Raw genomic sequence first — 144,179 nt, 5'->3', positions numbered from 1 at the left:
TATTCTCTAAACCAAACCACAACCATCAAAACTAGGGAAATAGCTTTGCCAAATTATGACCATTGTCAGCTTGAGCTCCTGTACCAAAATACACCAGGCAGCTTAAACAACAGAAGTTTATTTTCTCACAGTTCTGGAAGCAGGAAAGTCCAAGATGGAAGTGTCAGCCTATTTGGTTCCTGGTGAACATTCTCTTCCTGTATTATAGATGTCTGCCTTCTCTCTGTGTCCTCACATGGCTTTTCCTAGGTGTGGGGAGAGAGAGAGAGAGAGAGAGAGAGAGAGAGAGAGATCCCTTTTTCTTCTTTTAGGGTCACAATTCCTATCAGATTAGGACCCTGCCTTTTGACCTCATGTAACCTTAACTATCTGCTAAAAGCTCTATCTCCAAATACAGTCACATTGGGGGTTAGGGCTTCAACATATAAATTTGGTGTCAGGGTTCGGGGGATACACATAGCAACTATTAAATCTTAAACCCTCCCCATTCAAGTTTCACCAAATGTCCTAATGATATCCTTTGTAGCAAAAGAATGCAGCTCAGAATCACATTTTGCGTTTACTTGTTATTTCTGTCTAATCCCTCTATCTGTAACAGTTCCTCAGTCTGACTTTCATGACCTTGACGTTTTTGAAAATTATAGGCCATTTTTTTTTTGTAGAATGCCCCCAATTCGGGTCTCCCTGAGGTTTCCTAATGGCTAGATTCAAGTTATACAACTTTTACAGCAGTATCACAAAAGTGAACTTACATACACTCATTTCATCCCATCAGGTAGAACTTGTTTTTGAGCTTGCTCTATTGCCAATGATCGTTTGATCACTGATGAGGGTGGTACCTCTTTCTCCATTTTAAAGTTTCTTGTTCTTACTTTTGTCATTAATATTGTTTTGTAGGAAAACAATGTGATATGCCCCATTCCTCCTCAATCTTTTAATTTTTATTTATTTATGTCAATAGAGACTCATGAATTCTTATTTTATTCAACTGTTTACATTATAGTTATTACTTGTTGTAATGGTAAAATTGTCCCAGATTTGGCAGGTGGAAGACTACTCAGGCTGGTTCCTATGTCCTTCTGATGTGGTGCTTATCTTGTACTTGTCTGGTTCCAGCTCTTCAACCAGTCTTTTCTCAAAATCCTGGTTCCTTTTAGTGGTACAGAGATTCCCCAGCTTATGATGGTTTGACTTATGATTTTTCAATTTTATTTTATTTATTAAATTTTTTTTTTACATTTATTTATTTTTGATAGGCAGAGAGAGACAGATCACAAGTGGGGGAGGGGCATAGAGAGAAGGAGACACAGAATCCGAAGCAGGCTCCGGGCTCTGAGCTGACAGCACAGAGCCCGACGCGGGGCTCAAACTCACAAACCGCGAGATCATGACCTGAGCCGAAGTCGGTCGCTCAACTGACTGAGCCACCCAGGCGCCCCTGATTTTTCAATTTTAAATGGTGTGAAAGCAATACACAGTCAGTAGAAACCATACTTTGACTTTGGAATTATGATCTTTCTGCAGCTAGTGATACACAGTCTGATCACCTCTCCTTATGCTGGGTAGCTACAGCGCAGCTCCCAGTCAGGTGTGCGATCCTGAGGGTGGAAAACCAGTTATAACCACTCACCAATTCTGTCCCCATGCAACTATTCTGTTTTTCACTTTCGATACAGAATTCCACAAGTTACAATGAGATATTGAACATTCTATTATAAAATAGGTTTTGTGTTAGATGATTGTGCCCAACTATAAGCCTACTGTTATTTTGAGGACATTTTTGTTTGTTTGTTTTGGACAGAGAAAAAGCGTAAGGGAGAAAGGGGCAGAGAGAAGAGAGAGAGAGAGAAGTGGGGCTCACCTGGGCCTTGTGTTTTTTTTTTTTTTTTTTTTAATTTTTTTAACGTTTTATTTATTTTTGAGATAGAGAGAGACAGAGCATGAACGGGGGAGGGGCAGAGAGAGAGGGAGACACAGAATCGGAAGCAGGCTCCAGGCTCTGAGCCATCAGCCCAGAGCCCGACGCGGGGCTCGAACTCACGGACCGCGAGATCGTGACCTGAGCTGAAGTCGGACGCTTAACCGACTGAGCCACCCAGGCGCCCCTGGGCCTTGTGTTTTTACCTGAAGTGGGGCTGGAGCTCACCAGAAGCGGGGCTCATGCCCACCTGAAATGGGGCTTATGCTCACCTTGATGTGGGACTTGGACTCACCAATTGTGAGATCACAACCTGAGTCAAAGTCAGATGCTTAACAACTGAGACACCCAGGTGCTCTTGAGCACATTTAAGGCAGGTTAGGCTAAGCTGTGATGTTCAGTAGGTTAGGTGTATTAAGTGCCTTTTTTACCTACAATATTTTCAATTTACAGTGGGTTTATTGGAATGTGATCCCAGTGTAATTGAGGAAGATTTGTAGATTCTAAGATCTGAGAACTAAGTGTGCTCTTTGCTATTGGGATGTTGCCTCTCCAATGTTCTCTCAGTGGTTGGAGATAGAGAATATCTATGTAAGCGTATGTATGAATGTGTGCATTTGCACTATAAATGTTTCAATATGTATCTGTATCTATATGCAATGAGTTCTGCTTTAACATTTGTTTCATAGTGTGATTTTGTTCCAGTACAACTGAAATATTAAGGAACAATTTGAGCATAGCATAAATTTTGTGTTTGTTTAGACATGATTTCCTTTGCAGGAAGTACAAAATGAACACAGAAACTGCACCCAGTTGAACCAAGCCTTGTCCATGAAACACATGCATGTACACACACACACACACACACACACACACACACACACACACACCCCTAACATCTACCATCTGCTTCAACTTACTTCAGGTGCTACAGGCCATACTGGTTGCATCTGGTGTTACAATTTTCCGTCTGATATCAAATGATTCTCCTTTCACTGCTTCACAATAACTCAGAAGCTGTAATCCTTTTCACACCCACTTCCACAAGCAAATTTCTGGTCCTTTTTAAGGACCACATATTCAGTATAGTGTTTCTGTATTTCTTAGCCATTTAACATGTGCAACTGTGCTATCATTTTTACTATGTTCCAGTCTCTTTTTTTTTGAGAGAGAGAGAGTGAGAAAGAGAGAGAGAGAGAGAGAGAGAGAGCACAAGCATGGGAGGGGAAGAGAGAAAGGGTGAGAAAGAATCCCAAGCAGGCTCCCACTGTCAGCCAGAGCCCAACATGGGGCTCTATCCCATGATCAGAAAGATCATGACCTGAGCCGAGATCAACAGTTGGACACTTAACCGACTGAGCCAACCAGGTGCCCCTCCAATCTATTTTTTTTTTAAATATATCACTGATGAAGTATTTGCTCCAACCTTATTGTCCCATAAACTCTGTCTTTTCGTTGTCTGATTTTGTATGACATGAAAATTTTTAGGTATGTGCATGTCATACTATAGCAGAATTGACTCTATTCAAGACTGTAAATTCATACAAACATCTCCCATTCCAATCCAACACTCCAGTTTATTCTAACTTTCTTGTCTTCTATTTTTGGAGCCCCTTTCTCTATCAGTGACAAACCTTGTGCCTCTTATCCTTAATATGGGTATTTAATTAATCAGGCCCCAGTACGTAACCAATCTCCCCTCACTACCATTGCCTCACTACCTGTGCAGATGGCCTTACCACCCACACTTCATCATCAGGGTTCTCTTTGCATAGATGCCAACTCACCCTTCGTTAGGTTATGAGAACCCACCCTGGACCACTTGTCCATGTGGTCACTCTCTTCACTTTTCTTGGCTCTTATTCTTCCCCATGAGCAGCCCTCTTACATGGACACCTTTCTTATGTTGTACAGGCTCTCCAGCAATATGTGTTGGTCTGAACTGTTGAGTCACTCTCACCACCAGGTCTGGACATCTACCTTGTTCAGTCCCACCTGTAGCTATAGAACTGAATTGTCCATTAAAAGAAGAAATGGAAAGGGGAAGAGGAAGAAAAAGAGTTGAGATTTTTGTCAAAAGAATAAAAGATAGTGACCTATCACCCTGCAATAATGTCTTCTGGACTTGCATTACGGAATTAGCGCTATTCCATTTTATTAAAGACTTTTAATCTTACAGAAGGATCCAGGTATTATATCTGTATCAAGCCAGGACAAATTACTTTCATTCTTCTCCCAAAGTTCTAAAATGGAGCAAAATGGAGGAGGAAGTGATTGCAAAATATCACTGTATAAGCTGCTGCTTCAATACGTGATGGATGTTTAGTTTGCTATGCATTAAGGACATTTTATTTTATCCTTGATTCCAAATGTGAAGTGGCTTTTTAGTTCAGAGTGAGTTTTACATGCCCATGATGATGACATGGAACACAGTCTTACCGAGAAAATGTCGTAGAAAATGTTCCAGTTGTAGGGCCAAATGTTGTCTGTAGAGAAAATGCCCAGACCACACAGCAGTGAGCTGTACTATGGTGCTATTGCTTCCAACCTCCACCAAGAAAACGTGTAACCAGCACTCAGTTAATAACAGGGAAGTAAAAACATATATAAATGAATTGATGGAAACCTCTCCACTTATTCTTTGAATAAATTCATGGAGAAAATTAAAAATCTCAGGACAAGGTATCTTAAAGCAAAACACAATTATGTGTAAGATGAGACACTTAGTATATGTGCTGCCGAAGCGAGCACAGGATGAGACACTTAGGAGTGAGTCACAGAAGTATCTCTAGGATCTGATCTAAGAAGAATCTAGTCCAGCTCAAAACTATTCTGTTAGAAGCACTTTTTAATAATTATAATCAATTCTTTACTAAGCAACAAATGAGAATTTACATCAGATCTCACAATACACCCTTTTGAGTTTATTGGCCATAAGTATGTAAATTATAAATGTTTTACATTATGATTTGTAGATTCAGTCATTCTCAGCAAGTCTTTTAGATATCTTCAAAATGTCCTGAGTAGATCCTTTTCAGATATCATTATATCACACATAATGTTCAGCTAAAAATGCATGTCTCTGGAGTGGGCAAAATCAGGTGCAATGGCCTTCTCATTGTTCTTAATCAATATACAGTAGAAGTTCTCTTTACTGACATTTATTGTACTCAACTCATGGAATTAAGCAAGCTGTCTAGTCTATTACGGTAATCAGATTATTCAAATAATTATATGTTACCAGCTTACTTTATAATTGTTTGAATGATCCAATTTTAGCAATTTACCAATATGAAGCCTTTCTAAAACAACCCAGTTCAATATTCACTCATGTTTAAGTGTACTTAAAGTGAGTGGTAATTTCTATGTTGAATTTATTAAAAGGTACAAAGTTTGAGAGTCCTCAAGAATACCCTCAGATTCAATAATTTGTTAAAAAGACTCACAGAATCTCAGAAAAAGCACTTATGCTCACAGTTGCTGTTTATTACAGCAAAAGGATACAGATTGCAGTCAGGCTAGAAAAGAATCATACAGAACAGGTCCAGAAAAATTCCAGACATAAGCTTCCAGTTTACCTCTCCCAGTGGAGACAACTGAACAGAATGGCAATATGAAGTCCTGCCAACCAGGAAGATCTCCAAGCCTTTGTCTCCAGAGTTTTTATTTGGGCTTAGTCACATAGACATGATTGGCCACCCATATGGCTGACCTTATTCTCTACCCTTCCAGAGACTGAGCTGTTACCACATGGCCCAAGGCCACACTGTTAGCATAGACTGCTTAGGTGGCCCAAAGTCCCTAGGTAAACAAATCAAGCAGGACATTCCAAGAGCTTAGAGGTTACCTCCCACAAGCTGAGAGCAAAGGCCAGACCTTCAGCAATTATATGTTATCAATTTACTTAATACTTCTTTGAATGATGCAATTTTAGTAATTTGTTTATAGGGAAGCTTTCTGAAATTCGTTGCTCATATTATGCACTTATTCACATAAATGTAATCAGTGAAAGTGTTAATTTCTATGTTGGATATATTAGGAAGACTATAAAAACAAGTTGTTAAAACAACAAAACAAATTGCTTTTGCATTAGGCATAACTAAGACCATAGAGAGTGGCAAGCAAACAACACAAAAATCTAGAAAGACTCTTATTTAGATTCCTTGTCAAGTTCCTTTATGTTATTTAAAGAGCCTAAAGCTGAACATCTTAGACTGTGAATTTTTGGTTAGTTTATGCCAGGAAATAGATAGGAAGTTTTAATATGCAGACCCCCCAAAAAGCTCTTGGCCTTACCACAAAAGGTTGGGAAATAAATGTATATGTGTGGATCTTTATTGACTAATTGCTTTTTCTGGTTTCAAAGTTTTTCGATAACATGCCAAACATTAGATAACAGGGATTTGATAGTGTGGAATTTAATCTGAGCCCTGTGCTCCTGTAAAAAGCAAACGTTAAAGGATCCTTACCCTTTTATGTTCCAGAAAACAAGAGCTTACTGAAAACAAAACAAAACAAAACAAAGCAAAAACTACCATCCCCATAAGACTAGATAAGACTCACAAAGTCCCTTGTTTACCTATGACAAAACCAGACAGGGATCCTCCAAATCCTCTCTCTTTTTTTTTTTTTTTTTTTTTGGTCTCATTAAATTATAACCTGAACTACTTACCCACTGATCAATCAGAACAAAATGCTTGTTAGCCAAACTTGGTTAAACTTCTCTTTTACCTGCAGGGTCCTGAACATTGGTCTGCCTCCAGCTTGAGCCAGCATGCCAACCCTCCTGAGAACAGGCTGGCCTCAGAATATTCTGTGAGCTACTATCCCACCATGCCCTCCTCTCATTCCACATGAAAATATTTTCTTTCTCTCCTTCCTTTATTTCTTTCAAACTTCCTTTCTTATTTTTCTTCCTTTTCCTCTTTTATTCATTAAGAGGAATCTCTTCTGAGTCACTTCCCAGTTGTCAGCAAAATGCTGCCTCTCCCGGACCCCATCTCACCCTTTCACACTCTGGGAGTCTCTGGGAGACTCTTCTTGAGGAAGCACCCTTAGGCCTAGCCCAACTCTGAGGCACTGAAACAATGTTTTTGGTATGCTTATGCCTTATCCATTCCCAAATCATTTAAAGTGGTAAATAATACTATTTAGATTGACAGATTTGATTAAAAACCTTAAGCTCTACTCAGACAGCCTATTTCTGAAAGTTTTTGTATTTGGGTTCACATTTAAACTGAAAGATTTATTTATTGACTGTAATTACAGACAGTTTTGTGAAAATTTATCTGTTTTTAGGCTTCGCCAGCATTTGTTTCCACCAAAAACCTTTAAGCTGTTTATTGTACATCTTGAGATGTTTTCCCTAGACAGGGGAGGATATGATACTGTACTTTAATTTATTTTTTTATTTTTTTTTACATTTATTTATTTTCGAGAGACAGAGAGAGACAGAGCACAAGTGGGGGAGGGACAGAGAGAGAGGGAGACACAGAATCCGAAGCAGGCTCCAGGCTCTGAGCTGTCAGTAAATGTTTATTTATTTGAAAAAGAGAGCACTAGATGGGGAAGAGGCAGAGAGAGAGGGAGACACAGAATCCGAAGCAGGCTCCAGGCTCTGAGCTGTCAGCACAGAGCCCAATGTGGAGCTCGAACTCACTAACTGTGAGATCATGACCTGAGCCGAAGTCAGATGCTCAACCGACTGAGCCACCCAGGTGCCCCTGATACTGTACTTTATACTAATCCTTAGATGTAAGGATTTTATCAGAACTAAACAAATACATTCAAGGGCCCTAATTCATTAATCAGGTGGCCATCTTCATGAATAACTGGTTACATTTTTCTATATTTACAGATTGTTGGATAGCCCAAACTCCAATTTTATTTGATCTCCAAGAAATAATCTTGGAGAAATTTGATATTCTGGTGTCCAAAAAATGGTCCACAGAAGTGACTTCCTAAGTGAAATAGTAAGAGAATCATGCTTACAGTTTTGAATGTAGTGAGAGAGGTGGGTGTGTGGATTAATAATAATAGTACATTTTATAAAGAATCAACCATTTACATAATAACTTTTCATCTATGACTCACCAGAATGGAACAAATTTTGGGGGGTGAAATTGCTCTTATCTTTTAAGTAGGAATTCTGGTAATCTAATGCCCTATGAATATAGAAAGCATGCCCAATCATTAACAAAGGTAGATAACTGGTCAGTAAATCAGATTGTTTTCATAGATTTATTTTAATTTTGATAAATCCTCTAGATGAATCCGAGAGTTTAAGTAGCTTGCCACAAAAGACAAAATTAAAAGCAGGATCTGAAATCAAATTTACATCTGCTTGGTGCCAAAGGCCACGCTTGTTTTTTCTCATTATGCCGTATGTTATGCATCAAGAGCTGTATAATAGGCTTCCGACCCTCCTTAGGCCCAGAAATTAAATACCATAGTATAATATTGGGGTACATGGTAAACTCTCAGTAATAATAATAATAAACAATCATATTTCAAGTTATCAAAAGTATCTTCCTTGAGGGATGACCCTCCATTCCCCATCAATTTAAAAGCATGATAATAACCTATACACTCTTTCTCCTAAAATAAGAGCTTTGGAATCGGGAAAACTTGAATTCTCTCACTTACCAACTATGTGACCTTGGGCTAATCATTTAACTTCTTAAAGCTTCAGTTTCCTCATTTGTAATATTGGAATAATATTAACATCACTGGGATCTATTATTATATACTGAATTGCCTATTATTGTATCAAAATTTGAAAAAATCAGCTACAAGTTATTTTAATTCCAGACACACCCACTTTGATCTGATTGGACTGTCTCTCTTGGTCTCTCCCTCTACTCTCTGTTTTAGAAAAAGAGCCTACTTGACAGTAACACTGTTAAGTGTGGATGCCATTGAAAACATGGCTCTGAAACTAATGGTCACTTTCCATGCCCTTTGTTTTGTGCCTGTAGCTGCCCCTTTTAGACTATTCAAAAGTTCAAGACTTGGTTCAAGAAAGTTTTCATTACTGCCTGCCCAGACAGGACTATTTGGAATTGTGTTCCAGGCATCCAAAGCCACACCAAGCAGAGGAGTCAAGTAACTGTGTACAAAACACTTAGTATCATGGCATTAAGCCATCTGGCATAAAGAGTATTGTGAAGCAGCAGCCGTAAGTCCTGATTGCAGCTCTGTTAGGAAAAAGCTGCATGACCCTGGCTCAATCTGAACCCTCTGGGTCTCAATTTACTTATTTACAAAATGACAGAATTTGGTACATATAGTCACTCAGTTCCCCAAATTCTAAGTTACTAGGAATGACTCTCCAAAAATAAAGTGTTCAGAAGATTTTTCAATCATTTATTTGCTTATTTATTTATTTATTTATTTTTATTTAAGTTTATTTATTTTGAGAAAGAGAACCCGCATGTGAGCAGGGGAGGGGCAAAGAGAGGAGAGAGAGAGAGAGAGAGAGAGAATCCCAAGTAGGCTCCATGTTGTCAGCACTGAGCCCAACACAGGACTCCATCCCAGAAACCATGAGATTATGATCTTAGCCAAAACCAAGAGTCAGATATTTAACTGACTGAGTCACCAGTTGCCCCTATTCATAAATTTAAATTTTTTTAGTGCCAGGCACTGTTCTAAACATTGTGCCAGGCACTGTTCTAAACATTGTTGATTCCACCGTAGGGGAGGGGGATGAAAATAGAGTCCTCACTTTCAAGAAATTTAAATTCCTTGAAGACAATGAATGATAAACTAAAAAGTAAATATAGAATACGATGGCAACTTGTAGGACACTTGAAGAAATATTGTTATCAAGAAGGCAATATATAAAAAATTGTTCAGTTTAAACTATTAAACTAGTTCCTTACTCACAGTCATTCCAACACAAAAAGGAAAGAGAAATATTTCTTTCTTGAGCAAATCCACTAGAATGAGCTATATCCCAGATGCATGGTTAAAAGTCAATAGCACATGAGGCACCTGGGTGGCTCAGACAGTTGAGCATCCAACTCTTGATTTTGGCTCAGATCATGATGCTCAGATCATTTGGCTCAGGTCATGAGATTGAGCCCTGCATTGGGCTGTGTGCTAAGTGTGGAGCCTGCTTAAGATTCTCTCTCCCCCTCTCTCTAGCTCCCTCTGCCTCTCTCACATGCTCACATGCTCTCTCTCTTTAAAATTAAAAAAAAAAAAAATGAAAGTGAGAAAAAATGAGGAATGCCAGCCAGGCAATGAATTTTAAGTGTATGTTAGGAGCTGTATATCTGTTCATTTTTAGCTCAGCACAATTGAACAATCTATGTATTTCTCTTGGTTTAAAAAGATTAAACTAAGGCCCGAAGAGGTGAGTCACTTACTCAGATCTGTACACAGCATTCAAGTTAAAAACCAATTCTCTTTTCATGGCACTGAGACTCCAGTGAAACTTTTTCAGGAGAGTGAAAGAATAAGAACTTAGCATTATATAAGTACCTTGAAATTCTTGGCATGACACTTATTTGAACAACCACACAGAGATAATGGGGTAACTTAGCAAACAATACAATTCTTTTTCTTGTGAAAGTGTAGATTTCACATTGAGGATTAAACATGTATTTCCCTGAAATTTCAAGAATAATCATTGTTTTACATGAAGAGAAAATCCCTCTCCCAGGCTTTATTGGATAAAACGGATCGACCCGAGAAGTGAAAAGAGAGAAGGGGGAAGGGGCTCAAGTAAAGCAAGCACACTATGTAGAACTGAATTCATTTTAATTATAAAATAGATGGTTGACTATAAGACAGGGAAAATATTATAAGCAATGCCTTCATGTTTTTGATTTGCATCGGAAGTTGCTGATTCTGCCTGGTTGTAATCACAAAGATTTCTATGATTTTGATAATTACTTCTACTTAAAGATAATGAGTCGGTTTGACTCTTCAGTCATACTTCCAATTCTGAGTGTGTTTCTTATTTTTATTTTAAATATGAAAATCTTCATGACTAAAGCTTCCAAGCAACATTTTCCTTCAGGACCCGGACCTTTGCCAATTATTGGAAATCTCCATATTCTCAATCTGAAGAGGCCATATCAAACGATGCTGGAGGTGAAAAATAAATGTTCATTTCATGCCTATTTATAATTTTCTACATCATTCTTACCCTGATAGGTTTATTAGCATGCACATATTTATAACTGGCTCATATATGTATAATGGAGTAATTAGACAGGATTCAAAGTTAGTCAAGCTACTTTAAATTTAATTTTTAGTTTGTTTTAAATTTGGATATATAAAAATATCCAATATCCAAATATCCAATAGAATAATATTTCTATTATTTCTAATAGTATTTTATCCTGAAATATTTATGATCTGTGTCCTTTATTACAACCACTTTGATCTACATTTTTCATACTCTATATACATATTCCATATCCTACATATTTCATTATAAAGGAACTGAATCATGATCATAGTCTTACTCTACAAAATTTTAATTTTTATTCAAAACAGAGTGTACAAAAGACACAATCAAGAGTATGGTCTCAACAGTTGAGACCCAGAACTATCTGTCATTAGCTGTGTGGATTTATATAAGAATTTAGTCTCTATTTCTTTGTCTGTAAAATTACAGAGCTAGACCAAGTATTGGATCATATTTCTCTAATTTCCACTTCAAAGATTTTACAGTTCTTGATTGTGGAATAAGATAGATAGGTAGATAGATAGATAGATAGATAGATGATAATAGATAGTAGAAAGGGAGGATGAAGGGATGGAGGGAGGGAGAAAAGAGAGAAGGTAGGAAGAAAGGAAGGAAGGAAGGAGATATAATATTCATAGTTTTCATTAGTCCATAAATTCCAATTTTTAAGTTCTAAAGGGCAGATGATTGAAATTGAGTTTTGCTATATTATGTAAATTCTAAGTTTGAAAACCAAACTGGGAGATATAATGAAGAGAAAATCATTGCTTTGCCTCCATGTGTATCATCATCATCATCATCATCATCATCATATCATCTTTTATTTGTATTGTACTTTGTATTTTACAAAGGACTGCAAGGATATCACTTATTCCTTATAACCACCCTCAGAGGAAAGTAGGGATGATATTTTTATCTCAGTTTTACAGATATGTGACTCAGAGCAACTGACATATTATTAACTAAAACAATAGGACTTGCTTTTCTGATCTTTTGGTATTATTTTATGGCCCTTTCTCTGATACTCAAAGGTCACATGACAGGTTAATTCCCCAGAAGAATGAAATCTTCTTTCTTTTATTTTTTTCATGTTTATTTACTTTTGATAGAGGGACAGAGAGAAAGGGAGACACAGAATCCGAAGCAGGCTCCAGGCTCTGAACTGCCAGCACAGAGCCCAACGCAGGGCTCGACCCACAAACCATGAGATCATGACCTGAGCTGAAGTTGGATGCTTAACCAACTGAGCCACCCAGGCATCCCAAGATCTTCTTTCAATAAATCCTTCATCTAATTCCATATACCCAACTCCATTTGTTTCTTAACATTCCTATTTTTGCTTATGTATTAACCAACCTCGTCCCTTTACTATTTATACCTTCATTTTTTCGCACTTTGACCTCTGCACTATTGTTCTGTGTTAATTTCATCTATGAAATGTCTTTTCCACATTTCTCCCTAGCCTATGTCTACATTTTTTTCTTAAAATTTACCTTTCTAATTTTTGTTCTTTGCTTGAAACATACCATATCCACTTTATCCACTTTATATATAGTGGTTCACACCTGAGGAACTCTGTCCTCCCAGCCTCAAATTCCTATTTTAATTTTTATTTTCCTATAATAATAATTTTAACTATATCATCTTCCTAAATTATTGAACCCTTCTGAAATTCCTGTTACAATCCTAATGTTATTTTTTAAATTCAGGTTTTTTTTTTGTAGACATCATCTGTCACCAAACAACATTATTACAATATTATAGACTATATCCCCTATGCTGTACTTTTCATCTCTGAGATTTATTTATGACTAGAAGTTTGTATCTCTTAATCCCCTTTATCTATTTCACCCATCCCCCAGCTACTTCCCTTCTGGTAATACAAGTTTGTTCTCTATATTTAAGAGTCTGTTTCTTGGTTTGCCTCTCTCTCTCTCTCTCTCTCTCTCTCTCTCTTTCTCTCCTTTACTCATTTGTTTTGTTTCTTAAATTCCACATATAAGTGAAATCATGTGGTATTTGTTTTTCTCTAATTTATTTCACTTAACATAATAACATCTAGGTCCTTCCATGTTATTGCAAATGGCAAGATCTCATTCTTTTTTATGGCTGAGTAATATTCCATTGTATAGATATACCACCTCTTCCTTATCCTTTTGTCTATTGATGGACACTCGGGTTGCTCCCATTTCTTGGCCATTGTAAATAATGCTGCAATAAACATAGGGGTGCATATACCTTTAAATTAGTGTTTCATTTTCTCTGGGTAAATACCCAAGTCATAATATATTTCTATTTTTAATTTTTTGAGGAACTGACTTACTGTTTTCCATAGTGACTGCAGCAATTTACATTCCCACCAACAGTGCACAAAAGTTGCAATTCTAATGTTATTTTCCAAAGTCAAGTTTCCTTAAAAAGCTAGGATTAGAAGCCCTCATCTCATTCTTTGCTTAAACCTCTGTTGGGTTAAGACCACAAGTTCTGTAGCCAACAATCCTGAATGTATATCCTCGAGCACGGGGCCTTCTTGAGATTCTCTGTCTTCCACTCTCTGCCACTCCCTGCTCTCAAAAATAGATAATCATTTTCTTAAAAAGAATGTAAACAATAACACTAGTGTTATAAATATACTGAACCATATTTTCACCTAGATAAAGTTGTTGTATTTGTGCCTTGGCTAAATGCCTTGATGAAATCCAAATATTGTACTTTTATGTCATTCCACTAATTTAATAACCCTTTAGGAGTGCTTGAGTGGCTCAGTCAATTAAGTGTCCAACTTTGGCTCAGGTTGTAATATCACCATTCATGGGTTCCAGCCCTGCATCGGGCTCTGTGCTGAAAGCTCAGAGACTGGAGCCTGCTTCAGATTATGTGTTTCCCTCTCTCTCTTCCCGTCCCCCACTCACTTTCTGTCTCTCTTTCTCTCAAAAATAAATAAACATTAAAATTTTTTTTAAATAACCCTTTAAATCATTAGATTAACTTTTTAATGGTACTTTAATAACTCTAAAAATGGGAATGGTTTCATCTTTACTTTAATTATTTTTAGTAGACTAATATTGGCATCTAGCAAATACTACTAAGCTATTTTAATGTTTCAACAACTTTTTGAAAAGGCATTTCTCACACTATTGTTCTCCAAAATCTTGTTCTTTGAGACATTAGTAGATGTTCTATGCAAAAAAGCAGTGTCAGTGAAGTGAATTTGAGAAATGCTCATATTACAGGCCTCTCTTTTGGTTCATGGTGTGCCTATTAGGATATTAAAGCCTCTGAGAAAAACACCAAAAACCTGTTTAATTTTATTTAATTCAGTTTTCACACTTACTAGTCCTTGGAACATTTTTTTCTTGGAATTCCCACTAACATCTCTTAAAATCAGCATTGAGTAACAACAGTTCATTCAAGATCCCTGATCTTCAGCTTCCAGGATCTACCTTCTTTTATTCCTTCTAGAAATTTGGGACACTTTTTGTCTCTGGCTTGTGTCAATATTTTAATCAAATTCTGGAAATTTTTAAAGGTCCATTCAAGTGTCACTTCTTCTTAGAAGGCATGGTCACCAATAATTTTGTTCCTCTATAAAATCTTTTCTTGACAGTTTGTCACAATCAGCCCAGAACTGGTTTAATACTGTGTATGTGTTTTCCTACTCTGATTAATGAATTCCCTTGTAGGCAAAACAGTAATGAATGCTTCTGTTGTTAATGGCATTGTGCCAGTGTTGCTTGGAAAATGGTTTGATTAACAAGGCACTCAATTCCTGAGACTTAACCTTGATTGATGAAAATGTGAAGCTCTTTGGAGGTCCTAGGATTGCAGTAATCGTATCTTCCCTCTTCAACTTCACGTCTTCTTAGGTACACTAGATTGTTCAAGAGACCATGAAACAGTATTTGTTAGAGAATTGCCATTTCAAAAATGTACACTTTATAGAACATTCTGAGTACAGAGATGTCACAAGCCTGCTTGGTTAACACATTTGATAATTCTCCAATCACACATTACTGTGTCAAATACCTTACTTATAATGCACAGATTGTGAATCACACCATAAATAGTTCAGTATATGACTTCAATACATTTTTACAATTTTGGCCATTCATGTTTTACCTATACCACTACTTATACACGGACTATGGGATAAGCCATGAATGAATAAGGAACACTCAGTAGAATTCACTTACAAGAGTGAATTTAAACAAAGGGGAACTGTCAAATACTAAACAAAGTTCTAACTAAAACTTTAATATTTACTCTGAGCCATGTAAGTTCACAATAATGCTACAATCCAATTTGTTATACTTGTGAGCGATGAAGTTGCTGTCTTCTAGAATGTAAGGAAAAGAGTCTTGTCAAATAGTTCCCATTTCCAATAGCACAACTGACAACTGTTAATATTATTTCACTTTGTAATAATTTAGGTTCTGTTACTATAAGTACGTATTTACTCTAAGTACTGATTCAGGGGAACACTGGATCAGGCAACTATATGTATTTTAGGGATGCCTTTTATCTTCGGTATTTATTAGGTCATTTGGGTGGTTAGGGGCCCTATAGAGAATTTGATGAAATATATGATAGAGCTTCTCTCAAGCACATGAATATACTGACAAACCCACCAAATTTAGCAAACAGTGAAGTCCTCCCTGAAGTTTTTAAGGATTACGGAATATTAGAATTACATGGTACTGCTCTATGGGACAGTAAGCCTATTATAAATTACAAAAATAATTATTCTGATCCTGCAAAGAAACAGTGGTAAAGTGAGTGTGCTATGCAGAACTAAAATAGCTTGACCTGGAATCACCTAGGAGTTTGCAAGAAAACCTTTGGATTTATAGCTCTGTCCATAAAGCCCATGTTGTTTTCATGTCTCATCTAACCTCTAAGTAGATGTACTACCACCAGCATAATATACAAAATACTCTGGGTACACAGAACTTACTATAAACCATACCAATATTCATCATAAGTTACTTAATTCCAATGAGGAATTTGCGTTGTCCAATTCAGTCTGCCAGTTAGTTGAGATAAACTTGAAGTCTAAATGAGATGCTATTTCTATAATGCTTTCAGAAATGATGGGGCCTTCCCATTATTGCAAGTATTATATATGTATATTTATCTTTGTTGTTTTTTGTTCTTTCAGCTTTTCAGTGTGTTTCCAGTTTTGGGGTTCCTCCTGAAAAGTCATAAGACAGTACTCAGGAACCAAGATGAATTATTTGCTTTTATAATGATTATAAAAGTGTTATTTCCTAGATTGTCAGCATAAATTTGACAAAAATGACCCAAGAAGTTTCACTGATGCCTTTCTGGTCAGACAGCAGGAGATCATGGTGTTTTGCTCAGGGGTTACCTAGGCCTATTGTGTATTATTTGGTTTAATTAATAGCATCTGGAGGAAAAATATTTCTTTCAAAGAAGAAGGATAGCTGGATTCAATTAAGTTAATCATGGTAGATTTGTACACTCCAAGACATGCTATTTAGTACATTCTGCATTCTCAAATATTTTCCACTGCTTTTCACATCACTCTCTGAAAAAAAAAAAAAAGGACATATACAAGATCCAAAATGTTAGCTTTTAGAATTAGTATAGTATTCCTTTTATTGCAATTGAAATATTGCAATATTTCACACAATATTGAAAATGTTTCAGTTGATTAACACAAGAAAGAGTATTTAATGCAGTTTTTTAAAAAAAGAAAGAGTTGAGCATATTCTAATCACTCGGGTAAAAACTAATTTCCAAGTGGCAAACAGCCTCTCCCATTGTTAGAACTATTTATCATTATTAAATTGGGGACATCGGGGACAGGCTTTATTCAAACACTCTGCACAGCACCCTCATAATGAAAAAATTCTACTGTATCGAGGAAAGAATGCAATGCATTGCTTTTTTAAGTTCATGTTAGGTTATTCACTATGATTGTCCAGTATAAAATTATTTCATCACTAATGATTCCTCTTCTCCTTTCAGGAGAAAAGACACATCTATTGCCCATTTCAGTGATGAAAATTTGGCGGCACTTGTTAGTAATCCGTTTGTGGCTAGTACAGAGACCACGGCCTCCACACTGCACTGGGAGCTTCTGCTCATGATGCGATATACTGAGGTCCAGAGTAAGTCTCCTAAGATTCAGAGCATTGCCTGAAGGAAGGACTCAGAAATCTCTTGGACTGGAAAAGGCAGAATTCTATGGCCACACTGGATACCTTTAATTTATGTCCTTGAGGACAGTGTATACCTTTAGTTTCTTTTTGACATAAGAAATTAGATTTCACTTCCTAAGCTTCCTGAGATGGTCTGCAGGTGTCACTCCAGGCCGGTCCCCAGAGGAACCTTGGGAATAGAGCCCTCGAGTGGAAGCAGTGCAGAGAAAAGATGAGTCAGGCAGAACTCGGAGAGCACCTGGGTTTGATTTTCACAAGGAAAGAAATGTGAGAAGATGGTTCCAATATCCCCTCCCACGCCAGACTCAAATCACTCTGCGTTTTATCCAGAAAAGGTCTGTGATGAGATCACCAAGCTTGTGGGGTCAGCCCGGCCTCGAACTGCACATCGAACTCAAGTGCCATACACAGAGGTGATCGTTCAGAAGTGCAGAGATTTGCTAATACCCTGCCCACAAGCTTACCTCATGCAACCACCACAAATGTTCTATTTAAAAATTACTACAGTCCCAAGGTAAGGGTTTAAGAAGGGGAAATGAGGGGAGAGGGAAAGGATGTCAGCTGCTCAAAATCACAGAAGCACTGAAATGAACTGTTAAAGACAATCTTGGCCTACCTTTCTTCCTTCCCACCCTCCTTTCCCTTTTTCCTCTCTCTCTCCCTCCCTCCCTCCCGTCCAACAAAAGGTAACTGAGTGTGTCAGTGTGTAAGTACACAAAATAGGTGGTAATTACTCTGTGCAACTTTATAAGGTATAGTTATTTTTATGTGGTAACTGAAGAAATTGGGGATCAGAAGGCTTAAGCGAGGTGGGTGGGTAAAAGGGCCAGATCCCAGGAAAGGCGTGCCTCCACTTAGAGCACTGTTTTCACCTCACAGGGCCCCTCCAGCCTCACTTCCCCCCTCACACAGAAACACCCCCCAGACCCTATGCTTGTCAATCTTACTACTTCCAGATGCATTCTTGTGCTTTCCACTGGCAACCTGAAGAAGTACGCACAGATCTTTGCTAAAAGTACACTGAAGGCAGGGATTGGCATAAGGTCATGGTATGCCCATGGCACTAATTCTTTTCCTTAAAACTAAATCTGCTTGCTGCTTCTGGGCCCATCCCTGCATGAATCCACAGGGGCCACAATGGCTGACATGAGAAAACAAATATAACCAATGTCAAAAAGAAGAAAAAGAGACGACCAAGGAAGCTATAATAATGGCAGGATTTCAGGGTGTCTAACACTCCTACCCATACTACTGGCTGTTAGTCCCTTGGTTTCACTGAGCCCCAGTGGAAATAATTTAGCATACTTGTTACGAGGAGGAAAAAAAATCCACAATGCCCAGGTATATGTAATTATAAATAAAAAACAAACAAACAAACAAAGCAAGGAATGTTTTAAAACAAAACACTTTATTTTTAAAAAGTTTTTTAATGTTTATTTATTTTTGAGAGAGAGGGAGAGCATGATCAGGAGAGGTGGAGCGGGAGAGAGGGAGGGAGGGGGAGAGAGAGAGAGAGAGAGAGAGAGAGAGAGAATCCAAAGAGGGCTCTGAGCTGACAGCAGAGAGCCCAATGTGGGGCTGGAACTCACAAACTGTGAGATTATGACCTGAGCCGAAGTAGGATGCTTAACCGACTGAGCCACCCAGGCGTCCCCAAATAAAACACTTTAAAGCAGTTGTTTGCTTTTTGTGACTCAAAAACTATACAGATTCATGTGATAAAACAGCTAACCACAATGATAGTATTCCAAAACTTTCTTAAAGAGGAGGCTATGATTAAGGTGAAGCAGTAAACATTGTCCTTAATTTAGGGACAGGCTTTTCCTCTTATTCTCGTTTTATTTTTATTTTTCAGAATACTCTTTCCTGTATCACAATTAAACTTCCTTTCTTTGATGGCCCTATGTTGTTTCATAGCCTGTGGCAAGATGTGGAAGGGGGGTAGCTGACTTTTAAGAGTTTGTTTTGAGGGGCCTGTTAAGTTTGTTCACTATCACAGTCCCTGGGGGTAATAGAGCAAAACTTCACTGAGCCTCAAACCTGCCAGGAACTGCACCCAGTTTTAAGGCTCACAGTCACCACATGAGGACTGTTTAACTCCCTTCCTATAAATTTAGAAACTGGGACATATCAAAAGTTAAATAACATGCCGTTATCACATAGCAAACACAGGACTACGTAAGAATTTATTTCCAGTTCTGAGTGCAAGACTCGTGTCTTGTAGTAGGTACAGAACAAAAACTTGGTTGAGTAAATGAATGTTCCACGCTCCATCTTAAACTCCGCCCACTGCCCCTCCACTTTCCCTCCTCTCCTATCCTTCTAGAACACACTGTTTCTGAAAAATTGCCAGCCGAGACCTTCACGCATCTTTAAAGAGCCACCATTTTAGGAAGGTATTTAATCTCTGTCATTAATAACCCTTCTCTTTCTTTTTTTTAACGTTTATTTATTTTTGAGACAGAGAGAGACAGAGCAGGAACAGGGGAGGGGCAGAGAGAGAGGGAGACACAGAATCTGAAACAGGCTCCAGGCTCTGAGCTGTCAGCACAGAGCCCGACGCAGGGCTCAAACTCACGGACCGCGAGATCATGACCTGAGCCGAAGTCGGACGCTTAACCAACCGAGCCACCCAGGCGCCCCAACCCTTCTCTTTCTAGGGCACTGAGGTCATCACTTTGCTGACCTCGGTACTTTGTGATCAAACACAGTGGGAAAAACCCAACACATTAAAAAAATTTTTTTTAACGTTTATTTATTTTTGAGACAGAGAGACAAAGCATGAATGGGGGAGGGTCAGAGAGAGGGAGACACAGAATCTGAAACAGGCTCCAGGCTCTGAGCTGTCAGCACAGAGCCCGACGCGGGGCTCGAACTCACGGACCGCGAGATCATGACCTGGGCCGAAGTTGGACGCTTAACCGACTGAGCCACCCAGGCGCCCCCCAACACATTTAATCCTGAACATTTCATCAGTTCTACTGGAAAGTTTATCAAGAAAGAAGCTTTCATGCACTTCTCAGTGGGTAAGGTCTCCTACTTTGAAACAGGTGGTTTAAAAAAATCTGGAGAGATTCTGCCTTGTCTGAGGATTGTGCTTAGGTTTTGTATTTTTTTTTCCATGTGGCACTAAACATAAGAAAAATGGGAAAGTGGAAAAAGACTTTCCTCCCCAGGCTTTAAATTGGCTGTTAAGACATTAGGCATTGGAATGGTATTTTCTTAAGGAATCCTTGAAGATTCCATGCGGCTGAGGCTAGTGTAGAGCCTTGGGAATCTCATGAGAAAGTGTAGCAAGGGTGACAATGTGCAACTCACTTCACTCCAACCAGAAAAGCTTTGCTTCAATATGTGTAAATACCTATGTTTCTCTTAGGATTTCTTGACTAGGAGAGGGAGGGAGGGGGCTTAGGAAAGGGAAGAGAGAAGAGCTTTCCACAAGAGTATATGTTGGAATCCAAGGAACTAAATGACTTTATAATTGTCTGGATCCCTAAGAACCTGAAATGAATTCTTCATTCCTGGAAAAGAATCTTAGAAAAACTATAAACCATAAGCAGTTTGTCACCGTGTGCCTTTCTACTTAAACAACAGCTTAGCATTCACTCCAGATACCCATTCAGTGATAGGTAAACAGCAGTCACCCAAAAGATAGACTTTCCTTAACTACTGATGACTCAGGGATACAGAGAGAGACAGAGTACAATGCATGCTCCAATTTTTTACACACACACACACACACACACACACACACACACACACACACACACAGGATGATATACAAGAAAATGTAGTAATGACTCCTGATTTAAATAAAAACATAATATCACATTTGGAAACAGAGTGAACAGAAATGAAAAATAATCTACGTGTAATTCACAGTGTTGTGAGCTCAATTTTTCTTAACGCTTCCCTGCATTATATTTTGGGGGGAAACAAAAGCCGTGGAAACAAACGATAATCTCTGGAGGGTTCTTCAGCTACATACTTCTAATTCTGAACCCTCATTTTGTAAGTGGAGAGATGGAGCAGTTAGTTTCTCACACATAAAGGTTTCTTTCCTAGTCTCCTTTATCAGACCTTGGATTTACTGATGTTTATGTTTATAGAGAAGAAACTGATGTTCAAGTTTAAACAGAAGTTTTACTCCCCTTAAAACCCCCTTTTCTCCATAAACAACAATTACTTTTACGCTGACCAACACTGTCTCCAGGTCCTCTGTGGTTTCTCACACACCTGGACCTGGAAGCTTCTTTGGACTATGAGACAAGCAGTAGTAGTTCAGAATTTGGCAGAGAGGCCCATCTTCAAACAATTTTGCCTCAGGAATTCTAAACATCTCCAGATATACTGTGTGTGTGTGTGTGTGTGTGTGTGTGTGTGTGTGTGTGTGTGTGTTTTCCTGCTTTAGGACATCTAGGAGTATTGATACTCTTTTTTTATCCTAGGCAAACAAATGGAAGTATCCGTAGAGTATAATAATCACAAAACTATCACCATAAGAAAACATATCATAAAACCAGTTTTGAGTGCTAAGTCCTCATGTTCCTTTAAGTTGTGGTGAAGTCACTCTTCCCCAGTTCTTTTCTTATCACTTCTTCCTTACTTTATTGAGATAGAGATGTTGCTCTCTGGAGGCCTCATTTGATCTTTGATCACCATCACTCTTAACTAATTTTGCATACAGCATTTCTTTTTAAGATAAACAAGATCATTTGCTATGTTTTCACCGATTTATCCTTAAAAACAAACGAAAATGATACATACTTTGTCTTGTTGGGCAGCTAGACTCTTAACCTTGAAACTGAATAAGCCTAAATATAGGGTAGATAATTCACACCCTAAGTTGCATTACATACCCATTTAGATGACACCACTCAATCATACTTTTCATTCTGGGCAGGTGGGAAAATCTGATCCCAAAAGGCAGATTAGGTGTTCCTTCCATGGGCTCCCTCAACACCCTATTATAGCTTGTGACACTGTTAGATTTACCTGTTTCCTTGTTAGGCTCACTTACTGGGCAGGAAGCCCCTTGGGAACAATAGTCTCACAGCCAAGTTTAATTAAATACCTGTATCTTGTTGACATTGCACATGCATTGGTGGATTGAACTGTTAGCTTTCATTCAATAAACATTTTTAGACAGAAGTAGTGGCCTTTCACCCCTAAAAATCTTGCCTTGCTACTAGGCACAGTGAAAAAATACCCCCCACCACCCCATTTGTGGAGTTAATCTGGTTCCTGGAAGTCCTATATAAACCAAAGTACTACTTTACCCTGTGTTGTAAATTATCTACATTTAAATATTTCTCTGAACTTCGAAGACTTTTGTGACTCAGTATACTTGTGAGTTATTTTACAAATTAAATAAATAAACAACAACAAAAGAAATCTAGCTGGCACGTGCGTGGCTCAGTAGGTTAAGCGTCCGACCAGCTCAGGTCATGATCTCACGGTTCATGAGTTCGAGCCCCACGCCGGGCTCTGTGCTGACAGCTCAGAGCCTGGAGCCTGCTTCAGATTCTGTGTCTCCCTCTCTCTCTGTCCCTTCCCCTGCTTATACTCTGTCTCTCTGTCTCTCTCAAAAATAAATAAATATTTTTTTAAAAAAGAGAAATCTAGCTGGACTGTCTACAACATTTTACTGGCAGGAATGCAAAGTATCAGGCTTAGGATTTATAGACTCTGGAGGCAGGGACGAAAAGACTTGGTTGGGCCTTCTGAAGGACTAGAAGCAAAAACTTGTAATAATGCTACATCTCAGTCAAATATGTCATCTTTGTTTTATAATATAACCACAAACTCATTAAATTTGAGCCAGAAAAAAAAGGTGCCATCCTCAACACAATATATCTTAAGAAATGTATATAAACATTAAGCCTCCTGTTTTTTTTTCTTTAATAAAAAACTTACCGAGAAGACTTCCTTCCTCAATTTTAACTGACCCCACTTTTCAGATACCTTGACATTTTCTCAAATAAGTCATGTTCCAAAAGCAACCAAGTCTCTGTTCTTAAAATGCTTCAGCATGACCTACTGTCTACTTATCCTTTGGCCTCAGGCCTTATATTCCCTAACTCATGCTCTATGTTCTGGTCAGAGTCAAAGTTTTTTCAGCCCTGAAATATATCACGACCCCTTCCACATCTCACCCCATCTTTTTCTGGCTGACTTCTTCTCACCCTTTGCATAGGAGCTGTCTATGCAGCTTTGTGAGAGATACAAAGCTCTCACACAAAGGAGGAGTCCTCCCTGGCCCTTCAAATCACATTGGGTACCTTTATTATCTGTTCTCATGACACACTTGGCTTTACCTGCTGTAGCATTTTTCACATTGAAATGTTAATGTTTATTTAGCTGCCCATCTCCCTCTTGGGAGCTCATAAGGTAGGTAGCATGTGTAGTTAATTTTGTATTTCCGGGGCTTAGGAAGAGTCCATGAGGCTCAGAAGAGGTACATTCTAAAGTAGGAGAAATCACACATGGACAGCTTTTGTCTTTGTCCAAATTGTGGCTCAGATTTTTGTGCTCGTATATCTTATAATCCTCCACCATGTCCATCTCTACAGGTCTCCAGATGTGCGTTGGTGAGTCACTGGCCAAGATGGAGCTTTTCCTGTTCTTCACCAGCCTCATGCAGAAGTTCGCCGTCCATCCATCCCCTGAGGTCTCCCATCTAGACCTGGACCTAACCCCTGACATTGGCTTTACCACTCAACTCATGCCTCACAAGATATATGTTCTGCTCTGAGCCTAGGCTCTGCAATACAAGATGCAGCCCTAGTTCTTGATGTGCCAGCTTCCCTTTTCTGCATTTTGCCAGCCATGATATTCTGCCAAGCACTTCAGCTTTATTTAAATCATCAGCCACATTATCACAGAGGGTTCTGAGTTCCTGTGCTAATCAATGTAGTGGAAACCACCTTACTGCCATTCTCTAAGACAGAACATTGGCACCTAGAAACTTCACTTCCTGCTCTAAGGTCTTTCAAGTCAAATCTGTCCTTTTCTTCCAGGGGATAGGACACATCTAAGTATCACCAATCAATCGTTTTAATTGGTTTGCTCAGGAAAACAATATAATGCTTTGTTCTAGAATGCCCAAGAACACCTTCAAAATTGCAAGGAAGAAAATTAAACTTAAAAAAATTTTTTTTAATATTTATTTATTTTTGAGAGAGAGAGAGCATGAGCAGTGGACGGGCAGAGAGAGAGGGAGACACAGAATCCAAAGCAGGCTCCAGGCTCTGAGCTGTCAGGCACAGAGCCTGACGCAGGGCTTGAATTCACGAGCTGTGAGATCATGGCCTGAGCCGAAGTCAGACATTTAACCAACTGAGCCACCCAGGGGCCCTAAGAAAATTCAACTTTTGAGTGAGGAGCACACTAAGCATAAGACATTGGCTTCATTCTGTGAATAACCAAAAAGGGAGGATTAATAGCAGATAATTGCTTACGAGTACTGCCAGTTTGCTGAGCTCAGAAAGCGAATTCCTCTGCTCTGACATAACTGGAACTTGCAGACCCCAGTCCCCTGTGTTCAGTGCTCTGAAGTCCCAGTGAAGGCACATGCAAGCAACACGGCTGCAGAATAACAAAATCATCGGCAGTTCCCAAGACACAAAAACCATCTTCAGTTTTTATGGAGTCAAATGTATGTCCCCATCATCAACATAAATGGTTCTCCCCTGCTCTTACCTGATCCCTGTCAGAGCAAAACTGGCACTGGATAAAGTTATGCCATGAAGCAAGACTTTAAGGCTACTGCAATAGAGAAAAGATGCCAGAACTTAGTCTGAACTCAACTCTGCTGAAACAAGGCGGGGAAGAGTTTTGAAGTGTCCTGGTGAGCGAGTAGAAGAGCACAGGTGATGTTTAGTGTGGAGGCTGATCAATGGCATGTGTCCCCTACTCTGAGTTACTTCTTAACTTGCACATTTTTTCTCTAGGATTAGGCCATGAGTGTTTGCTAACTAACAGCATCCGTTGAAGCCAGACTTCTACCCTCCCATGGGGACTGGAGACAGGGGTGCTGTCTTCCTTGATAATTACATTTCAAAGAGATGGGTTCCAGGTCCTTGCAAAAGACATCCTTGGGTTGTAAATCTGGCAGGAGGCTCTTTTTTTTTTTTTTTTTTAATAATTACAACTCAAAGAGGGCAGAGAAAGAATTGATGTGAAAGTTTTCTAAAGTAAATGCCCTAAGAAAATGGAAGGCAGGAACTAAAGTCAGGAAAAAGCTGGTCTAAAGCTTAGTCAAACTGAGAGGAATGTTACGTCCTTCTTGGTCATCCCCCAAGCAGCACTGTACACAGAGTCCTTTTAGAAAGAGTCAGATGGGGAATATTCAGGTTCCCCGACTTTGTTGAACTAAATAAAGCCGCCAATGCCAAAAGAAATAGGACCTGTTAATTTTAACTTATTGTTTGAACACATTCAAGAAGTAGCAGCATTTTCTGAGTTACACTTAGTACCTAACTGGTGTACAATAATATATGTTAAATCTCCATCCAAAGTCAAAATTAATTTGTGGACTGCTTTCACTCATAGAGGGGAAAGACACAATTTTGATTAGAGATCAGGAAATATGAGCTTCAATTCCAAACCTTTAGTCCCCCATGTTTGTGACTTTATGACCACATGTTGGCAGTGGCATACTTAGTGAATCTGGCACCAAAAAGAAGTTAATTTTTAAAACCAGCATAAGTTGGGAGAACTGGACAGCAACATGCAGAAGAATGAAACTAGACCACTTTCTTACACCATTCACAAAAATAAACTAAAAACTGGATGAAGGACTTGAATGCGAGACAGGAAACCATCAAAACCCTAGAGGAGAAAGCAGGAGAAAACCTCTCTGACCTCAGCCGCAGCAATTTCTTACTTGACACTTCTCCAAAGGCAAGGGAATTAAAAGCAAAAACGAACTATTAGGACCTCATCAAGATAAAAAGCTCTGCACTGCAAAGGAAACAATCAACAAAACTAAAAGGCAACCAATGGAATGGGAAAAGATATTTGCAAATGACATATCAGACAAAGGGCTAGTATCCAAAATCTATAAAGAACTCACCAAACTCCACACCTGAAAAACAAATAATCCAGTGAAGAAATGGGCAGAAGACATGAATAGACATTTCTCTAAAGAAGACATCCAGATGGCCAACAGGCACATGAAAAGATGCTCACCGTCACTCCTCATCAGGGAAATACAAATCAAAATCACCCTGAGATATCACCTCATGCCAGTCAGAGTGGCTAAAATGAACAAATCACGAGACTATAGATGCTGGAGAGGATGTGGAGAAACGGGAACCCTCTTGCACTGTTGGTGGGAATGCAAAATGGTTCTGCCGCTCTGGAAAACAGTGTGGAAGTTCCTCAAAAAATTAAAAATAGATCTACCCTATGACCCAGCAATAGCACTGCAGGGAATTTACCCAAGGGATACAGGAGTACTGATGCATAGGGGCACTTGTACCCCAATGTTTATAGCAGCACTCTCAACAATAGACAAATTATGGAAAGAGCCGAAATGTCCATCAACTGATGAATGGATAAAGAAATTGTGGTTTATATACACAATGGAGTACTACATGGCAATGAGAAAGAATGAAATCTGGCCTTTTGTAGCAACGAGGATGGAACTGGAGAGTGTTATGCTAAGTGAAATAAGTCATACAGAGAAAGATACCATATGTTTTCACTCATATGTGGATCCTGAGAAACTTAACAGAAAACCATGGGGGAGGGGAAGGGGAAAAAAAAAGTTACAGAGAAGGAAGGAGGCAAACCATAAGAGACTCTTAAAAACTGAGAATAAACTGGGGTGCCTGGGTGGCTCAGTCGGTTGCGTGACCGACTTCGGCTCAGGTCATGATCTCACAGTTTGTGGGTTCAAGCTCTGCATTGGGCTTTGTGCTGACAGCTAGGAGCCTGGAGCCTGCTTCAGATTCTGTGTCTCCCTCTCTCTCTGCCCCTTCTCCACTCATGCTCTGTCTTTCTCTGTCTCAGAAATAAACATTAAAAAATTAAAAAAAAAAAAACCTGAGAATAAACTGAGGGTTGATGAGGGGTGGGAGGGAGGGGAAAGTGGGTGATGGGCATTGAGGAGGGCACCTTGTTGGGATGAGCACTTGGTATTGTATGGAAACCAATTTGACAATAAATTCCATCTTAAAAAAATAAATAAAGTTAAAAAAAAACCAGCATGAGAAAAGAATGTTCAGCAATAGTCATAAAGTAAAACAAAGAACTTTGATCCTTTGGTTAGTCTAATGATTTGTGTAAATAATTGTCAAGTAACCTTTAATAAAACTGAAGTATCTGCAAAAGAAACAACTACTAAATTACACCACTCATGCAATGTTTTATTTTCTTGACTCATTCTTTAGTTTTAAAATAATGAATAAAAAATAAATTTAATGTTAAATACATTATCAGAGTCCAGTAAAAGTTTATGTATGAACTAAATTTGCAGTTATCAAACAAAAACTATTACATTTTACTGTTTTCTTATTTTAAATTTTACACATAATATCACATGAAGCGTCAGAACTGAAGTAACTCAAGTTCATTTTCTTAATCACTATAATTGCTCTGTTAATGTTTATATTGAATCTTGAAATGCAGGAATATATAAGGGTTGGAGACAAAACGTGCACTCCCAGTGAGCTGAAAGTATTCAGAACCCTTAGGAATTTACTCTCAAAATGAACACATGTAGTTGATTCCACATGCATGTGTGAGAGAGAGATATTAGGGGGACAACATTGAAGAGTTCTTTAAATGATCTTCCTCACAAAAAAAAAAGAAAACTTTTAATGTGTTCATTTCAAGCTTACACTTGTATTATTCAAATTCAAGCAGTAATCAGGAATTTTTTAGAAGTTAGATCAACAATAGAATTTTTTTAGAGAGGGGTATTCTATCACTAAACACTTGGTGATGATAAAAAGCAGATAGACTTTTAGTTCAGGTTTATCCCTGTTTTAACAGCTCTAAAGATGACACACAGCTTTTGTTTTGCTCCTCAGGCCAAGTCTTTGGCATGTCATTAATTACAGGTCACAGAATCTCCTTTCTTCCACTCAAACATGTTTTTAAGTTCACTTATTTATTTTGAGCGAGAGAGAGGAGCAGGGGAGGGCAGAGAGAGAATCCCACCAGGCTCCACACTGTCAGCAGAGCCCAATGTGGGGCTCGAACTCACAAACTGTGATATCATGACCTGAGCTGATATCAAGATTTGTACGTTTAACCAACTGAGCCATCCAGGTGCCCCCTTCCATTCCAACATTTTGATTATAGAATTATTTCACTTGTACATTTGCACATTTTCCCACTCAGTTATGTTGGGATGGAAAGACTGCATAACCTAGTGTAATACTGTATGCTAATTATACTACAATTAAAAAAAAAAAAAAAAAGAAAGAAAGAAAAGAAGGACTGCAGAGCCTGAACCATATAACCTCAGGGATTTGCATTAATACTGAGGCTGGCTTGGAAAGTCCACAGGTAATCTCATGGCTTCTCTGAGACACGGAGACCAGCTGTCAGAGAACCAATCTTTACAGAAATTGACTGTGTACCGAAGCCCTTGCTGAGAGCTGTCTTGGTTTCGTAAAAAGTATCTGGTGTCCATTATACTCCCCCACCCTTCTCCCAAGTAAGCTGAATTTGGGAATTCAATTATATCCACTTTTCCAAAAACCTAGTAAACTTTCGAAACAACTTCAAAGTCGTAAGATTTTTTTTTTTTTTTTTTTTTTTGAAGTTGGACGTGTGCCTAAGGATAATAGAGTGGGTATAGAATCAGCTTTAAGACTCAGGGTTTTGGGCCTGGGGCAGGTTGTCTAACAAACCAGGCTTAAGATCAGGCTTATGCACCCAGCAATCTCAGTGACCACTGGGAAATCCACATGCCCAGGTAGACTTTACACAGCCCTTACCTCAGTAAGGAGGCACTAATCCATTATACAGCATTTTGGGTCCCAACAGTCAGGGCTGAACTATGCCAAAGCATATTTCACCCCCATAAAGAAACTACTTGCAATGCTGTACTCTGGATGTTTCTAAGAAATAAATATAATGTGATTATCTCCAAAAAAGAATTCTGTGACTGGACCTTCCAGAATTCTGTGACTAGGTCTTCTGGTGTCTAATTCTGTCTTCAAGATTGTCCTAAAATTAATGAAAGACTGAATATAAAAGTGGACAATGGCCAGGCCATGTATGATAATATGTGAAAAAAGACAGAAAAGCATCTTAGTAAAAGCCACTGGTTTGGTTTTGATATGATTTCTTGTGTTGTATGTGTTCTGTTGTGTTATAAAAGACTGAAGCCTGGGTTAGGATAAAAAGTGAACTAAACAGTAATAATAACACAGATAATAGTAATATTATTCTAATAGCTAATATTAAGCATTTTTGTTGTTCCAAGTATTTTTAACTTACTCCTGGGGGAAAAAAAACCAAACCTTATGATGTTGATATTATTTATCTGGTTGTAGAACTATGACCACAATTTGTAAAGCAAATAGCTTGGGAACCACAGCCTCAGCAGCAATCAGCCCAGAAAGATCAGAACTTGGTCAGTGACTGCCAGCTTCCCTTTTTTTTTTTTTGGTACCCTTCTAGCGCAGGATACACCAGAGAAAGCCCCAAGCCAAACATACAAGAAGTCTCTCTAAAAATAATTTTTTTAATGTTTACTTATTTTGAAAGAGAGAGAATAAGCAGGGGAGGAGTAGAGAGAGAAGAGAAAAAATTCCAAGGGGGCTCCAGGCTCAGAGTGGGGGCCAGACTCAGAGCTCCTTCTCACAACTGTGAATCACAACCTGAGCAGATATCGAGAGTCAGTGGCCAACTGAGCCATCCAGGCGTCCCAAAGAAGTTTTTTTAGATAGCCCATCTCCAGCTTCTCTATGTTAATAGTTTCCAATCAGAGCATATATGAAGCCTTTTTTTCACTACTGTCAAAGAAAAATTATACCAGACAGAATGGAACAGGCAAGGAAGAATTTATTTAACACTGATAAATAACTTTAAGAATTTATTGCAATAGGAGAGAGAAGATGAACTGAATTAAACTCAACTCCTTTGAAATAAAAGGTGACAGAGTTTTTAAGCACTGGGGTAGGTTAGTGGAAAAGTACTGGGGGGCACTGAGAGGAGGGTGGTCAATTCAATTAGGCCCTCTTGTTTGCTAATTGATACTTATTAAGGTAGGCTCTTACCTTCTCCCAGACACTGGAAGTTAGGAGCCCTATCTTTTTTTTTTTATTACATTTCCAAGAGATGGCTCCCAGATCCTTGAGAAAGATGTTCTCCAGATGTAAAAACAGACACGAAGTTGAGAGATTTACATGCCAAAGAGGCAAAGAAAGAATTGACAATTTCAAGTTTTGTAAAGAAAATGCTCCAAGGAGGGGCACCTGGGTGGCTCAGTCGGTTAAGCGGCCGACTTCAGCTCAGGTCACGATCTTGCGGTCCGTGAGTTCGAACCCCGCGTAGGGCTCTGGGCTGACAGCTCAGAGCCTGGAGCCTGCTTCCGATTCTGTGTCTCCCTCTCTCTCTACCCCTCCCCCGTTCGTGCTCTGTCTCTCTCTGTCTCAAAAATAAATAAACGTTAAAAAAAAATTAAAAAAAAAAAAAGAAAATCCTCCAAGGAAAGGGAGGTCAAAAGCTTACACTCAGAAAGCAAGCTGTCTGGTTTAGTCAAGCTGGGGGTAACATTAAGGTCATCGTGGTTACTGTAAAGCATTCCCACTGCCCTGCCTGCCTTTGCTTCCCTGCCCAGTGCCAAGTGAGGCGGGCTAATTCCTTTCCTACACCGAACTCTAAATAAAGAACGTCTGCCCGTCCAGTTTTGCAAAGGCTGCAGTCTCCCCAAAAGTATTCATTCTATCATAACACTTTGAAATCTGAGTTTGAATTTAAAGTTAATTCCAAGCCTCAAAGCAAGCAAGTCTAACGTTTCGTTGGTCACTATTGGCAGAACAGTGCCTAAGAACGGATTATAACTTCTTACTCTTTCCAAAGTAAACAGTACTGTGTCACCTCTTATCTTCATCTGGAGAAGTTACAAAGATTTGCCCTCCTTAATTAAAGAGCAAAGTACCCACTAGAGTTCTAAACAAATCAGGGTGTTCAAGAGTCAAGGCCTTTGTTTTCTTATCTGAATCACTGATTCGTGGATTCAAATTCAGGCTCCACCTTCCTCCCCAACCCCTTGCAATTCATTAACAGGAGACCTGACTCAGCCTGTAGAAGTGTTGAAATTGTGTTTTCCTTAATGACTTCCTGCCCTTCCTCCCTTAAGGGGTTTTTTAAGTACTGTCTCACATTCTTAGGTAATAAAAGAACCACATTTCTGAACTCTAATAATCAATGTTTCATTATGAAAACCTCTAGACTAATGACTCTTTAAAAAAAAACCACAGATTTTTAGAGATCTCCTTGCCAATTCACGAATCAATATATACCTCACTCTTTTGTAATCTCTAAATGCCTCTGTAATTCTACAAAGTGTTATTTCCATGGCATTGTTAACAATTGTTAATGGGGAATAGAGAGAAAATGAAAACGTTTTGGTTTTTGTGACAAAGTAGGACACAGAACTACATACAGCATATATATCAGTACTTCTCAAACTTTAATGTGAGCCACCCAGTGGTCTTGTGGGAATACAAATTGTGATTAAATATTTAGAATTGTGATTAAACATTTAGACTGGGGCCCGAGATTCTCCAAGTCTAAAAAAAAATATTCTTAGAGATGCCCATGCTTCTGGTTCACCCTGAATAGCATCACTATATCTTAGTTTATGTAGTTGACGATACTCAGATTTTATAATTGCTTATGCCAAGAAAAGTATAGTTCTGTAGGTATGGATATACACATAAAAAATAAAGTAAATAAAACAAGACTGGAAATGTATCAGATATGAACAGATTTGGGGTCATGGGTGAATTTTTGTTTCCTTTTACTCCAGTTTTCTTTTTCCTTGCAAACTATTTCCTCAAACTTTTCTGCAGTGAATATAACTTCTTTTAACAGGAAGATTTGTCTTTCTTTCTCCTTTTTATAAGCAAAAAGGCACATAAAGTATTGGTGATAAAGAACAAGAACAGCAAGTCAAATGTAATGCATGTCAAAGTTGGCGAAGGATGTAGACAAAGGTTTTAAGAGAGGACAACACTTGCCTAATGGGGACAAAGGTTTTAAGACAGGCCAACACTTGCCTGATGGAACTTATGTGATATTTGCCTTATGGTCACTTGAGTGGCCACGGGGCTTCTGGAAGTCCTTGCTATGATTCATCCACCTGAGACAATTATAGATGATCATATTTTCCAGCAAGGTGGTGGTAAGACCAAACAGCCAACACCCAGCCATTCGCAGAGATTTCTTAGTATTGAGAATGCTCAAATTTCACTTTGGATTCACTCCCAGGACACTGTGAATGGGAAAAGACTCAGGCTCCTCACTCAAGAGGGTTCTGTTTGGATATTGAAAACCTGTGCAGCTAATTCAACAGTGCTTCAACTTACTACTTCGTATCAGGGAGACCTCGGTTTAATTAGAAAATCTGTAAGCGCATTGTAGGCAGTCAACAAGAAGGCTGGCAAGTGCTTTAAAAATAACCTTTATTTTAGGGGCACTTGGGTGGCTCAGTTGGTTAAGTGGCTGACTTCGGCTCAGGTCATGATCTCACAGTTCATAAGTTCAAGTTCCACATTGGGATCTGTGATGACAGCTCAGAGCCTGGAGCCTGCTTCCGGTCTGTCTCCCTCACTCACTGCCCCTCCTCTGCTCACACTCTGCCTCTGTTTCTCAAAAAAATAAAAATAATTTTTACTTGAGATAAAATTAACGTAAGTATACTTGGACTAAAAGAGTTAAGCTGACTTGAATAAATACATTTTTGTCAGAAAGGAGGTAAGATTAAAACGGGTATCTATTCTGCTTCTCTGGGACAATAGGGCATCAGATTTAAAACTCTAAGGGGAAACTAACCTGACACCTAAAGAAAGCATTCAAAACTCCTACAAAGGGGAACTAAGCAGACTTGAAACCTCTTCAAAGACTGTCAAGCATGATGCACCTTAGGCCTTTGAATCAAGATGTGGAGGTCATTTCTAAGAAATTTAAGGATGTACCTGAAATAAGTTTAAGCAAAAACCAGAGATAAGTTTTTTCTTTCAGGAATGCATAAGTCAATAAAAATCAGTGGTTTGGATCACAGGATTCCTGGTGTTGTATGCCTTCAGCTGTTTTTCTTATTAAATAAAAGAATGGTTAGGATGAAAGTGAACTAAACAATCACAACACTAATAATAACAGCTAACTCAGCATTTTTACTGTGCCAAGCATTATTCTAAGGTTTCTTCATTTAACTTAATCCCAGGAAAAAAACTTTATTATGAGGTTGATGCTATTTATTATTCCTACTTAACAAATAAGGACACAGAGGCACATAGAGATTAAGCACTTGTCCAAAGTCACAGTAAGAAATGGGACAGTTTTGAACCCAAAAGCTGAACTTCAGAGTTTGCCTCCATACAGAAGGCAACAAAATGACATTTTGGTCAATGTTGAGGAGGCTTTCCTTGCTGACTGTAAATTCAATGTTCAGTCACCTGGGTCACATAATGACTCACAACCAAATTCATTAAATTAATTTTCAGTCCTGAAAACTGTCTACCAAAGAAATTTAACCTCACATAGGGGCCAGACAAGTTTGTTGGAGTAAAGGATAATTCACTTTATGGGGCTTATATTACCCTTTCTATCTACCAAGCAGCTTTGAACCGAGATGAGGTCAGGTGCTGAATTCTTCTCTCCAGTGTGGGTCTCATGGTCCTAAGAACTGCCAGTGGTGATCCTCCAGCCAAAAGACCTTGTAGGACTCTGGGGCATCAAGGTGATTCTAGCACCTTCCATAAACATGAGTCAGAAAACCCAGGATGCTCTGTCATGTTTTGACTCCCTACAAGTAAGTTCCTCTGAAGGCCATTCTCAAACCTTTAGAAGGGAGATTGTATTCTTACCTACTTAATAAGTGTATGCAATTACTAGCTGTGTGACCTACCCAAGCCACGTGGTCTCTATACCTAGGTTAGGTCATCTGTAAAACAGGGATGTATCTTACCTATCTTGTCTGCCAGGAGGCAAGAGGATCAGATGATATCTGAGGACATTTCAAGCTCTAAATTGAAAATAAAGGGCAAAGAGGGAGGAATGAGGTAGGGGGCCCTGTTCAACAGTTTACTCCTCAAAAGCCAGGAGTCCCATTTGTTTTGTTCATTCTTGAAGTAACCAAAGACTCCTTCAACACAGCTGAAGTCCAGCAGTACATCTTTGCTTCTCACTGATCTCCAAACCAGGCCACACTACTAAAGAGTTCATGACAACAGTATTTAATAAAAAAAGAGGAACAAATAAAATGAGTTATTTCAATAGCACCAGAAAAAATTTCTTTCTTTTCCAACACATCAAGAGAGACGTATTTTCAATCCAGTCTTGCATACAAATGTTATTAATAAGGAGCTAAGGACATGAGTAAGACACACAAATCATGTAAAGCAAACTATACATTATCTACCTTGAGATCCGATTTATCTACCGTATTTAAAACTTTAAAATAAATAACAACCAGATAAAAAGTATTTTTACTAGACTAAATACTTTGGAGTATAAAGCCCATTTAAATGGCATCTCACCTTCAAAGCTGGGCCTTCTGTTCTCCCTCTTCTTTTCCTAGTTTTGTTTTTTTTCCCAACACTTAATGAAATAAAAAAGAAAAATGTGCACATCAGAAGAAAGTAAAAAGAAAATATTTTGTTTACTTGGTACTTTAATTTTCCCATTTCTTTTTACTTTACTTTTCAGCTTTAAAAGAAGCCGCTCTCCTCTTCTACTCCCACCCCCTTTAGGGGGCAGACCTCAAACTGCACTTCTGGTTTTAGTTCTTAGAGAGATCACGGAGGCAGCAAAGAGATCAATTGAGATGTATTGCAAAATGAGACTTAACAAAAGCATTTTCTTATTTCAAAAGGCTCACATTTTACCAATCTGAAAATACCTTTCCTGCCCCTCTTCTAAATGACTTAGGTCCCCAGGCCGTCACAGTATTTAAGACACAAAGGAGGTATTATGTTGCTCACTGTTCTTCATTCTGTGTGGAGTAACATCCGCCTCCCAGAAGCGCTGCCTCAGTCTTTCAAAAAGTCCTTCCGTTGGATAACTACAGGCTGGCGTTCCCAGGAGAGAATTTTTCTTTTCTTAAGGATTATTGCTCAACCACCTGCTCGCAACATTCCTTAGGCTCTCCTTTCCTGTTTCATATCCTCGGGCAATCAAGTCCTCGGGGACCGCGAAGTGACCTCTCCGCAGCGTGGACGCGGGGTGCCTCCCCCCAAGGGGAGAGAGCCCGGGGTTCTCGGGGGGCCTGGCGCCCCACAGCCGGCTTCATTCCCTGTTGGTGCGAAACGTGATCGCGGTCATGGAGTGCTCCTCCGTGCGCCTGGTCATGCGGCCCTGCGTCCAGGCGGTCCACAGGACTTCCTCTGTTACCTGATAGTCCACGATCCGCACGAGCACGGACTTGGGCGGGGCTGCGGGGTCCTGCGGCGGGGCTCCGAACGGAGAGTCTACACGGCTGCCAGAAATTCCCTTTTTTCCCGGAAAGAGGGAAGGGCAGTTGGGTTCCCGGTAGTCTCCGGCCGCCTGGAAGAAGTCCTCCTCACCGGCCGCTTCTTCCCGCGCAGGGTCCCCTGGAGTCCCCAACCATCTCTCTGGGTGCAGAAGAAAGAGCACTTTCTCTCTGACCCAGGGCTCACAGTCCAGGTTCTCCGCCACCGGGCGGTTCTCGGGAGCGCCGCCCCGGCTTCCGCTCGCCCCCGCAGTCGCCGCGGGATTCCGGGAGCCAGGAGCCAGGGGAGCCCCGCGCCCCACGTCTCGCGGAAAGGACCCGGCGCGCCCCAGGCTGCGGGGAGCGCCCGCGAGATTCTCAGGCCCGCTCTCAGGCCCGCGGGGACCCGGGGCCCCGGGGCCGGGGCCCCCCAGCCCGGTGGGAGGCTCATTCATCCGTCGGCCCTTTCAGCGGTTCCGGCAGCAAACTCCCACTGAGCTGGGGAAAGCGCGGGCCGCGCGGGCGCTGGGTGTGGTCCCGGGGCCGCCCGCCTCGCCCCGCCCCGCCCACGGCCAGCTGGGTGCAGACCCCGCCTCCTGCAGCTCGGCGCCTCCCGGCGCGTCCACCTGGGGCCGCCTAGCTTGATCTCCCCGCAGGCGCTTCTCTTTCTTCTTCTTACTCTCGGCCCTAGCCCTGCTGCTTTTTTCGTACTTCTCTACCCCTCTTACATCCCAGTTGTATTCTGGTTCCCACCTTCTGCTTTTCTACAGGGCAGAGGCGCAAAAGACACCCTCGCACAGCGCCCCCCTTGAAGTACCCGCGACGAGGCGCCCTCTTCTTCCCAACGACACGCCTCCAGGTGAAGGAATAGGGAAGGTTGTTTTGGTTTTGCTTTAATTATCTGAGTTAATCAAATGCTGTGAAAACGGTTTCGTGTCCACTCCAAATCCATCCCCATCATGCTGCCAACATTATTGAATGTGGATCTAGGGATCAGGCTAGAAAAGTTGAAGCCTTTGAGAACGCGGCTTCTGGTGGGGTTGTTCTTCTTTTGGGATGCCAGGATCTGCAGGACAGTGGTCGCTTCTATCTTCATTTTGGCTATAATCGATGCTTATCCTGCGAAGGGGGTTAGTGCTTTGCATGGAACAAAAACAAAACAAAAACATCACTAAATGAACGTCTTCAGGATTTAAAATTTGGTGTTTGCGTCATTTTTGTATTTTTTTATTTTTGTAGAACAAAGATCAAGGTGTCTTTTTTTTTAAGTTTATTTATTTGTTTTGAGAGAGAGAGTATAAATGGGGAGGGGTAGAGAGAGCGAGAAAGGGAATCTCTGCACTGTCAGTGCAGAGCAGGATGCAGGCTCGAACTCACAAACCGTGAGATCATGACCTGAGCTGAAATCAAGAGCCTGAGGTTTAGCCAACCAAGCCACCCAGGCACTCCTCATTATTTTTTAAATCTATACCTTTACTCCTCCACTCCCTTTCTCTTTCACCCCAGCGGTTAAAAAAAAAGTATATATCTGAAGTTCTGAAGGAAAAAAAAAAGTATGTATTTCTGGGTAGACTTTTGGAATCTTCTCATTGGCCACCTGCTGACACCCTCATCCTTGACTAGGGTTAATGGGGGAAACTAGCTCATGGAGAAAGGGGAGGTCAGTTTGTGATTGCCAGTCCATCCTTAGTAACAGGTGCTTGTTTTACTAGAAAGTGCTCACTGTTTTCCTGTCTACTTAAGTAAAAATGACTGGGATGGTGGAAATTTCTACCCATATCTGAAGAACCAAGTGGTGTGCTTAAAGAGATATTTTGGAAAGAGAGGACCTTCTGCTGTTTATGAAGTCATTCATATGTATATGAGTGTTGGAGGAGTGAGAAAACCTGGGTCAGATCTGGCTGAAAAGATGCCTGACCTTGGGCTGGTTACTGCTAAATGACAAAGTTGTTAAATGTTTTAGACAAGAATTGTTCTAAGCACTCTATATATTTAAATTCATTTATTCTTCATGATAGACTAAGCAAGTAGTACTATTACTCTAGTCTCCTTGAGAACTTTGAAGAACAAGGTTAAATTTTTGTCCAAGGTCAAGCACCAATAAACAGTGGAACCAGGATTCTAGCATGTTTTAATGCTTCTTCCTATTTCCAGTTACTCCTGTTTTAAGCCTACAACTTCATGTTCTTTTCTGTTCATTTACTTAACCACTAATTACTGAGTGTGTGGGAAATGTCAGCCAATATTCTAGGTGATGGGGACATCTGGGGGAACAAGCCAAATTGCTTGTCCTCTTGAAGCGTTCATTCTTCAAACCCTATGTCCAAAAGTAGGATATAATACCTTAACTTTAATGTACATGAAAATCTCCTGATGATTAATGTCTTACCCTACTCTCAGCAATTCTGTTCTTATAGAGTTGGATAGCACTCAGAATATGGATTTTGAGCAAGCCCCCCAGTAAATCTGATGCTCGTAGTCCATGGACAGCATTAGGAGAAACATTACCAAAAATTCATATAGATAAGCTCTAGGCCTTTTTTGCTGCTTTCAAGTGGCAATAACACTGAATTTCCCTTCCCTGCAGGAAATTGAGAGAATTTCAATGAAAGTGTCTATATTCTTTTTTCTTTTTCTTTGTAGTTTATTTTTATTTGTTTTGAAAGAGAGAGAGAGCAAGAACTTGGGGTTGGAGGGCAGAGAGAGAGAGAGGGAGAGGGAGAGTATCCCAAGCAGGCTCTGCACTGCCAGTTCAGATTCCTCCCCACCCCGTTGATGTAGGATGTAGGTAGGGCTCCATCTTATGGCCCTGAGATCATAACCTGAGCCAAAATCAAGAGTCAGAAGTTCAATAGATTGAACCAACCAGGTGTCCTGGTGTCGGTATTCTGAGGGAAGTGTAATGGAAACCACAAGTTTTATGACTTTTTATTTTATTTTATTTTATTTTATTTTTTGCCTTTGGAGATTGGGTGAGGGATTAGAATGGGAATGTAAAAGGGGGAAAACTTAATTGCTGAGAACTGAGGCAGATTCACCCAACATGTGGCACCTGAATTTCTAGATGTCAAGAAATATGTATTAATGCATAAAGAATATTCACAGGAAATGCAGAATAAATTAAACTTCAAAGAGATAAAGTCTAAAAAGAATATAAAACAGAGAAATAGGCAGTGTGCCTCCAGAGTAGTGGTGTCTGCTCTGTTTTAATATCTCATAGTGCCTAAAAGACTGAGAAGGGGTGCTAAAGTGAACCCATTTACTTCCTCTCTGAAGTGCCTACAACACTTGCAAATATACAGCCATGGAGGGGTAGTAAAACAATTTATATCCTGGGGTCTGAAAAGTGGTGGCATACTCTATACCGTGGTAAGGTCAAAAGAAGCCTGTCATTACTAATCCAATCTCCCAGGCACCAGTCCCTCTCATTTTGCCTGTTAGATTCAGAAGTTATTTTCAATACTAATGATATAGTATCACTCTCAGTTATTGTACTACTTCTGCTGTTAGAAGGTTTACCCTCCACTTGCAGGCTTAACCCCTAATGTTTCTATCTCAAGAAATGGGGTCTTTAGGAAGTAATTAAGGTTAAGTGAAGTCATAAGGGTGGGGTCTGAAAGGACTTAAAAGAAGAAGAGAGATCTGCCCACCTCCCCACCTTCCCTGTGAGGACACAGCAAGACAGTGGCCATCAGCAAGTCAGGAAGAGAGCTCTGGCCAGAACCTGACGGTGCTGGCACTCCAATCTTGGACTTTCAGCCTCCAGGACTATGAGAAAATACATTTCTATAGTTAAGCCACTCAGTCTATGGTATTTTGTTAAGGTAATATAAATTGACTAGTATATCTACTTCAAATGATTTAAGGAAAATAGGCTTTATCGTAAGGATACCGTTGTGTTTTTTTATATGAAATTTATTGTCAAACTGGTTTCCATACAACACCCAGTGCTCATCCCAACAGGTGCCCTCCTCAATACCCATCACCCACCCTCTCCTCCCTCCCACCCCCATCAACCCTCAGTTTGTTCTCAGTTTTTAAGAGTCTCTTATGTTTTGGCTCCCTCCCTCTCTAACCTTTTTTTTTTTTTTTTCCTTCCCCTCCCCCATGGTTTTCTGTTAAGTTTCTCAGGATCCATATAAGAGTGAAAACATATGGTATCTGTCTTTCTCTGTATGACTTATTTCACTGAGCATAACACTCTCCAGTTCCATCCAGGTTGCTGCAAAGGGCCATATTTCATTCTTTCTCATTGCCACGTAGTACTCCATTGTGTATATAAACCACAATTTCTTTATCCATTCATCAGTTGATGGACATTTAGGCTCGTTCCATAATTTGGTTATTGTTGGAAGTGCGGCTATAAACATTGGGGTACATGTGTCCCTATGTATCAGCACTCCTGTATCCTTTGGGTAAATTCCTAGCAGTGCTATTGCTGGGTCATCGGGTAGTTCTATTTTTAATTTTTTGAGGAACCTCTACACTGTTTTCCAGAGTGGCTGCACCAGTTTGCATTCCCACCAACAGTGCAAGAGGGTTCCCGTTTTTCCACATCCTTGCCAGCAAGGGATACTGTTGTTAAGAAGAGCTCACAGGGGGCGCCTGGGTGGCTCAGTCAGTTAAGCGGCCGACTTCAGCTCAGGTCACGATCTCGCGGTCTGTGAGTTCGAGCCCCGCGTCGGGCTCTGGGCTGATGGCTCAGAGCCTGGAGCCTGCTTCCGATTCTGTGTGTCCCTCTCTCTCTGCCCTTCCACCATTCATGCTCTGTCTCTCTCTGTCTCAAAAATAAATAAAAACGTTAAAAAAAAAAAAAAAAAAAAGAGCTCACAGATTTGTTGGGAAAGCGGGAATACCAGACTTTAAAATGGGTAGGGATCCAAGCTGTTGTGGAGGGATAGGAAGTTGGTACTGTAGGAACAGGTTCCATTATTGGGTTGAATGAACAACTCTGTCACTTGGCCTTGTGGCATTCACTCAGGAGTCAAAATCTCACTCAGAAGTAGCCAACTAGCTGAGTTTATGCAAAGTACTTACCCCTTGACAATACAGGACAGTAAAAGGAAGGATATAATCAGAGAAGCCTTTGGGCATTGCCTCACCTTCTACATTGGGAAAGCAAACAGCTGGTCTTACCACCTACCCAGACTGCACAGTTGGGAGAGGTAACACTCCAATAGAGACGTCAGTGTGTTCTTAAGAAGAGGTAAAAGAGTGCCTGGGTGGCTCAGTCGGTTAAGTGTCTGACTTTGGCTCAGGTCACGATCTCATAGGTCTGTGAGTTTGAGCCCTGCGTCAGGCTCTGTGCTGATGGTGTGGAGTCTGCTTCAGATTCTCTCCCTCTCTCTCTCTCTCTCTCTCTCTCTCTGTCCCACACTCCCTCCCTTTCTCTCTCTCAAATATAAATAAGTAAACATTTTTTAAAAAGAAGGGGTAAAAAAATTGCACTAATGTGTACCATACTATTATGAACAGAATTTGGATATGAGAGTGACAAATAGGGCACTCTGGATAAGGGAACATTATGAGCAATGGTGCCATGGTATATACGGGGGCATATGTAGAGAATAGTTTTATTCTTTGCAGTTTTCTTCTCACAAGTCTAAAATACTCTCTGTGACTTTATTCTCATGGCTTCAACTGCAACCTGGCTGCTAATGATTCTCAAACTTATATCTTTTTTATAGACCATGACCCACTTCCAAACTTGTGGTAGAGTGAATTATTGTCTCAAATTATTTACTTCCTCTTCCTGAAAGAGGATTGTTATTTCCTGGCTTGTTTACCATATGACTTGCAGTGCTTCCTCTATGGGGGTATACTTCCCTACCCCACTGATGTTGGCTTTGGCCATGTGACTTTTTTCAGCTTATAGGATGTAAACTCCTGTGACATCAGATGCGTCTGAGCAAAAACTTGAAGAGTCACTGTAAGGTTGGCTCTAGGCATGCCCCAGATGAGGGCTGCTGTCTCCACCATGGTCAGAGAACAAAGACAACAAATAGGACAGAGCTGCAGCTAATACATATTCTCAGTAAGAAACAAACTTTTGTTGTTAAAAAAAAAAACTGCAAATGTGGGGTTTCTTACCACAGTGTAATCTGGTGAAATATATTTCTCTTCAGTTTTCTATTGGACTCATCTTCTGAATGTTCCATGATTCCAAAGTACCTAAAATTAGACTCCTCATGTATTCTCTTAAATCTGCCCACTTTTTCTGTGTTCCTTGTTTCAAAGATGAATAAGACTGGCAATTCTGTTATCTTCCTTTTTGTTCAGAAGCTAACCCTGCCCCACATAACTAATATTGAACCAAGTTTTGCAGAATCCACGGTTTTTTCCTTTCTGACTCTTCCTCTCCAATTCCCCAAGCTACAAAAATAAAGTCAGACTCTTATGCATGGCATAAAAGAGCTTCATAATCCTACCTATCACTGTACACAGTTGAGTGAATTAAAAAAGACGGAACAAACATGCTGCTTAAATGAACACAAAGCACAGGTTTGAGAACAGTGTGAGGTTGGTTATTCTAATTCAGTAAAATCCAGCCTGGATCTTGAAAACTATCAGCCTTTTAAAAGAGACTTCTATCATATTTCGTTTGAAAACTGAGATTCTCATGACCCAGAGAACTTAGACTATGCAGAGATCACCACTGGACTGAGTCAGCAGACTTTGGTGGGTCATGTTATCTTGGTCGAGTCTCCCAGTGTCTCCAATCCTATGTTCTCATCTGAAGATATGAATAATGTCTGTCTCACTTGTTTCCCACGGCTGTTGTGGAGATCAAATGAAAGGATTCCTCTGATAACATTTTGAAAATTATGAAGCCTGAAAAATATATTTTTAAAAATTTAATTCCAGCATAGTTAACATACAATGTTGTATTAGCTTCAGGTGTACAATATAGTGATTCAACAATGCTACACATTACTCAGTGCACATCAAGATAAGTGTACTCTTTAATCGTCATCACCTATTTCCACTGTCCACCCCCCCCCCACTCCCTCTGGTAACCATCAGTTTGTTCTCTATAGTTAAGAGTCTGTTTTTTGGTTTATCTTTTTTTTTTCTTTGTTTGTTGTGTTTCTTAAATTCTGCATATGAGTGAAATCATATGGTATTTGTCTTTCCCTGACTTATTTCACTATGCATTATACTCTCTAGATCCATCCATGTTGTTGCAAATGAGAAGATTTCATTCTTTTTATGGCTGAGTAATATTCCACCATCTATACATACAACATCTTCTTCATCCATTCATCTATGGATGGACACTTGAGCTGCTTCCGTAGCGTAGCATGGCTATTATAAATAATGTGACAATAAACACAGAGGTGCATGTATATTTTTAAATTAGTGTTTTCATATTCTTTGGGTAAATACCCAGTAGTGGAATTACTGAATCATATGTTAATTCTATTTTTAATTTTTTGAGGAATCTCTATACTGTCTTTCACAGTGGCTGCACCAGTTTGCATTCCTACCAACAGTGCATGAGGGTTCCTTTTTCTCCATATCCTTGCCAACACCTGTTATCTCTTGTGTTGTTGATTTTAGCCATTCTGACAGGTATGAGGTGATATCTCATTGTGATTTTGATTTGAATTTCCCTGATGATGATTGATATTGAGCATCTTTTCATATGCCTTTTGGCCATCTGCATGTCTTCTTTGAAGAAATGTCTGTTCATATCTCCTTCCCATTTTGCAGTTGGGTTATTTGTTTTTTTCTGGTAATGAGTTCTATAATTTCTTTATATATTTTGGATACTAAACCTTTATCAGGACATGTCATTTGCAAATACCTCCCCCCATTCAGCAGGTTGTCCTTTAGTTTTGTTGATTGTTTCCTATGCTGTGCAGAAGCCTTTTTATTTTGATATAGTCCCAATAGTTTATTTTTACTTTTGATTCCCTTGCCTCAGGAGACATATGTAGAAAAATGTTGCTATGACCAATGTCAGAGAAATTATTGCCTGTGCTCTCTTCTAGGATTTTATCGTTTCAGATCTCATGTTTAGGCCTGCAAAATATTCTTTTTTTTTTAATTTTTTTTTTAACGTTTATTTATTTTTGAGACAGAGAGAGACAGAGCATGAACAAGGGAGGGGCAGAGAGAGAGGGAGACACAGAATCTGAAACAGGCTCCAGGCTCTGAGCTGTCAGCACAGAGCCCAACACGGGGCTCGAACTCATGGAGCGTGAGATCATGACCTGAGCCAAAGTCGGACGCTTAACCGACCAAGCCACCCAGGCACCCCTAGGCCTGCAAAATATTCTTAAATTAGTTTTTTAAAGTTCAGTTTTGTTCTTTAGTACTGGGTACCTAAAGCAAAGTTTTTAATGAGGTCCTCAGAGAAAGATGCAAAAGTCAAGGGCTAGAGGTAGGAAATGAGAACCAGGCTCATCATCCTGGGATACAGGAGCAAATGTTGGTAGTGATGAATTAGTGGGGGAAAGAGGAAGAGTGGGAAGGTGGCAATTCTGTGGATATCAAGCAGATTAGCCCAGTGGTCTGAGGCAAATTTTTAAAAGAAATCTTTGTCTTAAATTTTGAGTGACCAATATTTGTGTTCCTGGGAGAAGAAAAAAGAGCCTTAAGTTTACCTAATTTGTAGCTTGTGTATATATATATATATATATTTGTATATATATATGTGTATATATATATTTATATATATATATATTTTTTTAAATTTTATATTGTATATATATACTTAAATGAAATATTTATATTTATATATATATATTTATGTGTATATATATATTTATATATATATATATATTTTTTAAATTTTATATTGTATATATATACTTAAATGAAATATTTATGCATGTTCCTTTTTCACTCCATAGAGAGCTGGTGACCCCTAAATGCTATTGGCCAGGTACTTTGAGATTTGGAGTTAAAAGACAAAGCATGCTAGGTTTGCCAGTTATCTGCAGGGGCTGACTCATGTAGCTCTGAGTAGTAGCTACTTAGAAGAGATGTAAATATTGCAACTCACTGTCAGCTGCCTGCATCATCCACAGTTTTAAAGTATATTCATCATCATTCTGTCCTGTCAGAGATCAAGATATAAGACTGAGCCCTCTCATTGAGTATGAGTAAACAACTTATTAAACAGGAAATTGAATCATTAGTGGTTGAGTCAGCATCTAATGATGATAATAAAGAACTCATGTTCTTTACTTTATATCCATCTTGAGCATAAACAAATTTGACCTGTTCAGCAGCAACACGTGGTGTTACTCCAGAAATAATTTAATCTTTGACTCAACAGGGGTGAATTAATGTTTATGAATTATTTCAAATAAAATAATCACTTTGATTAGTAAAGGTTATGATCTTAACACCTAATCTTGATTAGGTTATAATAAAAACTTTTAAGGGGGCAAGGCAATTTTCTTCCCATTATGTGTAAGTCATGTATGTGCTATCTGGTTAGGGATATAACAGCTGTGGAAATCCTCAATATCGTGCATCCAGAAAGCCTGCATTCCCCATTTATATAACTGTTATAATGGTGCTACATTATATCAGGAAAGCAATAAGTGGGTAGAAAACACTGAGTCTCTTGCTTAAGCAAGTTTGCAAACAAGTTGACCTGGAATGTTCATGAACTCAAAGAAACTGTTAGTAATAATCTCTCTTTTTCTTAAACATACTTCATAATTCACATCTCAAGGGCAAGGATTGGCTTGGGCAAAGGTTGAGTTGGTCATTGGTAATCCCAACACCTCCCTCCACTCCCTGCTTTTCCTCAGCTCTTATATTAAGGACAATCTTACGTTTTTATTTTCAATGCCATGAATTCATTAAGAAAGGTATGGAATTTCATCTTCCTTCAGTTTAATACCCCTGATAGCATACTTTCCTCTGACCTTGCTTTGTGGCTCTTTTACCTTTTCTGTGCCCTTTCTCCTCCTTTGTTTGTTTGTTGTCTTTTATGCAAGTAAATTCCTTCCTTTCTAATGTGATAAAGTGCAGAATCAAAGAGTTTGAATGCTGGAGTTAACACCCTGGATTTAGTTCCTACCGCTGCTGTGTGTAGCAGAGGGACTTTAGGCAGCATACTTACCCTTTCTTTGCCTTCCTTTATCTACCTGAAAAGTGGGGTAAGATTAGCACCAATCCCATAGAGTTGTTGGGATTGAGTTAGCATGCAAAGTCCCTAGAATAGTGACTACCACATAGTAAATGCCATGTCCTCTAGAATGAATGCAGGTTGGATTTTCCTTTATTTTGTTCACTGCAATGTAACTATCACTGCTATCTCCCCAATACCTAGAACAGTGCCTGACACCATTGTTGAATGAACCAGTTTTTTCTGTCACATTACTTCCACATATTTTGCCTCTCAGGATCCCATCATCTACTGCTGACCTAAATTGTCACCTATCCCTGGGTTTAAGGATTTTGAGTAGAGTAAAACATGGCAAATTTGAAATTATAATTAGTAGTCATGGAATTACCAATGAGAAGACTGTCAATGTAATACTCTGTATGAAAATATTATATTTAAATTTGTGGTGACTTGTGTTTCCCATTTGTGCAGTTTGAGCTGCCTATAAATCTGCCACTTATTACCCGTAGTTTTGATTCTATAACAAAAATAGTTGAAAGAATAGTATAATAAACGGCTGCCATACCCTTCACCTGGATTCACTGACAACATTTTATCATATTTGATCTCTTTCTTTCTGAGCTAGATTTTTTTTTTTTTTAAATCCCAGGTTGCTACATTGTTTAAAAGACAAAAGTACGCAAATGGGATATATTCAAAAAAGTCTTATCCTCATCCCTGTCTCCATTGTTTTTAGGTCATTTAAGAAAAGTTAGTTTCTGATTATTTTTCCTGTGTTTCTGTTTGCAAAATAAGTAGAGATCTATGTTGACATATACTACTTTTCTCATTCTCCTGCATGTATAGTGTAAATTTTAAATAGTTTCTCCTAGTTTGTCATTTCTATTTTGACTATCAAACTTAATTTATTTTTCTTTTATTACCTCTGATTTTGGAGTTTCTGAGTTTTGGAAGGTTTTTCTCATGTCCAGGTCATAAAGAAACTAAACCATGTTTTCTTTTCTTTTTTTAAAGTTTATTTATTTACTTTAATGTTTGTTTATTTATTTTGAGAGAGAGGAAGAGACAGAGAGAGAGAGAGAGAGAGAGAGAGTAGGAGTGTCTGCCTGCGAGCAGGGGAGGGGCAGAGAGAGAGAGGGAGAGAGAGAATCCCAAGCAGTCTCTATACTGTCAGCATGGAACCCAACTCGGGGTTCGATCCCACAAACCGCAAGATGATGACCTGAGCTGAAATCCAGAGTTGGACACTGAACTGACTGAGCCATCCAAGAGCCCCACCATTGAAAATGGCTTAGGATATGGCCACATTTACAGTTTTGAAAGAGCACTCTACTCTGGAAAGAGCACTTTCCTTTTTAAAAGTTTATTTATTTATTTCAGATCAGTTTGGAGTTTATTTTGGTATAAGGTGTGAGGTATGAATCCAGTTTTATTTTACTTTTATGCAAATTGCTATCCAGTTGTCTCCTTAAATAAATTGCCATTTATTTAAAATTTCATCTTTACTTCAGTGATTTGAAATGTAATTTTTGACGTTATTTTAAACTTTCCTAGGTACTTGTTATTTCTGGAACTTTTTTTTTTCTATCTCATTGTTCTGCATAATCACTTACCATTACTATACTATAAATTATATCATCTTCATGGTATGTTTTATAATGGTGGGGTTAATCTCTCATTTTACCTTATATTTTCAGAATTTGTATTGCTATTCTTATGTATTTATTTTCCACATAAGCCCTATCATAAACTTTTCTAGCCCCAAGAAACTGCTGAAAGCAAATAGAGCAAAATGCAGCAAAAATTCTAATGAGACAACTGGCAACAATTCAAGTGTTGGCTCTTTGTGCAATAATCTGGAACTAAAACCTGACATCTAGTGTTCACTGAAATAACTTCATGGTACTAACCAAACATCTGATATTCTTATACTATAAGCAATGCTTTTTAAAACCTAGAACATATTTTGCCTTGGAAAAATGTAGATGTTAGTGAAAGAGAAAGCTTAACGTAAACTAGAAAGAGGAATACTGAGACACTATTCTCTCTTTATAATTTTTTAATATCACAAGGGCAGGAATAAGAGAAGTGGAAAAGGGGCACCTGGGTGGCTTAGTTGGTTTCGTGTCCGACTCTTGATCTTGGCTCAAGTCCTATCTCACGGTTCCTGGGATGCAGCCCCTGTATCGGGCTCTATGCTGGCAGCACGGAGCCTGCTTGGGATTGTCTCTCTGTCCCCCTCTCTCTGCCCCTCCTGTTTGTGCTTTCTCTCTCTTTCTCTCAAAATAAATTAAAAAAAAATTTTTTTAAAGAGGAAGTGAAAAAAATGCACTTAAGAAAAAAAAAATTCTCTTGAGAAGTGAACAAAATAGAAACAAGTCTGATAACATACATGATTCCAGCACTGCTGAAGTAAGAGGGGGTGAAGAAAAGAGGAGAGACTGAGTGGTTACTTTCCCTCTTTACTTTCATTTTTCGGTGTAGTAAGAACCACAATGAGAAAAGCAAGAGGGAAGTGATTGTTTTTTTTTTTTTTTAAGTTTATTTTGAGAGAGAGAGAGCAGGGAGGGGCAGAGAGAGAGAGAGAGAGAGAGAGAGAGAGTGGGAGAGGGAGAGAGAATCCCAAGCAGTCTCCACGCTGTCAGTGCAGAACCCCATGTGGGATGCGAACTCACGAATGGTGAGATCATGACCTGAGCCTAAACAAAGAATCAGATGCTTAACCAACTGAGTCACCCAGGCACTGCCAGTGATTGGGTTTTATAGCTGGAGCAAAGGTTTCTAAGAGAGATTGAGAAACATGGGCTATTACAAACTTGGGAAAATGGAACTATGCTGTTAATTCTAGCCGCACTAAGGGAACAGTGTCCCCACTGAAATAATTTTAATGCAAACATGCCAGCCTGAAAGGAAGAAATCATTTCTACAGTTGGTGCTACACTCTTCCATCGTACGTTCAGTTTTATTTTTCTCCCTGTCCCTAGTGTGTACTGAGGGTAGAGAACAGATACAAAACTTCAGGTTTTGTCACAGACAACTTAAGGACATTTAATTCATAGTTACTTCATATTCTTTCTCAAAATTCAAATCACCCAACAAAAACTAGTGATTAAAAATGCAAAACGAAAAGAATCAAAACTTGTAATATTAAATGAGATTCTGTTTTAGAGGATGTATAAGTGTCACCCCAAATTGCACTTCCTTATGTTGTTCCGAAATTTTGAGATTAAATTCTCAATCGTCCTTCTGTATTTTCCCCTAGTTGTTCTTAGGCAGGGTGAATATTCATTCTTGCAAAACTACACAGACCCTTGCAAAACAGGACAAGTACCTGTCTTAGGAGAGCTGAGCATGTTACCCATATTGACTCCTTTCACCATGTGTAGCCATGGGCACACCATGAAGTACTTGCTACCATTCACCAGACTCCTCTTTTCCCGGTAAAAGCCTTTATGCTGCTTTCAGAACTATTTGCCTACAATTTCCTCTCTTCACAGTTGAATTTTAAATAGATGATACAGACTTTTCTGTGATTGCTTTGCATTGCTTTGCATTTGGTGTTATCATGTACATCTTTTCCATATCAAGCAGTTTTCTGGTGTTCTGTAGAGTTTCACTGAATGGCTGCCCTGTATTTAATCAGTGAGTTACTTAAAATATTTAGTTTACTTTTGAATCTTAATGAACAATGTGTAATGAAATCCTTTTATTAAATCTTTGTAGACTTGCTATTATACCGGTAAGATACATTATTATTATTTTTTTAATGTGGACTCATTTTTAATGTGGACTCATGAGAAAGAGAGAGAGGGAGAGGGAGAGAGAGAGAGAGGGAGCAGGGGAGGGAAAGAGAGAGAGAGGGACAGAAAATCCGAAGCCAGCTCTGTGCTGACAGTAGAAAGCCAGATACGGGGCTCAAACTCATGAACCGTGAGATCATGACCTGAGCCGAAGTTGGACTTTTAACCAACTGAGGCCATCCCGGTCCCCCAGTAAGATATTTTTAGAAGTGGAATTCTTGGGTGAAGGGAATATGTGTCCCCCTGCCCCCCGAATTGGTCTGTTTTCTGTTAATAGGTGTTTCAGATGGCAGTGTAACATACATACAGAAGAGTGCATAAATTATAATTCTATAGCTCAGTGAGCTTCCCAGAGTGAACATACTTTCATGACCTACCTGGGTCAAGAATCAGCACATTACCAGAAATAGAAGCCACTTCCATCCTCTTCTTGCTGCCATCCTGAAGGGTAACTGCTTCCTAAATTCTAAGGCTATAGATTTATTTTGCCTGGTTTTGAACTTTATACAAACAGAATCATACCGCATGTCTTCTTGTTTCTGGCTTCTTTTTCGTACATGTATTTAAAATATTTGATAGGGCAATGTAAACTTTTCATTCCTTACATATTCTTGTCCTCTCAGCATAATTTGACACCATTGACCATCCCTGTTTTGATATTTTTCTCCTTTCTGTTTGGTGACAGTCACCTCCTGGCTTTCCTCCTGCCTTTGCTACTCTCTTTCCCATTCCAGAACCTTCCCCTTCACTCAACCTTAAATTGTTGATGTCCTCAAGGCCCCTTCCTAGGCATGCTCAGCCAAATACATGGCTTCAGTTACCATCTATGATCCTACTACTCGTAAATTTAAACCTCTGTTACAGACAATTTCCCTGAGATACAACTTGAACCTATCACTTAATAGGTTTCAAAACTCAACATCCCCAGACTGAACAAACAATCCCTTCTGCTCCCAGTTGCTTCACATCTGGTGCTGTTTCAGCACTTCTTCCCTCAGTGAAAAACACCACCAGCCACGGGTTTCACAACATAGACACCTACCATAGACACCGTAGACACCAAGGAGGCATTCTTGACATGTCTGTCTCAGTATATCCTGTGGCCATGAAATCCTGACACCTTTTCCTCCTAAATACCTGTGGTAATGGTTCGCTTCTCACCAACATCATTACCTACATCAAAGCCAAACTAAACTTGGATCACCTCTTGCCTAGACTATTGCAATACCCTCCCGATTGATTTACAAACAGATGAATAGTCTCCTTAAAACTCTTCAACACTTTGTATGTCATACTGAAGTTTCTTAAGTCAGCATTAAGGACCCAGTCCCTTCCTACTTCTTGAGTCTCTTTCTTCTTGCCGTTCTCTCCTTACTCCAGATATTTCTCCACACATTCCTTAAAAGAGCTAGAAACAGGGTTGAAAGTTGAACTATTATATCCAACATGGTTATCTGGAAAATAAAAGTAAAAAATATATATATAAACTTGCAGTGAAAATTGATGGAAAAAAATCTCTTTCAAAATACGGAGCCCATTTTGGGGCGGGGGTGGTGGTGAAAAATTCAGAAAGCAATTAGATAGATAAAAGAGTAATCGCCCCCAAAGAGTTTCAAGCTGTTTGGGGCCAATTAGCATAATGAATAACAGTACAGGCTTCAGAATATGACAAAATCTGGATCTGATCATGATGTGGCCACTTAAAACCTATACAACATTTGCTGAGTCCTAACACCTCTGAGCCAGAATTCTCAAAATAAGATAATTCCTATCCTTCACAAAGATTAAGTTATATATATCTACATTTGGCACAACTATCAGTACACCGTTAAATTTTAAATAAACTGTAGGCAATTATTATTAAGAATAAAGTAAGGCTATAATATTATTGCCATATACCAGATAGGAATAACCCTTGTTTAATCAATGCTGAACATAATAAGCATCCCTGGGGCAGAACCTAGACCATATTCCCCCAAGAGCTTTATGGACTCTGATTCCTTGGTGCTCTTCCCTTGGGACCAAGGATAAGTTTCCAGGTAACCAGTCACTCAGGATGGCTGAGTAAAAATAAGCATATATTTACTCCCAAGGAGTCTTGTTTTTTTTATTAAAATGATTTCAGTTTGTTTACTTCTCTCAGAATAAACACTTAAAATTGAATCTCCCTTTATCTTTGTAGTTGGGATTCTATGACCTCTGTTGGAATAAGAAAATAATATTTTCTGTATGGCTAAATCAACTTTATACAGACTAGACAAATCCAACTATTGTATTTCTGCCTGCTTGTATTGCAAATGGGAGAACACAGCTTGTGATGCTTACCTCTTCCTTTGCAGTCCTTGAAAGATTTATATTTATGTATATATATATGTATACATATATATATACACACACTCATACATACACACATACACACACAAGTAATTGGAAACCAAATTAAAAAAAATAATGATAAAAGACTAATGAAAGTATTTATTTAAGCATTTAAATTTCCTTTACGAAAAAGATACATGATTTAGTGAAAAAAAAAAATAGATTGAAATCAAAATAAGAGCACTCTGGTTTGACATCTAACACTGATTATATTATCTTGAAGATGTAATTTATTTTCCCCGATCCTTAAATTTTTCATATTCAATGCAAGTTTATCATCTTGTCAAAATTCTATGAGTTTATACATATGCATATATAAATATGAAAGGAATGTATATATAGATGTGTGTATCTGTGAAAATGTTTATATGCGCATCTGCATTCACACCCACAGACATCCTCTGTTTCTAGTATTTAAAATGCCCACATCTTCATTCCTCAATCCAAGACAACTGAGCAGTGGGAACTTTTTAGAAACGCAAATTCTCAGGCCCTACCCCAGAGGTACTGAATCAGGGGTTGTGGGGGAGACACTCCACCATCTGTGTTGCAACCTGCCTTCCAGGTGATTCTGGAGTGCACTAAAATGTGAGAACCACTGCATTCGAACATTCCCAGGGAAGAACCATAGGCTAGAGCTGTAAGCAGAAATGGAGAAACAGTAATTAAAGGGGGAAAAGCAGGATATTCTACAGACAACTTGGGTGAGAAGTGATAGGAACGGTTTAGGGAGACACAGCAGAGGCAGGCACAGGGGAGTGTTCTTTATGGTAGTAGGGAATTGGTATGGCTGTAAAAATACACTGCAGAAGCCGGAGGGGCAAGAATAGAGCTGTAGCCACATGCTCACATGTTAAATCACTGTTCTCATGCAGTCATTTCTGCAATTGTGCTAAGAATTGCTGGATTTAGAACCTTTTTCCTGCAGTGGGTCCCAGAGGAAGATAATGATCCTGTTCTCAGCCATAGCTATCTCTGACCCCTAGTTATTTACTGTAGAAACCTGAGACAGGAAGATTTAAGGCTTCTCAGGTTGATCCTGTGTATCTTTTCCAGAATGTTTTCAATAACCGAAGATTCTTCTAATTCCAGGTTGAATTTCCCCCTCATTGGCAGCTTGGGAATATCTGTGTTCAGGGATAGGAAGAAAATTCCTGGAGTTTCAATGGGCTAGAGGTAAATTTGACCAGAGAAAGTTGCAGGGGTGAGAATAAGCCTATGAAAACGACAAGGCAAGAACTCAGCATGGACACTCTTCAGGAGGCTTATGGATGCTATGTTGTCATCCAGGACATTACCCTGAGAGGGGAACCCCTGGCTTTGTAACTTCCTGGCCAGTGTGAGGGCCACCAGCTTGCAATAACCTTTTCTGCGATGCTCTGGCAAGGTATAGCCATGGCACATGGTGGCAAACTGATCTGTGAGAGACCAAGAGACTGGGTTTCCCTTGTCATCGCGGACACATACACTGGGGAAGCAAGAGATGAGGTTCACGATGTACCGGAGACACTGTTCATTGCCACCCCGCGACCAAGTCCTGTTGAGAAGATCAGCATCAGCAACACTCAGGTAAGTCAGTTGTGGGGAAGAACCCATTCTAGAAGAAAACAACATGAGAAGGAACGTGAACTTGGGATTATATGAATACAAACAGCTGCTTCACTTTCTCCACTGATTCAGACTGAGAAACCATTCCAGAGATCGTGCTTAACAAATACCAAAATACTTTGAATGAATTAGAATCTGTCACTTCCCACTTATGAACATCATTTAGGGTTTCATTTCTGATAGGGCAAAATACTCATATCAAATTTAAGTCTTTCCTTTCAAATTTATGCCTATTTCTTATTGTCTTCAGTGTAGATTAGGGCAAGTATTTCATTTTTCTGTAAAACAATTCTGACTTGTTCTTAATTTTTCTTTAATGTTTATTTATTTTGAGAAAGAGACAGATAGAGTGAGAGTAGGGGCAGGTGGAGAGGGAGAGGGAAACACAGAATCAGAATCAGGCTCCAGGCCCTGAGCTATCAGCATAGAGCTTGACATGGGACTTGAACCCACGAACCGTAAGATCATGACCTGAGCTAAAGTTGGATGCCTGACCAACTGAGCCACCCAGGCACCCCAGCCAAGTTGTTCTTATAAAGTCCTAAGTCTGTTGACACCCTTCTGAAACCTGAACAACTCCAGATTCTTGGGCCCCTAATCTTTTCCTTGGTTAAAAAAATAAAGTAGTAGTATAAAACTTACATCTTTCTGCATCCATGGCCAGAAGAGAAATACAAATTGCTGAACATTCTAGGAATATATAGATGCTCAAGAAATGCTAGTTTTTCTTACCTTCCCCTGAAAGGTCTGGAAAAATGTCTAAAAGTTCATGGTATTGAGATAAAAAGATAGGAATTGGTACAATTACTAAGGACTGAGATGGGATTACTTAGTTAAGCCTATGGGGCTGGTTTTGCCTCAGAATTTGTTTTCATTCTTGAAGTTATCAATGTCATAAGACCATCCTGTATGTTCATTAAGAGACTGCTAATGCCATTCTTGATATGATCTTTATAAAGTACAAGTTTGTGTTTTCTTTTCATTAGTGGCTCTGCAGTGTTAGCTCACATTTTAGGCATACTACAGGCTCTGGAACTGGGCCAACTGTCTAACCACTAAGCTTGGGTAAAAAATAAATAAATACAAGCAATAACTGGCTTAATAGAATTCTTAATTTAATTTTTGAAGATGAACTTTATTATTTTTTTTAAGTTTATTTATTTTGTGAGAGAGAGCAAGGGAGGGGCAGAGAGAGAGAGAGAGAAAAAAAAAAAATCCCAAGCAGGCACCACACTGTTAGCACAGAGCCTGAACTCAGGGCTCAATCCCATGAATCGTGAGATCATGACCTGAGCCGAAATCAAGAGTCGGTAGCTTAACCAACTGAGCCAGCCAGATGCCCGGAAAAACAAAGGCTGAGAAGCCTAAGGCAGAGAAGTCACTGTAAATAAAAACATTGCTAAGACCAGTGTTTTAGGAATAGTTGTCTTAGTAGTTACATATATGACCGTGTATCTGAAGGGCAGGGTATCCAAATTAAGAGTATATGAAGTTTGATAATGACTTAGGTGCTAAAGACAGTATCTTCCTAATGCAGAAGGGAGCAATTGGTTTAAATTTAAATTAAATTAAATTTAATTTAATTTTAGAGATAGCGAGCATGAGCCCGTGAGCATCTGTGCACGAACACCAGGTGAAGGTGGGGAGGGAAGGGTGGAGGGAGACCGAGAGAGAGAATCTTAAGCAGGCTTCATGCCCAGCATAGCACAGAGCCAGATGTGGGGTTTGATCTTACAACCGTGAGATCATAACCTTAGCTAAAATCAAGAGTTGGACACTTAACCGACTGGGCCACCCAACTGCCTCAGAAGGGAAGCGATTTAAATCAAAATCCGATTTTAAAAGGCCTGACTGGGGATGGAGAAAATTTTTAAATAACATTTCAGGGATATGACAGTAAACAGACTGGGAAACTCTAAAACTCTAAAGGAAAAATAGCCTCGTTTCTTCAGTAAAAAGTAATGTAAGAAATAAAAAAGATGAACGGGGAACCCATATATCAAAAAAAAAAAAAAAAAAAAAAAAAAAAAACCTAAAGAGAGATTAATCAATTGCAATATATGAGCTTTATTTAGGTGCTTATTCAAAACAAACTGCTAAAAGTATTATGATAGTTTGGGAAATGTAACTACTGACTGGTTTAAGGAAATACTGACAAAATTTTAAGATATTGTAGAGCAAAGGGCTGGTGCAGTAGACCTAAGGACTCTATCTTTAGAAAAGCCTGCTTGTGGGGCGCCTGGGTGGCTCAGTCAGCTGAGGGTCTGACTCTTCATTTCGGTTCAGGTCATGATCTCATGGTTTGTGAGATTGACCCCCATGTTGGGTTCAAGACTGACAGTGCAGAGCCTACTTGGGATTCTCTCTCTCTCTCTCTCTCTCTCTCTCTCTCTCTCTCTCTCTCCCTGTCCCGCTCATGTTCTGTCAGTCTCTCTCTCAAAATTAATAAATAAACATTAAAAAAAAAAAAAAAAAAGGGAAGAGAAAGAAAAGCCTGCTTGCCAGGTTGGCCCTTGGCTGGTATCTGGCAATTTGGATTTCTGCCGGTGTCCTGCCATTCCCAGACCTGATAGGAGTTGAAACTCACTGTGCCTGTTTGTAACAGTCAGTGTGATTTATGATGAAAACCTGCCTTCCTTCTGGAAGTCTAAAAAATTGGTATGTGCTAGACAGAGGGTGCCTCCAATAGAAATCCTGTATATGTTGTGACAACTTACTGCTGGGGAAATCAAGTGTGTTTTGTGTGACTCCATTGGGGAGGATTCTGGAAAGCTTGTCCCTGGTTTCCTTTGGACTTTGCCAATGCACCTTTTTCTTTGTTGATTTTGCTTTGGAGTGTATGTATGCTGAGTCCTATGGGTCCTCCTAGCCAATTAGTGAGCCTGTGGGTGGTCCTGGGGACCCCTGACACAGAAGTGATATTAGTATAGTGTGTGTGTGTGTGTGGTTTTTTTTAAATAATCCTTATCTTTTGGAGACATATATTAAAATACTTAAGAATTAATGGTCAAATCTCTGAGATATTTCCTTCAGAATAATTAGCAGATGGGGTATGGATGAAACAAGATTAGCCATATATTGATGGGAGGTTCGTTATAGTAGTCTCTCAGCCTTTGTATGTACTTGGAAATTTTCATAACTGAAAAAAGTAAAATAAAAGTAAAGTCCAGTTGCTTTATGTGATTTAAAGTGCTCATTCTTCTTTAGGTTTTGTCTTGTTTTGCTCAAAAATTCCTTCACTATACTCCATAGAAGAAAAAGTAACATTCACTGAGGTGGATACTTTTTCAATATATCATGTTTCATTTCTTTACATAGTACATGTAAGGAAGATATTATAGGTTAATTTTCAAAAAGAAGAAATTGATTGAGGCTCAGAAAGATGAAGCAGAAAGGAAAGTAACTAGCAAATGGCACAACAAGGGCTTCCCAGTGAGAAAGACAGAATCTAGATACAAAGTAACAAATCTTTTGAAGACTGGATTCTGGAGACAGAATCAGGAATTATTTCCTGGCTCTGCAATTTACTCCTGTGTGTTACTTAAACTCTGTTCAAAAAGGGAATTCCACAGTTAAAGGGATCTAGACATAATATACATAAAACATTTAGTGCCTGGCATATAAGAGCTCCACACAAGTCAGTTATTTACCCTTATCCTTGAAACATGAAAAAAAAAAAATAATAAGCACTTTGGGCTCAGACAACAGAAGCTAGTTAGAATTATCTGCAGGAGGAGCATACAGGAATGATTTTTCTGTGTATACTGTGAAAATACAGGACTCCTGAGTCTGTTTATCACTAGGCACAAAGACTCCGGTTTGATTTTGCAAAAAATTATGAGCAGTCAAGCACAGCAGAAACAATTAAACACACACAGATCCACAGGCGCATACACACACAGACAAATCTAGACCCCGTGGCTCTAATCCAAGGTACCCAAATGTTCCTTAAAAATACCATGTATTCTAGGTACTACTATTTGTACTCCTATATAGTAAGTCCCATCCCACATGTAGAAACTTAGTTTACATACAGGGAACTGGTGTTCGGCAGAGTTGGAAGACGAGAAAAATGAACGGCCTTGAAGGAGGTTAGCTTTACATCTAACTGCTTTGAGTTGGCAACAGCTTTGGAAACATCATATAATTCACTCTGCAGCCCTGTACATGGTAAGAAATAATGAAAAATGTGGGTATTTTATTTGAAAACACAAAAAGGAAATTTGTTGCAGTATTTTTATACTAATTATCATCACCACCACCAGTTTGCCACCTTGCATTATCCTAACCACTATATACTTACATATGAATTATTACAGTTACTCCTTGCCTGATTTTCAAACATTGTGTGGGATTTTCAAATCCCCATCATATTGTTCATCACGATCATGGTCTCCCATTAATATTTCTGATGAGAATATCCCTTAGGAATTTGGAATTGCTTGTGGGATTTTCTTGATTTTTCTGACTTTCCAGACTGATCTTTACACTCTTTAAGGTAAGAGAAATTTTGTAACTATGAAATTCTACAATCTAATATACAGCTAGAAGTATAAAAGAGCTCAAATTGATTTGGCATGTCATTCTGACTTAAAGACTCTTCCAGCCTCTTGTCCTAGATTCCTGTTACAGAAATATCAGCGTATAGGGGCGCCTGGGCAGTTCAGTCAGTTGAGTGTCTGACTTTTGATTTCAACTCAGGTCATGATCTCACAGTTGGGGAGAGGGAGCCACATGTTGGGCTTTGCACTGACAGTGTGGAGCCTGCTTGGGATTCCCTCCCTCCCTTTCTCTCTGCTCCTTCCCCACTCATGCTAGCTCTCTTTCTCTCTCTCTCAAAATAAATAAGTAAACTTAAAAAAATATATCCTCAATAACAAATCCCCTCCCCCAAAAGGAGTATCAAGGTATAAACTATACTCCTAAGGTATAAACGTAGGAGTATCAAGGTATAAACTTACTTGTATCCTACACATTTATCACAGCTATACTATATTATCTATAAATCTTTATTTAGTACTTGTCATATGTAAAGCCCTATGCTGGGCACTGTGTCACAGTGAGACAAGAATGGTACTGTCTCTGTTCATCAATGACGAAGCTCATTGCATGGAATGTTAGCTTCTGTTTACTGAGAACTGACTTGCTCTCCTTTTCCAAAATCCTATTGGCTCTCTCCTTTCCAGTCTGGGTCTTCATTAGTCGGATCCCCTCGAAATTGACTTTCCCACTTCCACCCATATCTAATGGCTTTTTCCCTCCTTCCAGTAAGTCACTTCTTGAAGAATACATAAATGCAGGAATGGAAAGCCATATTGAACACAGTCTGGTATCAGAGCCTTGGCTTCTCCCTCAGGGAGTTAAGTCTAAGAAAAGATAAGCAGGTCTTCAAGTTAATGCTATTAAAAATTATAGATGCTGTGGCTAGAATCCCATAGAATAGCCCCAAATTACATCTAAGTAATTCAAAAGACTATGAGGAAAAAAAAACAGCTTGTGCTAACCAAGGGTATGGTAGTTCAAACAGAATTTCTTTTTCCTAAATTAGACTGAACTAATTCTTTATGAAATTTAGACTAACATTTCTTTGAAAAACCTTTTTAAATTATAAGATGCAGCAGAGAAAACTATATAACAAATGCTTAGCTTAATGATTATTTTAAGTACTATTAATGCCACAAAGAAATTTACTTACCCCCTTCTATTTAATACTCTCCCAATCACAATTCCCTCACTCTCCTCTAATAATAACCATTATCATTTTTATGACAATCGCATCCTTGTTGTAAGTTTTACTATGCAAATGTGAGTCCTTAAACACTCTTAGATTTTGTCCACTTTTTGTCTGGTAAATAATTTACAGATTTTCTTTCAGTGCCTAGCTCCCCTACACCCACCTTTAAAAATTATTTCAATTTATTTAAAGAATCCAGTTTGCTGGGTAGAATTTCCATAGTTTGGATTCTGCTGATTATCCTTCCATGGTATTGTTGACCATGTCCTTCTGTCCATTGTATAGACTACCATTTTAACAAATGATTTTCTCCTTTCCCACAGAAGGAACTTTCACTAATTGTCCTGCCTTCATCCATCCTACCTCCTTCGAAAGGCAGGAGTTGTTCATTGGGTAAGACAGAACTCAGGCCATTTAACCACAGTTGATTGGAGTATAGTAACAGTGGGCAGGCTTCTGCAACTTTTAGCTCATGTCAACAAACTCTCTCATGTGCATGCAGCTAGTAGTGAACAAAAGGGCCTGGTCTGTCTGTCTGCTATATACTTCTTTATTCCTGGCCTTTGCAAGGCCAACACAAGGAATTTGGCTCTTTCTAGTAGGTTAGTGGGTTAACCGTCATTTAATATTGTTTATGGATGGCTCTTAGATTAAAAATGACAAAGGCATTCCTGGGCAGAGTGTGCTGTTGCTCTGAACACCCACCACTAAGGTAGCTATGCTGCCTAATGTTTAATCTATCCAGGCAGCCCAACAGTGGCTCTGTGGCATAAGATAAAAGATTGACCATTTCTATGGCAGTAGATAGGCTTCTGAAGTTGTTCATGATTTGGGGATGTTATGGAAGCAGCACTTTTTTAGATGCTTTGATTAAAAATAGATGAAGAGTGGATCCTGAGAAACGTAACAGAAACCCGTGGGGGAGGGGAAGGAAAAAAAAAAAAAAAGAGGTTAGTGTGGGAGAGAGCCAAAGCATAAGAGACTGTTAAAAACTGAGAACAAATGGAGGGTTGATGGGGGGTGGGAGGGAGGGGAGGGTGGGTGATGGGTATTGAGGAGGGCACCTTTTGGGATGAGCACTGGGTGTTGTATGGAAACCAATTTGACAATATATTTCATGAAAAAAATATATAGATGAAAAAAAAATAGATAAAGATACTGATGACTTCTCAGAAGCTATTCAATATTCTAAAGAGAGGGGCACCTGGTTGGCTCAGTTGGTGAAGCGTCTGACTTCAGCTCAGGTCATGATCTCACAGTTGATTCGAGCCCCGCGTTGGGCTCTGTGCTGACATCTCAGAACCTGGAGCCTGCTTCAGATTCTGTATCTCCCTCTGTCTCTGCCCATCCCCTGCTCATGCTCTATCTCTCTCAAAAATAAACATTGAAAAAAATCAATATTCCAAAGAGATTATAGTTCTTACCATAGAAGTCTACAGCCAAGAGGCCACATCAGAAGCTAAAGGTGATGCCTGCACTGATTACATACTAAATGAGGGGCCTTTACCACTCCAGTTATTTTAGGTACTATTAACTTACATCTGTCCCCATCAAACTTCAGGAAAGATGGTTGTGTCAATTTAAATGACCATAACTGACTCATGATTAACAGCTCAGCCTTCTGGAAAAAAATACTGGCAAAAAAATAAAAAAAAAAAAAACATCCTTCTGGATGTTCTCTTCCTAATGATGGGTTCAGGTGATTTGAGGATAGTAGACCTATAGCACCATAATGTATACAGTTACTGCCATGATTTTTCACACCAAGGAAGAGATACTCATTTTCACATTAAAGTAATAATGATGAGAAAATTTTCCTAGGTTGGCTAAGTGAGTGGTAGAACCATGTCTCACTTCTAACCAGCATAATTGGGGTAAGTCTGTAAAGCTGGGAGACAGTTTAGAACTTCTACTATGCGGTCATTTTGAGCACTTCCAAATGGATTTCACAAAACACCCCAAGTCTTTAGGTTATGAATATGCATTAGTCATTGCTTGTAGGTTGAAGGGAGTAGTTAAGATGGCAGAGTAGTAGGGAGGCCCTGGGCTTGCCTTGTCCCTCAAACACAGCTAGATCAACATCAAACCATTGTGGACACCTAGGAAGTCATTGTTTGCAGGTAGATAGAAACTTTTCCTGTGAGAGGGCTTCAGCTATTTGTTGATGAAAAAAAATTACCAGACTTTAAATTTCTAACATGGGGGACCCCGCCTTCCTGTCACATGATCAAGAAACTCATTTTCAATGGAATAGTTAGAAATAGTAACTTTGTTGATTGTATCACCCACCAGTCAGTATGAAAAGTTGAAAAAATGATATACTGAAGCTGAAACTGTCCATCTACACTATTAGAAAACTCTTTTTTTTAAATGTTTATTTATTTTTTAGAGAGAGAGTGAGCAGGGAAGGGACAGAGAGAGAATCCCAAGCAGGCTCCATGCTGTTAGCACAGAGCCCGACACGGGGCCTGAACTCATGAACGTTGAGGTGACGCCCTCAGCCAAAGCCAAGATTTGGGTGCTTATCTGACTGAGCCACCCAGGTGCCCCCATCACACTGTTGGAAACTCTGAATGTATTTTTGTCTTGGCTAAAAGTTCTTCCACTAGCATTGATAACTATGCAGTTGTCTCCTCAGAGCTCAAATATACTCTTATTTTAATCATGTCAGGATAACCTATGCAGATCAGTTAACTATCTCTTTCTAGAATCATTTGCTTCAGAAAGAAGAGAAGACCTACCTATTGGCTTATACTTAAGTTAGGGTCATTTTAAAAGATTATGACAGGAAATGATTAAGGGTAATAAATAAAAATATGCTGATATTCATTGACATCCATATTAAAGTAACATTGAGGGAAAAAAAAAGTCACCTAAAAGCAGCCTCATTTAAATGGCCTCCACATACCCCAATGCCAAGCCTCATTAGGAGTAAAACATGAGTTCTTTTTTTTTTTTTCACAAAACTGTAGTACATAAATTGTAACTATATAAAATGTATATATGTGTATATATATGAATTTGTGTACTTAATATAGGTCATATCTATCTAACATACATGACAAAAATGAGAACAAAAAAGACTGCTTAGACTCACACCTATCTCACCTTGTATTTGAAAAACTTGATCCCAGTTGATAACATCATGTTCTTCCAACAGCCGTCGATAAGCCCTGATATCCTTGTAGAACACAGCATAGGCATTAGTATAATGGTCCAGGTTATCCATCTCAGCCTAGGATGGAAGACATAATCATAAAAACATAAATATATCCTCTAGGTAACCCAAATCCTAGATAGATTAGATACCATTAGCTGCATATGTCTAGATAATTCCCATTACCAGAGTTAGCCATCTATAAACAATGGCTAGATGGGAATGTGGCTAATATACTGTAGAAAGGGAAGAAACAGAAATTTTGGAACTTTTGCTTGATAATTCTTCTGGTATTTGGGAATTGTTAAGATATTTCACATTTTTCTGGGATATTATTTATTTACAAAAATGAAATGCATATAATTTAATGGAGCCACCTACAAGAATCAAATGGAACTCTCAGAACTTTCCTAGTGTGGTCAGAGCAGCACACCTTTGATCACGTGAGCTTCTCTTTGGTCTTGAGGCAGAACAGGGCAGATGTCATCCTTTTCAACCTTCTTAGATATTTATCCACATGACCCAGAGTCATCGGTCACAAGGAATCATCTAACCAGTGGAAGAACTAGTATGCACAAGTATGTATGCTTCATGCTTCTAGAGATTATGAAACACTAAAGAAGCACTTAACACATTTAGAGTAGTGGTTTTCTATGTCTGATACTCCAAAGCCAGTAAAATTAGAAACTAATGGTGACATGTGTAGCGTGTTAAGCTAACATACATGGCTATGATAGTTATAATATCCCCTTTACCTAATCTTTTCTTTCTAGTTGATGTCAACTCGTATATGTTTTGGCGTTTCAAAACTGTACCTCTTTCTGTCGCCGGGTGATAACAGCTTTGAAGTCTGGCCATGAATCCACTACCACTTCCTTTTGAAAGGGATTCCCACGATTTATGTTCATCACAGCTCCATAAACCTGAGCCAGAGAACCCAGAGAGACAAGCCAATCACATTACTAACTATTCCAGTTACATGTTACAATTTTCACTTCTTCTGCTGTATAACTGAGGCCATGAGAAGGGAAATTATAAACATGTACACACACATATATATACAACACGCACACATACAAACTTTTCTCTTGTTATTTCATCACTGTACATGAAAACTGATAGTCTGTGAAAGCCTATGAAAACACTCCCCAAACTTAGGTTTTTACCATACAGCAGTGAGAAGTACCAAAACAACGGGGAGTTGATGGGTGCTTGGCACATAGGCCATAATAAATACTTACAGAATGCATCAGAATCTGATGTATGGATTTAGGGATTATATATCTTTTAAAAGTTCCACAGATAATTTTGATCCTCAGGTACTTCTGCTGCTTATTATACTCTCTGAAAATAACCTGTTAAATGCAATGACTCCTTCAACCCTGAATTACAATTAAACATCACTGAGGGTAACCCCCTCTCCGAATAAAAGACCCCTGCATTTCAGATTTGATGGAGCAAGGCTCTATAAGCATTCCCGGAGGGTCATAACTATGTCTCATTCATTATTATATCCATGGAGTCTGATACAGTGGATCAACTACTTGTTGACTAAACGGTACTGAATATTCGAATTCCCTTCTGCGGCCTTTCATATTTAGTCTCCACTAAGAATCAAAGATGCCTGCCCTACAAAACAACTTCCATATGTTATGTGTGTTTACAGAGAAGAGAAAGTTGTGGAGACTGAGGAGAGTGAGCTATAGGCTAGTGCTCCTAGCAGCATCTTCATAACAGATAAAAACTGGAAATAATTGGATTGTCCACCAACAGTGGGAAAAATGAATACATGTTGGCACATTTATACTTTGGATTACAAAAAAGAAACTTAATGTTGAGCAAAAGAAGGTAGACACCAAAAGATACTTACTGTGATCCAATTTACATTATATTCAAAAACAGACAAAACCAAATTATCGCTTTAGAAGTCAAGATAGCGGTTACTCTTGGGGAACAGGGAAAGGCAGTGTTTGGAAAAGAGCTTTGCAGGGTAAGGAGAAGTCATGCCTGAAGTAATGTTCTTTCTTGACTGGAGTGCAGGTTATATTGACACTTGTTCTATGGAAATTCATTGAGCTACATAATTATGTACATTTTCTAGTATGTGTTATACTTCAGTGAAAACCAATTTAAATTCTAAGGGCATTGGAACCTACATTTTACCTCTTTCATCACATCTTTATTCAAATCACTCACCTCAATGACAACAACATTATTCAACTGTCTTCTGTCTTACCCAGCCTGGGACCTCACTCAAGTCTTCTCATAGACCATCTCTTTCCAAATTTAGTCTGGCTAATACTAATGTGCAACATGGATCACAGTGAAAATCTGAGAAGTAAAGCCACCTGGAAGGGTCATGCTTGTTTCCTTAATCATTAAATTCTGGGGCTGCTGATCCTACATATATATAGGCATAAGCTTATTAAAATGTCTATTCCCATGAAGACACCATACATCTTTATTCAAAAATGGAACTTAGATGTGCTTGGAATGCTTAGAAGAATAGAAGGGAAAAAACCTTTCCAATATTCAGATTGTGAAAGAAAAAAGGCAACCAACATGACTTGTTTGTAAGAGATTTGCAACCAACTGCAAGATTTCGCATTGGTTGAAAACTAAGAAACAAACTCTTCTAACAGCTGTTCTGTTTAAAGGGTGAGTGTTGAGAGGAGAGGGAAGTAGCTAGGGGAAGTAAGGATGCTGGAGGAATTAACAGTTGGAGTTTGTGGAGAAAATTTGGAGGAATATTTAATCACTGAAATACTATGATGAAGTAGGTGGGGGGATGGGTAAAATAGGTGATGGCACCAGGCCAATAAGGACGGCATTTGTGATGAGCACCGGGTTTTGTATGGAAGTGTGGAATCACTAAATTGTACACCTGAAACTAATATTACACTGTATATTCACTAACTGGAATGTAAACAAAAGCTTAACAAAAAGAAAAAAAAAATGAGATTATAGAATACAGAGCCATGGCCTCCAAAAAATGGAGGAACTGTGTACAATAAGACTATTTTTTATCTTTTTTATTCTTTAAAGGCCGCGTGTAACTGAAGGGGTATTTTGAAAGTATGGTCACAGAACCCAAGTCAGGCATTACATAACAATGAAATAATTGAAGTAAGATAAAGAGTGTCAAAGAAAAAGAGACTTTAGTGTATAGAAAACGAGTAATTGAGAGTGCCAAGCTAAGCAGCTATGAAAGAGAAGATTATACAAGGAAGACGTTGATTTGTGCCTACATGCTTCATTTCTTTAAGTCTTACTTCAAATGGTGTTATGAGAGGCAAACATTAAAAACAAACAAACAAACAAACAAACACCACACAGTTTAGGATCTGATAACTTGGATTTAAATCTGAACTCTAGCACTTAGATATAGGGAAGGCATTTAGTAACATCATCTGTAAAATCATAATGTAAACACCTGCCTATTCAGAGTATTAATATTCTAGAGGGATTAATAAATTTTTATAAAGCTCAAATGAGATAGTGTGAAAGATATTTTGAAAATGATTATATACCATTCAGACCAACTCAACTAATCCGAATTCAGAGGTCTTTAAAAAATAAGATTTGAAAAGGTGGGGATTAAGAAGTAATTATTTTATAATGCTGCCAGTGACCAACCAACAAAAGTTTATTGAGTAACTATTTTGGGCAGAGCCCCATGGCAAGCACTGTATGAACGAGGAGTCCAAAAAAAAAAAAAAAAAAAAAAGACAACATGTGCACTTGGGCATCTGGTAGCTAAGTCGCTGTGGGAGAAGCAGTAGATATGAAATCAAAGGAACTAAGAACCGAGATTTAACTTGATTCTTTCCTTGCTTTAACCTTTTTGGACTCCAACTTTTGGAGTCCAACTTAATTTAAGTTTGGACTCCAACTTAAATCATTTTTAAAATGGATTAATAGACATCTTACAAAGCTGGTGGAAGGATAAAATAAATTGAAACTATCTGTATGCTAAAGTACTGTCCAAATATAATATTTATAATGTAGGGGCCCATTATTTGTCTTGATGATCATAACATCTTAGATGACCCTGTGAAGGTCACCAAAACCTTTTTAGTTCTCTCCGATGAAAGAGTTGGCCAAACATTTATTCACTTTTGTGTCTGCATTCAGAATGGGAAATTTTGAGTCAGATTGTCCATTTGGTACTCTTTTAGTCATAAGATTTCAAATTATCCCTCAGATTTTCTCTACCATGCACAGTTTAAGCATGACTGGTAGGGCAAGATGACTAAATTTAATCAACCCAGTACGGTGCTCCAGATCACTTTTGTTAAAAGTCTAGTGTAAATAAGGATTATCCAGCATGTGTGCTAAAAATACAGCTCCCTAGTCTCCATCCTTAGAAATCCTGATTCATTATATCTCTTCTGGGTTATTAGCATGCCACTCATATTTGCAGTTAAATGCTCTACCACTGAACTATAACCCCCGCCACTCACATTTGAAAACCACTATTGTAGGGCTATCTCCTTGGTCAAGAAACTCAGCCCTCACAGACGATTTCTTTGCATTCTGCATTTTTTTTCTCCAAGTGCTTAAAGTATTTTTAATCTCACATTTATTTGTAATCTTTGATTAATGTCATCTTCCACAGTAGCTCTGAGTTATCAGCAGGCCCTCATGGACTTTGAGAAGACTTCAACAGATAGAGGCTTAATGACCAATAAAGCCACTGAAAAGAAACTTCAAAAATAAAGATCTTGAAGTAATCGGAAAAACTTTATAATGACCCCTGAACCTCAGCTTCATCGTGAACCTAGATTATGTTCTTATGAGCAATACCACTTAATCCATACCCTTGTGCCATTAAAAAAAAAGTTCAGTTCAAAACTCGAGTTTGCTTTAGAAATAATCTAGTCCAGTACCCCCTAAATTTTCCTAGACATCATCTAAAGTGGCTGTCAAGAATATAATTACCTGGGCCGTATCTACAATGCACGGGATCAGTCTCTGGCAGGAGGGGACTGGGAAACAGTATATTTAATAAGGGCTCTAAGAAAGTCTTGGCATCAGAAAAATTTGGGAAACAGCTATAAGTCTGACATTATTTCACAGATAAATAAAATAAAGAAATAAAATCAAACTCTTAAATGTGTCATACCTTGAGTGACTCAGGAAAGTGACTCTTCAGCATTTTTTCCAGTATCAGTAATTTGGTAGAACAGTTTAGCACCGACATCTTCTCCAGGGCTCTAGCAATTATTCCACACCTAATTAAAAACTTGAAAGTATAGTTTTAATTTTTGCTTATTACCATCTGAAGCTCCTGAGGAATATCCTTGAAATCCTCTTTTCACCGGGTGTAGTTCGGAATGCTGTGGCTCCCTTTGAAGAGGGAAGGAAACGATGGCAGTGGAATGGGTTCCCACTCAGGGAACACGTGGGAATAGAGAATGTTAATGACCTAATCCTGGAAAGAGGTGAGTATCTACAGTGGGTTAAGTCTTGCTATTATACACATTCTGTGTACACTCAACTCTTCCTTTAAGACACCATAGCAGTTGTGATTTCACATTTGTTTGTGTTTTAATTAAGTCTGTCTCAAGTAGACTGTGAAGGAAGGCAGTGTGGGGGCACCTGGGTGGCTCAATTGGTTGAGCGTCCAACTTTGGCTCAGGTCATGGTCTCATGGGTCATGAGTTGGGAGCACAGAGCCTCCTCTGTCTCCCTCTCTCTCTCTTTCCCCCTTCCTAGCTTGCTCTGTCTCTATCAAAAATAAATACACATTAAAAAAAAAAAAAAAAAAAAGGAAGGAAGGGTTCATGTCTGCTTTGTGCTCCATTGTACCCCCATCACCTACAGGGCCTGGCATATAGTAAAGGGCATTCTAGGTAGTTGCTGAATGATAGGAAGCTCAGAGTAAGAGTCTTAGGGTTAAGTAGGGAAACTTCTTTTTACAATGTGGGGCAAAGACCAGAGAAAGACTTGAGTGGGTCAAGTGTCAGGTGGTTATGAGGAACAGCTTGCATAGAAACATCTAGATTGAAGATGAAGAATCACATGTGAGCAAAGGCTGAGGCTCATTTTATTAGTATTATTTTTATTTAAAAAATTTTTTTAATGTTTATTTTTGAGAGAGGGAGAGAGAGTGACTGAGCAAGCACAAGTGGGGGAAGGGCAGAGAGAGGAGACACAGAATCAGAAGTAGGCTCCAGGCTCTGAGCTGTCAGCACAGAGCCTGAGGCGGGGCTCGAACCCACCAACTGTGAGATCGTGACCTGAGCCAAGTCAGACACTTAACCGACTGAACCACCCAGGTGCCCCAGTGAGGCTCATTTTAGTGAGATAAAATTAAGGAATGAAAAAAGGGTCTTAATATAATGTATGTAATCCAACCATTCATATACAATTATATTTTCTAGATTTGGGGGCTCCATATCACGTGATTTTTGCGTGCAAGAAAACTTTTTTTTCTCAACATCCCAATCAGGTCTTGACTGAATTAAAAAATATACATATTTTCTGTTTTTCTATATTCAATGTAGTAGAGTTTATCCACTTACTCTTAGCAGTCAGGCACTGGGATGGCAAAGATAATTCAGCTAGACAGGAGAACCTGGTGCTTCTGGGTTGTGGTGGACTGTTCCTGCACAACACATTTCCAGATAGAGAAAGCTACTACTTGATTTCCTTATGTGGCAGCTCTGTGTGACTATAAGATACTCAGAGTTTGATTATGATTTACTTAAAATCTACCATAAAACTCTACATATAGTTTATGTGAGTCTGAACTAGAATCATATTTCTTGTGACCAGGCCCCGTGGGCTCCAGTTAGCTGAGTGGCACACCTGAGGTATTTGTATTCTCTGTGGGAGTCAGAAGAGGTACTGAGGGCCAGTACCAGAAAATCAGGCTTCTGGACCATAGCTTAGTACTCATAGCCTGGGTCAATATTAGAAGCTTTGCAGAAATAGTTTCCAGAGCTCAGGTTGAGCAAAAGAAGGAGAAGTTGAGCCATCCTCTCTTCACCCTTGTATCTGCTTGACTTTTCATTCACTCATGCTATCTCTGAGTAAAATTTTAACTTCTTAATAGATCTTCAAGTTAAATATATCACTTTACTGTAATGCAATATTTTTTGAGAAAAGGTGAAATAACATATTTCATAGAGAAACTGATCATGTAGCTCTCATTACATTTGATGTCTAGAGATGTTTTTGTGTCCTGATACATAGCAAAGTAGCTAGTGCAAAGAGTAGGAATTCCAAGTACTTGTTGCTGATTTGCTGATTTATTGTCTGGTTTATTCCCCAAAGCATCTAAAACCCTTATACACATAAGTAAAATACATGAAGAAAAATTAACTTTAAATGAACATTCAGGCAAGGGGAAAATAGAGGTATAAAAGTAATATGGGATCAAGAGTGAGGCCAGTAGGCAAAGCATATGGAGTACAGTTCTCCATATAGAGTTGATCCTCTTTATTTGTGGATTCCATATTTATGAGTTTACCTACTTGCTAAAATTTATCTGTGAACCCCAAAATCAATATTGCCAGTGCTTTCACAGTCATTTTTGGTTATGCCCAGAATGGTGAAAAATTTGAATTTCCAATGCCCACATTGTCAGCTGAAGTTGCAGAAACTGACTTTCTGTTCCAACTCTCATACTCTAAACATGTCCTTTATGTGATCTCTTTGTTCCACATTCTTTTGCAGGTTGTGCTTTTTGTTTTGGGAGTTCACTGTTTAAAATGGCCCCAAGCAGAGTACAGTAAGACCTTGGTTTGTGAGCATAATTCATTCTGGAGACATGCTTGTAATCCAAAGCACTTGTATATCAAAGTGAATTTCCCCATAAGAAAGAATAGAAACTCAGATGATTCATTCCACAACCCCAAAATATTCATACAAAAATGATTACAATACTGTAATATAATACAAAACAATAAAGAAGATACAAAATATAAAGAAAAATAAATACATTAACATCCACTTACTTTGCAAACATTTGTGGCTGGTGTGAAGGAGATAAGAGAGTGGAGGGTTATTGTGTACGACAACTTTCACTATCACTAACAGATGTTGACTACAATACAGTATTAATAAACTTGTCATATACTGTATTTAATGTAACTGGCAATAAGGCAGCAGAGGAAAGGGTCTATATCTGACCTAGAATGAAGCAAAGAATTCATAAGCTTCTTATATGGAAAAGTAAAGGACTGTCCATAGGTGCTTTGAAGTAACAAAAAGTATACTAGTACCAGTTGGAGGCACCTTCCAATGTTCTGAAAAATCACTGATTTCTGCCAAACACCACGGCCAGAGACCGAGCATCCAAGCCATGGGAGACGATCACACACAACCCCACAGTGAGCAAGAAAGAGAAGAACCATTGGCTCAGTGGTGATCATGTGACATTTGGGATCCTGTACTACTTGTGTTGCAAGACATCGCTTGTTTATCAACTTAAAATTTATTACAAATGTTTGCTTGTCTTGTGGAATGCTCACAGAACAAGTTACTCACAATCCAAGGTTCTACTGTACTTAGGTGCTGTGTTCCTGAGTGCAAAAAGACTGTGATGTGTCTTACCAAGAAAATACATGCTTTACATATGCTTTCTTCAGGCATGAATTCTAATGTTCTTGATTGTGAGTTCAATGGTAATAAATCAACAATACATATTAATGTCTTTAAACAGAAATACATAAAAACCACGTTATGTGTTGGTCTGCTGATGAAAATATTGTGACCAGAGGCTTTCAGGAACCTAATCTTTTATTTTCCCTGGAAGCGATGGTTCAGAACTCACTAAGACAGTGTTCCCTGTGTTTATTAAACATAGCTACCACAAATAATGAGAATCAAGTGTACTCGCAGTAGGTGATTTGTACTGTAAGCTTTCGAGCAGCTAACACAAGAGAAACAAATGTGAGTAGTTATGTGATTCAGTTTGTCCATAAAATTATCCATATGCTCTTTACCATAGCATTTGCTTGACTTTTCACTTGTAATATCTCGAAATGAATTTCTCTAAGTTCTACATTATCAAAACCCTCCTTGATCCGGCTTCAATATACCTTTATAGGCTAAGGAACTCTTTCAATCCACAAATTTTGCAGGGTGACAAATACTGGTGATATTAAAATCAGAGAGACATTTCTCCTTTGGGTACACACAGAGAGGGTACTATATTTGTTAATGAAGAAAGAGATTTTTTTAAAGCACTTGTGATCCAATGGTAGTAATTATTTTTCAGACGATAGGTTTTCTGTTTAGAGATTCCTCTCTTATCTGTTTCTCTAGTAGTGCCCCATCAGTGCAAGTAATTTAATATTTTGCAATGCTTGTTTTCCACATATCAAAATTTACAACAGTAAAACAAAAACAAAAACACCAAAAAACAAAAACATCTTTTCCTGTAAACTTGATTATGATTTATTCCTCCTATATAATGCTGAATTTCACCTTCCCCCTCTATTTCTCCCATTTCTTCTTTCAATTATAATTAATGATTTGGAAACTTATAATTTTAACGAACAGATGCTTACCTGCTATGGAGAGTTCAGTTTGCATCAGGGTAGTGGTTTCTTTTCCGTAATTGGTGAGTTTATTCTTCAAGCCTACTTCCCTAATTAGTCCTTAGTGGAAAAAGGAGGTAGTGGAAAAAAAGTGTCCACACCTGTAGAAGGGGAGGAGCTTATGGTGTCAGGTGAAAATCATCACACATACAGCATGAGTATTTTTACTCCGTCTCTTTTTTCTATCACATTTAGACTTACAGTGTAGAAACCAGTGGATACTTATCTTGATTTAGAGATGGACATTTTCTAGACACAAAATCTATCTATCTGTTAAGATCCTGTGAAACAGAATAAAAAGGAATGGGACCCAGGTGAAGGGGGTACAGTAAGTAAATGACAGAGAGGCACTGACCCCTTATATATTTTTATCCGTTTTGAAGAAAATGATTTTGCTTCCCTAAACTTCCAAGGCTGACAAAGGGGTAGTCTCTAAAAAGGATACTTGTGGAATTGAGAGTTCTTTTGGAAATTTTGATACTTTTACCCTATTCTTTTACATGAAAAGTCAGAGTTTACTCCCGTCTCTCAAATGGCTGCAATTTCAAGCGCCATATAAAACTTACACGGGCATGTCTTCCCACAGCACAATTCCTGAGCTTTGGGATAATAAATAGTACGAATGTCTCAGTGGTATATGAAGAATGTTTCAATCTGAATGTGGTCCCATGGGAAGATACTGGTTACCAACTTATGTCTCATAAAGTCAAGATTAAATGAGGGGAAAATCAGGGCATTCTTTACTTAAAGATGCTTATTTAAGTAACACAATGGTTAGCTGGTACTTGAAAATGACTGGAGAAGTTGTATTAGATGACAGTTACTGGATGTCAAAATCAGACTGTTTTTGATCTGGCTATATTGATAACTTTTTTTCTTTTAAGATATTGACTGATGGTAATATATCTGTTCATGGCTGTAAGGATACTATATAAGTCTAATCTCTTCTAAATATTATCTGAGGAAAATCAATTTTAAAAAAGGAACAGATACTGTTATTTGTCTAACGGAAACTGTTTTAGATGTGATGTACAATGTCAGGAAAAAAAAAACCTTAAAAAGGATCAAGTGATTTATAGCCTCTGAGAGACATATAAATGTCTTCCCAGATTTACACCTCATCCTGTTCTCAAGTGTATCTGAAATAGAAACTTCTATTCTTTTTTCAAAGAAAAAATAAAATAAAATAAAAAACTAAGCAGAATAGGTGTTTTTTGTTTTTGTTTTTGTTTTTTGCCATAAGTAAAAATATCCACAGCATATTACCTTTCCAGGAAAACTACATTGGTTGAAGGTAATTAAATTTGAAATGTGTCCATCAAGGTAAAGTGAATTGTTAACCTGAGACTAAAAGGAAAAAGAAGGGAGGAGGAAGCTTGCTTACTAATATAAGATAAATTTAAAGAGATTTTCTTCTGCAAACCCACATTCATACATATTATCATTATAACACATAGTATCATTATACCTAGGAAAATAGAGGGATTTTTACGCTGTTGTAAACAGGATGCGCTCATCAGCCTCAGGAGCCTCTTCTATTTGTAGCTTATCAGAAAATCCCTAAGTCAAAATTACTATTTTTCACTTCTTAGTTCTATCACTTACTATTTGAGCAAGAGTATTTGAGGCAGGTATTTAGCCTCCCTGAGCCCCAGATTTTTCATTGCAGGATGGGCTAATAGTTGCCATTATAGGGTTTAATCCCTAGTGTTATTAGGATTAAACATTGGTATAAATGCACGTATACATCCAATTGGTTTAGAAGAGTGCCTGGCACACAGGACACATCAATAAACGCCATTTTTGTCATTGCTATTATCGTTATATAGCCCTGTTTCCCCATTTGAAAAACCTACCTTAATTTTAAGGTCTTCTTTAGGGCTGGAAATGGGATGAAATTGACTAAGGCACATTTACTTCTATTAAAAAATGAAATTGTTGGCCGGGTCGCAGCAGCTCGGGAGGCGGCAGGAGCGACAGCGGCCAGGCAGCCCAGCTTCGCGAAGGCTCTGGGCGTGCGGCGGCCCACAGGCACCTGCACGCACGGGCCGCGCCACCAGGATGCCCAGGAGGAAGGTCAATTCCCCCGAGGGGGCGGGAAAGGAGGAGCCCAAGAGGAGGTCGGCATGGTTGTCAGTTGCAAAACCTAGGGCTGCAAGAGTTGAAGCCAAAAAAGGCGGGAAAGGATAAATCTTGAGACAAAAAAGTGCAAAGAGGAAAAGGGGAGCAAAGGGAAAACAGGTTAAAGTGGCTCAGCAAGAAACAAAATGACTTACCTGCAGAAAACGGAGAAACTAAAAATGAGAGTCCAGCCTCTGATGAGGGAGGAGAGAAAAAAGCCAAGTCTGATTATCAGATCCCATGTCTTATCAGTGGCCACTGTCTCCCTTCCTGTACAGATCACAGGAATACTTTTATCAACTATTTTGTAAATCCAAGTTTTTTAGTAGCTCTAGAAACTACTAATATATATATATATATATATATATATATATATATATATTTTTTTTTTTTTAAGTATTTTTTTAAGTATTAAGAAGGAGGGAATCCCAACTTAGCCCATTTTTTAAGTGTAAATGCTTTTTTTTTTTTTTTTTTTTTTTAGCAGTGAAGTCATTTGCTGGTTGTTTATTTTTTGGTACAACCAGGAAATAGTGGGATATTGAATATGGGAGGCTCTGATTGTCTTGGGTTTCAGCTTAACATTCCATAGATGGGGTAGTTTTTATATACTACAAAAACAAGCATCCTAAATGGCAATTTGGAGTCAGTCATGCATTTAATATGTCTTGAACATTTTAAATTATACTTCTATTACCATGTTGTTTTTGGTAGAATTGTTTCCTAAAGAAAGCCACTCCTTGATCTTGGCTCTCCCCGTCAGGATTTTGTGAATTCCGTAACATTCTTGGTCATAGTAGTCCAGTTTCCTAGTAACTTTGTTAATGTGCTGTGCAAGATTAAAAATTTGAGTATGTAGTATATCAAATTGTGAATTAATGGGACTTAACAATGTAACAGCATATCAATATTTGAAGATATTGGTACTTGATATACTGTTAAGGAAAGTTTGGCTCCAAATTTTAAGCTGGAGGGTCACTGGCATAACTTAGAAAAGAATCACAAGTACATGATTTTTTAGATTTTCGGTACATACATTCAGAAGTGTATACAAGTTGAATTGTCGGTACTGATCCTCAGAACAAGCAATAAAAACTGAAATATGAAAGAAAAAAATGAAATTATCTATAGTAGTTTTATTGAATTTTGAAAATGTCATCTCTTCATCTTCCTCTTTGTCCAATTTTAGCAGCTATCAACCCATCTTTGGATATAGTTGCTACACAATTTTATAGCCTTGATAACAGCAGGTCACTTTAATGAGAGCAAACATCTAAGTCAAGATAAAGTGGTTGTATGTTGGTCTACTAGCAATGAAATACATTCAATGGCAGCAACTCTTAAGAAAAGCTGGTTAGAATACAAAAATGGCTCAAGTTACTTTGTACATGATGAAGCCCAAATGGGAAATTTGAACTTCTCTCTGCTCTTTTCCTTCTCTCCTCTCCCTTCCTCAAAGTTGAGTATTTCTTGACAATGAGTGAAACATGAGAGGATTTAGAAGACTTTTGTTTGAAAACTAAGCCAACCTGAACGATTCACATACTAATTTTGACAGGTGCACCTGCATTTATCTTTTGGTTGAGAATGCCAGGAAATTCTATCCAACCAAATAAAGAAAGTAAATCCTATAATTTTAGGTTCCAGTGCAGGTGAGCCATATTTAAACAAAACTTGTTTGTTAAACATATGCCCAACTGAAAGTTGAGGAAGATAGAAGGGCTCCTATAAGATAGGAATTTTAAATGACAGTGCACTAAGTTCTGCCACATATCTGTATAGGCTACCCATTCACCTTCCAAATCATAGTTTACCTTGCTTCTTTTATGCTATATATGAACACTATCTGCCATTCCAAAATATGTATGTTTTAGCCTTGAAAGTTTGTGGCAAGTGGCACTCTCCACTTGTGGAGAGGAAGTGTTCCATAGCTGTCATGGTCTGTGCATATGAAAACTTACCTGAGTGAGGATACTACATAGGACAGTCATCTGAATTATTGGGACCCCACACAGTTAAATTTTACTTTTATTTGGGTCTGTGATTAACTCTTGAATTCGTCACAAAGGGTGTACCAAAATTTAGTCTTCGAAGAAAATATTGTGTATGTTTTCGATTGCCTGCCACGTGCCAGAAGATACTGTAGACCTCTCAAAATTAGATCACATACTTTTCAAAGCTGTAAGAGGGTAATATGACCAGTTCATGCATGGTGAAGAACTGATTACTCAGTAAAAATGGTGAATAAAAATTCCAGCAGACATGCAATAACCTTGAATGGATGCTCTGAGATAAATAGCAGACATTTAATTAACTCGTCTTTCCCATCAAAAGCTATTATAAACATCGTGATTAATGAGAAAGATCTGTAAGTTGGGGCTCTATTTGTCACTCTAAAAACAAAAGTTCCAAGTTTCCAAGTGAGGGGCTTTACAGATTTTGTATTACCTTGTACTTTTAGTTCCTTTGCCTGGCACTTAGCAGGCAGTCCCAAGTATAGCGAAATGTTTTCTTTAAACGCTGCACCGCAGGTTTCCTTTCTTGAAGACTTCCTCTAAGATCTATTAATGTTCTCCTTGACCATTATTTCCTAAAAGGATATTGCTTTTGACTCTTTCACTAAAGCTCCCTAGGGTTCCACATGACAGTGTGGTCTCCCTTACTGCAATGAGCTTTAGTTGGAACTTGTTTAACTAAGGTTGTGTTTCTGCCTGGAGGGTATCAACACAGTTATGGCACCTTCTACCTTAACTGACAAGATCGTCTAGGCTAGAAAGAAAATTAATGAGAAATTGCAGTTATTTTAAAAAAATTTTTTACTGTTTATTTATTTTCGACAAAGAGAAAAAAACAGAGCATGAGTGGGAAAGGGACAGAGAGAGAGGGAGACACAGAATGTGAAGCAGGCTCCAGCCTCTGAACTGTCAGCACAGAGCCCTATGTGGGGCTCAAAGTCATGAGCTGTGAGATTATGACCTGAGCCAAAGTCGGACACTGAAACAACTGAGCCATCCAGGTGCCCCAAGAAATTACATTTGTTATTTTATTTTACAAATAAATAAAAGCAAATCAGACAATATACTGTAGTGTACAGAAAAGACTTTTAATATATTCAAATGATAATTTACTCATATATATATATATATACACACACATATATATACATATATATATATATACATATATATATATATACACACACACATATACTTATTACTACAATGAGAAAAGGTTTATAGAAAGGGTTTTTTGTTTGATTTTTCTTTTAAGGGATAAATGTGCTTAGGTTTCTTTTAGATAAAGTATGCTTTGATGACAGTGGAAAATATTCGACATCTAGTCAATAACCCAACCAAAGAAATATGGTCATGCTACCTCCAAAGGCAAAGACACCTGGCAAATCTTAATTATGCCACAAAAATCCAGGGAGTTATGTAAAAGAATTAAGGCATTTGGGGATTTCTCAAGTTCCAGATAACCACACAGAAAATGCAAGTCATGAGCTAAAGGATAATAATGCTAGCAAACAATTGTGTTTCTATGTACCAGCTACTACACACACCTTATATATGACAGTACCACATTTCCACTGCACTAGCCAATAAATGAGTTCAATTCAGTCACTGTAAATCATTAGATTGTGACTGTTCCTTGTTTCATGGCTTCAGGCAAATAACCAGAGATACAGCAACAGAAATGTGAGTTCCCAGTTTTGGCAACTACTCAAAACAGTTTTTAGGACATTAGATGCTAACAGATCTATAAGGCTAATTTTAAGTGTGCATTGGAAATACATCCTGAAGAAGACTCACCCTCTGCAATATCATCACAAGTAACAGTTTTATAAATTCATAGACATTAAATTAATATGGACCAGTCTAAAAAAAAAAAAAAAACCTCATTAAGAGGCATCCAGTCTCTTATAGGCTTCTTCAATGAAAGTTAACATATTTTTCATCTGGGATGAATTATGGAGAACATCCAAGTCCTTCAGAAGAGCATTATGGTTTGGAATTAACGTCAGAATTTCTTTCTGTGGGTATAACAGAATTAGTTTAAAATTAAAAAAAAAATTGAGATATAATTGACATAGAACATTAATTTCAGGTATACAACACAATGATGTAGTATTTGTATATTCTGCAAAACGATCACCACAATGAGTCTAGTTAACAATTATCACCATACATAGCTACAAATTCTTCCTGTGATGTGAACTTCTAAGATTTACTCTCTTAGCAACTTTCAAATATACAGTACAGTATTATTGACTAGTTACTGTGTTCTACATTATATCCTCACATTGATTTCATAACTGGAAGTTTATACTTTTTGACCATATTCACCCATATAATTAGTTTTTAACCTTTTATTGTAAGAAATGTCAAATGTATGTTAGAGAAAATGGTACAAAGCCTCATATATCCATCATCCAAACTTCAGTACCCATCAACTTATTTCTGCTCTTCCAAATTTGTATTATTCTGTTTTCCCTCTGCCCATTTCCTCTCCTTTCACCCTAAATGGATTATACATAAGCCTATTTAAAATTGTTATTTTTTGAAGTTTATTTATTTTGAGAGAGAGAGAGGGAATGAGCATGAGTGGGGAGGGGCAGAGAAAGAGGGAGAGAAAGAGTCCCAAGCAGGCTCCGCCCTGACAGGGGGCTTGATCTCACAAATCATGAGATCATGACCCGAGCTGAAATCAAGAATTGGATACTTAACCGACTGAGTCACCCAGGTGCCCTATTATAAACATTTACACTATAATACCTACTGGGAACCTGTGAAGGCAGATACCAGCGTATAGTTGGCTACAAATAACACAGCACTATTTTATGAAGAGTTATAGGCCATTTTTAGAAGCATAAACTCAACTATTGGAATTTACTTCCAGAAATCTATCCTACACTTATGACCACACAAATATGTAAAGATGTATGTATAAGGGTGTACTGAGCAAATAATTGCAAATAGTCTTCATTTTAGTAATTCACAAATTATGGAATGGTATATTCATATAATGGGATGTTATAAAGCTATTGACAAGAATGAGACAGATCTACAAGACGCTCACAAAGAAAGATGTTCAAACCATTTTGTCAAATGATAAAAATAATGTTTACTAAAAGCTTATGTATTTCATTTGTTAAAAAAAAGAAAAGGATATTATGGTTGTTTTTTTTTTTTTTTTTTTTTTTTTTTTTTTTTTTTCAACGTTTTTTATTTTATTTTTGGGACAGAGAGAGACAGAGCATGAACGGGGGAGGGGCAGAGAGAGAGGGAGACACAGAATCAGAAACAGGCTCCAGGCTCCGAGCCATCAGCCCAGAGCCTGACGCGGGGCTCGAACTCACGGACCGCGAGATCGTGACCTGGCTGAAGTCGGACACTTAACCGACTGCGCCACCCAGGCGCCCCGGATATTATGGTTTTATATATGCAATTCATAACTGGTGACATAGTTGATATGGTAAATTGGCATTTACCTGAAGTGTGGGAGCTTTGAGACTCTTCTGAGAAAGTTCTGGAAGACAGAGTACCCCACTATCTATCTGAAACATCTAAAGTTGAAAAAGAAAGCTACAGATTATTTCAAAAGGCTGATTTCTCTCTTCTTACATTCAAAAGTTGTCTTGGTGGAAAGTAAGCATTAAAACTTTTATCCACACTCTAGCAATACATTATTAAGCAATTACCTGTTTTACTTTCTCTTCCTCTTCTTCCACCTCACTTGTCAGAACTTGAATTTTGTTCTTTAGGCTGTGAATACTCCCAGTCATTGACTCTATGGTCTCTAGTATTTTATCTATTTCCTCCTGAGTCCGAAATAAAAAGTTAATATTTTAAACTGAATATATTATTAATTGAAACCCAAATAGGTATTGATATACATATACATATTTTAAAAAAATATCTCATACACTGAAACACTTTTGGAAGAAACCGGTATATTTCTTTTTTTTTCTTTCAAAAAGTAGACTTCCTAGAAACTAATTTACCAATATAATAATGCATTGTAAGGAAACTTAATTTCCCTGGAACAAGGAGATATATATACCCCATGTACAAGAGTATTTCCTCAAAAACTAGGCAAAACTGCTACAATCAGAGATCCTGGAAGATCCGTGCAAATGTGGCAGAGCCCCAGGACTGATGGCTTAAAAATCTGTGCTTTGCCTGTTCATCTCTATCCCCACCACACAAACCTGGCAATCACTCATCTTTCTATTCTCCAGTTTTCCCACTTCTGGAGCACTGTCATGTTATATAGTTGCAATAATACAGTATGTGTAGCCTTTTCAGTTTGGTTTCTTTTATAATATGCATTTAAGGTTCCTCCATGTCTCATTAGGGCTTAATAGCTCATTTCTTTTTAGTGGTGAATAACATTGTCTGATGTGCCACAGTTTATCCATTTGCCTACTGAAGGACATCTTGGACTTTTCCAACTTTTGGCAATTATGAATAAAAGCTACCACAAACACCCATATGCAATATACCAAGGAGCGTGACTGCTGGATTGTGTGGTAAGAGTAGGTTTCATTTTGTTTAAGACGCTGCCAAACCGTATTCCCAAGTGCTGTACCATTTAGCATTCCCACCAGCTAGAGTTCTGTTGCTCCACATCCTTGTCTGCATTTATTGTTTTCCATGTTCTAGATTCTGGTCATTATAATAAGTGCATATGAAGGAAGTCTCTTTTCATCTCTTGTTTTCCACTCCAATTTTTTTGGTTACTTCCAGTTTACTTGTACTAGAAACTAGAGAGTTTGCTTTCTAGCATTTGCTGGTCAAGTTTCACCTGTTCCTCAGCCCTGAATTTCCTGTGACTTGGCTTTTGGATTTTGAAGAGTGCTGTCCAATACCACTACATGTAAGGTGCATGTATTCCCTTCCTGCCATAACAAACACAAACTTGGTGGCTTAAAACAGAAATTTATTCTCTCACAGTTCTTGAAGGCAGATGTCCAAAGCAAGGTGTTGGCAGGGCAGATTCCAGATCCCTCTGGAATATCTAAGGGAGAATCCTCTCTTGGTTCTTCTGGCTTCTATGGCTACAGCACTCCAATTTCTGCATTTTTTTTTTTTTTTCCCACACAGACATTTCCTCCACGTCTCCGCATAAGGCCACTTTTGTCTCTTTACTAGACAACTGTCTTTGGATTGAGGGCCCACCCAAGATAATCCAGGATGATCTCGAGATCCTTAATTATATCTGGGAAGACTCTTTCCAAATAAGGTCACATTCGCAGGTTCCAGGGTTAGGACTTGGGCATCTCATTTTGGGGGCCACCATATGACCCAACCCAGAGGAAATGAATAACAGCACTGAATACAGAAAACAGTATTAATAGGACTACAAATTTCCATTGTAATTAAAAAATTATTTTGTTGCATTGCTTTGGTTATCTTCTTTGGGTATTCCTACCCTACCTATGCCATATCTTCTTTGCTGAGCTCATACATTTGTCACTTTTTCTCAATACCTTTAAAAATTTCCATGTTTCTTTTTGATTCTTAAAATTTTATCTTTATTTTGTTTATTGTAAGCATTATCTGTTGTGTTTAATTCTCCTTCTAATTTAGTCTGTACACCTGAAAGGTTTCTTTCTTTTACTTACTTTTAATTCTTCCCTGAATTCTGTAGCTGCAGTTTTTGGTATCTCTAATCCTGATTAATCATTTTTTCCATACCCTCTATAGTTTTTCTGAATTTCTTTGTTTGCTTGACAATTAGGTTAGTGTTCATCTGTTTTGTGAACACATGTTTTTGGTATGCTTTTGTTATCTGTGGATTATTTTTTGTCCTTATTTGTATATTTTCTTATGTTAACTTTGGTTGTGAAATTCTATGGTTCTGTTCTTAGGCAGAGATCCACAGAGATTAAAACACTAAGGCCCAGCAGATCTTTTACCACCTTCTCAGAGTCACTCCAAGACTTTGCTGACTGCCTTTTCCCTAGTATCATCACGGAGTGAGAGAGCTCAATGAACACACTGTTGTTGCATGAATACAACTTGTTACTCATTAGCTGATACAGGTTTTGGAAAGTCACCATCAAGAATAACTCTAGGCTACAGTGGGGAAAAGCAGCGGTTCTAAGACACACAGCGGAAAACTGATGGATACAGACAAAACCTACAAACTCCTAGTTCAAAGGCTCTATTATATCAATGAAGAACTCTTATACCAAAATGCCAACAGTGCTTCCATTGAGTAACTGAATATTAAGCAAGCAAAACCAAGACTGTTGTAATGTTGTGATATAAAAAATATGTATTTGGTCTTCATCCCTGGTTTCTGGCACAGAGCCTCTAAAATCCTTGTAATCTGCTGAGTGATTGGGGTGACAGTAGCATCTTTTCTATTCATAATAAGCCCCTTTCAACCTTACCTGAGTTTATGCTAATAATGAATGATTTAGAGAGGACAGAGTCTGGTTGCCAGAGCAACCCATCATGTCAGTACAGGGTTGGAACTTTTAGCCCCACTCCTCGATCTCCTGAGAAGGGGAAAGGGGCTGGAGATTCAGTTATGCTCACGTGATGAAGCTTCCATAAAAACTGTAAACACTGGGTTCAGAGAGCTTCTAGGTTAGCAAACACGTTGGGGTGCTGGGAGGGCAACACCCTTCCCCTATACCCTGCCCTACGTATCTCTTCCATTTAGCTGTTCTTGAATGTATCCTTTATGATGAACGGGTAATAGTAAGTAAAGTGACTTCCTGAATTCTGTAAGCTGTTCTAGCAAATTACTGAAAGTGAGGAGAGGGTCATGGCAATACCTGATTTGTACTTGGTTGGTCAGCAGTACAGGAGTGGATGGCAACTGTCATCTGAAGTGGGGGGCAGTCTTGTGATACTGAGCCCTTAACCTGTGGGGTCTGTACTAATTTCAGATAGTGTCAGAATTGAATGAAATTGTAGGACACCCAGTTGGTGTCTGCAGAGAACTGGAAAAGTGCTTCGTGGAAAACCCACGCATTTGGTGTCAGGGGTGCTGAGTACAGAGAAAACAGTTTTTTCCATTTAACTCTATTTACCCTTTTGGCATATGGAGGTCCAGTTTTTGCTGTAAAACAGAAATGCTTCTAAGTATTATAAAAATCACAGTATCATTTACTATGTTTGATCACTTTCAAGTGGTTTATGCAAATATTAAATGTTAAGATAACATTTGCCATCATTTACTTTAAAATCACCTTAAAAAAAAAAAAGTCAAACTCACAAAAAAGAGTAACAAAGTGGTTACCAGGGCCTGGGGGGATGGAGGAAATGGGGAGAGGTTAGTAAAGGGTACAAATTTTCAGCTATAAGATGAATGAGGTGTGACGACCTAGTGTGAAGCAAGGTGATTATAACTGACAACACCATACTGTACACTTAAAATTTGCTGAGAGAACTTAAATGTTCTTACCACACACAAAATAAAAAAATCATGTGAGGTGATGATGTGTGAATTTACCAGATGAGGGAATGAATGCTTTCACAAAGTGTACATATATCAAGTCACTACAATGTACGCTTCAAATATCTTAAGATTATAGGCCAAGAAAGCTGAAATTAAAAAAATAACCTGTATAAATGTCATCCAGGTGCTCATTACATGGTGGAACTATATCAGTAGTGAAAATATACTCTTAAAAAGTAGTAACAGTGGGATAAAAACTTGGTTATCATCTCACACCACGAAGGAAGTGGAGTTTCTATTTAAAACGTATATAATTCATTAATTTATAATATATGTAAATTATATACATTTCATTAATTTATAATATATGTAAATTTGTTGCTCAGAATCAAATCCATCCAATGTTGATTGTATGGAAAAACCAGAATAAAATGTGAATTCTGAATTATTAGAAATCCTTGGACATGCACATTCCTTGCATAAACTACCACCCAAACTGTATTTTCTGAATTGCTAACAAAGACCTATGCGCCATTACCCACGAACTGCTCTGAAGTGGCTAAGGGATATAACGTCTAACTATTTAATAAGCCCCCTAAGTTTGCTTTTCTTAAATGTTCAAATATCGACTAATTAAAAGTCTGAAGTTAATCATGATACCCAATGTTATCTCCCATTACCTTCTACAAGAAAATGATCAAGAATCAGAATTTGAAGTTGGGCTAAGGTCTACATCATAACTTGAAGCAATATGTGTAAGTTTTAGCTAAAAGTATTGGATGTCTCCATTTTTCACATTTGTAAAATGAGATCACATGGCATAGACCTCTTTAAGTCATTTTTAGAATTAAGGGATATAACTATAAGTGCCTAGAGTAGTGCCTAGAACATAGAGAGCCCTCATTACATGTTAGCTATAATGATAATAAACAACAATAATAATGATGACCATGCTCTTCTTGTCAATAAGTACCATATACAGAATGGAAAAACTAATATGTTTTGAAATTCTATAGCATTTAGTGATGACCTCCTGTAATTTGATAATCCAAAATAGTAGTTCAGTTAAAGTCAGATAAAAAAACAGAATTGCTAATCATTAATATATTAGAAGTACTTTTAACTGTAGAGGCCCAAAGTTTAGGCAAAGTTTCTGCTTTGACTAATAATAATAAAAATAATAATAATAATTTAATGAATTACTTGTTCTAATATCTGTATTCATTACTCAGAGAATATCATGATAATTAAAAAAATTTCTTGTTTTTTTCCCCTTTCTCCTAACTCTCTAATTACGGACTCCCTGTTCAAATATCATACCTGCAATAATGCCAGACCTTCTTCATTAGCTCTGTGCTCTGCCCTTTCCATTTTCAGTAGACTTGACACATTAGTTAAATCTTTCAGCTTTTTGGGAGGGACTTTAAGATTTTCACACAGTTGTAGCAATCTTAGGGATAAAATAAAAACATAATTATATTTACTTTTTTAGTACCATTATTTTTGGTTTTGTTCTGTTTGAAGTACTGTTGCCATCTCTTCTCTGACCTCATATTCCCAAGGGCTATAATATTCTTTTATTAACAGTGGCTAACATTAGCAGTGAGTCACCCATAAAAAGCCAAGACATCATCTTTAAACCTTTCAATTTATTAAGATTTATCTCAAATCATAGGGCACTTAAGCTGCTTCACAAAAGGAAAAAATTCTATTTTACATATTTAACAATTAATTGTATTATATACATTTATTTATACAATTTAATTTTTATACAATTTCATTTATACTTTAAAGTAAAACTTTCCTTGTATCTTCTGAAAGTGTTTCCTGGACTATTATAGCACATAATTCTATCGGTTATTGTGATTGTTGGATAAAAGATGGAACACTACTCTGTAAGTCATAATTATGACCCTGGATGCTATATTTCAGTTGTCTCAGACAATGTAACCAATGAAAAAGAACTTCTATATCAGTTACTCTAACAACGGCTTTGAAGATAAGTGAGTGCCATAGAGTTTAAGGCAAATAAAACATTAAGATTAAAGTGCTTTGTTCAGAGGCGCCTGGGTGGTTCAACTGGTTAAGTGTCTGACTTTGGCTCAGGTCATGATCTTGTGTTTCATGAGTTCGAGCCCAGTGTTACACTCTGTGCTGACAGCTCAGAGCCTGGAGCCTGCTCTGGATTCTGTGTCTACTTCTCTCTGACCCTCTCCCGCTATGTCTCTCTTTCTCTCAAAAATAAATAAACATTCAAAAAATAGAGTGCTTTGTCAAAAGTACTATCATCATAAATACTATTCAATATTAAAGTTAAGAAATCCTTTCTAAATATATAAAGGAAAAAAATTAAAGAACAAATTAAAAACAAAAAGATAAAAAAACAAATTAAAAACAGAAAAAAATTAACAAAACAAGGCTAAGAAAGCCTCCTTCAAACCAGGTTGATTAGATCACCAATAGAAACTAACCTATTACTACCCTCACTTGTAGCAGGGAGCAATACAGCTTTCCTAGATTTGATTCTTGAATTCGAGGAAGAAATCAAGGAGGAAAATCTAAATTTGGTTGCTTTTACCTAGCAGCAGCATTATGGCATTCTCCAAAACCCTACAACTTAAGATTTGTAGGGTTTTAACAAGAGTGGAAACCAAAACTCATCTTCCAAAAAATACCAGATAAGAACGGTAAACTGTTAACTTCGAATTGCTCAACATGAAGGGAGTTAAAATTGACAAAATATTTTTTCAAATCCCAATACAAAACAATGAACTGTAGAAGTAGGCATTTTGTGATTTTCAGACTCTTCTTAATAAATTCTCTTAACTTCAGAATTGCATGCAGCAGCAGTTTAGAATATACATTTCCAAATTGTTCATCTTCTTAAAACAATAGAAGCAAAAACAACAACAACAACAAAAACCCAGTATGAAAGAAAAACTTTATATCCCACAAATGTCTGTTCTGGTAACATAGGAACAGATCAGATTTTTACTAATTATGTTCTAACAATTTTCTATTGCATAACTATATTACCTTTTCTTTAGATAGTTAAGATGATACTGAACTTGTTCATGTTCTCTAATATTGTTACTCAAAATTGTTCTGGAAAAGAAAAAAGATATTGAATAAGTAGTAGTTTGAAATACAACTAATACAATGTTTACTTTTTTCTCTCTGATTTCTTTCATGTGTCTCTTACTAGCCAGGAAGAATCAATCACTTTTTATTTTATGTTAAATACATTTTAAGCAGAGATAGAATCAAAATTCTTTTTATTACATTTTATTATTGTAATTAATTTAGATGAGTTCAGTTTCTTGATGGCAGAATCCATCTTTATATCCCCTTTAGCATGATGGTAGCTTACATATAGTGCCAATTCAACTCAACTTCTTCCTAAATATCCCTAGTGAGGGAACAACTTTAAAGTTTACAAATAGCAAGTTATGCCACATAGGCTTTGTTTTTCTTTCTTTGATGGAATGATAAGCTTCTGAAATTAATAAAGACTTCTTGCTTAAGGCTAATAGCATCACAAGACATTACGTGTATCTTCTTCTGAAAGAGAAAAATACCCTACCACCATAAAACAAATAATGACAGTTAAAAGGATACCGTTTGTAGGAAACATTTGAGTACAAATCAGGAGTGAAAAAATTTCATACTTACATTATTACTGATTCCATCATAGCTTGTAAATGCTCTCTGCTCCTCTTTGAAAGAGGCTGCCAGGTTTTTCTCTTGTTGAATGCTACCTTTACCCGTTTTAGATTAGTATGCTCTGTTTGTCCTGTTACTGGTGAGAAAAGAGACTCTGGTCAATCTCAAAGTTTTATGTTTTTACTTAGGAAGAGTTTCAAGTATAAATTTACTTTAAAAAGCTAATAGAATTACAAGAACCAAAATATTATAAAACTGCAGGAATCGTTTAACTTCTTTTTTATTGCACAGCCATAATATGTCAAGTGTCAAATATGAATATGCTGTCTATTATTATGTTAGCTAAAATATTAGTAGCTGACATTGCAGATGCAAACCCAAGACAATTCTAAATGAAGAACCAGGCTACACTTATTAGGATTCAATATAAAAGTCTGGTTCCCAGAAATGATATAAATTAAAGAGCTTCATTGAGAAGACTAGAAAGCTATTTCTACCAAATGTTGAATGGCAACTGGAACAAAATATTCAGGGTCTCCTAGGTTGTTGATGTTGTTCTACTTATAAGGGATAAACAAAGGAGATATGCTACTGGCTCCTCTGAAGATTAGTTCTGGAGAGAAGGGAGATAAAATAATTATAATTAGAAGTATGCAAAACATTACAAAAGAAAAAGTTCTATGTACTATGTGCACTACAGTAATATAAAACCAGAGGACCTAGCTTGGTCTTGGTGAGAAGACGGAGGGAATTCCTCAAAGAAGTGATGCTTAAGTAAAGATGACTGCTCCAAACTAATTTACTCCAAACAAAATTGGACAGTAGCTCCAAACTAATCTATACAGTGGTGGTAGGACAGAAGCATATCTGTTTTAAAGAGAAATCAGTAGAGAAATCATGTGTCTCCATGTCACAAATCAGTAATAATTCAGACTATGGGACACCGGTTTTTTCTAGTTCCTATCAATTTAGAATCCTACACAATATTTTGCTAGAGGTGGTAAGTAAAATTTCAGTTGAAGAAAATAACTGACTAACAAGTACTACTTATTCTTGCAAAAATGAGAATGCAGCTGTTTATCACTATCTTTTCCAGAACTCATAAACAAGATGCTGAGAATTTTTTCATGAATACAGATAGTATTGAGACCGACAGACAAGTTAAATAAGCTAGAGAAAATAAATACCTTCAGAAGGCAGATGCTTTGGATTTTTATTTTTTGCTGTGTTTCTAACCTAAAGGAAAAAACACATGCACACATAATTAAGCATCAGGTAAAAAGATAGCGTTTTTGATATATATTTGTCATGTACGTCGAAGAGTATCCATATATCTTCCGACAAGATGGAAAAAAGTAGATTGCCACTTCTGCAGAACAAGAGTGTGTATTTATCACAGGCAGCAGATATACTAAAGCAATTCCTGGACAATGGTGATAATGTACAGCAGAATTCCATACAATGTCAAAGAATGTTTTAAAGAAATTGTTAGTCATTTTGCCTGTGAAATAGTGTTATATACTTCACCTACAAAAAAACATAGGGAAAAATACATTTTTAAAATTATTTTATAATAAAAATTTTGGAAGAGAGGGGCACAATGATGGTAGACAGAAGCTAATTTCTCCCAAAGTAATTTTTCTCTATGATTATAAATATATCTTCTCCTAACTCACAGATTTTCCTTTTAACATAGAATCTCTATACACTTTATTCCTAGTCTTCACATTTAAACCTTAGCAATGCCCCATTACCCCTTCCTGCAAATAATTCTCTGATCAATATCTTTGGAAATTGAAATACATAATTTTCATCTGAGAACTTTTACAAATCATATTGCAACAGCTCCCACATAATATGAATTACTACAATTTGTAGTAAAACTGCCCTTTAGTCTTCACATATTCCTTCACATAGAACAGATGATACTTTCAATCACAAAGTTCTAAATGATAAACTCAGTATTTTCATTACCTTTCTCTCTGGTAACTCCACTTCTTCATCATCAGTTTTTCGTTTTGGGTTTTTTTTTAACTGTTGAGATCTTTTCTTGGAAGCCCCTGCTTTGTTAGACATCTTGATTAAACAGAACAATCATAACAAAAAGTCTGGAAAGATAAAAGGACACAGAAAAGCTTAAGCCTACATAACAAATTTTGTTAAAAAGAGCTACCTATACATGTTCCAAATTTGCTTTAAAAAAATCGTAATGGGGGCGCCTGGGTGGCGCAGTCGGTTAAGCGTCCGACTTCAGCCAGGTCACGATCTCGCGGTCCGTGAGTTCGAGCCCCGCGTCAGGCTCTGGGCTGATGGCTCGGAGCCTGGAGCCTGTTTCCGATTCTGTGTCTCCCTCTCTCTCTGCCCCTCCCCCCGTTCATGCTATGTCTCTCTCTGTCCCAAAAATAAATAAAAAACGTTGAAAAAAAAAATTAAAAAAAAAAAAAATCGTAATGAAAGTTTTGGGACAGTATTGTTTTTAGAACATTTAAACATATTTCAAAACAAACATCAGTTATTATTAAAGTAAGTGTGTCTAATTCAATTTCATTCTTACAAATATCTTCCATTTTTATGGCTTTACAAAATTATGTGAAAATGCTTTTGCATTTCTTACTTTATACTTCCTCAATACAGTAACATTATCTCCATGTTTAGATCCAAGAAAATGGAAATATAAGGTATTAAATTGTCTTACTCTAGTCACAGATATTCTCCATTCTCCTTATGAAAGGAGATAATCTTTAGGATCATATTATGAATCTATGTTGTGGAAATTCAGGTGGAAAATTCACTCATAAGGATTTAAGCTCTAACTCTGCCTGGGCTATTTGCCTTTTAAAAAAGCACAGAAGTATACTGATTACCCTGTCCTCCCACAAATTACAAACAGGCACAGAAGTGGATGAAGATGTCAATGACAACATTTAGAATGACTCCTTTTCCCTATCTACTAACTAGTAAGTCACCAAACTTTTCACTGTTAAAAGGAACAGAGGAATAGGATGTTTATTCTTGCATTAGACCATAAGGAGTAGGTAGCATAGAAGTTAGGTACAGTATACATGGAGGGGTGTGTGAATGTGTTTGCAGACATACCTGGGAGATATTGCAGGTTCTGTTCTAGACCACTGCAATAAAATGAATATTGCAATAAAGTGAGTCAAATGAAATTTTTGGTTTCATTTGGATGTAAAAGTTATGTTTACATTATACTGTAGTCTAGTAAGTGTGCAATAACATTATGTCTAAAAAAACAACCAATGTACATACCTTAATTAAAACATACTTTATGGCTGAAAAATGCTAACCATCATCTGAACATTCAGCAAGTCAATCACTGATCACCAAAACAAATATCATAATAGTGGAAAAGTTTGAAATATTCCAAGCATTCCCAAAATGTAACAGAGACAGGAAGTGAGCAAATGTTGTTGGAAAAATGGAGTCAAAAGACTTGCTGATGCAGGATTGCCAAACCTTCAATCTGTAAAGAACACAGTATCTGTGAAGTATGATAAAATGTGTGATAAAATGAGGTATACATATATGTGTGTGTATACATTACATATATATGTTTTCTAGGCATATACAGTTAGATATGTATCAGTCACCATTTAAAATTTTAGAGTTTAAATATACACGCAGATTGAGAGATAATAAAGGAGGTACTTCGGATAAATCTATTTCTTCAAATTTTAAAAGGTGGAGTTTCAAGCTTTTTTTCAGAAAGATTAACACAAATAGTGAGACATAATTAATTGAACAATCACCAACTACACTTGAGGACTACTTGTAAGATCGTTGGCAAAAAGCCGTGGAAGTTAAAATACACTTTACCCTGCTCTTGAACAATGTGGTGATTTACACCTAGTCTCTCGCGTTATATTCCTGAGATGCCCGGTTTTCTCAACTTGTCATCCATGCCCTTATACTTCCCCTACTTAAAAAAGCCAAACCACGTGAGAGTTTCACTTGTGGACCTCTCCTGGAAGGCTGCCATATATACAGCAGTACAGGTTGTTCACTGAAGAGTATCTGGGCGAGGGAGCAAGAGAGGGCTGGAATTTAGTACTCACTTCATCCGATAGGTCAAAAATGGTGCAAATTCCTTCTCACTCCAATTATTGAGAGATGGAGTCTATGTTCGCTTATCTTAAATCCTGGCATTCTACTGTTTGAACAATAGAATACGGTGGAAATGATTCTGTACCAGTTTCCTGGCCTAAACATGGAAAGAATAGCAGCTTCAACTTCATCATGTTTAGGATATTTGGTCTAGGAACCCAGCTACCATGCTATAAGGAAGGCTAACATGGGGAGGAACTGAAGCCCCAGGCAAAATCCCCAGCTGAACTCCCAACAAGCAGCCAGCACCAACTTGCCAGCCTGGCATGTACCTGAGCCAATCAATATGCCGCAGCTGATCCTGTATGGAAAAGATATGAGTCAGTCCTACCAAGTTGTTTCTGATCCCAAATTCTGGAACAAAATAAATTATTTTCTCAAGTTAAAAAAAAAAAAAAAAAATCCTTCCCCAATACCTAGCATACCACACCCAAACTCTTTACCATGCCATTTACAGTCCTGAACAATCTAGCCCTGCCTAGCTCCATATTTTTCTCCCACTACTCCTTGTAAGACTCTCTCTCTCTCTCTAGTACATTTGAGGATTTCCTGAACACACTTTGAGTATGCATGCACTATGCCCTCTACCTGAGCTGCTCGCTTGCCTCCGTCCACCCTCCCAGAGCATGAACCACCTGTTCTCCATGCCTCCTAACCACACCACTCCACTCTAAAAGTCTGTGGGCTCTTATGGTCTCTAACTTTCAGCTGGCACTTATGTATAGTTTGGTTCTGTTTATCAATTTTTCTTGATATTCTTTATTCAAGAACATACAATTTACTGCTACTCCAAATTTAACTCACAAACTGTGACAGTCCTTTTAAATATAGAAACTGACAGTATCCCTTTAGAAACTTTTATTGCAATTTGGCAACAATTTTATGTATGCTGAACTTGATTATAAAATAATTGGCTGTTTTTTCTTTTTAAATGTCATTTTCCCAGTAATTTATTAAAAACAAACAAACAAACAAACAAACACCACTTTCTTAGAGACGTTTTAGGTTCACAGCAAAATTAAGCAGCAAGTATGTAGAGTACCCATATACCCTCTGTAACCACTCACTACCCCCAGCCTCTTCCACTACCAACATCCCACACCCGAGTGGTACATTTGCTACAATTCATGAACTTCCACTGATGTATCACCCAAAGTTTACTAGCATTCATTCTTGGTGTTATATACTCTACGGGTTTGACTAGTAATTAATTTTGGGTTGTACTGTACAAAAGAATCAGTTGTGACAGATTAAAAGTAAATAAATAAATAAATAAAAGTTGGTCTTTGACTACTGGCAAGAGGAGATGCACCATTTTCATCGATACCTATTTGAGGCACTAAACCATAGCGCAAAAAGTTTCTCAACCTCCGCACTATCAACATTTTGGATGGGGTAACTCTTTGTTGTGGGGGATGCATTGTAAGATGTTTAGCAGCAGTTATGGTCTCTAGTTGCAAGCACCCTTTCTTTGCAGCCCCTCAAGTTGTGACAACTAAAACTGTCCCCTGGTGGGAATGGACATCAGCTTGAGAACCACTGCCAAGAGCAAGTCAGGGATAAGGATAAATGGCCTAGTTCCCAATCTTGACTCTGCCATTTAACTAGCTGTACAATTTTAGGCAAGTAAAGTTGTTCAATTTCCCCACTGGTAAAATGGGTTAAGGTTAAAAAGCACCAACATTAAAGGTTTTTGTGAAGCTAAAATTTTGTACAGAATACGTAAAATGCGTAGAACATAGTAAGAATTCAATAAAGAACTGTCATAATTTTCTATCACTTTTGGGCTAATTGTAAAGGAACTAGAATAGAAATTTTAATATAAATGTAAAAGGAATATAAATTTTGCCGTTTTAGATCCACAGGAAACCACAGCCTAGCGGTAGTGGGTAGGGACAGATATGAAAACAATTGCTATATAAAATTACATACCATGTGAAAAAGCTAGAAAAGACAAATAAGTGAATGACTCGAATTGATGTGTGTGGGGGTGGGGGAAGAATGCTACATGCTATGCAGAAAAAAAAAAAAAGTAACATGTGAATTACATTTTGAAATATTTAGCCAGAAGGACCAGGAATGAAGTATTTGAGAGAAAACAGCAAAAGCCTGATGGCAGAACAGTTTAAAAGAAACTGGTCTGTTCAGGGACAGGGAAAAATGCAGCGATATTTTAATGTGTATGGGAGTAATGGACAGAAATAAGACTGGAACGGTGGTTTGCGGCCAGACACTATACTGCAGTAAAGAATTTACCCTTACTCTGTAGGAAACAGGGAGGCCTCCTACGCTGTCCTGTTTTCCTTATCGGTTTGCTGAAATTCGTGGAAACCAACTCTCTCAGTCTAGGGCTCTATATAGGCACAAAGGGCGAGCGCCAAGTCTCGCACAACACAAAAATACTCTATGTTTACCTCCTGACAAATGCCTCGGGATAGCAACGCTGCCGACCGAAGTTACCTTAGTGCCCAAAGATACTAATCTCTACAGCTGCACTTCGCCCCAAGATGCGCCGCAGGATATTGTGGAAAACGAACGAGGAGGAAGATGAACTGGGGAAAGGAGGAACTGAGGAGCCAGGCGTGGCTTCACTCCGGCCTCGCCAGTCAAACAGTTCAATCCTTGGCCCCAAAAGTGATTTCCCTCTCACTGGAAAATCATCTCACGCTCCCGAAATACAAGCCGCGGAGACTGCCATAATCGCACTGGCCACAAAACTCATTCCGCAAGCTGGACGCACCCGCCGATAAAAAGCGTTCATTACTCACCAAAGGTGCCTATTGAATGCTTCAGGAGGCCAAGCTCTGAGCAATTGGCGCCAAAACCGTTGAGAATCAACAAGGCCCGGAAGTGGGCGGGTAGAAACCGGAAACCCGGGAGTAGAGAGGCGAGCATTCTAGCCCCCCCCTAACGTCATCAGAGGCGCGCCCACGGGAGCGCGACGAGATTGGCTGCAGGGTGGGCGGTGTCCGCCTACACCCCCTGACTCCTCCAGCTGACTTTTGCGCAAGCTCCGTGAGGGGCTCAGCTGTGTGGATCTTTGACTTCTAGGGCTGGGTGGTCCGAAGCCCAGCCGCCGTCTCTCACAGCCAAGGTCTGAGACAGGCAGGCCGTGAGTAAGACTGTGTATTTAGGGATGTCACCTTTCACTGCCCTCCATTCTTCTGACTCCTCTCTCCCCATTTATCCTTGTCCTCTGAGCCTGTCCTTTTTCTCCTCCCGACTTCCTTATTTACCTTCCCACTGTGACGGCATCCCGCTCTCCCCTATCTTCTTGGGTTTAAAGTCTCGACCGACTTCTCTTCAGCGTGATCAGTGGGAATTCGGAGGTACTTCCGGAAAGAAGGTGTTAGTTCGCCTCGGGGGCCATGTCGCCATCTTCCCCCGGGTACCCCAAAACCCCGAGATGCCGCTAGGCAGAGGGCGCTTGCAAGATTGCAGAGGGGTGCGCGGGCGCCACAGCTGTCTCTCTTCTAGGCTGCAGCTCTTGTTACTGTGAGGTTGTTTGTAAAAGGTGGAGGACTGAAAGTGACTTTGTGTATACTTGTGGAGTTAAGGGTAAGAGGAGAAATAGGAAAGAGAGGTCTAAATTAGCATAAAATTATAGTTTACTAACTTGTTCTGTTTTATCTTGAAAGAGCAATCTTTGAGACGCTGGAAACCTTGGATAGCGTGTGTAAAGTTTTAAATCACTTGATGATTTTCTCCCATCATTTTCTAATATTTAATGATATACTTATGCTAATATTAAATACAATTTGCATGCTGTGTCTTGTCATCTCCAACCCAAATTGGTTGAACATTGATTGAAGGTGGTTAGCCTTTCCTAAAGTATTAATGTGGAACCACATATTAACAGAACTTGAGAGTTATTTGATTCAGAACGGTAGGTATTTTACCCATATTTTGGGAGGGTCAGTAGGGATGGGCTTCATCATTACTCTTTAACATATTGTAATCATCAGTAACTTATATTTGTTTTACATGTTTTTTCTTTGGATCCTTGAAGCCTCTTTATGGCGAGAAAAGGTCAGAAGTCCTGTTGCCATCAGTAGTAGTTGTGATGTCTGTTTCCAGCCTTTGATTTTCTGGAATTTGCCATGTGATTTTCTGGAAGTCACTAAATAGAGGGCTCTTTCCTATCATTTGTCCAGGTTTGGAGAACCAGTATTTTAGGCAAATGAGCGTGATATATTTTGTCTACAATCTCATATCAGGCAGTTTTCAAATTACCTTTTATGTCATTGCTGTAATGTTTCAGTTATAAATTATTTCTCTCACCTATTTTTAAGCTAGTACATGTAGTTTATGCTTGCATTATGCTTGCAAGAAGATGGATGACAAGGACCCCATGGATATAATAGAGTAAAAATCATAGTAGCTTTAAAAGAATAAAGGGAATCGTTTTGTTGTATTTCTTTTTACATTTTGTTCTGTGTACTTTGTACCCAGTTGAACATACTGCATTTACAATGTTTTATCCTGATTCTTTCACTTAATACTTTTTTTTAAAAGATTTTTTTTAACTTTTATTTATTTTTGAGAGACAGAACGTGAGTGGGGGAGGAGCAGAGAGAGAGGGAGACGCAGAATCCAAAGCAGGCTCCATCCAGACTCTGAGCTGTCAGCACAGAACCCCATGCAGGGCTCGAACTCATGAACCGTGAGATCATGACCTGAGCCAAGTCAGACGCTTAACCAACTGAGCCACCCAGGCACCCCTCACTTAATACTTTTTGAGCCTGTCTCCTTTTTAAAGAAACTGCATAACATATTTTAAATTTGACTTATGTATAATAGTATATTACGTATATATAAGTGCATATAATTGTACAATTTGATGAATTTCCACAAACCGAATACATCTATATAATCAGCATTCAGAGCAAGACCATCACCCCAAAGCACCTCTTTTGTTCGCTTTCTGCACTAGCTGCCATGAGTAACCACTCTTCTGACTTCTGACATTAAAAATTGGTTTTGTCCATTTTTTTTTTTTTCTTCAACGTTTTTTATTTATTTTTGGGACAGAGAGAGACAGAGCATGAACGGGGGAGGGGCAGAGAGAGAGGGAGACACAGAATCGGAAACAGGCTCCAGGCTCCGAGCCATCAGCCCAGAGCCTGACGCGGGGCTCGAACTCACGGACCGCAAGATCGTGACCTGGCTGAAGTCGGACGCTTAACCGACTGCGCCACCCAGGCGCCCCGTTTTTCTAAATATATTTTAATAGCTATGTAAAATTCTATCACTTGTATATACTATTATTCACTTATTCCTACATTGTTAGACATTGAAGATGTTTCTAAATTTTCTTTATTACAAATAAAACTATAGGAAACATGCATTTTTATATGGTAACTTTCCTAGGAGTGTTGTTCCTCAGTGGAATGGCATAATCAGTCCTGACACTTTTTGTGCATATTGCCAATTTGCTTTCCAAAGTAATTAAAGCAGTTTATATTCCCACCAGTGGTTTCTCTTTTGTTTCACAACCCTCTAACAAATGTTGAGTATTCTTATTTTCCTTTAAGGTTCATTAAATTGATAGGTAAGAGATGGTATAGAAAATAGAGTTTTAAGTTCACTTTACTTGTTACTTTATACATTATAGAGCATGATGAATATATTAATAACATTTGCATCCCCAAACCTTTTAAAATACTAGGCTCTATATGTTGAAGCTGTATGACTCTAGCAAGTATTTACATAATTCAGATGAACAGTGGAATTTTGATCCAATTTCTTTACTCATTTATTTCTCTGGATCTTAATTTCTATGTGTAAAATGGTGAAATCAGACTTAGTCACTTAGTGTAAGACTGTGCTAGTTATTAGGAATATACAGCTCTAATGTTGGGTCAGTTAATAAATTAGCAGAGAAATATGTATATATGTGTATAATTTTATACACCTTAATATATTTTATATAAAAGTTAAAAACAGTATTTTAATATGTTGTAGTGTGGGAGATGACAGATGTCTAAAGAGAGAAACAGTGCTGTGGTATGGAATACTGAAGAGGTCATTTAGTCCAGCATGTGAGTTCAGGGAAAACCTTTGAATATATTATTTAAATGCTAGGACTTTGAAACCTAGTGCTGCCTAGGTTTAAATGCTGGCTCTTCTGTGTCTCAGTTTTCTCATCTGTAAAATGGGGATAACATTAGTACCTATCTTGGTGGTGTTGTGAGGATGAAAATTGCTACTCTGTGTAAAGCCCTTGTAGCAGTGCCTGGCATGTAGAAAGCCCTGCGTATTGGAGATGATGCCTTAGCCAGATTAGCCAAAGAAGAACATTCTAGGTAGATGGAAGAGCAAGAGCAAATCACGGAACTTTGATACAAGCAGGGAGCTATAGGTTATCCAGTATTTCTGGAACAGTGATGAGTCTGAGAAGTAAGCAGTGATCAGGGCATAGAGACCTTGAATGCCTATTTCTCTTGTTCTCCACTATTATCTCCAGCACCCAACACAATGAGTGTCATAAAGTAGATGTGAAAAATGTTTTCAATGAAGAAATCAGGAGGCTGTATGTTATCCTCTAAATAATGCAGAACCTTTGAAAAATCCCAAGTGAAGTGTGACATGACCATATTTGCATTGGTGTCAGTGTGTAGAATGGATTAGAGACCCTAAGACTGGCCAGTAAAACCAGCTAACAAAGTATTGAGTTAGAAGACTAGAACAATGATAGTAATTGTGGAGAAAAGGATCCAACGTTACGAATTATCAGGTATAGGAAGCAGGAAAGAAGAGATGAAATCATACTAAAATGCCTTTTTTTCCCTTCTCACCAATAGTTCCCATTTGGCTTTTGTAAACACATATATACTGTACTTCTTTTTCTAGGCCAGTTCGTGTTCCTTTTAGGTGTTTTCCATGCTCCATCATGTTGAGGGCTAAGACTTGGCTTCTTTTGCTTTCACCTCATCACCTGAAGCAGCTCAAAGAGTCATCAGGATCCAGGCTTATATGGCGGAGACTTCTGCACCAGCAACAACCCCTTCATCCAGAATGGGCTGCCCTGGCCAAAAAGCAGTTGAAAGGCAAAAACCCAGAAGACCTGATATGGCATACTCCAGAGGGGATCTCCATAAAACCCTTATATTCTAGCAGGGATACCAATGACTTACCTGAAGAACTTCCAGGAGTGAAGCCATTCACACGTGGACCGTATCCCACCATGTACACCTTTAGGCCCTGGACCATCCGCCAGTATGCTGGTTTTAGTACTGTGGAAGAAAGCAATAAGTTCTATAAAGACAATATTAAGGGTGAGATTTTTATGCAAAACATTATATTTATAATCAACCATACATTTCCTGTTCCTGGCTTCTTTTGAAGGGAGACTGGTTGATCTCTGTAAAAATGATAGTCACTTTATAATTTTGTGGTTAAGACTATACTCTGAGAAATATGAATGTTTTTCAACTTCCGTGGTCAAAAAAATGAGTGATCCAGAATAGGGTGCTAAATTCTTGAATGCCAATAGCAGTTACATACATGTTACATAAAAAGGAATTAGTTAAACTCATATGACATGAGAGACATTGGCTTTTTCTTTGAGAAGCTTTTTTAAAATTAAAGTTTATTTCTTTTTATTTTAAATTTATTTTTATTTTTTTAGAAATAGAGAATGTGTGTGAGCAAGGGAGGGGCAGAGAAAGGGGAAGAGAGAATCCCAAGCAGGCTTCACGCTCACTGCTAGTGCAGAGCCCAATGTGGGGCTTGAACTCACAAACCATGAGAATGTGACCTGAGCCCAAATCAGCAGTCAAATGCCCAATGAACTGAACCACCCAGGCATCCCTCTTTGAGTTTTTACTTAACGTTGTTAGGATAGGAATTAAAGAGGACATGGTTTAAGTGGTTTAAAGAAAGTAATAAATGATAATGTACAAATATATTTAGTGCAATCTGGCACTTAGGTCTCTAAAAATCATATTAACTACTATTTCTTTCTGATCTATATTAAAATTATATTGTTTGCTAAATTTGAGGATCTGTACATTTATATTGCAGATGGAGGATCTCATATTTAGTGTAAACTATTTTTATTTTTTTGCATGGTGTTTATAATTCTGTTTTCCAGAATATTTGAATAGCCAAGACATCTTGTTATGACCATATTAAACACAAGAATAAAAATAAGTGAGCATACAAATACCAAGTTATGTTAACTATTTGTGAACAGCCAGATCTTTTCATGAATCTTAGAAAGTATTTTTACTGAGGGGCGCCTGGGTGACTCAGTTGGTTAAGCGTCCAACTCTGATTTCGGCTCAAGTCATGATCTCAGATTGTTGAGGTTGAGCCCTGAATCTGGCTCTGTGGTCACAGCTCAGAGTCTGTTTGGGATTCTCTCTCTCTCTGCCCTTACTCTGCTCATGTGCACATGTGCTCTCTCTCTAAAAACAAATAAATAAACTTAAAAAAATATTTTTTTACCTAAAATTGTTAAGGGCAAAATAGGTAAAGGGGATTAAGATATACAAAGTTGAAGTTATTAAAAAAAACAAGGTTAGAAAAATCCTCAAATAGACATAAGATAGTGAGATGTTTTGTTCTTTTTGTTCTGGAACCCAGTTTGTACATTTTGCCATATGGGAAAACAGTTTAGGAGATGAAGTGTCTTTATTTAAATTTGTTTTGACATGTATAAGCATAAAAATAATGTTTGTTATAAAAGTATCCTATGATGAGCTGAATCGACACCATTAGTAGTGTTAACATAAATCAGTTTACTTTGATGCCAGACTCTTTAATTCTACATTGTTTTTCCTTTGTGTGTTTAGCTGGTCAGCAGGGATTATCAGTTGCCTTTGATCTGGCGACACATCGTGGATATGATTCAGATAATCCTCGAGTTCGTGGTGATGTTGGAATGGCTGGTGTTGCTATTGACACTGTGGAAGATACCAAAATTCTTTTTGATGGAATTCCTTTAGAAAAAATGTCAGTTTCCATGACCATGAATGGAGCAGTTATTCCAGTTCTTGCGACTTTTATAGTAACTGGAGAAGAACAAGGTGTACCTAAAGAGAAACTCACTGGTACAATCCAAAATGATATACTAAAGGAGTTTATGGTCAGAAATACTTATATTTTTCCTCCAGAACCATCCATGAAAATTATTGCTGACATCTTCCAATATACAGCAAAGGTATTTTCTGCTTCTTGTGGGTTTTGCTTTCCTTCTTTAGATGCAGGAATTTTTATAAAATATCATAACCTAATTTGAATTTGATAAGTGAGTCTGAATAATAGTATAAAGTCAGAGTGTGGGTTTTATGTTTATGTGTGTTGCTAGTTCGTCTTTTTTGCTTTCAATGTACTCATAGTGTGTTGTTACCTATAGGAATCTTGGCATTAGACATTTACTGTATTTTACTTATTTTTAAATTTGTATCCTCTGATAGTTGTTAGAATCAGGGAGGGCTCATAATTTATACTTTGTTTCTTACCAGAGTTCAGATTCAGTTTTGAAGTGCACACTTGTGTCTGACAGTTGGAGATCAAAATATCAGCTGTATTTCTATTAGAAACTAGATTAGAAGATGTCATTTATATCTGCATCCACAATGTGGTCCCTGATATTTCACTCCTGTATTAGGTTTATCTTCCCCAATCAGAGTGGTGGAAAAAGAAGGTTCTTACAGTGTTCCTATCTTAGCAACAATCCCTCCACTGGGAAACATAAAACTTCATTTTCCTCCGAGTAACTAATATGTATTTTCCCTCATCATTTATACTCTGCTTCTTGCTGACAATGCTCTCCGTTTCTTTACCTACCTTAAAGTTAGACTATTATTTCATGGCAAAAGGCCAGTCTCTCCTCTACCATGAAACCTTTTTTTAAAAAATCTCTTTTATTTCTTGTAATTGCTATTACCTCAGAACTCTTGCAAGCATTGCCTACTCTTCTCATTTGATATTCAGCTTTTACACTTTGCAGTTTTATGTCTTTTCATAGATCTCATTTGTCCCTTTGAACTATATTGTATAGAATTGTATATTTTTATCGCCCTTTTCAATTTCAAGACCATATGTGCAGGATTACATTTATTTTTTATTTTTATTTTTTCAGTTTTCCCAAAACTTTTTATTTTGAATACTTTGAACCTTACAGAAAAGTTAGAAGAATGGTTTTGTGTGTGTGTTTTTTATGTATTTATTATTTATTTAATATAATTTATTGTCAAGTTAGCTAACAAACAGTGTATACAGTGTGCTCTTGGTTTCGGGGGTAGATTCCCATGATTCATCGCTTACATATAACACCCAGTGCTCATCCCAACAAATGGCATCCTCAATGTCCATCCCATTTTCCCCTCCCCTCCTCCCCCCATCAACCCTCAGTTTGTTCTCTGTATTTAAGAGTCTCTTATGGGTTCACCTCCCTCTCTGTTTGAAACTATCGTTTCCCCTTCCCTTCCTCTATGGTCTGTTGTTTCTCAAGTTCTACATATGAGTGAAAACATATGATATCTGTCTTTCTCTGACTGACTTATATGACAAACACACGTACAAAGATAGCAGTAGCTTTAACTAAACAGGAGTCGATTCTCTTTCATATGAAAGAAGTTGGAAAGTAGGTTATCAAGAGCTTGGTTGTAGGGTTGCTCCGCAGTCATTAGGGTTCCTTTTACCTTGTGCTACCTTACGGTTGAGGAAGTAGGTGGGCTGGATGTGTTTGGCATGGGGAGGGGGGCAGCTCCTCTGATTTAAGGTGAATTTCCAGAAGGAACAAATGAAAGTTCCACTATCTCAATGGACACACACAGTAGTGAGAGGAGATTGGAAGTACAGTTCTTGCACATCGGCACTCTGCATTTACGGTTCAGGTATTACGGGAAGAGAGGGGAGAATTGAATAGTTGGTAGCAGGTTGCTTAGTTTGTGCTATTATGTACTTGGGCATTTCCCCTTTTGGAAGGTCCTAATGTCATCTGCAAGTTCAAAATTGTTTTATATAATCCTTCACGTAAGTGTAAAAGTTCTGGTTTCACATACTGATCAAATAATGTTACATTGAAGTACTTTGTAAACTGTAAACTTTTCTATTTTTAAAAAATTTTAATTGTAGAAAAATACACAATGTAAAATTTACCATCTTCACTCTTTTGAAGTGTACAGTTCAGTGGCATTAAGTATATTCACACTGTTGTGCAACCATCACCACCATCCATTTCCAAAACTCTTTTCGTCTCGCAAACCTGAAACTCTGTGCCTGTTAAATAATAACTCCCCATCCTCCTCTCCCTCCAGCTCCTGGAAACTGTCGTTCCACTTTCTATCTCTGTGAATTTGACTACTCTAGGTACCTCATATAAGTGGAATGATAAAGTATTTGTCTTTTTGTGACTGGCTTACTTCACTTAGCATAATGTCTTCAAGACTCATCCATGTTGTACCATGTATCAGAATTAACCTCCTTTTTAAGGCTGAATAATATTCTAATATTCCAATATTTCTATTATTTTTAAAGAAATTCTGCTACTAAAATCTCTTTGTAGAGAGGCACCTGCTTCTGTCGTTGCTTCTTATTTATAAGCTCTAAATGCACTCAAATTGTCTCTCAATTTCATGTAATTCAGTTCCCTTACTGTTTTTGCAATGGAACATTTTTCAAGACCTTTTGGTTAATTATAAGTATTAAAAAATGTAAATTACAGATAGTCCATAGCATACATTAGCAACAGCAAGTAACATTTTTTGAATGCTTCCTCCGTACTGGAATAATACTAAGTGGTTTAGGTGAGTCATTTCATTTAATCCTACAGCAACTCCATGAGGAAGTACCTCTATTTTATATTTTAAGAAACCAGGGAATAACTAGGTTGAGAATCTTGCCTGTAGCCTTATGACTAGTTAACTGACACTAGCCATCAACTAGACTTTGAGTACTTTGACTCTAGAACCCATGTTCTTAACTACCATACTCAGTTTCTGTGATTTAGCTTTTATTATTTTATTTGGCCAATTCTTGGGAAGGAGGATAATTTTGGGGCTTGGCAGAATATTTGTGCTATGTACCCTCTCTAATAAATTTTACGGGAATGGTAGAAATGCCATCTTTTTAGTGATTTGGCAAGAAAGAACCTGTCTGGGATATGCTTAGCATTAAATATCACAGTAAATCCAATTGAAGTCTTTGATTTCTAATCCATGTATCTTAATCCTGTTTTATTTCAGTATGTAGTCATTTTCAGTGACTTCAAAAAGAACTTCAAACAAGAAAATTGATAACTAGTAAAACTTAAATGTATTTATCCTTAGAAGATTAGCCCAAAGTTATGAGATCTTAGGATCTCTTAAGAGGTCACAGTCCTTGGTTTGGAATTAAAGATGTTTATTCAGTTTTCGGACTAAAGGTTCATTCCTACTTTTAGCTAATTAATTTCAGAGTTTAAACTTTGACTCTAAAGAATGGTTAGTGCAAATTCTTTTTCACCAGAAAAATAAAACAGGTGCAAATTTTACAATGGTTCATTGAATCACCACTCAAATTGAGGAGTGAATTAAATATAACAAAGTAAGCATTAAATATTTTCAGTTAATGGTAAAGACTACTTAGTGTATCTGAGTTGAACATCATTTAGAAAATAATAGTCTTTTAGAAAATGAGTTTAATAGAGAACCTTTAAAATTTTTTATTCACTGTTATATTTTCTATTATTTTATGTAGCACATGCCAAAATTTAATTCAATTTCAATTAGTGGATACCATATGCAGGAAGCAGGGGCTGATGCCATTCTGGAACTGGCCTATACTATAGCAGATGGGTTGGAATACTGTAGAACTGGACTCCAAGCTGGTCTGACAATTGATGAATTTGCACCAAGGTGAGTAAATTGACCTCAGAGATTGTTTCAGTGTTAGGAAAAATTTTTAGGACCAATTTATGAGTATATAGTAAATATATTGATAAAATGAATTTGTGTATATAAATGTCATACTAGATTCTCTTATGTTTTATTGGAGTAATAATAAGAGAATAAGCCAATACTGTTTACAATTAAAAATTAGAATTAAATTTTACTCTACTTCTTGGTAAATGAGAGGAATCTTGTTTTTCAGTTGTTCACAGAACACAGTTAACTGGCGTATTTTGACAATTAAACTGTAAACATATAAATGATATTGACTTTTATTCTTTATTTTTCCATTTTAAAAAGAAGTCATCTATTACATTTTTTCTGTTGCACTTGTAATTTAAGTGTTTTGGAATTCACAGTGCTATTAAACATTTCTGTTTTAAAACAGCTTATTAATAAATTTATATAAAAAATATACTTGATTGAAGTTTAAGAATTGTTTAAATTTGGTGATTAAAAATTGGACATATGAGTAATTGCTAAGTTTTGCTCTGGGCCAAGCACAAACTTACTTACGTGCTGGGAATAAAATTTGTAAAAACATGACTTTTGCCCTCAGCGAGTTCATAGACTCTATATCAGAGGTTGTTGCATACATATTATGACAGCAGTTCTCAAAGTGTGGTCTAAGGACCCCTCAGGGTAACTAACCCTTCCTGGGATCTTTCAGGTCAAATTGTTTTCATGATTGTATTAAACTTTATGTGCCTTTACCACTTTCATTATTTCAAGAGTGTACATTATTTTGCAGAAGCTACATGATATGTGATGTTGCAATAGATTGAATGTAGAAAGCAGATACTTATTCCAACTGTCTTCCCTTAAGCCACACATTAGATTTGCAAAAATGTAAAATAGTGACTTTTTTATTACAATTTTTTTTATTTTAGCAAAGTAATTGCTTTTCATAAAAATGTTACTTTTGTTAACATGTATGTTTACTGTTTCTAAATGAATTAATATATACAATATTGATAGATATTATCCAAATAAAAATTCTTTGGGATCTTTAGTATTTTTAAGAGTGAAAAAGTATCCTGAGACAAATATTTGAGGACTGCAATGTTAACAATTTCTTCCAAGGGCATATCAAAAAATTTTACTAGTTTTTAGCTTAATTAAGGCTCACCTTGTTTTATTTGAAGAAACACAGCCTTTCTGCCTTTCGGCATGGGCAAGTAAACTAAATGTGTAAATCAGTGACAGAATATAAGATAAAAAGGAGTAGTGGGTTTGGGGGCAATTGGAGAAATACATTCCTAGACCAAATATACTATAATTCTTTCAAAACAAAACAAAACAAAACAACAGGAAAACTTTCTTGCTATCCAAAACCACAAGTTTGTGGTTTTATTCCCTTCATGGGTTACCCCTGACTTACATATTGGTTATTCTTGAAGTATTTATTTTTGGATAGTGATTCATTCTATATTTAAAGACACAAGAGGAACTTCTTTTCTGTAGAAGACCAACTGTGAAGTGAATAATTTCTACCTGAAGCAGATAACCAGAGCTATTTCTTCTGTGTGCCTAAAACTGTACTTTTATCTGTTAGGTTTAAAGTTACTTATGTATATATGCTTATGCTTTGATTTTAATTCAGATTAAGTTGTTTGAAATTAAAATGTGGATGCTGTTTTGTTTAGTGTGTGGTACAATTAGTTTTATTTTCCATTTTAGATTGTTAAGTATAATCAAATAATGGACTTAACATTACTATTTTAGGTTGTCTTTCTTCTGGGGAATTGGGATGAACTTTTATATGGAAATAGCAAAAATGAGAGCTGGGAGAAGACTCTGGGCTCACTTAATAGAGAAAATGTTTCAGCCTAAAAACTCTAAATCTCTTCTTCTAAGGGCTCATTGTCAGACATCAGGATGGTCACTTACTGAGCAGGTATGTGTATAATTTAAAGTGTAGAATTTTAGTAAAGTCATATATTGTCTTACAAGCAAGATAGCATAGTCAGGAAGTAGGTTTAAGAAGCTATCTGTTAATATTTGAAAATTATAATTTTTCTAAAGCATAATGCACATTGATGGTTTTTACGCATGTATTATAATAAATGAAGTTGGCTCCCTCTAGTGGTGAATAATATAAAATCATTTAAACGTTAGCTTGTATGCAGTGCTGTTTTACCTTTTTAAAAGTAAAGAAAAAATATGATGAGGAAGAAGTAAAAACCACAACTTAGTTAATATCGCCTTAAATAATTTTAAGAGTTTAAATTATTTTTTTAATATTTATTCATTCAGAAAGAGAGAAAGAGAGCATACAAACGAGGAAGGGTCAGACAGAGAGGGAGAGATAGCATCCCAAGCAGGCTCCCCACTGACAGCACAGAACCCACTGTGGGGCTTAATCTCACAAACCGTGAAATCATTACCTGAGCCGAAATCAAGAGTTGGATGTTCAACCGACTGAGCCATCCAGGCACCCCAAGAGTTAAAAATTCTTAACATAAAATCACCTAATTAAAAATTTGTGCATCTATATTATTTATTTTAGTTATATTTATTTTAGTTTAAATAAATATGCATGCAAACATACCATTTAAATGCTATTTTCATTTGCATAATTTAATTTCATTCTATTAAAAAACTGATCTTTTTTCATGCATTTTCTTTACATATAAAATTATTTTGATATATTAAAAATAATTCATAACTTTAAAGCTACATTTCTTTTATACACCTAAAAGTAAATAAAAACTAATATATCTATTAAATATTGCTTCAGGTCCTTATAAATGGAGAAGTAGAGATTTCAGGATTGGAAGGAACTTTAATAATCATTTTTGTCTTAACCTCCTCATTTTTACAGCTAAGGCAGCTAAAGTTCAGAAAGGTCCAATGCCTTGCCCCAATCATAATCAGGAACAGAATGAATCCAGATTTCTTATCTGGATTCATTGTTCATCTGTTTATTAATCACTTATTAATAAATCATTTATTGAGTGCCTATTAAGTCTGGCTTGTTTACTAATTCGTCTTAATTTGTTGGATATTCTGAAGCCTAATGTAGGCATTGGCAAAGTAAGTACACAGTAGCCACTGCTTAATCATAGCATCCTTTATCAGTTGTCCCCTTGTTTTGACTTTTTGCTTTTCTCTAAATGTTTTAGGACCCTTATAATAACATCATTCGTACTACAGTAGAAGCAATGGCGGCAGTGTTTGGAGGGACTCAGTCTTTGCACACAAATTCTTTTGACGAAGCCTTGGGTTTGCCAACTGTGAAAAGTGCCCGAATTGCCAGGAATACACAAATCATTATTCAAGAAGAATCTGGGATTCCCAAAGTGGCTGATCCTTGGGGAGGTTCCTATATGATGGAATCTCTCACGAATGATGTTTATGACGCTGCCTTGAAGGTCAGTTTCTCCTCTTTGAAATTTTGGTTTTAAGATTTACAGATTTATAAAGGTTTGTAGGTATTTTGATATGTAAATCAAATCATAGATTTATATCAAGATTTATAAAATGTTCGAGAGAAAAAAATTTTAGGTTTGACCTTCTAGTATACAAAACTGAGACATAATTTAAAAATATAATTGTATTTGTATTAAAGTATTTTATTCAAAGAGTTAAAAAGAGTATTAGTATTAAAAGGCTGTAACATAAAAAAAGCAGTCCTTTGTCTTCTACTTGCTTTTTTTCCTGCTTCTTTGAATCAAATACATCTTTTTTGTTTGTTTTTATCTCCATATTTAAAAATTATACATATACAATAGTTCTAATTCCATCAATTTTAGTCATTACCTATTGCTTTGTAGTATGGTAGTTTAGTGTTTTAGCTGATTCTTACCTCTTCTTTCTTTTGTCTCATAATACTACCAATATAATTACATCTCAATAGTATACATCCTTCTGAAGTCCTCCAGTGCTGTCATTTGATTTAGACTAGTTTCTCTCTAGACCTGCTGACCATTGCAGTCCTTTGACTAACCTTTGTCATTATCCTGGGAATTCTTTTCACCTCTGCTATGTTGAATCTGTATCCTGAATGCTGTGTCTATCTCTGTTGATTTATCCCTTGTTATTTTGAACGATACCTCATAGGAACCTCTCAGAAGTTGTACATAGGTGATGAATTATATGAAACTTGGGATGTTTGAAAATGTCTTTATTCTACTCTGGTATTTGGTTGATAGTCTGTTTGAAATTATTTTCATTTGAGAGTTTGTAAACATTGATCTGTTTTTTATTCTAGCTTCTAATATTTCTGTTTAGAAATCTGATGCTATTTCTACTCTCAGGACCTTTCTTTCTAACAGTTTTAGGATCTCTATTTTTGAGTTGGGGGACATTGATGTGTATATTTTTCCTATATTGGACTAGACCTTTGGTGGGCATTTTTTATCTGGCCTATTTTTCATGTTCTCATAACTCTGGAAAATTGTCTTGTGTTATTTTTTTTTGATAGTTTTGTCCCTGCCATTTTTTCTGTCATTCTCTTTCTATAACTCTATTCTCTATTCTCTATTCTCTGTTCTATAACTCATCTTTGAGATTCTGTTTTGTTTTCTTAGGGAGTCGTCAACTTTAAATTTCTACTCACTTTAAAATTCATATATCATATTTTTAATTTCCAAAAGCTCATTTTGTTTTCTGTTTTATGTGTTATGTTACTTGTTTCATTAATATAGAATATAATCTTTTTTTCTGAGGATATTATATTTTTTGAAGTTTTCTTCTCTATCCTGTATTGTCTCTTTTCTCTGTGTGCCTTTTGTCTTTAATCTTATTATTCAGAATACAGGTTTTTATATCAAGATATCTTACTCTTGCCTCTCTATGTACTTGGTGTTTGATAGCCCATTGCTTTTCTACAGAGATAAACTTTGGTCTGTTTTTTGCAGATGTAAGCTTTGGTTGTCCTGACAGAATGGGAGAGGGATAGTTCTAAATTCTCAAGTAGTCTTCCTCTTTTTAGCTTCCTATCTTAGCTTTGGCTTCAACATAAATTCTAATTTCTTGAATTCTTCTGGAAAAAAACAAGTTTTACTTTGTTCCTTTCTGCTGTGTCATATACCATTCCACCATTCATTTTCCCACCACCTCATGTATAAATAAGGCTGTGATTGAAGGTTTAGATGTATGCTGGTGTCAGGAGCAGTAGAGTTATGTTATTATTGTGCTGATCAAATAAAAAATGAAGTTGCATTTTGAAATACATTCCTTAAAGAGTATTTATTTATGTATCCATGAAAACTTAAGTAACTAAAAATAAAGACTATTGACGTTATCTTTAGTTTTCTCCTAAGACTTGAGTGACAGGTTTTGTGCTTCCAGATATACATCTTAGTTTTTCTGTTGTCTTTTGAACTTTAAATATATAATTTCTATCTTTTTTGAGATATAACAGACATATAACATTGTATTAATTTAATATATAAAACATGATGATTTGATATATGCATGAATTGTAAAGTGATTACCAGAGTAAGTTTAGTCACTTTCCATACCACACAGTTATACAATTTCTTTTTTCTTGTGATAAGAACTTTTAACATCTACTGTCTTAGCAACTTTCAAATATACAGTTCAATATTGTTAACTCTATGAAACTTTTTTCCTCTTTAAAAAAAAAAATAATGTTTATTTTATTTTTGAGAGAGAGAGAAATAGAGACAGCACAAGCAGAGGAGAGGCAGAGAAAGAGGGAGACACAGAAGTGAAAGCAGGCTCCAGACTATGAGCTGTCAGCCCAGAGCCCGAGGTGGGGCTCAAACTCATGATTTGCAAGATCATGACCTGAGCCGAGGTCAGACACTTAACCAACTGAGCTAGTCAGTTACCCCATTTTTCCTTTTTTTTTTAAAAAAAAATTTATTTTATTCATTTAAGTTATGTCTACACCCAACATGGAGCTCAAACTCACCCCAAGATCAAGAGTTGCATGCTCCCCCTGACTGAGCCAGCCAGGCACTCCTAACTATAGAAAAGCTCTTGATGTTAACTTAATTCTTTTCTTATGAAACATTAAACTTACCACTAGAATAGTTTAGGATCTTAGTAATATTGGTAATTATGTAACATAACAAATTTGTATAGTTTATAAAAATATCACTATATTCTTTTCCAGTTTTATTAATCTATTTTTCTTAATAGCTTATTCATGAAATTGAAGAGATGGGTGGAATGGCCAAAGCTGTAGCAGAAGGAATACCTAAACTTCGAATTGAAGAATGTGCTGCCCGAAGGCAAGCAAGAATAGATTCTGGTAAGATAAAATGAAAATGTTTATATGTGAAATCCAGTACTGTATTTAAAAAGAAATATTAATTTCTGTTTAAAGATAACATACATAGTTAATAAAACAAAAATAATAGAAAAATGAAACTTAGATGTTTCTTTATCTATCTATCTATCTATCTATCTATCATCTATCTCTTCCTGTTTGTATTTTTGCATGCATGTATACATATGGGCAAGCATATGTACAGAGTATGTGTTGAGGTATGCCCGTGTGTGTGTGTGTGTGTGTGTGTGTGTGTGTGTGTATGTATGTATATGTGTAAGTGGGTATCTCCAGCGTTTTGAAGATGGTATTATTAGTCATTGTGCTCTGCATTGGAGTATTTATTCATTCAGTCAGTGAACACTTTTTTTTTTAGTATTTACCATTTGGGGCACTGTATTATGTCTGGGATACAACTGTGAACAGGAAAGACATGATCTCTTCACCCTTAGAGTTTACATTTTAGTAACAAAGAGACAGAAAATGGGCAAGTGAACACATAATAAAATAATTATAGATTGTGATGAGTTCTGAAAAGGAAATAAGGAGAAGAGTTGGGTGGCAGGATGTCTTTAAATGGTAATAATCTGGTAGTTTGAGGCAAAATATATTCTTATTATGTTAAGGAAATATCTTTATAATTTTGGTTTATTACAGATTTTAAAAGTACTTTTTGTTAAAAGCTATTGGCTGTAAGAGAATACAAGAATATATTGAAAACATTATTGGATGTTAATTCTCTCCCTTATAAATCTTTATTTGCTGCTATTATTTTAATTTTGTAGTTGTAGAAGAGGATTTATCAGAAACTCTGGGAAAGTATATAGTTTGAGAGAATAATAAAAATCCTCCCTTAAAGAGATCTGATATATACCAGTTCTTTCCCCTCTCACCCCCATTTTGTTGTGATTTGCTGATCTATATTGAAGTTTCATTAAGATTTAAGAATACTATTTAAAAATATTAACCTTATAAGCAAAGTATGTGATGATCAGAGCATTACTATTATGGAAGTATTTATGAATAGAATCTACATATTATTTTCCTCTGGGAAATTGATAGGTTCTGAAGTGATTGTTGGAGTAAATAAGTACCAATTGGAAAAAGAAGAATCTGTGGATGTTCTGGCGATTGATAATACATCAGTGCGTAACAAGCAGATTGAAAAACTCAAGAAGGTAATGATAGCTATCATTTTTTGAGTGCTTTCTGGGCATTGTGTAAACCCTTATATTGTCTTGTTTAATCCTTACAACAACCACATGAGGTAGGTATTATTTCCCAACATTTTAAAGTTAAGGAAACTAAAGATAAGGGAGATTGAGAAACTTGCCCAGAATAAATAATTGAACAGCTAAGACTCAAATTCATTTTAAACCAAGACAGCTGCCTCTGTAATACTTATATGTTATTATTAAAAATCTCACTGTAATAACACCTCACATAAATTACAGATTAAAACAAAGGCTTAAATGATTATATATCTCACTCAAAACTAAAAATTAAGTTCAGAGTATATGAACCCAGGGCTTCTCACTGATTTGTTTCCATTAGCCCATGGTTCCTGATACCACTATGAAAGAATCATTTGCTTTCTGTTTTTTTCTTTTTTTTAATTCAAATATATTTTAATAGTGCTTTAGTAAGATACCATTTGTAAATGAAATATATTTATTTTAATTGAAACTAGATTATTGTCTTAGCTTTACTGCCAATTTCTCACTCAGCTGAATCAAAATATATGAAATACTAAAATAGATAAAACATTCTTATAGTTATAATCTATGTATTTATTTTGTATGAAGCTACTGTGGTCTTTTAATCTCTGGCTTTTGTAATTACTGTTATTTCCAAAGCAAGAAATTGAATTTTTTTTCTTAGATTGTATTTAAATTCAAGTTAGTTAACATATAGTGTAGTATTCATTTCAGGAGTAGAATTTAGTGATTCATCACTTACATACAGCACCCAGTGCTCATCCTAACAAGTGCCCTCCTTAATGCCCATCACCCATTTAGCCCATCCCCCACCCACCTCCCCTCCAGCAACCCTCAGTTTGTTCTCTATAGTTAAGAATCTCTTATGTTGTGCCTCCGCCTCTGTTTTTATCTTACTTTATTTTTCCTTCCCTTCCCCTGTGTTCATCTGTTTTATTTCTTAAATTCCACATATGAGTAAAGTCATGTGGTATCTGTCTTTCTCTAATTTATTTTGCTTAGCATCATATACTCTAGTTCCATCCATGTTGTCACAAATGGCAAGATTTCATTCTGTTTGATGGCTGAATAATATTCCATTGTGTGTGTGTGTGTGTGTGTGTGTGTGTGTGTGTGTGTGTGTGTGTAAATATGTACATCTTCTTTATCCATTCATCAGTCGATGGACATTTGAGCTCTTTCCATAATTTGGCTATTGTTGATAGTGCTGCTATAAACATTGAGGTGCATGTGTCCCTTTGAATCAGCATTTTTGTATCCTTTGGATAAATACCTAGTAGTGCAATTGCTGGGTCATAGGGTAGTTCTATTTTTAACTTTTTGAGGAACCTCCATACTGTTTTCCAGAGTGGCTGCACCAGTTTGCATTCCTACCAATAGCGTAAGAGGGTTCTCTTTTCTTGGCATCGTCACCATCATCTGCTGTTTCACAAGTTGTTAATTTTAGCTATTCTGACAGGTGTGATGTGGTATCTCATTGTGGTTTTTGATTTGTATTTCCCTGATGTTGAGTGATACTGAGCATGTTTTCGTGTGTCTGTTAGCCATTTGTATGTCTTCTTTGGAGAAATGTCTGTTCATGTCTTCTCGTTTCCTAACTCAATTACTTATTTTTTTTGGGTATTGAGTTTAATAAGTTCTTTATAGATTTTGGATACTAGCCCTTTATCCGATATTTCATTTGCAAATATCTTCTCCCATTCCTTAGGTTGCCTTTTAGTTTTGTTGATTGTTTCCTTCACTGTGCAGAAGGTTTTTATCTTGATGAGGTCCCAATAGTTCATTTTTGCTTTTGTTTCCCTTGCCTCCAGAGACATGTCTTATAAAAGTTGCCGTGGCCATGATCAAGGTTGCTGCCTGTGTCCCTCTAGGATTTTGATGGCTTCCTGTCTCACATTTAGGTCTTTTATCCATTTTGAATTTATTTTTGTGTATGGTACAAGAAAGTGGTCCACAAGAAACTTGAAATTCTTTAGTTATCATTAATGCTTTTTCTGTGTTTACTTTCTCTGTGATAGTTTAAGATACGACTTTTTTCTCTATTCTGTTTAGATATTCTTTAAGAATCATGGGTACCTTGGTGACTCAGTCGGTTGAGCGTCTGACTCTTGATTTCAGCTCAGGTCATGATCCTAGGATTGTGGGATTGAACCCTGCATCGGGCTCCACACTGAGTGTGGAGCTTCTTAAGATTGAAAATCTCTGTCTGTCTCTCTCTCTCTCTTTCTTTCTCTCCCTCTCTCTCTCCCTCTGCCTTTCTCCCCCACTCCAGTGTGCTCTCTCTCTAAAAAAAAAAAAAAAAAAAAGGAATCTAAGAGTTTGTTCAGTTAGACTGCATGCAGCACTATCATTTTCCATTTTTCTATTACACTTAATGGCATTATTTCCATTTTCACCCTCAAGCAGAAGATAATAACTCCTCTCTCACATTTTTATCACTTTTTTAAAAGGTCCTCCTTAGGATATATCATTTTATTTTGAGTCATCACAAAAGTCTCAACATATATTATATTTGGAAAAGCCCTTTTATCCCCTCTTATACTTTACACTTTTATTAACTCTGCACCCTTACAGCTTGAGGCGTTCCATTTACCATAAATGATGTTAAACTTTATTTCAGGCAAGAGAGAAATTCGGTAATGTTAATGGAGTTGGGTTTTTCCTTGCCTTTACTGTAAGATTTTTGATCCATTTCTGCTTATAGATATTATATGATTTTAGTAGCTTCTTGAGTAGTATCATATTTAGACTCTTTTATAGGTGGTGCAAACTTGTAGAAAATTGGATTTTAGGTAACTTTGTTTAGGCAGATTGTTGGCAGAGCAGAGTAGAGCTAGGATATGAGGGGAAAAGGTTTTGACTGTGCTTTTCATGGTCTTTCTGTCTCCACTGCAGTATTTCTCATCATCTCTCTTTTTCTTTCTCTTTGAGAAGAAGAAAAACAATATACATACATATTATTACCAATATATTGTTAGTTAGCTAGGGAAAACAATGTATAACAAATATTCTCTATGTTGTAATCTGTTATTATTTTTTCTTCCTTGTCACTATTATTCTTTAGTGTGCCTTCCATATAAAAGACCTACTTGTTTTTGATGTCTTGTTACATTAGTAAAGCCTAAGTAGCATGTACTAACTACTTCAGAGAGGCTTCAGTATTATTTATCATTGCCCTGTGTATTTCTGATTTATCAGGGCTATGCAGAATTCAGTATTGTTTTAAATGTTTACTGAATGAGTAAATGAACAAATTAAATCAATATCAGACCTAGGATACATATTATTTTCTCCTTTTGTTTTATTTTGTTTTTGTGGTTAAGATTATGGAACAATTTCCATATGACGTATATCAGTGTCTAATCTCCTGATCTCTGTTTTGTTCTTTTTTTCATGTAAATTGACCCTTTTCTTGACCTTTTCCATAAGGTCAAATCCAGCAGGGATGAAACCTTGGCTGAACGATGTCTTGCTGCATTGACTGCATGTGCTGCCAGTGGAGACGGGAATATTTTGGCTCTTGCAGTGGATGCAGCTCGTGCAAGGTGATGATATTTAAGTTCGGAGATTTCCAAATACCAGAAGTTGACCAATTTAGGGGTGCCAGGGTGGATCAGTTGGTTAAGCATCTGACTCTTGATTTAAGCTCAGGTCATGATCTCAGGGTGGTGGGGTTGAGCCCCTTGTGCTCTGTGCTGAGTGTGGAGCCTGTTTAAGATTCTCTCTCTCTCTCTCTCTCTCTCTCTCTCTCTGTCTTTGCCTCTGCCCCCCTCGCAGTCTCTCTCTCTCTCTCTCTTTTTCTGAAATAAAAATTTTTAAAAAGTTTACCAGTTGAGATTTTCAAAGTGTACTTAAATAAAAGGTTGCTTCTATAAACCTTGTGAGCCTAAAAGAAAATATTGGAAATGCAAATGAAGTTAATTTTTGTTTTTCTTAAATATCTGTGCACTTGCGACATTCATATGTTTTTTTAAACATGTAAACATTACGAGGCTTTAATCCTTCTAAATAAAATTTAAAAAAATGAAACATTAATACTTAAAAAAATACCAAGCACACAGATGTCAGATTTTGAGAAAGTCCATCTTACTAGTAACTAGCTAAATAGATCTAAACATTTCTACAGTTAGATGAACAAAACAGAGCAGAAGTGATCGATTTTTGTCAAATTCAGTTACTGGCAAAATAAGGTAGTGAGAACTGTTCAGGTGTGTGTGCTCATTTCTCATCTCCAGAGTAAAGCTGAGGTCAGTCATCTCAGCAGTTAGATGGTAATGAATTATAAGTGAAGTGATGTATGTTCTTCACCAAGGGCATCATGAAACTTCTCTGAGCAGGAGACATGGGTAAGCCCTCTCCTTTCCTTCATGGGATGAAAGGTAGTGGGCTCACCACCCCAGGAACTCGAGTGCCACGATGTGGTGCAGGGCGCAGTGCAGCCGGTAGGCCAGCTAGCCCAACAGCGGGGCCACCGAAGACTTTTTATTCATTTGCAATACTTGGATGGCACCAGGGTTCGAGCAGATAGAGCATTCGTTATTCATGATACTCTAGGGTCCAGTGGTGTCCCGCCGGCCTATTCTGGAAGCATGTGGAGCTATTAAAGGTGTATAAAAATCAAACAGATTTTGATTTAGAGTTCATTAATGCATAAGTACTTAATTTTCTGTTTAGTGACCAGTTACTGAAGCTTTCTAACAAGGTTTGGGAAAGGGTTAAAAGTATTCATAGATGAGAAAGGATGAACCAGCCTTTCAAGAATTTCAGCAAGTGATAACAGAAAAACCCACCGAAGCCCTTCAGAGGCAGCTAAGCCTCCTTCATCACCTCCTGCAGGATGGGTAGAGTGTATTAATCCTGTGTATTTCCCCTGGCTCAGGACGTTTCAAGCTGTTGTAGTGAATCCATGTCACTCATCTGCAGGTTGAGAAGTTTGATGTATTTTCAAGCATAGACATTTTTATTTTTGACAGTACACAAAACTACTCTTTGTCCAGAGGTAAGCAAGGCTTCCAAAGTTATTCATAGATATCTTTGAATGGATACCCCAAAATAAAGGTCAGTCAGTACTTTGCCTCATAGGACATACAGAAAAGCAAGTGAACCACAAAAAATTTTCTCTCCATACATGATGTCATTGGTGAATTATTTTTGCTTTTGTTATTTATGAACTTTTTTTTTTAACATGTTGTTTTAAGTACTTAAGAAGTAGGATAACTAGTATGTGGGTTGGGTTTTTGTTTTTATTTTTGTTTTTCAGTTTTAACTTCTTAAATAAGGTGATTTCTGTGCTTAAAATCCTCCAGAGGTTTCTCATACTTTTAAATTAAAACCTAATCTTACAGTGGCGTGCAGGATTGTGTGAGATGTGACTCTGGCTTCTCTCTCTGACTCAACCTTATTCTACTTCCTTCCTTATGCTGTGTCCCCAGTGTCCTTCTTTCTATTTTTAAAACATAGAACATGTTTTGGTTTTTTGTTTTGTTTTCTTTTTTTACCTCTGAGAACATTTGCACTTAGTATTTTCTTTTTCAAACACTTTTCCATTTTCCTTTATGTTCCCTTCAGTTTCTTCTTTTCACTACTTAGATCTTAGTTCAAAAGCTTTATCTTCATTATCTTCAGAATAGCTTTTCCAGACACCACATTTCACCTTTGTAGTGTGTTCATAGTACTTATTATCATATGAAATCCATATTAATTGATTTGAGTTCATATGTATTGTCTGTATCATCTGACTAGATGGTAAGCTCTGTAGGAGCAGGTTTCTTTTCCCCCTCCCCCAGTCTTGTTTATCACCATATGTCTGGCACTTACCATGCTTGCCCTATATTAGACACTCAATAAATGTTGAATGAATTAATAAACAAATGAATGGAATATGCTAAAATTCTTTTTATCAAAAAGTATCATTGGGAATCTTGCTCTTTGCCCAGTAGTATTTAAAAAAAAATTTTTTTAATGTTTATTTTTAAGAGAGAGAGACAGAGTGTGAGTGGGGGAAAGGCAGAGAGAGAGGGAGACACAAAATCCGTAGCAGGCTCCGGGCTCTGAGCTGTCAGCACAGATCCTGATGCAGGGCTCGAACCCACAAACTGTGGGATCATGACCTGAGCCAAAGTTGGATGCTTAACCAACTGACCCACCCAGCCCTCCCCAAGCCCCCCACCCCCTGCCCTAGTTGTATTGTTAATTGGTGAATTATTCAGTAATCTTTACATGCTTGTCTATTTATAATTTTTAAGTCAACCATTTTTTGTTTCAAAAATGTTAAATTCCCTACTGTCCTACTGTTAATGCTGTGCTAGAGGGAAAAACAACCTTAGGTTGACAATGGCTAGGCCCCCTGTGATTCTTCTTTAGCATATGAAAAGCCCTTTGGAAACTTCCCCCTTGACTTTACCTCCCCAACTCCCAAGTATATAATCAGTCTCTCCTTACTATCCCAGGGCAGCTCTTCCTGCCCATGGGTCCTGTCCCCATGCTTTAATAAAATCACCTTTTTGTACCAAAAAAAAAAGAGAGGGAGAAAGATTACTATGTATAGAGGCATCCAGAATCATTTTTCATAAGTATTCTGAGGAAAGAAGCTTTCATCAGTGCAGTAAAAAACATTTTTATTTAAGTGAAATAAATCAGTGAGAGAAAGACAAATACCATATTTTTTGATAGCCTACTTTTTACTTAGGTAGTAAATTGTGTCTAATTCTATTGAATATTAAAGTAAGTATTTTTTATCTCAAATAATGATATTAACAGAACCTCTATTTTATTATTTTAATATTTTAGATGTACAGTTGGAGAAATCACAGATGCTATGAAAAAGGTATTTGGTGAACATAAAGCTAATGATCGTATGGTCAGTGGAGCCTATCGGCAGGAATTTGGAGAAAGTAAAGAGATATCATTTGCTATCCAGAGGTAATAAATGAGATTTCTTAAACCAGAATGCCATCTTTTCTGTGAACATAATCCCAATGAATCAGTTGCAGGCTTAATTTTCTTACATACCATTTGGAAAACATTTGAATGGACTTTCCCGTTAGTCTGTAGGTTTACTAAAATAATATATTCAATTTTCACTATAGTTCCCTTTAAGAGTTTCTAATTAAAACAAATGTTTGTTCAACTAGCATTGATACTGCTTCATACCCCCAGGTACTTAAATTTCAGTCTCCTTATTATAGTATACTTACATTCTTAAGTTTATTCGAATTGTTTAATTGTCAAATAGTTATAAAATAATTTTCATGTTTGAAAATAAATAATTTGGTTGCCATCTATGCATAAATTAAAAGCAGTCTCACTGAATGGACAATAAATAGTATTGTCAAGCATGATTAGGAACTATAAATTAATACAAATTGATCATGCTTTCCATGTGTAAATGTAGCTTCCTGATGATTGTTTTTCTCAACTTTTATAACAAATTTTCCACTTTTTATGTCACTACTTATAGATGAGATAAATACCAAAACATCCAAGGTGGAAGTCATCAAAATGGATTTTTTTTTCTTTTAACAAAAGCAAATGTATTTTTTCATCTGGGCTGTAAATTTATTGGTTTAAGTTAGAAGGTATTTTGATTATATGTCATTAGAAATCACCACATTGCAGTCAGCTTGAAGGAGTTCACACTTGTGATGGGTAGGTGAAATATGGACAGCTCAAAGCAGCCAGTGAGTTATATTTGTATGAATGACTCTGAAAGGCACTTTTAAGCTTCTTTTTAAATATTTATGCATATTATACGCTGGAGACTGGTTTAAGAAGGCAAAAAATTGTCATTTTCTCGTCTTCGCTGTGATGTTCTCAAGTATTATGGGCTTACAGGCTGGGCCATCTTTCAGACTTTCCTCTGTGGGGGAAGGTGGTAAGCATATCCAGGCTTTAATGGAATTCTCAATGTAAAATAGAGATATTCATAAAATGTAAGTAATGGATGTAAGAAGGTATTTTTACATAAACTTGAAAGATTTACTGTGAATACATTATAGATTTTATATCTTACTTTTGGACAATTAATATATAACTGTTGTATTTTATTTTATTTTATTATTTTTTTAATAACTATTGTATTTTAAAATGTTCTTAGGGTTCATAAATTCATGGAACGTGAAGGTCGCAGACCTCGTCTTCTTGTGGCAAAAATGGGACAAGATGGACATGACAGAGGAGCGAAAGTTATTGCTACAGGATTTGCCGATCTTGGTTTTGATGTGGACATCGGTCCTCTTTTTCAGGTACTGAAAATGTTGGGATAACTTCAAAAAGAATGTAGTAAATCACTTATATTTAGAAAAAATAGTAAAAAAGACGATAAACCATGATGATGTTTTTCAAGGTGTAAAAGAAGAAAATGAATTCCACAAATTCCTTAATTTATTTTTGAATGCATATAATCCAGTTAATTATGACAGAAATAAGAAAGAAATACAATTTATATTAATGTACTTGTTTCTCACACTTTGTAAAAATCAGTGTCAGTAACTAAACTGTTATTAGGTTTCTAAAACTGAAGATTACTTTCAAAGATCTCATCGTACCATTTATTGAGATTTGTCTGATAATTTGTGGAAAAGGTAGCCCACGTCAGATTGATGAAAAATGTTTTGAAAGGGAAATCAACCATCAGAGTGAGAGCTTGATTCATAGTTAGGTTTTCTTTTTAGTTACTCTCTAGTAGTATTTTATTTAGTCACAGAATCTTTGACCCAACAGGATAATAATTTGTTAGAAGTAAATGAAGCTGAAATTCTCTATAGAATGATACAACTTTAATCTTCTCTACAAAATATCTTTGGTTGAGTACATTGTAATAACTTCCATAGTAAAAGTTTTATCCACTACATACTTATTGATCATCTACCAGAGGCTAGGTTCTGAGTTGAATAAGATACGATTTTTGTCTTCAGGGAGGTTACAGGCTCCTAACAGAGAAAGATTTACTTATCAGTAAACACAGCAGAGTAATAATTACTGTAATTAACATTTGGACAAGGAACTTACCCAAGTATCCTAGGAACTTATGTTTGAGCTGTGCCTTTGGAAGTGTAGAGAGCAAGGCAGGGAAAGGCATGCTAGGAAAAGGGTTGGCTTGAGCAGAGGTGCAGAGGTACAGAGCCGTGAGAAGGCATGATGCCTTCAGGTAACTGTAGGACATTCAGTAACATTAGAATACAGTGCTTGGGGTGGTGTGTAGATTATAATGAATATAGCCTTGTATGCCATTCTACGGAGTTTGAACATTATCCCAAAGGTGTCTAGGTAGAGTGACAATCAAATTTATACTTTAGAAAGCTCACTTTCCAGGAAAATCACTTTCTTAAGCAGATTGAGAGGAGCTTCCTAGATGCAAGGAGTCCAGTTAAGATGTTCAGTAATGAGTGAGAAGCAATGCAGGCCTTACCCACAGGCAGTGTCAGGGTCTTAGCAGAAGTTGGCCAGGATAGTGAAGAAAATTTAATAAAGGGGTTATTTATGGGGAATGGAGGTAGGCTTAAGAGAATCAGCTTATGGAACATTCAGATGAAGACAGCTATGTAAATTGGATATACATGTCTGGAGCATAGAAGAGAGGCCTCTGTTATAAATAAGATTTTGAGACTTCTCAGTATGTAAATAGTACTTGAAACCATGAGAACTCATTTAACTTCTCATGAAGAGTGTGTGTAGCAGTATGAAAACTTGAACATTAAAAGGAAAAAGAGAAGGAGGCAGCAAAGGAGAAAAAGGAAATGGAGTGAGTAGTGGGATGAACACTAAGGAGGAAGGAGAATTTCAGGGAAAAGGAGGTACTATTATTCCATGATGTGGATGAGTCAGCTAAGATGAAGACTAAAAAATTGATTACATTTTTGCAAGTAACGAAATAACCTTCCTGAAGAGGCGCGCCCTTTGTAGAATCTCCCATAAGAGTTTTCCCTTTTGAATTTTTAAATAATACTCTAGAGTGTCTAGAAGAAATTCAGTTAGCCTGAACTTATGGAGATATGTCCTTGAACTGTGTTCATAGGTAAATTTATAAATACATTTAAGGTAGGTTTTGTTAAGCATCTCAAATATATTTTAAATTAAGTAAATACATATATTGAGCTTGCTTTCATTCTTCCTTTAAGTTGACTACTTTCTCATTCTAGTTTTTTATTTATATGCTACTTCCCTTTTACTTCAGCTTTTTGTTTGTTTTAAATATTGACCAAATATAATACATTTCCAATATTTAAAAATTAGCTTTTGGGAAATATATATATATTTTTTTATAAAATGAAAGTAATTAAAAACTATGGTCATTCATTGGCACTTAAAAGAACTTTTCAAAGAGCTAAAAGTTCATTTCCCTATTGCATGCCATCTATAAAAATATAATTTGCCTTTTAGTACCACAAATGTGTTAATATAATACTATATCATTTAAAAAAAAGAAAAACTTATCTGTGGATGAAGGTAGAATCCTGCAGTTCTGTGTCTGATTTCATTAAAATTAGATTTAAAGTTGGGGCGCCTGGGTGGCTCAGTCGGTTAAGCGTCCGACTTCCGCTCAGGTTGTGATCTTGCGGTCTGTGAGTTTGAGCCCCACGTCGGGCTCTGTGGTGACGGCTCAGAGCCTGGAGCCTGTTTCGGAATTTGTGTCTCCCTCTCTCTGACCCTCCCCCATTCATGCTCTGTCTCTCTCTGTCTCAAAAATAAATAAACGTTTAAAAAAAAAAATTAGATTTAAAGTTTTAAAATGTTCACTATTTGTTGACATAAAATACAGTTTAGTGTATCTAAGCATAAAGCATGGAACCAAATTAAGTGGAATTTTAATCTAATACGTTTTGGTAACATGAGTGATCAATCATATAAGTCAATTAGGTTTCTTACTTTTAACAACTCAATATCAACAATATGCACATTTTCTTAATGGTTTTAATTTCATAGGCTATATTTCTCACAGACTAGGTTTTACCAATCTGCTGTGTGATTTTCTTAGAGATACTCTTGAATATGGCTTCATTACCAAGAGTGTAGAATCTTTTGTTTTCACACTGAAATTATGAGGCTTAAAATATTGCCAAACTAAGAAAATTCTCAGATTTTGGTAATTTTTTTGAGCTTATTATTGTGCAAGTGGTTTCTGAGATAGCCTTCTCCTTCCCCAATTTCTCAGTTTACAGTGTATTTACAATGAGAAACTTGTATGTGTCTTTTATATGAAGTGATTTAAATGCATGTAAATGATCAAGAGCAAATATTACAGACTCATTGCAGGGAATGAATATGGTTCTGGGTAACTCAATTCATAATTGAATACATGAAAATATCCTTTATGACTGTGTATGCACACTGGTTAATGCGTGAAAAGCAGCCTTCTTGACACCATCTTTTTTCTTGCTTATGCATTTGCCTGGGTATTATAACTCCTTAACTAATTTCTAGCGTTCTTACATTATTTCAATTCATATGTTGCTGTCAGTTCAGTGTCTCCGTGGGAGACGGAGGTCCTGGAGCTTCCTAGTGTGCCATCTTGCTAACATACCTCTTTCCCATTCTACTTTAAAACCTGAGATTCACTTTTCACATTGAATCGTATGTTTGGTCTTTTACCTCTTCATAGATACTATAACATGTTGTCTTGTACTGCATCACCACTCAATAAATGTTGATAATGAAGACAACAGATGTATTTTTCAAAAATTGTAATGAATAGATAATGTATTTCGCCTATATTCTTTGTCTTAAAAGTTTTTGGGGGGACCATATTTTGATGTAACAAATCTAATTGATAAATTCTAGGGCTAGAAGCGATACAGCCCTGCTGTTTATTGCATCAATTGGATGAGTTGGTATTTATGATTTGAGAATGGTGAAATATGAGGTTATAGTTACTTCAAGATTTTTAATGAGGAAAACCTTGGAATGCTAATTTACTAGGTAACAGTTTTAAAATACTTTTTGGAATAACTTGATGATTTGTCTCTTTACTTTATAATTGTTTAGACTCCCCGAGAAGTGGCCCAGCAGGCTGTGGATGCAGATGTGCATGCCGTGGGTGTGAGCACGCTCGCTGCTGGTCATAAAACCCTAGTTCCTGAGCTCATCAGAGAACTTAACTCCCTTGGACGGCCAGATATACTTGTCATGTGTGGAGGGGTGATACCACCACAGGTATTTTTCATCGCCTGTATTTTTCTAGTGCTATGATGGGAATCCTGAGTAACATTAGTTTATATGTAGTTCCAATTTACTGTATACTTTTACTAAAGATAAAATTGTTGTAGATTTTGATCTAAATTATTTCCTGGTGATTTTACTAAGTAAACTGTAGTAAGAGTCCAAAAGTGGGCAATGTTATTTTCTGTTCAAACTATATTGTAATTCATTATGTATAATTTAACTTAACAGTATGCAAAGCTTCTCTTTATGAGAGAATTACTTCTTTGCAAACTAGTAACCTAGATAGAGATGTACTTCCTTCATATTTGGTATAGAATGATGGAAAAGGAATAGGATAAAAGTAATAAAATTTCACAGCTAGAATAGAGAAGAATGGTAAACACACAGTGCATATATTAACCCCTAGCCACAGATAGAGTGAGCACTCTTTGTCCTGGTAATGAAGTGAGTCCTTTAGTTAACCAGTCAGCAGCACTTGCTTCTGTTGTCTTAGAGTAGCTACCTTGTTCATTTTTTTCATGTTTCCATCCATACATACTGCCTTAACTCAGAGCTGTATCATTTACATGGTCTTATAAAACCTCTTTTTCATTAAAGCTAATTTGATTGGGGTATAGTTTTCTTAGAGCCAAAAATACCCTAATTCAGAAATAAATAGAATCAGCCTGGTCTGAAAATTATTGGCTGATTGGGGAAGAGGTGGATTCTTGAACAAAAATGTGGATCCTCTTAGAAAAGGAGAAATGAATGCTAGGTAACAATCAATGATGTCAATTAATTTATTAATGGGGTGGGGGGATACTTTCCACATATTACCTTATATATCAGTTAAAATAATTAGTTAAGATCTAAATTTGGTCTGTTTCCAATCCAGCTTTTCATTATGTCAAGTTTTCTTTTTTTATTGAGAACAGAAAACATACAGAGGTAGAAGATATATGTGATTGCTCTAAGTAAATAATTGATAGATGCTACAAAGACAGTAGCATAAATTCTTGGTGAAATATGATCTTATGTTGAGGTCTACTATTTTTTTTCCTCCATACCACTCAGAATATACAATAGTTACTTATATACTACTTATGAAATCAGAAAATATATGCATGAAGTTGTGACACTGATAATAACGTAGGACTAGCAAGCAAGCTGTGTTATTTATTCTTTCTAACAACACTAAAGTGATATAGTCAACACAAAACTGTTTTTGTTAATTGCCTATTATTTTCGCAAATATAGTTGACTATTTGGGAATATAAAGGACCTTTATTCTTTATTGTCTGTGTATGGAAACTTACATCTGTATTGCAGTTTTAGAGTCTATAATATCTAAGCTCTTAGATGTGATATTAAAACTTAAGAACCAAAATAGTTAAGCTGCACAAAATATTGAAATTGAAATATGAGTTGAGAAAAAACAGAAACCTGTTATCTAAATGAGCTGACATTTTCAAGAAATATATTTCACACAAGTTGTATTAACCCTCTGGATATTTGAATTACTCAGAACATTTGTAGGTATTTTACACACTTTTTTTCCCTATGAGTTTAAAGACTAAAGATTATTTTCTGTAATGACATACTTGTGTGTTAATATGAGTATCCTCTATAATATAATTGTAGCAATCAACATTTACACACTTTTTTCACTATTTGCGGTAAATATATAAAATAATGTTCTTACTCAGTTGAAAGTCATTTAGATTTTAAATTAGGAAACACTAATATATAGTAGTTAATCAAGCTGACTTAGCCACTGCCACTGTGGAGCTCACCATTTCTGCAGCCCGATTAAATAAATATGGTCTGTCCTCACCAGTGTGTGTTAGTATAGTCTGGATTTTCTAACCTTCTTAAAAGCAGTGGCTTCCAAGTATTTTCAGCAAGGTTAGCAGCCTTATGATGCCTGCTTCTTTCATGAAGGAGGCAATATGATACTCCTGGCCAGTTCAGTGGAGGATGTTTTAAAATACCAACTTTTTTTTTTTTTTTTAATGTTTATTCATTTTTGAGAGAGAGACAGAGACAGCGTGAGCAGGGGAGGGACAGAGAGGGAGATAGAATCCAAAGCGGGCTTGAGGCTCTGAGTTGTTAGCACAGGGCCCAACACGGGGCTCAAACCCACAAACCATGAGATCATGACCTGAGCTGAAGTCCAACACTTAACTGACTGAACCACCCAGATGCCCCTAAAATAACAACTTTTTATTTGAAAATAATTCCAAACTAATAGATAATATAAATAGTACAAAGGACACCTGTATACCCTTTACTCAGATCTACTTGTTTCTCACATTTTATCCCCTCACTAAAGTATATTTTATAAGACTGTGTTAAGGCTTAGGTAAGTCAAGAAGCCTTTCTCCATTTGCAATATTTCACGGTCCTCTTCCAGGTGAGTTCACCTTCCAAATCCACAAGTCAGGTGAGAGAATAAATGGTGCATAGCATTACTAGGAAAGATAGAATGAAATAACTTATCCATTTGGCCATCCCCAATTTGGAGATCATTGTTATTGTTTCACAAGTTTCTTTATGAAATCTTAAATCTATAGCACCTGCCCAAGAATAATGATGTGTTTGGGGTATCTTTAATGTGTCAAATGTTGAGGTTATAAAAATGATTAGAAATGTTCTCTACCCTTAGAAGTTCAGACTTAGAAGAAGAAAAGTTAAATAAGATGTGTTAAGTACCATTGAAGAATTATAATATTGTAAGAGTATTACAAGGAAATAATAGAAACAGCAAAAAAGTCATCGGGGATAATTAGCACAACCATTTAATTTATCATCTAAATGTGACCACTTTTGAGAACAAATATGGGTGCTATTAAAAAGGGTGCTGTAAAAACAGGGTAATTAAAAAAATGAGCAGAGGATCTGAATAGACATTTTCCAAAGAAGACCTACAGGTAGCCAGCCAGGTACATGAAAAGATGCATCAGGGAAATGCAAATCAAAACTACAACGAGTTATCACCTCACACCTGTTAGAATGGCTATTCTTCTTTCTAGAAGGAAAGAAATAACAAATGTTGGTGAAGATGTGGGAAAAGGGTACCCTTGTGAGTTGTTGGTGTGGATCTAAACTGTTGCAGCCATTGTGGAAAACAGTATGAGATTCTTTAAGTTAGAAATAGAACTGCCATGGGATCCAGCAATTCTATTTCTGGGTATTTATCCAAAGAATATGAAAACACTAACTCGGGGCACCTGGGTGACTCAGTCGGATAAGCATCAGACTTCAGCTCAGGTCATGATCTCTCAGTTTGTGAGTTCGAGCCCCACGTCAGGCTCTGTGCTGACAGCTCAGAGCCTGGAGTCTGCTTCGGATTCTGTGTCTCCCTCTCTCTCTGCTCCTCCCCCCACTTGCACGCGCGCACTCTCTCTCTCTCTCTCAAAAATAAATAAACATTAAAAAAATTTAAAAAAAAAGAAAGAAAACACCCAAAGAGATACATGTACCCTCTGTTTTTTCCTGCATTATTTACAATAGCCAAGATATGGAAACAACTTAAGTGTCCATCCACAGATGAATGGATAAAGAAGTGGTATGTATACACCATAGAATATTATTTGGCCATAAAAAAGAATGAGACCTTGTCACTTGTGAAAACATGTGTGGAACTAGAGGGCATTATGCTACGTGAGATAAGTTAGACAAAGATAAATACCATATGATCTCATTTATATGCAAATCTTAAAAAAATGCAAAAACCGAAGCTCTTACATACAAAGAACAGATTGGTGGTTACCAGAGGCAAGGGGAAAGGGGATGGGCAAAGTGAGTGGAGGTAGTCAACAGCTACAAATTTCTAGTTATGAAAATAAATAAGTGATAGGGATGTAACATACACCATGATGACTATAGTTAATAATGCTGTAGGGCATGTTTGAAACTTACTAAGAGTAAATCTTAAAAGTTCTCAACACACATACACATGCACAGTTTTGTAGCTATGTGTGGTGACGGATGTTAACTGGACTTACTGTGCTGATCATTTTTCAGTATATACACAAATACTGAATCATTATGTGGTACACCTGGAGCTAATACGTTAAATGTCAATTACACCTCATAGAAAAAGGACTCCTAAAAACAAAGAGGGTACTGCAACAATAAGCACAAACCAGAATGTCCTAGGATATGTGATCACCCTTGTGGATAAGGATCAGGGATTTAGAGGATATCCTAAAACTCAATGTTATAGCTACAGATACTCCAACTTTTAAACAGACTACAGCCTGGAGCAGTATTTGTGTCCTGGGAATCTTTTCACTCAGACTGTTTAAAATAAATTAACAAATAGCAACAGCAACATGGGAGAATTTGTTTTTAAATGAGCTAATCTTTGTTTACAGAAAATCTGATTTCTTCACAAAGCCAAATTTAAAGCAGCATCATTCACCCAAAGAAAACAAAAACACTAATTAGAAAAGATATATGCACTGCTATGTTTATTGAAGCATTATTTGCAGTAGCTAAGATATGGAAGCAGTGGGGTGTGAAGGGCTTCATTTTCAAAAGAAATCGTTATGACACCTAAATATTTTTATATACAAATATGTCACATGAGTAATATATGGCTGTAGTCTCACTGAAAAAGATTCAAATTGTATTGAATATGTGTGCATGTATGTATGTGTATATTAAAAACATGGAATATTACACAACCATAAAAAGGATGAGATTGTGCCATTTATGACAACATGGATGGACTTAGAGGGTGTTATGCTAAGTGGAATAAGTCAGACTGAGAAGGGAAAATACCATATGATTTCACTTATATATGAAATCTAAAAAAATATGTGAGTGAGTAAAAAGCAGAATGTGACCTATAAATACAGAGAACAAACTGGTGGTTGCCAGAGGGGAGGGAGTAGGGGTTGGGTAAAATGGGTGAAAGGGAATGGGAAATACAGGTTTCCAGTTATGGAATGAGTAAGTCAATGTAATGAAAGACACAGACAGCATAAGGAATATAGTCAATGATATGATAACAGTGATATAACAGGACAGATGATAGCTACATTTGTGGTGGGCATAGCATAGTGTATAAACTTGAGTCACTACTTTTTACATCTGAAACTAATATAACATTGTGTGTCAACTATACTCAAAAAAAAAAAAAAAATTAACAAAATAAAACACTCTCCAAAAGAAGAGTATCACCATTCACAAGTTGCAGACAAAATACCTTAGAGGAAATAAATAGCCTTGTAAGCTCAAACCTATAATGTGGTACTGAATTAAACACAAATAATGACAAGTAGTAAAAATTTAGGTGAGAGAAAATTATACGGCTTAGGGCTCAGAAGTTCTCAATCAGTGGGGCATACAACTTCTACCACATACCACACACTGGGGTATTTGGAAAAGGGGCAGAGTATGCTTTGTTCTTTTAATGACTTCAAGTACAAGGGGTGCTGGCAGCTATTATTAGCTATCCCAGTGAAGGAAGAATTTTTCAACCCCAGATGCCATTAGTGTACCAGTTGAGACAGTTGGGGACATCAGGGACAAAGAAAGGGCAGCATTTATTGCCCTTTAGTTTCATTTCCTTGAAATTAAATATTGTCTCTTTTATTAATTAAACAAATTCTTTCAACAGGATTATGAATTTCTGTTTGAAGTCGGAGTTTCCAGTGTATTTGGTCCTGGGACTCGAATTCCAAAGGCTGCCGTTCAAGTGCTTGGTGATATTGAGAAGTGTTTGGAAAAGAAGCAGAAATCTGTGTAACATCCTCTTTTTGAGTTAGCTTTTTTTCTAGAATAGTCTTTCAGTGATGGTCAAAGAGTAAAACTGTGTCTTCAATTTAATTCAACCCCTGATACGTACTTTCTTAAAACTACATTAAAATACCTGACTTAAGAATTTTGTGATGTTATAAGCGTGTATGTACAGTTTCACTTTAAAAATTAAATATACTTAAAAACTCTATAATACATGCTCAGTACTTCATCAGAAACTCTAGACAGTGGTATTATTTCAGAAAATCATGATATTTATTTGAAGTATTTCTTACAAAACTATTTTTCTATTTAAAAAAAATTAAACTTTACCCTCCCCCAAATTTCTGATTAGTCTCATTCTTCAGTTTAGCATTGTATTGACTTGAGCATGATAAAATAAAATTGATATATGAATAAAATAATTACACCTATCTTGGAAAAAATAAGGAAGCATATTTATGTAGAGAAACATATTGTGGTTGTGGTCCTCAACCAAACTCTACCAGAATTATTTCAATAAGAATATTAAGTTAGACCCAAAAGTTGGAACAGGGGAGAAATGGCAGAATATTGCTTCAAATCTGACTTTACTTTCTTCTTGGGCATGAACATGTGACTTTGTTATTGCTGGGCTTGGCTCAAGACCAGGAGAGTGGATGCTTATAAATATTTCCTAAGATGAATGTGCTTAGGTTGTTAATATATGACTTTCTCCAGAATGATGTTGTAAGCTGGGAGTATAGAAGCTAATGGTACAGTCCAAGGCTTAAGACTTGATAACCAAGGGAGTGCATGGTGTAAATCACAGCCTAAGGGCAAGAGAAGCTGATATGAAGTGTCCCAAATCAGTTAGTGAGGCAGGAAATAAAAGGGGTGAATTCCTCCCTCCTCTGCCTTTTACCTGTTTTCTTTTTCTTTCTTTCTTTCTTTCTTTCTTTCTTTCTTTCTTTCTTTCTTTCTTTCTTTCTTTCTTTCTTTCTTTCTTTCTTTCTTTCTTTCTTTCTTTCTTTCTTTCTTTCTTTCTTTCTTTTTTTTTTTGAGAGAGTGAAAAAGAGAGAGAGAGAGAGAGAAGTGGGACTCACTCAAAGCAGGGCTTGTGTTTTACCTGAAGCAGGGCTCTTGCTCACCTGATGTAGGACTTGAACTCCCAAATCACAAGATCTTGACCTGAGCTACCCAGGTGCCCCTTTTGTTCTATTCGGGTCCGCAACAGATTGGAAGATGCTCGCACACGTTAGGGAGGGCAACCTACTTTATTAAATCCGCTGATTCAAATGCTAATCTTATCCAGAACAACCCTAACAGACACTCCCAGAAATAATATGTAATCAGGGCACCCCATGACCAGTCAAATTGATTACCTGTTGTAAGTACCTATTACCTAAAATTATCACGGAGCCCTTGTACATTGCTGGTGGGAGTGTACAATGTTGTCGCTACTGGAGAAAATGATACAATTCCTCAAAAACACTGAACAGTTACCAAACAGTCCAGCAATTCCACTGCTAGGTATATATGCAAAAGAACTGAAAGTGAGGTCTTGAATAGATATTTGTGTACCCATGTTCATAGCAGCTTTATTCACAATAGCCCAGAGGTGGAAGCAACCCAAGTGTCCTTGAGAGATAAGTGGATAACAAAATGTATACTTAGAATACTAGTCAGCCTTAAGAAAGAAGGAAATCCTGACACATGCCACAACATAGAAAAAGCTTGAAGACATTATGCTAAATGAAATCAGCCAGTCACAAAAGGCAAATGATTTTGTTTATATGAGATTTCTAGAATAGTCAAACTCACACAGGCAGAGAGTAGAATGGTGGTTTCTAGGGCCTGGGGAGAGGGAATGGGGCATTAGGGAATTTTAGTTGGGGAAGATGAAAAGTTCTAGAGATGGATGGTGGCAATGGTTGTACAGCAATGTGAGTGAACTTAAAGCCACAGTACATTTAAAAATGGTGAAGAAGGTAAATTTTATGTATATTCTACCACAATAAAAGTATTTAGGACAGTCCATATGGTACATATTTTATAAATGGTATTAATATTGTTATTGTAGTATTACTATTGTTAAAAAGAATGGTAAGGCATGAAGCTGGGAAGGTAGGCAGAAGCCAGATTGTGTACAGAGGCAAGTTAAGGGATTTGAACTTTATCTTGAAAACACAGAATCCTATAAAGGTTTTTACTAAGGAACTAATCTGACGAGGTTTGTGTTTAGCACAACAGCTGTGTGGAAGATGCCTTTTAATGGGGACAAGACTGGAGTTGAGAGAAGACTGTTAGAATAATGTAATAGAGATATTCTTGGTATCTAAACTTATCTGCTCAGGTGCTGCTCGGAGACGACAAACATGGAGAGGATAAGATCTTATTTTGGAAGACTGAATTGACAGAATCTGTCTTCTATCTTAAAAAAAAAAAAAAAAAGGGTTCTTGATCCTTGGGTATTCACTGTGTGGAATCTGCTATATCCCCTCACCTATTATGGTGGTTCTTTTGTGGACCATTTTTGATGTGCAGTGATTTCGAGACTGGATTTACTGACATAACATCAAAATCGGGAAAAGGTAAAATGATGGGATTTGTTTTCCAGTGATCTTTTTGTCAATACTAGAGTTTTTCTGGCTTTGGAAGCATGATAGAATGATGTCTTTAGGGTACATCAAAATCCTTTCCCTGCTAGTTACTGGAAATGTCATTGTTATATAAATATTCTCAAATATAGGAAGTGGAGGAGATGTTTGAAGAGGCATCCCTTCTGAACAAAACCTGCCTGGAGGTAGAAGAGTTAAAGTAACAAAACCAAAGAAAACAGGATGAATTCTTCCTCTGATTTCCATTTCAGGGAACAGGGACTCATATAACAGAGAGGAGAGGTGAGGGGGCTGTTAAACAGCTCTATCTACCCACAGACAAGATTATGCCATGTGTCACCACCACCCCTCACTGGCATCTTCAAATTCCCACCTGCTTCATACTACTCGAAAACTTTTTCTTAACACAAAGGGGATCTAATAAAACTATTTATGTTAAGACATAAATGTCTGCTACTGTAGAATATGTTTATTTTACCCGGTATATTTTTAATTTAAATGAGAAAAAACTTATCAAAGTGATGACTAAAAACACTTGTGACTATCTAGTAGACACTCAGTAAAAATGATGATGGAAACAACTAACATTATTTCCACCGATAGACAAGTCCTGACTCCTTTCCAAAGAATTATGAACCATCCATTAGACAAATATTTGTGCCTAACTGTGAAAAATTCAGTAATCAAAAATCTTTTCAAAGAAAAATCGTTTTGGTTTTCCTCAATAAACATAATGCTATTGTTTTCTGTTTCTTAGATCCTCTTTTTATTTTTTTCTGCTGTACCTGTAGGTGTCTCCCTAAGTTCAGGATTATTCTGTTTCCCTGAAAAAACATTCTTGAACTAATGCCCCATCCTAGAGACCCATAGGCTCTGCGAACACTGTCAGGAAAAGCACATCTCTTTAATAATCTGCTTAGATGCACCTAATGTCATCCTTTTTGATTGTGGTTTGTGGTCAGTACAACTACGTGTTGATAATTGTTCATGAACTGTGCTGCATTTGTGCTAAAATGATGAGTTCATTAGCAGTGAAGCTAGAATGTGACCTTGGATATGAGATTATTACTGAATTCTATTTAGTAAATCCGTCTCTAATTCACATTAACTCATTTTAAGTCTCTAATTATTCACGGCCTATTTCCTCCCTCTGCATTCAAACCCTTTGTTATACTGACCTCCTTTACCACTTAATATGAGATCAGGGCATGATATTAAGAGTATTTACACACAACACAAAACACAAATTACCCTGAAGCCCTTAAAAAAGAGCAATGCAGAATTTAGTAACTTCTTTCAGGGTTATCTGAAATAACAATACCCTCTAATAATACCCTTTTGGTTCTGAGATCATTGGCAAAATATAATTAAGGTAAATGTCATGAATTTATGTAATATACACTTTTATTGGTTGACTACCATTTGTTAAATTCTAATATGCTATTACTTTTGGAAAATAAAAACATAGATTTCATTGTGTTTTAGCTAAGCTGCACATAGCCAGTAAGCATTACATATGTGTATAACAAAAAGACATCTTTGTTGTTATTTCCTTCTGTGAACAAAAAGCTTAGCCCAGAGCTTGCTTAGGAGGGTATAAGAGAAGAGTAACAGTAATGACATTCTTAGGCTTTCTGGATTGTCTTTACTTGACTTTAAATAGTCTGTCCTATTGCCTATTTAGTTTTGTCATTTTATTAGACCATATGGTCATCAGAGCAATTTAGTGACAATTTTCTGTCAGAATAAATGGTTATCCAGACAATAAGTTTAAAAGGACACCAGGCAGATGACTCTCTTTGCCTCTAAAGTGCTCTTTGGTTTAAGGCATCAAAGACCTCTAAAAATATGTTTTTAAATTGTAAATACATCTGCTAAAAGCCTAATATTAAATTAAACATTTACACTCAATTCTAAAAACATTGACTAAGAGGCCATTGCTAATCGTGCACAGGTTGCACACTGTCAAACTCCAGGGGGAGCCATTTACTTTGCAGTCTTGCACTGTCCTAGTCCTGCATGTATTCTGCTGCAATTTTCTGTCTTAAAAGAGGGATGATGAGAGAGCCCATGTCAAATGTTTGTTTTAAAGATTAAATGAGATAATGCACGAAACCTGCTTTGAACTGTGCGGCACACAGTAAAAGACTAATAAATGTTTTCCACAGTAATTATTATTGTTATACTTTATGCTAGCCTCACTTCTAGCCCTTGGAAATAAACATAATATATGCATTTGACATGATTCTTATTCTCAGGGAGCTAGTAGCCAATTTGCAGCAGATGAGCTCATGAGGAGACTATGACTACAGTGTTGTAAAGGAGGTATCCATGTAGTGCCATGAGAACACAAAAGGAGTTGCTAATTTTCTCCTGTGGGGGAAATGAAAGCTTCAAAGAGGAGACAACATCTGGACCCTAAAACAATGAGAGAGATTAAGTGGCCAGAAGTGTGAGTACGTAAAACAGGTATGTGGAAACAGCTTATTCAGGGAAATGGGGGCAGTGAATGTAGTCGAAGCATGCAATTCATGGTAAGGTTGAAATACAGGGTATGGATTTTATCATTTATTAACATCTTACTGTGAGATTTTTTAAAAATTGTAGTTTTAAAAACTATAAGAATTTTTCCTCTCACATCCTTTTTATAACTAAGGGCTTTGTGATAGATAATAGCTTTTTTAAAATGACAGTGAGATAGGAGACAAAGGAGATATTTTGCATTTCCCTTTTTGCCTAGGATTTGCCAAGGTGTCTGTGATTAGGGAGATATTTCTTGTTTTGGAATCTAATTATTTCTTACTAAAAATGTGGTTATAGCTAAGAATACACCTCTTAGTTTCAGACCATTTTGTAAACCTCACACTCAAACCCAGGGTCATTGTATTAAATATGTATCACAAAGGAATCTGCCATCACTGGCAAATCATTCCGTAGTTTGGGAGAGAAAACAAAACTTTTCAGGTATGTGCTGTACATGTATACCTATCTTGTCAGCACCATTTAAATAAAATGGCTCAGAGAGATGGTGCCTGCAATAGGCCTGAATATTAAGACAAGCTGTGTTTTTTGCCTGCCTTTTTAGGTGAGAGAAGTTAATCACTTCTTATTTTGGCTTGCCCAAACAATAAGACACGTCTCATTTTCAAAACCCATGATTTTTGACTAGAATATTTATTTTGATTATGAAGCAAAGATTCAGGACTAAAAAGGATTTTTTTTCTTTTTTTTTTTTTTTTGTCCAGGATTCAAAGTATCCTTTTTGTCCTACAAAATGCCAGAAAACATTTGAGATAATTCTAGACTTATATTTGCTAAGAACTCTGCTAAGGGTTCTTTAAGGGTTCTTTAAGTGAATTTGTGGGTATGACTCACTCCTCACTGGAGTAAAAATTTTTCAGTGAGATCTCTTTCCTGAGGATGTGACTAATTGGAATTACCATGGTTTACTCGACAAAAAAATGACCTTTTACTCATTCAAAATTTCTGACTCTCATCAAGTTGCTATTCAGTTGGACAGTAAATTTGTAGACCAAGAGAAGAAATAAATACTATGATTCCAAAGATGCTGTCCCCAAATACACTTCCCTGCACGCTTAGTTATGCTGGAAATTACTTTAACAGGAGACTGCATCTCTAATTCCAGTAGAATTGAGAGTAAACTGCAAATATCTTGGAAAAGGTATTGACAATCCATATCTGATCTTGTTACACACATCATTTTGATCTGTATGAGATTATAAAGGAGCTAAAGGAGAAAACAGGGTATTTGTGTCAGTACTAGAATGGGCGTAGGGGCAGAGAAAAAGAGAAGATTCAGGCATAGTTTGCAATGGATTTTCCTGCATAATGGGAAGTTGGCAGCCAAGCCTTTTTTTGTTTTGTTTTGTTTTGTTTTGTTTTGTTTTTTAAGTCACCTGTGCACAGCTTATGCTCTCATGCACCCTACTACTCTCCCACCCTTATCCCCAGTGAAAATATGGCTTTACTGAGGCCAAATTTAGTTGAAGAACCAGGAGAGTCCAACATGTGTATGATAGAACATTTCCTAAAGAGATATCAATAACAGAACTCTGCACTCTGTAGGGAACCAAGAGTGGAAAGCAAATAGTGTGCTAAGGAATGCTGCCTGCACCCTTTTCTCTGTATGGGTACATTTCCTCTGTCAAATTATTTTCATTAAACAATTTGAGTATTTTTAACAGATGCATATGTGTGTATTTGAGTGTGTGTCCTCACACACACTCATGCACAATCAGGGCTAAAAGAAAAAAATTTCACTTTGGGTGTCTGCCGAAGGTCCACTAAATGATAGCGAAGATGAGCCAGTGTTGTGGAACTAACCGAATTGTGGGTGTTGATGGGTATAATGACCTCTAAGATTCTTATTCCGATATGAAAATACATTTTCCTTTTCTGTTCTCTGTCCCATCAATCAAGCTTCCTCTGTAGGCTTTTATGGTTATGCACCCAGGATGTGGTCTCTTGGCTCAATCTCAGTGTCTCGTGTTGAGGTGTGGAAAGAGCATAGACTTGGACATTAGACTTACCCAGTCTGTTTCAGCCTCTTACCACATGTTGGATTCTGGGCAAGTTATCTATTTACTACTGAGCCTCAGTTTAAGAAATACTTTAATATCCTCCTTGAGTTTTTTTATATGAATGTGTATCTCAGAAAGAGTAAACACCGAAGAATGTTGGTTTTATTTCCCTTGGATAGACAGAAAACAAATGTGCAGGTTATCCAATATGACAATGGACAAATTTTTCATTCAGTTAAGACTGGAAGGAAAAATATCAAATTTTCTATTTTACTTTAACTACTACAGATATCAGAGGACACTAGTACATAAGGTCTGATATTCAGTTTGTTTCTAAGGTGTGGATTTGTGATATCTAGAAATCTACAGCAGCACATCCAAAGTAAGTTCTATAAATGGATTTGATTTGAGTCACCTTGTCAGTTTAGAAACAATATCATAAATATAAATGACAAAGTCCCAAGGAAAGGCAACAGGCATGCCACTTTGCTAGCTTTCACAAAACCTAATTTTCCATGCAATCTCTAGTGCATTAAAAAAATGAAATGTAACATCACTGTTGAAGGCAATCTCCAGATGGCCTTTTATTAGCTACTGAGGAGGCCGCTTCTATTCTCCATCAACTGTACACACTGCAGTGACAATTTTCACCTTTACATGCAATAAGCTATCATCGTTGCATGAGACACTAAATGACACTTGGAGGACTGGTCCCTAAAATATATTTTGAAATGCCAGGTGCAGGGCATAGTTCATATGATCACAAATCTGGATTTTCTCTACTTACTTGAAGGTCAGACAATGTTGGTATGCAGTCTCAGGAGCTTTGGTAAAATATGAAATTGGCCCTATATTCGGAGGGCAGGGAGAGACTGAAGAAGGGGCAGACCACTTCAGACTGGTAAGTGGTAGTTTTAATTAACAAGGGAGCTTACATATGAGACTTGTCTTGGGTGGCTGCAAGATGAGTAGATCTCGACACCTCCCTGCCAGAATCTTAAAAGTTTATATAGAGGTCTTAACTGGGTTCAGTCATGAATTTAGTCCAGATGGTCTCAACAATATCTTAATCTCTCAAGGCTGTGCCCTTGAAATGGCTCCGGCTATGGGAAAGGCAGACAAACATCCATTCCAAGGACAGGGGAGGGGTGAGGAGCCTCAGATTGGCCAGGTCCAGCTCTCAAGTCATCTGGCAGTCATGTCCTCTCCATGACCTCTCCCAGCAGACAATGTCAGCGAGTGATTTTTTGTTCACTTGTGTATTTTTTTTTTAAATTATTTCTGCTTTTGACCTCTCTTATGAGAGAACTCATAAGGGAACTCTTATGAGTTCCATTGAATGGGATATACCTCATAAGAATTTTAAATTGGAAAAAAGAAATTATTGAGACTTTATTCAACTAAGCATATCCCAACTGTTTAAAACTAGAAGTTCCTTTGTAACAGTAGGTCATGTTAATTTCATTAAGAATACTGAGCATACAGGAAACTCCTAGCTTCACTTTACATTAGCTTACAGAAAATCTTTGTCTACTTTCTATGAGCTTCTCTGTCATTTTCCAGTGCTTTTCTGTGTTTCTAGTTACGTTACTTCTATAAGGATCTGCTTACAGCAACTTCATTCAGGCTTTCCTAGTGATAACAGATATAAGGGGAAAAAAAAAACCTAGAAAGATGAAGAAGAGTTAGGGCTTAATACATATATTTTAGGTGAAACTGTGGATGGAGCCTAGATCCTGACATTATTGATTTACATGGTTATTAAGGATATGAGAGCCAGGTTATGATAAGCCCTTGATCTAAATGGGAGGGATTAAAGATAATCCAGAACAACACACATAATGAAATGGAGGCCAAGGACTCTTCTAACTGGGTCATTCAGTCCTCCAAGGAGCCTACATGAGACCATGAGATGTGGGTCTCTCAACTCATGCTCTCTGAGGCATTAAGAACATGGCATACTGACCAATATGCTGATTGGTTGGTATTCGCATCAAATGCTCTGATAACCAAAAATCATTCTGTAATAAGAGAATAAACTCTCATTCACAATGAACATCGTGTGGAGGGAGAAGACAGCTGAATAAAAGGCTATGGCACCCTGTGAAAAGGAAGCCCTCAATCAAAAGAAAAGATGTGGAGGAGACTGAGAGGAAGAACTGGAGCATAGGTGAACAAGTGGTATTTGTTCTTGTTCTGGCCACTTTACATTTTACAATGACAATCGCTCTGAGAAGAACATGTTATGATCCTCAATTACAGATGAGAAATGGTGCCCAGGATGCTTAAATGGCTTTTCAGTCAAGTGGTGGAATCAAGCATTGAAATGAGTGACAACACCAAAGACTGCTCCATTTCCACAGACAGTTGCTTTGTTCTCCATGTTACTCCCATCCTCCTCCCTGCAGAACCATTCAGGACTCAGCCAGGCTATTTAAGCTGGCACCCTAGACACTTTTCTTTTAGCTACCTTTGCTGTGTTGATTCAGTTGAGATTTGTCTCTCATTAGCCTCTAATATATACTGTCCTCACCTACTGTGCTCTCTTGTACCCTGCTCTAGGTGACCCTTGTACCAAAAGCCTTTTATCCAAAAGTAAAAATTATACTCCATTTAGAGGCAAAAACAAAAACAAAAACATTTGTCACTGATTCAATTGCCAAAATGGAACTGGGTCTTGTCCATCAGGAATTAGGGGAAGGTGGGTGTTGGTTAGCAACCTTGGGAGTTCCCAGACTTCTCTTGGGTGGCTGCAAGACCAGTAGATTTCTATTACCTGCCATCAAAATCTTAAGAGTTTATATAGAATCCTCAGTGGGGTTCTGCCATGTACATAATCCAGATGGTCTCAATAACACATTACTTTCTCAAGGTTTTGTCCTTGAAGTGATTCCTAGTAAGGGAACAATGTGTGAAACATACATTCTGAGGACAAAAGAGGGGGTGAGGAGCCTCCAATTGCCCAGGCCCAGTTTATGGGTCAACTGGTGGTCATGTCTTCTCAATGACCTCCCAACAAGGGTATAGTCCAGAAGACCCAAGCAACTGACTAAAACACAGTGGAGAAGGCTCAGGACACTCTGAACATCCTTGGAAAAAAAGAAAAGTCTATGTCTTCATTCAGGGAGCTGTGATTGGGTACTCCAAGTTTGGATGGAGCCATGAAGCTGAAATGCATAAGCACAGCTCTCTTGAATTCAACTTTACCAAAGTATATGACATTTACTCTTAGTCAATCCTTCCCATTTCCTAACAGATGACAAAACGGACACTTAGAAAGGTAAAGTAACTTCCTGAAAGCCTCCCAGTCCCATTGTGGTGAAATAATGATTAGTCCCTCAGCTGCATGAGACCCTCAGCTGGCAGTGTAGCACCGGGCAAATTGTTGCTAGTGTTTGCTTGCCAGTGGGACAAGAATTCACCTCACTGTCTTCTGTTCATCCTAGGAAATTCTCCCTTGCTCCCCTTCCATTCTCTCCCTAATCTTCCAGTTTAGGCTCTCCCATCTGAGTTCAGACAAGCCAGACTCCTGGATGTGACCCTCTGTGTCAGTCTTGCTATGCCACTACTTATGGACAGACACAACCTTTCTTTCAGGTTATGCAGTAGACAGATGATTGCACACTATGAAATGGAAGTGTATAGAGAGAAATGTGAAAATACTACTTCATTCCAGTCTCTGGATGTATTCACTATGAAATGTTACTTGTGTATCATTTATATATGTTTTTATATTATATAAGTGGGACAATTCTATATTATGGTTTTGTGAATTGCTTTTTATAACAATGTATTATGTTTTATCTCAGTGTGTATGGATCTACCTCATTCTTGTTAATTCTCCATGGCATTTCAAAACTGTACTTATGGAACAACTCTTCTATGAATGAACATTTAGGTTGTTTCAATATGAGCACCAATCTTAATGTTAATTTCAAACTGAGTTCCAGGATTGAAATTGTTGGTTCAATGCTTTTCAGCATCAATATTTATTCTTCTATTAAATAATAGAAGTCTCCTCTCAGTGCTTTAAATATGAAAAGAAAAGCTGTAATTGTATGCCAGAGTGATCATTTATCTTGATCATAGAAGAGAGGATGAGGTGGCCTTGCCTCAGGTGAGCAGTGGCCAGGTCATATCCATGGAACTTTCCTCAGATGGCTTTATCTGTGACCCCCTCTCCTAAGACAGGTAGGGTCTGACCTTTGAAGTACAAGAGATACTTCACTTATGGAGGCCTGAAAAACCAGGGCAAGACAAGTATGATTATTCTTTAATATTACCTTGAGTTGGAAGCAAAAAGGGATTGTTTTGGAAACACACTTTGGTCGAATATTTGTCTTTTGGAGTTCTGCAACTTGTATTCTCCGCTTTATAGGAAGAGTCAATAAAACAACAAGACTGACAAAAAGAAGGGAGTCTAGAATTTATTTGGTCCAGAATTTCCCAAAACATCAAGATGATTTATTCCTGATATTTTGAGCTTGTGCTAGGGATTTTATTTCATAAGAGAGACCAAAACTCTATAGTCAGAGGCATTATTTAGGCAGTAAATACAAGGGAAGAGTCTCACTATCTAAGTGGATTGACAGAATCCTGTAGGGAAAAATTGACTGCTAGCAGAGTTCAACTCCTCAGCATCAGCTCCCAGGGACCTCAGAGTTAGGTATATTTAAATGCCCACTCTTATTCGGCTGCCTCTTTTCTATATTTTGTTCCATGGAATTGCCCCACCCCATCAGCCAGAGGGCTTGACTATATGCCTGGATCACTTAATTTCAAGAACATCAACTGATGTTTATGGTGGCACACATAAAATGACATTCTCCATCCTCTCTCATGCATCAGTTTCTACCTGTCTAGTCTACCTGTTCTCTTAGGCTCCCTTTTCTATTCTTCCATATGCTCTAGTTCTTATTATTATTTCAGTGGTAATAATGTTGCCTCTACCTGTAATACGTGTCCTCCTGATCTCTATCCTTTCTTCAATGTTAAGCAAAGATGCTGCCTCCTCTCTGGGACCTGCCTATATTCTTTCATCTTTCCCCAATTATTCATGAAATATTGTGATTCATTTGCTGTTAGGGCATTTGCTAATTGGTATTATATTAGACTCTGCTGTTAATAGCATAGAAACTAAATCTAATTCACACTGATTTTCTCCACAGTCTAAAATTTGCACAGAGAGTAGGTGCCCAGTAAATACTGTGGAATTAAACTTCTCAGCTAATCTTGCGCTTGTGATCCCTGTCTTAGAACTTTACCCATTCATTGTGTGCTAATATTTCTTGTTTCCTTATTTCCTCTTCTCCTAAACCATGAGCTAATCTTTGGTAGTGATCTGACTATGAAGTGCCTGGTTTCCCTGACTCAGTCTCTGGGTCTTAATATCTCCATTCCAGTTCTAATTAATGTCCACGATTTCTAAGTTTGTATGCTACTACTTTTGCAAAGTTGAAGGAGGTTTAATTTGTGTTCTATGACTAGTATTTCTGCATACTGAGATTCACATTCCTCATTAAAAATATGGGAAGAGTAATTTACCTTGCAAGGTAATGTGAAGATTAAGAGAGGTAATTTATTTGAAAGAACTTTGTGAACAGCCAGTCATCATACAAAATGATGTTGTTAGTGTTATTAGTAGTAGTCAGTTGTAAGCTCTTTGAGAGTAAAATTATCTTACACTGTGTATGGCAGATTGTGTTGACTGCTCATCCACCAGCTTTCTATAAGCTCCTTTGTGTTTCCTTGCCAGCAGAATCCTCATACTGCTGTAGAGGTTGAAAATGCCTAGGCAGCTAGGACTTTGGCAGTGGCCCCAATTTTGGCCAATCAGACCTGAGCGGAAGTCAGCTCTGTGGTTTCTGGGAAATATTTAAATCCCTGATTTAAAAGAAAAAAAAAAAAAAGACGGAAGATAAAATCCCTTGCTGCCTTGCCTTGCTGTGGTTGCTGGAAGCTATTAAGGCTATCTTACCATGGCAAAAGGAGAAAAGCCAAAAATGAGAGCCAGTAATTTAAGGGTGGCAGGGGTAGAAAGTTGTCAGGAACAGGTGTCTCTGATCCTATTGTTGAGCAACTACACAGACTTTAGAAGTGCCTTACCTCCAGGACTTCCGCAGTGGGGTAGAAGAACTATTCTTATCAATTAAAGCAGTTTTAACTGCACATTCTGTTCTTGCTCCCCATGCATTCTAATTAATATATACTTCTATTGTATCCTTCACGGCGTCAAGACCAAGTTCAGGTTCTTAAATACTCTCTCTTTGATTGTAATTATATTTATCTTCATTGCATGTTTTTGTGAAATAAGTCTTGGACTCCTTGCAAAGGCAAACAAATTGCACCCTAGGAAAACAAAGACAGATTGTTCAGATTATCTGACCATGTTATTAGCAGGACTCCACAAGCGGAGGCCTGAAATAAACTAGACTTAAATTGAAAGCAGACATGCTGGAGGCAAGATACAAAGATTCAATGAAAATGAAAGCTGTGATCAAGGGCAGTGCTCCCAACTGTGGCTCTGCAGACTGGCTATGCAAAGCTTCACAGCCTTTTGCTCAAAGGGCCCGCACCTTGCTTCATTGTGTTAATTGCTCAGTTCTTCTCTACTTCTTTCTTCCCCTCTTCTCATTCCTGGAGCCAGTGTATTAATTTATGCAGTTTAATGAGCTCTCTAATCATTTAACTTAAGAAAGACTGAAACACAAATATGCTCAGAAACACTCCAAATTGTGTATATACTTTCTAAGGAAACTGTCCTTAGAAATATCCAAGGCTGTTAATGAAAATCTGTGTTGCCTAAAATAATCCATCTAGAATTGTTTATCAGGCCACAACAATAATATAAATGGCATCAAATCCATTTTACCAGTTGGATGACCTTCTTTGTTAAAGCTTGCTTTCTAATTCTATCCTAGCCAGCGATTAACTCTCAGCATGAAGAGGAAATATTGCTTGAATGACTGACAGATGCCCTTATCAAGTGATTGTACTGGTCTGGCAAAAGAGCCGGCTGGTCATTAGTGGCTACAACAGTTTTATGACCCGTGAAATTGTGTAGTAGTATAGTGATTGTCCATAAGAACTGACCAAAATGAAGGTTCTGTTTTTAACCACAGCTGGAGACCTCTGGAGCCTCTTTTCAGATATTAGGACAGAGCCCCTTCCATTGAAATTTCCTATAAGTGACAGATGGAATTACAGTGGTCCAAGGGCCCAGG

At 37.3% G+C, this 144,179-nt stretch overlaps 4 protein-coding genes and 1 pseudogene across 20 annotated transcripts; 2 read left to right on the top strand and 3 right to left on the bottom strand.

Annotated features, from left to right (window-relative positions):
- Positions 1-14,198: 14,198 nt before the first annotated feature.
- CB2H6orf141 (chromosome B2 C6orf141 homolog) lies at positions 14,199-36,655 on the bottom strand. Of its 6 annotated transcripts, none has more exons than XM_042939020.1 (4): positions 35,479-36,655; positions 35,035-35,095; positions 17,380-17,543; positions 14,199-14,991 (listed from the first exon to the last, which is right to left on the bottom strand). In XM_042939020.1, the coding sequence occupies exon 1, from the start codon at positions 36,398-36,400 to the stop codon at positions 35,783-35,785; it is 618 nt and encodes a 205-aa protein (XP_042794954.1). In that variant the 5' UTR covers positions 36,401-36,655; the 3' UTR covers positions 14,199-14,991; positions 17,380-17,543; positions 35,035-35,095; positions 35,479-35,782. The 6 variants fall into 6 exon arrangements, with proteins under 6 accessions (XP_042794954.1, XP_042794956.1, XP_042794952.1 ...); XM_042939018.1 differs by lacking the exons at positions 14,199-14,991; positions 17,380-17,543 and adding exons at positions 33,103-33,138; positions 34,464-34,520; XM_042939021.1 differs by lacking the exons at positions 14,199-14,991; positions 17,380-17,543 and adding exons at positions 33,127-33,144; positions 34,464-34,520.
- Positions 36,656-53,316: 16,661 nt separating this feature from the next.
- GLYATL3 (glycine-N-acyltransferase like 3) lies at positions 53,317-67,913 on the bottom strand. Its single transcript, XM_042939015.1, has 5 exons — positions 67,836-67,913; positions 63,526-63,633; positions 62,662-62,788; positions 57,854-57,980; positions 53,317-53,808 (listed from the first exon to the last, which is right to left on the bottom strand). Exons 1-5 carry the CDS (start codon positions 67,911-67,913, stop codon positions 53,382-53,384), a joined length of 867 nt encoding a protein of 288 aa, XP_042794949.1. The 3' UTR covers positions 53,317-53,381.
- A 6,409-nt stretch (positions 67,914-74,322) lies between these two features.
- Positions 74,323-75,642, top strand: LOC122220684 (annotated as a pseudogene).
- Positions 75,643-77,573: 1,931 nt separating this feature from the next.
- On the bottom strand, positions 77,574-94,444 carry CENPQ (centromere protein Q). 7 transcript variants are annotated; one of them, XM_042939010.1, is made up of 12 exons: positions 94,356-94,438; positions 91,539-91,684; positions 90,733-90,946; positions 90,559-90,590; positions 89,437-89,570; positions 88,650-88,698; positions 87,472-87,598; positions 86,836-86,904; positions 85,120-85,249; positions 80,084-80,203; positions 79,874-79,948; positions 77,574-78,415 (listed from the first exon to the last, which is right to left on the bottom strand). In XM_042939010.1, the coding sequence occupies exons 5-12, from the start codon at positions 89,536-89,538 to the stop codon at positions 78,284-78,286; spliced, it is 804 nt and encodes a 267-aa protein (XP_042794944.1). In that variant the 5' UTR covers positions 89,539-89,570; positions 90,559-90,590; positions 90,733-90,946; positions 91,539-91,684; positions 94,356-94,438; the 3' UTR covers positions 77,574-78,283. The 7 variants fall into 7 exon arrangements, with proteins under 7 accessions (XP_042794944.1, XP_042794942.1, XP_042794947.1 ...); XM_042939008.1 differs by lacking the exon at positions 90,559-90,590; XM_042939013.1 differs by lacking the exon at positions 90,733-90,946.
- Positions 94,445-94,546: 102 nt separating this feature from the next.
- Positions 94,547-130,126, top strand: MMUT (methylmalonyl-CoA mutase). Of its 6 annotated transcripts, XM_042939001.1 has the most exons (14): positions 94,547-94,699; positions 97,552-97,628; positions 98,440-98,864; positions 100,386-100,753; positions 104,278-104,435; positions 106,194-106,365; positions 107,594-107,842; positions 110,583-110,694; positions 111,775-111,890; positions 115,359-115,474; positions 118,719-118,850; positions 120,025-120,172; positions 123,912-124,079; positions 129,697-130,126. In XM_042939001.1, coding segments are annotated over exons 2-14 (2,295 nt in total). In that variant the 5' UTR covers positions 94,547-94,699; positions 97,552-97,626; the 3' UTR covers positions 129,826-130,126. The 6 variants fall into 6 exon arrangements, with proteins under 6 accessions (XP_042794935.1, XP_042794939.1, XP_042794937.1 ...); XM_042939005.1 differs by lacking the exon at positions 97,552-97,628 and having other exon boundaries at positions 94,547-94,681; XM_042939003.1 differs by lacking the exon at positions 97,552-97,628 and having other exon boundaries at positions 94,547-94,703.
- The last annotated feature ends 14,053 nt before the right edge of the window (positions 130,127-144,179 follow it).

The sequence above is a fragment of the Panthera leo genome, chromosome B2, assembly GCF_018350215.1.
Source record: "Panthera leo isolate Ple1 chromosome B2, P.leo_Ple1_pat1.1, whole genome shotgun sequence".
Lineage (NCBI taxonomy): Eukaryota > Metazoa > Chordata > Mammalia > Carnivora > Felidae > Panthera > Panthera leo.
This window is presented reverse-complemented; position numbering and strand designations above follow the sequence as displayed.

Coding starts and splice junctions, on each gene's coding strand:
- CB2H6orf141 (XM_042939020.1), bottom strand. CDS start 36,400: ATGAATGAGCCTCCCACCGGGCTGGGGGGCCCCGGCCCCGGGGCCCCG.
- GLYATL3 (XM_042939015.1), bottom strand. CDS start 67,913: ATGTCGGTGCTAAACTGTTCTACCAAATTACTGATACTGGAAAAAATG. Junction 63,634..67,835: donor ACTTTCCTGAGTCACTCAAG/GTATGACACATT, acceptor TCTCTGGCTCAG/GTTTATGGAGCTGTGATGAA. Junction 62,789..63,525: donor TCACCCGGCGACAGAAAGAG/GTACAGTTTTGA, acceptor CTTCCATCCTAG/GCTGAGATGGATAACCTGGA.
- CENPQ (XM_042939012.1), bottom strand. CDS start 89,538: ATGTCTAACAAAGCAGGGGCTTCCAAGAAAAGATCTCAACAGTTAAAA. Junction 87,599..88,649: donor AAAGCATCTGCCTTCTGAAG/GTATTTATTTTC, acceptor TTTTCTCACCAG/TAACAGGACAAACAGAGCAT. Junction 80,204..85,119: donor AAGGTCTGGCATTATTGCAG/GTATGATATTTG, acceptor TTTCGGACTCAG/GAGGAAATAGATAAAATACT.
- MMUT (XM_042939001.1), top strand. Junction 118,851..120,024: donor ATATCATTTGCTATCCAGAG/GTAATAAATGAG, acceptor AAATGTTCTTAG/GGTTCATAAATTCATGGAAC. Junction 120,173..123,911: donor ACATCGGTCCTCTTTTTCAG/GTACTGAAAATG, acceptor ATAATTGTTTAG/ACTCCCCGAGAAGTGGCCCA.